Below are 144,179 nucleotides of genomic sequence, written 5' to 3'. Positions count from 1 at the left end.
TGTATCCGGCCGGAGGCGCCATCTTACTGGACTCCCCTGCGCTGCCTGAGGCCTAGGCGCGCAGGGTTAACCCTGTCACTGCCGGACTGCAGCCAGGAATAAGGTAGGGAAGTAATTCCCCTGCTACTGCCCTCCTCTCACCTGGGGACCCCAAGCTGTGCAGCCCACCATACTCCCAGTGACCCCCTGCTCCTGGGTTTTGTTTTATATTAACCCTTGCAGTGTCGCTGCAATAGTCCACGTGGGTTTGGACTGTATCTCTGCTAATTACTGGACGCTAGGCTCCTCGATTGTTTATCACTGGCCCCCTCTGTCCAGACGCCATGGGTAACCGGAGGAGGACGGCTAAATTGCAAAAAGCGGCGTCCGGGGTGTCTGCGCCTCCATCGGATGATGAATCCATCCATGAAGATCCTCCATTCCAGTCCCTGGAACCCCTGGATGCGCAGGAATGCTCCACATCACAAGCCGTTCTTGCACAGATACAGTCAAACGCTGCAAAAAAATTGGGAAGATTCTCCCGCACACAGCCCTGCTCTCCTCAGGGGTCCCCAAACTCCTCTCCCTCCCTCTTTGAAGGCTCCCAGAGCCCGCCGCAGCTTGTAAGTTATGAGGAGGGCGCTGATCCGCCTGACGTGGCCACTGAACTGGACCGCAAATTTGCAGAGGTGCTGGCGGCCATTAATGGGTGCCAATCCAAACTGGTTACCAAGGTGGATGAGCTGCGACAAGACTTTGTTCTGTTAAGACACGATGTTCACAAAGCTAAAGAGCGAATCACCGAAACTGAACGCAGAATATCTGAAGTGGAGGATGTCCAGAGGCCTATGCCGACACAGATAAGAGAGCTTCAGCGCCAAATGTCTGCTTCCATCGACAGAGCTGATGACTTCGAAAACCGCCTGCGACGGAACAACGTCAGAGTGGTTGGCCTCCCCGAAAAAGTGGAGGGGTCTGACCCGGTATCCTTTTTTGAAAATTGGCTCAAAAATATGCTGCCTGCAGATACCTTCTCCCCGTTCTTCACAGTAGAAAGGGCCCATCGTGTGCCATTCCGCCCTGGCCCCCCAGGGGGCAATCCAAGACCCTTCCTGGCCCGGCTGCTGCACTTTAGGGACAGGGACTCTATCCTCAGGGCTGTCCGTACCAAGGGAGAAATTCTCTATGCCAACAGCAGAGTGTCCTTCTACCCTGATTTCTCTGCATCCGTCAGGAAACAGCGAGCACAATTCACCGAGGTCCGTGCCCGTCTCCGTGACAAGGGGTATAAATACTCCATGATGTACCCTGCCAAGCTCCGAATAGTGGATGGTCAGAAGACTCGATTCTTCACTTGCCCAACCGAAGCACTTCACTGGGCTGATGCAGCTCCACGGGCTCCAGCTGCAAGGCCCGCACCTCCTGAGTGACTGGACTCACATATCCTTTTGTCTGATGTGCAGTGACTGTGCTGGACTTGGTCCTGTGTGGTTATCCAGGGGTCCCAAATCACTGTTACAGTATTCTAATATTTGTTTACACTTTACGTGCCTCACAAATGTACCCTGTGATTGATTTGCGCATTCTTCTTGGTCATTTTGACCAGTGCGCCATTTATGGCACTCCATTCTCTCCCTCCCTCCCTCCCCCCCCCCTTCCCACCTCCCCCTACCATTACCTCCCCCTACCATTACCTCCTTGCGTCTTCCTCCTCCCCCCCCCCCCCTCCCCTATTTCCTCTTGGTTCTCTCTAAATATGGCTGCCTAATAACCTCCTGATCATATATACATTAAGGGTTGAAGGTCCCGGGACAAATGGTGTAGGTTTGTCTTGAGTTAGGGACCACTGTTCTACTATTTGACTGTTAGTGGGTATAGGTCTACACTACTGCTGTTAGGGTGTTAGACAGGGGGTTTGTATTCTTGGGATTGTTAGTTTAGTTCTGTTATATTTGTTATGCTCACTGTTGTCTGTCTGTCTATGTCTTTGTGGTATGAAAGGATGAATGCTTGGTTGCTCACGTCTCCTTCCCCACACCCCTTTCCCTTCCGCTAAGATGTCTTCACTTAAGGTAATGAGCTGGAATGTGAGGGGACTTAACTCCAAATTCAAGAGGGCCCTGATGTTAGACGTCATTAAGCGTCAGGCCCCCCATATTGTATGTATCCAAGAGACACACCTTACGGGTCAGAAGGTCCTCTCCCTGAAGCGGGCCTGGGTGGCTAGAGGTTACCATTCCTCCTACTCTGTTTACGCCAGGGGAGTATCCATACTCATATCCAAAGCGCTTCCCATAGAGGTCATACAGGTAGCACCGGATCACTTTGGCCGTTATGTAGTCATACATTGTGCCTTGTGGGGTTTTACCTTTACTATTGCGTCTATTTATGTCCCACCTCCCTTTGATCCAGCAGTATTGCATCTAATATCCAGTAAGCTGGCTGCTATGCCTCCAAGCCCGTTACTCTGTATTGGTGATTTCAATGCCGTCCCTAATCCCTCCTTGGATCGTACAAGTGGTCTGGACACAGGCTCGGTCCGTCTGAACGAGTGGCTCACCTCTCTAGACCTCGCCGATGTTTGGCGTAGTAAACACCCTCAAGAGAGAGAATATTCATTTTATTCCTCTGTTCATAAGAGCTTCTCTCGGATTGATCTGGCCTTTGTCTCCCCCGATATGATGCAGCACGTTGACCAGATATCCTATTGCCCGCGCAGTGCGTCAGACCACTCCGCCTTGTTCATTAGTCTCCTTATAGGCCCTCCCAGCGACTCCCGCATATGGCGCCTGCACCCGGCTTGGCTCCTGTCCCCAGCGGTCCAGAGTACTGTTAGGGCAGCGCACAGCGAGTTCTGGGATGTACACTCAACCCATCCTGATCCTCTTCTAGTCTGGGACTCGTACAAGTCCTCGGTAAGGGGGGCATTCATGTCGGGGGTAGCTGGCCATAGGAAGTCCTTGAATGCCCAGGAGGAAAGGCTGACGGCTGTACTGGTGACTGCAGAAAAGGATTATCTAGAGAAACCTACTCCGGGGAATAAAAAGACTTGGGCTCAGGCGCAGAGGAACCATCTAGCTGTAGTGAAGGAGCGCACCAGCAAACGCCTGCTAGCCAGGGAAGCGTCCATCTTTGAATTTGGAGATAAAAACGGGAAGCTGCTTGCGTATTTATCGCGGGCTGAACGCCCCTGTGCTTCCGTTCCCTCTATTGTTGATGGTGGCGGAGCATTGATCACAGAACCCCGGGCCATTAACATGGTATTTCATGAATACTATTCTTCTCTTTACAGCTCCAGATTGTCCGCCTCTTCCGTCGAGATCTCCGGATTCCTTGACAGTCTTCCACTTTGGAGGCTCACACAGGCACAGTCATCGGAGCTTGATGCTCCGCTCTCGGCAGAGGAGGTGGAACTGGCCATCCAATCGTTGCCCCCCGGTAAGACACCTGGACTTGATGGGCTGGGAGGTGAGTGGTATAGGGATAACTGTGAGACTCTGGTCCCCCTTCTCCTCAGCCTGTACTCCGATGCGCTTGATAGTGGTTCCCTCCCCGACTCCATGCGAGAGGCCCTTATTGTAGTTCTTCCTAAGCCTGGCAAGGATCCCCTGCTTCCTGACTCATACCGCCCAATTTCCCTCCTAAATTCAGATGTTAAAATACTAGCAAAAATTCTGGCAACAAGGCTTAACAAAGTAATACTATCATTGGTTCACCCGGACCAGACAGGCTTTATGCCTGGGAGGGGAACTGACATAAATATACAAAGACTACACCTGAACATAGCAGAGGCAGAGCGGTCTCCAGACCCTGGGTTTATATTATCCTTAGACAATTGTAAGGCATTTGATTCTGTGGAGTGGCCTTATTTGTGGACCCTTTTGCCTAGAATGGGTTTTGGCCCTCGATTTACAGCATTGGTTAAGCTACTGTATAACGATCCCAAGGCTAGGGTGCGGACCAACCTTAACATCTCACCTACTCTCCCTATGGCCAGGGGCACTAGACAGGGTTGCCCACTATCTCCCCTCCTCTTCGCACTCGCCATTGAGCCCCTTGCTGTGGCGATCCGCCACTCTGAGGGCATTAAGGGCATAACTAGAGGTACTATTATTGAAAAGGTATCTCTCTATGCCGATGATACACTTGTATACCTTGGGGATGTGGGCCCCTCTCTGGAATCCCTTCTGGCCCTGATAGAACGTTATGGGGGGTTCTCAGGCCTTCGGGTTAACTGGGACAAATCGGCCCTATTTCCCTTATCTGAGGTAGGGGTACACTCCCTCCCCGTCCCAGTCCGGGTGGTGTCCACCTTTAAATATCTGGGAGTCCAGGTGTCACGCAAGGTCCAGGCATTTACGGAGTTAAACATTACACCCCTGATAGCTGCAACGGAATCGCGCCTAAAAGCCTGGTCCACTCTCCCCTTGTCTTTGTACGGGCGTATTAATATATTTAAAATGATTTTTCTCCCAAAATTTCTATACCTTTTCCATGCCTGCCCTATACTACTTCCTAAGAGTCTGTTTAAACGCTTGGACGGCATTCTCAGGTCCTTCTACTGGCAGAGTAGTGCCCCGCGGTTCAGTTTAGCGCTGCTTCAGGCTCCCAAGTCTAGGGGTGGACTGGCTGCCCCGGATCTGTATCTTTATTACCTGGCTTCCCAGCTAGTATATGCCCAGTGGTGGATAGATATAGACATGGGTAATGCAGCTACTGCACTGGCTGGTGCCCTGGTAGGTTCCTACGAGGCCCTTACAAACTTGCTGTACAGATACAAGTCCCCATCTGATACCCCACTCCCCCTACGTACGGTAGCGGCGTGCTGGCGTAGGGCACAATCCCTGGTTGAACCGAGCAGCTCTCCCCCCCTCTCGCCTAGGACTCCATTGTGGCTCAATCCGTGGCTCTCTCACTTCCTCTCCCTCCCAGGCTGGACAATGTGGGGGGCAGCAGGGGTGAAATTTGTAGGCCAGCTCTTATCCCCGGAAGCAGAGTTACTCAGCTTTAACGAGATAAGGGAGAGACATACTGTACCCAATACGGCCAGCTTCCATTACACGCAACTGCGACACGCATTCAAAGCCCAATTCGGCTCCTTCAGCCTGACAGTGAAATTCTCCAAAATAGAGACTCTGATGAGTACCCCAGACCTCCCTAAGCCACTCACTCAGTGCTATGCTCTCCTACAAGAGCAAAAGTCCAGACCGTTTGATAGAGCCTGTGAACGCTGGAGACAGGAAATCCCTGACCTGTCAGATGATGACTGGAGGGAGGTCGAACTGTCCTACTTCACATCTGTAGTGAGTGCGAGGGACTTCCTGATCCAATCTAAATTCCTCCATAGAGTATACTTCACCCCTGCTAGACTATTCCGCATGGGAGCAATGCCTAATGATCTTTGCTTTCGCTGTCAGGCTGAAGTCGGATCCTTCCTGCATTGTGTCTGGTCCTGCCCTAGGGTCCATGTCTTCTGGTCCGAAGTGCTGGAGTTCCTTAATTTACACTTTGATTTCCCACGCTTACTATCTCCCTCTGTGTGTCTCCTCGGCATCATAAATGAAGTTGTCAATGGCCACTATGACAAAATTTTCTTTAGGTTTGTCCTATACTACGCCCGAAAGGTGGTGGTGATGACCTGGAAGGACCAGGAGCCCCCTCCATTAAAAAGATGGATACTACTCATTAATAGTGTCATTCCCCACTACCGGTCCCTGTATACCAACAGGAAGTGTCCCCAGAAGTTTGACCGCATCTGGTCCAGATGGTGCGCGACTCCCCATACTGCCTTATAATCACATGTGATTTATACTCCTCTCCATGATGAAGGAGACTGAGCGTGCTGGTGTGTGTGTGCGTGTGTGTGTGGCTGATTGTCTATGTGTCAATAGTTATTTGTGTTGTATCAAGATGTCTGGCTGCAGTATCCTGCTGTTATCTATTGTGTAATATCCCTCAGGTGGTTTTGAAACGCAGTGAGAACCTGACTGTTACCATGGCTGTTGTATAATAATCCTGTATTGGGGGGAAGGAAATATGTGACAGACAATCTTGATTTCTGGTTTTGTTTATTATGTTTGTATAAAAATTCAAAAACTGCAAAAATAAATACTTTTAAAAAAAATTAAAGGGAGCTCTGCTGTGGACATTTCATTAAAGGGAGCTCTGCTGTGGACAGTTCTGTAAAGGTGGGATCTACTGTGTACATTTTATTAAAGGTGAGCTTTGCTGTTGACATTTTATTAAAGGGGTCTCTGCTGTGGACATTTCATTAGAGGGAGCTCTGCTGTGGACATTTCATTAAAGGGAGCTCTGCTGTGGACAGTTCTGTAAAGGGGGCTCTGCTGTGGACAGTTCTGTAAAGGGAGCTCTGCTGTGGAGAGTTCTGTAAAGGGGGCTCTGCTGTGGACAGTTCTGTAAAGGGAGCTCTGCTGTGGACATTTCTGTAAAGGGAGCTCTGCTGTGGACATTTCTGTAAAGGGAGCTCTGCTGTGGACATTTCTGTAAAGGGAGCTCTGCTGTGGACATTTCTGTAAAGGGAGCTCTGCTGTGGACATTTCTGTAAAGGGAGCTCTGCTGTGGACATTTCTGTAAAGGGAGCTCTGCTGTGGACATTTCTGTAAAGGGGGCCTCTGCTGTGGACATTACATTAAATTGGTGCGTCTACTGCTGGACATTTTTTATTAGAGTAGCGGACTCATTTCCTGCGCTAGGGCTTACACTCAAGCCAATGACTTTTCCCAGTTTTTTTGTGGTAAAATTAGGAGCCTTGGCTTAAACGCAAGTATTTACAGAATGAGGGGGAGTTCAGCTGCAGAGCACAGAGGCCGGGCCAGTGGTCATCTCTGACACAGTCTGGAAGATCTGGTCTGGACGGTAGTCGGGGTGGAGGGTTTCATGCAGTTAGGAAATGTAATTGGCTTTCCTAAATAGATGTATTATAAGAGCTACTACTCTATATACAGAGTATATAGAGTAGTACTTAAGTCCTAACATCCGGGCACATGTACACTTGAGATAATATTTCTTTAGTCTCAAGGGTTTGGTCAGTGGTCATTTATTGATATAACTCCTTATGGTTTATCCACATTTATGTTTATAACAGACTTGTGCCTTCTGCGTTTAGCATGGGCAGCACACGTGTCAATTAACTGTAATTTGTCTATTTGGATGTCCCATGAACCGTGGAACATGCTGTAGCTAGGTCTATTTCTTGGACTAATTACTTCCATTAAAGTCAATGGGTGAAAGAAAATCACAGAAACAGATGGTATCTGTGTGCTGACGTCATTAATGGATATACCACAGCCAACACGTCCACAATATAAAGAGGCACATGTTCTGTCTGTAGTGTTTTTGTTCTTGTTGAGAAAAAAAGTGTAGGAGAAATGCATGTAAACCCATATGTGCTTTATATCTTGAATCAATGCAAGATATAATCATGGTGGGAAAAATGCAAGTATTATATAATCCCTAATTACCTCCCAGCTGTTGGCAGTCCTTCTTCTACCTGAACTTCTAGTGAGGGCCGTAAGGAGGTAGACCACAAGTGGTGCCGCCTCTGTCGATGGCCCGTTGGTGCAATGCTGGCGCCTCCTTTAGTGGTGGAGGTGATCGGCACCTACCTAAGGCAGATGCAGGTCCCTTCCACCACCAGGCCCAAATGCAGTTGCACACCCTGCAACCACAAAAAGGAACCTTTCATCAAGAACAGGCACAATAAACCTTTCTCAAAATGCGAGTGCATTCGTATATATACTGTATATATATATATATATGTACACATCTATATATACTGTATAATATATATATATATATATATATATATATATGCAACACCCTCGCCGATGCAATGGCGAAGGAGTGTTTGCGAATACGTCCCACCTGCATGTAACCACATCACACTACATGGTCCTGATAGGACATAGGGGATATTGCAGTGGTGAATCCTGCCTGGCAAGGCAGAAGTTAATCTGTGTATGATGTAAAATCTATCATCCAATGTCTTGTGTTACATCCTGTCCTCTGTAAGCTGAGATGTGATTGGAGGAGCAGCCACCACCTGACCAGAGGGGGAAGTAATAAAACCCCTGGCCAGGAATGTTCTAGAGAAGTCTCTCTCAGGAGAGATGAGAAGAGGAGAAGATCTTGTAGACTTAGAGATCAGTGAGTGAGTGAGCAATCTCAGTCTAGCCCATACCAGAGCAGGAAGAGCCTAGCCCCTGCCTCTGAAGAGTGGAGCAAGAAGACTAGAGTTAGTATAGTGAGGAAAGGGGTATCATCTTACCTTTAAAGGTGATACCTGAAGCTCTACAGGACAAGCTGAAGCTTCCTATCAGGACACAGCTGCCTCCCAGCCTGCCCTCTACATCCAGGCTGGTGAACTATCTCCTGAGGCTCCCTCCAAAAGCATCTCAGCACTCCATCTACCTGTTAAAGGCACGTTGCTGCGGTTCCTGCCGGTTCAAATAAAGAACTGTAAGTTGTTTTCTTCAACTTCTGTCTCCGTCTGGTCCCTGCTAATACGGCTGCCTTCATCACCGGCACCCTGTCCATCACCCAGAGACTCACACTCGGGACATTAAGGGGTTGCCCCAGGGAGATCCGCTATAGCAGCCTCTCCCTCATCATTTCTTGCCAACACCACCCTGCTGGAGACCTGCCAGGCTGTAGGACAGCCCTCCGGTTCCCCCCGTACCAAGCATCGTGACAATAGCGTGCTTAGGCCGCAACCGCCAGCCACTCCGGTACGGCGGGCCCCGACTGTCTCCAGGCCTCACCTCAAAGGCTAGGCCCCGGTGGGGGATGTTGCAAGTGGCGTCACGAACAGGATTGATACTTCTGTGCCTTATTCCGGCATTAAAGACTTTCCTTTATTGAAAAGACTGTGCTGCCTAACCCTGCTGCCATCCGGGTTTAGGCCCAAGTAATTGTGTGTTTCTGGATTGAACTGTGTTATACTGCTGCCACGTGCTGTCGAGCACCGCTCCAGCACTCAAAAGGTTAATCCCTGCAAGAACTGTACCAGCTCTGCGCTGCCGCGCCTGAAGCATTTACCTCAGAGGCGTGTGGCGCAGCAAGTATTTCCAGAGGCGTCACTAGGCTCCGTCCCCTGCACGAGTGGCGCGAACTACCGTGGAGGAGGAGCTGGAGCGAGTGCGGCCGGCAACGAAGAGGGTTAATCGGCCATCTTGGATTTCGGCGCAGGCCGCGCCTGAAGCCTGCCAGCAGTGTGCGCCTCATCCGGAGTTCCGGCGCACGTGTCCTGCGACTGGAGAACACCGCTGAGCATCACTGAGCCCTGCTGCCTGCCGGACATCGGGAACGGAGAACTTCGTGCACCGGGGCTGTCCTGTCACCGCGGCTGATCCTGAGTGAGTACCGCTGGGGAAGTTAAAGGGGGGTAGAGATTGTTTCCAACGCTAGGTTATTGGCTCACCTCCCAGGGAATAGTGACTGTGTCTTAAAGTGCCCACGTCCCATTCTAGCCATCGCCCATAGCAACAGACATTGTGAAACCCTGCAGACTTCCCTCAGCTAGGCCAGTCATGTCCGCGCAGGATGAAGATACGGGACTGGAGCAAGTCCCGTCTCCTGGTCCCTCTTCAGGGTACCGGAGCATGTTGAGTCCTCCAGAGAGTCCCTTCAGCCCTGCTACAGCTAGTGTCCCTGGGACCCCCACCATGATGCCTCTGACTATACCCTACTATCTGGGGGCCCCCTGGTTACCCTACTACGAGGGAGAATCACATACTCTCCCTGAATTCAGGGACAAGCTGTTAGCCACCTTCGGCTTGCTCCCGTTCACAGAGGAACAGAAAGTGGGCATCCTCATCGGGCAGTTGAAAGGACCCGCTCTCCGGGAAGTCAAGTCTTGGCCCCGAGAACAGTGTCAGAATGTGGTCCAAATTCTTGATAGGCTACGCAACACCTTTGACAAGTGTACCGTCTCCGAGTTGAAGCAGAAATTCTTCGGGAAAAGACAGAAGCCCCAAGAGTCCCTCCGAGACTTTGCCCTCTCCCTACAGGAGACATGGAAGGCCATCACCTGCCTTGAGCCCAAAGACGCTGAAACCTCTGATCAAACCCTAAGGGAACAATTTATTAATGGACCTGTTGATAGAAATCAAAGGTGTCAACTAAAGATCATCTCTTCTTTAAAGAAATTGCCATTGACATATTAGGAGACCGACCACCTACTGGACCGCAGAAAGAGCCTGAATCCGTGGAAATGGAGGAATCTGCTCTCGCTTGCCATCCCACACAGTCAGCATCACCTACTCCTGCGGCTATGGAAGTTACTGGCATAACAGGACCGGTCCCTAATCTGGCGGACACCCTGCATCAAATACTCGATCGGTTGACCCAGTTGGAAGTAACGGTCTCCGCTATGAGGAGGAAACCTCCAGAGAACCCGGTACGGTCAGCTACTCCTCGTGACTCTCCGACTAAACAGCACCCAAGAGAAGCGAAGTCGTTAAGCACCTGGAGTCAGAAGAAACCCCGCCAGCGGTGCAGCTACTGCCATAAATATGGGCATGAAGAGAATGGTTGTCGTCAGTTAAACGACAAACCCTTGGAGCTAAGGGACGACCTCCAAGGGAAGAACTTGTAAGTCCCCGAGATGCTAACTGGATGCCCAGGTTCGTGGGGACTCGCCCCATGGTTCATGTAACCATCAATGGAGTTACCCTACCGGCCTTAATTGATACCGGCTCTCAAGTGACCACCCTCCGGAGTGCTGCCTTCGAGAAATGCCGAGGAGGAGCATCCTTAGTCCAGCCTCCAAAGGCTTACTTGAACATTATTGCTACGAACGGAAAACCTGTACCCATCCGCGGCTACTGGGAGCCCACACTAACCATTGGAGACACTGAGTTAACCAGACAGGGCGTAGTGGCGACACGAGTCCCCGAAAACGGTAACTTCTCTCTGGTACTGGGTACCAATGTCCTCCGCAACTGCTACCCTGAAGTGCTGAAGGCTCTCCACGACTCCCTGCCAACAGTGCCCAACGGTTCCCGGAAGGTAATTCAGGAGACTATGCAGGTTCTAGCGGCGCAACAGAAGTTTGCTGGCCCTAATGGAGAAATCTGCAGAGCCCGGATCAAGGATCCCCAACCTGTCCGCCTTCAACCTGGGACTGAGACGTTAGTATGGTGTCGAGCCTGCATGGGCGTCCAAGGTCAAGACTACCAGGCGATAGTAGAACCTCTACCAGCTGATGAAGACCTGCCCATTCTAGCCGCCAGGAGCCTAGTCACTGTATCCCGAGGACAAGTACCCATTCGATTACTAAATGTGGGAGACTCCCCAGTGGATCTGAGAAAGTACCAAGCCGTAGCCACTCTCTTCAGTGTCCATCCTGAAGACTTGGTGGAAACCTCTCTGTCTGCCTCCCAACAGTTGGAAGTGAAGCAAGGTGCTGAAGATGAGCCTGCCGAGCAATCCTGGTGGCTTGAGCTCAATATTGGAGACGACGATTTTACTCCTGCAGACCAAGTACAAGGTGTCCTGGATGTCGTTATGCAGCAGCACCAGGCCTTCAGCAAACACCCACTGGATTTTGGGCAGACTACCCTGATCCAACATACCATCCCTACTGGCTCTCATCCTCCTATCAAGGAACGATACCGGCCCATACCTCCAGCCCGCTACCAAGAGGTGAAGAAGCTGGTACAAGAGATGAAGACAGCCAACGTTATCTGGGAGAGTCACAGCCCATGGGCTGCCCCGCTGGTCCTTGTGAAGAAGAAGGATGGAACCCTTCGATTCTGTGTTGACTATAGGAAGATCAACAATATCACCCACAAGGACGCCTATCCTCTGCCTCGAATCGAGGAATCCCTCGCAGCCCTAGGGTCAGCTGCCTACTTCTTTACCCTGGACCTGACCAGTGGCTACTGGCAAGTGGCCATGGCACCAGAAGACAGAGAGAAGACGGCTTTCACCACCCCAATGGGCCTGTTCGAGTTCAACAACATGCCATTCGGGCTATGCAATGCCCCAGGCACATTTCAACGGCTGATGGAGAGATGTTTGGGTCATCGCAACTTCGAGACCGTCCTGCTATATTTGGACGACATCATCATCTACTCCAAGACTTATGAAGACCACCTCCACCATCTGGCTGAAGTCTTCCAAATCCTGACCCAACATGGGTTGAAGGTCAAGCCATCCAAGTGCCACCTGCTACAACCTAGCGTCAAGTACCTGGGACATGTGGTGAGCGCTCATGGAATTGAGCCAGATCCAGAGAAGATTGCAGCTGTCTACGACTGGCCTACCCCATCAACCGTACGGGACATCAAAAGCTTCCTGGGATTTGCCAGTTACTACAGGCGTTTCATCCCGAAGTTTGCCCAGCTGGCGGCTCCTCTGCAAGAGCTTCTAAGGGGCCTGCCAAAAGAGAACCAACGTTCCCGAGTATCCATCGAGTGGACGGCCGAACGAGAAGCTGCCTTCCAGATGCTCAAACAACGGTTGACTGAGCCTCCGGTGTTGGGATATCCAGACTATAGTCTGCCTTTCACCCTATACACTGATGCCAGCAAGCAAGGTCTAGGGGCGGTATTATCCCAGCTCCAAAACGGAACTGAAAGGGTCATAGCCTACGCCAGCCGTTCCCTCCGAGAACCGGAGCAAAACGACCAGAACTACAGTTCCTTCAAGTTGGAGTTTCTGGCGTTAGTCTGGGCTGTGACCGAAAAATTCAAGGACTACCTAGCTGCATCATCTTTCACTGTCTTTACAGACAATAATCCTTTGGCGCATCTGAACACCGCACGTCTTGGAGCACTGGAACAACGGTGGGCCTCCAGACTTGCCAATTTCAGCTTTACCATCAAGTACCGGGCTGGTAAGACCAATGACAACGCTGACGCTCTGTCCCCTCTCCCTGACCAGTGGGAGGGACCCTCCACGGATGCTCAGTGGGAAGATGTCGAGATGCCAGCATTCTATGCCCGGTTTGTGCGTCAAGATGCCCAGAGAGTTTACTCCCTACCGACAGAGGCAGCGCCAGCTACTCCTCAAGAAGAGTCAGAGCCCCCTGCGGAAAAGGACCTCTGGATGAGTCTTCAGGCTGATAGCCGCGCCATAGGAGAAGTAATGGACTATCTCTCTAGTGGGCGAGTGCCTGAAAGAATCCGCCGCAGAAGAGCTGCTGGAGAACTGTCTCAATTGTGGCGCCAGAGAAAGACTCTGAACATGCATCAGGGTCTGCTAAAGAGAAGAATTCTGGACCCTATCACTTATGACCGGCTATACCAGATTGTGATTCCCAGGAGGGACGCCAAGATAGTACTGGAAATGTACCATGACCAGTCCAGACACTTTGGCGCTCAGAAGACTGAAGCCACCCTCCGAAGGCGATTCTACTGGGTCAACATGAAGTCCGACATTGAAGCCTGGTGTCGAGAATGCCCAGCCTGCGCCATCGCTCGAGGAGAGCGACACAATCAAAGGGCCCCTCTACGTCCCATTGTGAGCCAACAGCCCTTGGAGATCCTGGCATTGGACCACGTGAAGTTGGAGCCCAGCAGATCCGGTCACAGTTATGCTCTTACGATCATCGACCACTATACCAAATTTGTGGTTGCAGTACCTGTCAGAGATCTATCTGCAAGGACCACCGCAGCGGCCCTGTGGAAGAGCTTCATCCTCCCCTATGGCTGTCCGGACCAGATCCTTACAGACCAAGGAACAGCATTTGAGTCCCAAGTCTTCCAGGAGCTGTGCACTCTATATCGCTGCAAGAAGCTGAGGACCACAGCCTATCATCCCCAAGGCAACGGGCTTTGTGAAAAGATGAATCAGACTCTAATCAATATGCTGAGGACTCTGACCCCTGCAAAAAGGGCTGACTGGCCAAAACTGTTGCCCGAATTAGTGTACCTGTACAACAATACCACTCATTGCTCCACAGGGTACACCCAGTATTATCTGATGTTCGGGAGACACGGCCATCTCCCTGCTGATATGACCTGGGACATGGAGTCCCCTGATTCTCAGTCTTTACTCCCCCAGACTGACTGGGTTCACGAACACCAGAGGCGCCTGGCGGATGCCAGAGAAGTTGTGGGTCAGCGGTTGGAAGAGGCCCGAGAGAAACAAAAACGAGACTTTGATCGTAATGCCTGTGCCGAGCCTTTTTCCCCAGGAGATCGAGTGTGGCTGCGCAACAACCATCCCACCAGTAAGCTAGATGGGCGTTGGGAGCGTGAGCCATACCTAGTTAGGGACAGTCTCTCCCCTGAAGTCTACGAGATTTCAAGAGGAGACCGTCCACTACTCCGGGTACATAGGAACCGGCTGAAGAGATGTCTTCGTCCTTTTGCCCCTATGTCCACACCTCTCACCTCGACCCCCAACTTACAGACCTCTTTGTGTTCGCCTACCCCCAGTTTCTTGGAACTTGTGACTGTGCCTCAATTCTGTTTTGTTTCCACTCCAGTAAGAGGTACCTCGGAGAGACCATCATCCCCACCGCAGTCTCCAATACTGCTGCCTGTGGAGGATGATCCGGCTTCACTGTCTGCAACCCCTGAAACATCAGAGCCAGCTGAGACTCCGACTCCAGCGCCTGAATCAGAGGAGGACGATGAGGAGATTGTTATCTTCTCCCAGCCGGAACTGCGGAGGTCTCAAAGGGAGACAAAAGGTAAAGCTCCTGCGTACCTGCAGGAGTGTCAGCTGGTGTCACATAGAAGGAGGAGGCAGGTACGTTTTTCTGACACCGAAGTACTTACCACCGAAGAAGATGCAGAGTAACCCCTGAAGGGCTGTAGCCCACTTCAGGTACTGTACATATTGTGTATTTATCTCCATTTTCCCTAAAGAGTCAGAGACTTTCCTGAGACTCTCATCCCTATTTATCTCAGTCAAGAGACATACCTTGAACTGATTATTGTCCTGTGCTATGATAGCACCCCTTCCTCTGCCACAGCAGAGAATTTCTTCAAAGGACTCTGTCCCTCTACACTAGAGGAGACCCTTTGCATCTTTATTGCACTTTTCCCCACCTCAAGGGCTGTACCCAGAAGATGGACTTTGGTAATAAAGACCTTCTGTGAGACTTTTGCCAGATACTACCAGGAAAAGTTGCCATGTAATTTATTATTATTTTGCACTTAATGCCTTCCTTTTTTTTAGGTACGGACATTCTGCTTGCACCTTTTTATGCCTTTCCTTTGCAGGAAAAGAGACATTTGCTATCTGCTACCCTGAGTAGCCTACCTCTGTAACGTTTGTAACGTTTTAAGATGTGTACCCATTGGGCTTCTAAGCCAATGTGAGTTGACCTGTTTGCACACTGTCAAAATATATGCCAGTAGTCTGCATTAACCCTTTCATAGGCTTTACAGGTTGTAGTGTGGCTGTGTCGTACCGTCTTTTTGTAAAACACTGACCGCTACCTTATCCCTCAAACCGAGGTTTGCACATGGGGGTAGTCCGTAAACTGCAGGTCCTTCGGGGACCGGGGGTGTTACAGAGTTAGCACCTGGATGCCTTCCATACTATGGGTAAGGATGCCAGTCAGGAGGTACTCGTGTCGCACAAATATACAGGCCTTGGTACAAGGAGTGGATTACAGGACATGACACCACACCTTTCCTACTGTACAGTTCGGTTTAATGGCGTCAGCGACCAACTGTCAAGCACTTACATGTTTTGTCTTTAGTCCGACACCAACCCAGGTGCCTGTCTCCAGGACCATGGGCGGTTTGTCCCTACACCTCACATAGCCTGCACTTCCCAGAAGTGACTTTATCCACCTCTGCCCCCTCAAGCCATCTGTAGTCGAGCCGAGGGCGGCTCTTTCAATTGTCCCCGGGGTATGCAACACCCTCGCCGATGCAATGGCGAAGGAGTGTTTGCGAATACGTCCCACCTGCATGTAACCACATCACACTACATGGTCCTGATAGGACATAGGGGATATTGCAGTGGTGAATCCTGCCTGGCAAGGCAGAAGTTAATCTGTGTATGATGTAAAATCTATCATCCAATGTCTTGTGTTACATCCTGTCCTCTGTAAGCTGAGATGTGATTGGAGGAGCAGCCACCACCTGACCAGAGGGGAAGTAATAAAACCCCTGGCCAGGAATGTTCTAGAGAAGTCTCTCTCAGGAGAGATGAGAAGAGGAGAAGATCTTGTAGACTTAGAGATCAGTGAGTGAGTGAGCAATCTCAGTCTAGCCCATACCAGAGCAGGAAGAGCCTAGCCCCTGCCTCTGAAGAGTGGAGCAAGAAGACTAGAGTTAGTATAGTGAGGAAAGGGGTATCATCTTACCTTTAAAGGTGATACCTGAAGCTCTACAGGACAAGCTGAAGCTTCCTATCAGGACACAGCTGCCTCCCAGCCTGCCCTCTACATCCAGGCTGGCGAACTATCTCCTGAGGCTCCCTCCAAAAGCATCTCAGCACTCCATCTACCTGTTAAAGGCACGTTGCTGCGGTTCCTGCCGGTTCAAATAAAGAACTGTAAGTTGTTTTCTTCAACTTCTGTCTCCGTCTGGTCCCTGCTAATACGGCTGCCTTCATCACCGGCACCCTGTCCATCACCCAGAGACTCACACTCGGGACATTAAGGGGTTGCCCCAGGGAGATCCGCTATAGCAGCCTCTCCCTCATCATTTCTTGCCAACACCACCCTGCTGGAGACCTGCCAGGCTGTAGGACAGCCCTCCGGTTCCCCCCATACCAAGCACCGTGACAATAGCGTGCTTAGGCCGCAACCGCCAGCCACTCCGGTACCGCGGGCCCCGACTGTCTCCAGGCCTCACCTCAAAGGCTAGGCCCCAGTGGGGGATGTTGCAAATATATATATATATTTATATATATATATATATATATATATATATATATATTAATACACACACAATATATGTAAATTGTGATTATGGTGACTTGCAACAACATGGGTAAGACACTTTGGCTAAATGTGACTTGGGATGTATTGAATTGATCAGCGACTGGTATTGTGAGGGAATAGAATCCATTTTGTATTGTGTTCACATACCATGTGTTTTACTATACTCAAGTACCATCCCCCCGTGTACACAGATCATCTTTCAGTTACATCCTGTTGATGGCTATTGGAATGTGGGTATGGTCAGTAGGTTCCTTTGTCCCAAGAACCTATAAAAACTAAATAACCTAAATAAATTGGAATTCTCTCAAACATGTGAAGGTCTGAGTGATTCACCGAGCAGCTCGTACTATACAATGATTTGGACCCACACATCACATCAGATATGGGGATATTTCCCTGACAGTATCTTTTGATTTATTTGTGGCTTGTATGCAAGTCTCTATCTCTTCATCCAGTCAGTGTAATGAATTCTTTATACTTACATGTATGTATTATTCAAAGGTAGCCTTAAACCCTTAGGGGCTTATTTACTAAGGGTCTGCGGCCGCACTTTTGTTGGACTTTCCGATGTTTTCGGGTTTTGCGCAACTGTCACAGTTATTTAACAGGGGATTGTGTCGCACATGATTGAATTTTGGCGCAGCTACGCTGGCTTCCATGGAAAAGAAATCTGGTGGTGGGTTGTTGGACGATCCGACAGATTCGGACTGAGCGCAAAGTTTAACTTTCAAATTGTGACGCAAACAACAACATGCACCAGGAAGAAGAAGGTGAACTCTGCCGGACCTCAGCGCGGAAGCGACCCATGCAGGATATCAGGCACACAATCTTAGTCAATGCACTTTCTGTGAACTCCTCCAGAGGGGTAAGTAATTGTGCCCCATGGTGTGTTTACAGATTAGTTTTCATAATAATAATAATTCCTTGATTTATATTGTGCACAGAGATTACGCAGTGCTGCACAGAGCTTGCCAAATCAGTCCCTGTCCCTAATGGGGCTCACAATCTAATTAGCCTACCAGTATGTTTTGGAGTGTGGGAGGAAACCGGAGGAAACACACGCAAACATGGAGATAACATACAAAGTCTTTGTATATTTACATATATGATTGCACTTACACTTTAACTATATGAATTCCTGGAGTCTTTGGATGTGGGTAATCGTGATTGTACTTGCATTTTGGATTATACAAAACTATTTATTTTCTTTTGCTAGTCACCTTTCTGTCAGGGTATGCCTGTATTCCTAGAACTTATATATATTCAGATTGTTTACGTTGTGATGGTTTCCACTCTTACAGTGAGTACTTCAGAGAATAATCTTTGGTCTATGGATAGTATATACAGCCATACCAACTCCCCATTGATAATATATACTACCAGATCAACCCCCCATAGATAGTAAATACTGCCAGACCAACCCCACATAGATAATACTTACCGCCAAACACCCCCATTGATAGAATATAGATGGCCACTGTAGAATGTACAACATGTACCCCACCCAAAGATAGTATATGCTGCCAGACCCTCCATAGGTAGTATATACTGCTAAACCCCTGATATGTATCTAGAGCTTAAACCGCCCTTACTTCAGTTGTAAAGGTGACTTTCAAATTAACTCTTTCATGGCTGCCCGGTACCGGGACAAAAGAACAAACCCAAGACACATCAGTCTCTTAGTATATGTATAATCTTCCCCTAGTTTATTAGTCCCCAGTGACATATATCAAAGACAGAAAAATCAGCATTGGGGAGGGGGGGGGGACATGTCAAGGAGATAGAATACTGCAATACTATTGGCAATAATGAATTCACCAGGACATTCTCTGACAAGGTTAACTATTTCTTCTCAGAGGCCTTGTTTATACCAATTGCCCTGAGAAGAAGACTCGGGCCAGCCACAACATAAGATATGCAGGTGCTAGAGCAAGAATATAATCCAAAGAAAATTTGTCCAATTTTGACACATGAACCCATTGGTCACTAAAAAATTACTTTTTTTTAATATTTATTAAAAGATGGGTCTAGCTTCGTCCAATATTATATGTTAAAATTTTACAGAGTGCAGGGGGCAGCAGCTTTCACCATAACAGGGTGATCAGTATTGTTAGGTAGGACACATCATCTCAAAAATAGATATCGGAAACTGGCAGTGCGTACAGTCACTGCATATGGGATTACGCTACTGTAGCTGTACTTTATATTGTGGAGGGATCTATGTTTATTTATTGGGTTCAATTCATAGCCACTTCTGTGTAATATTACCCTTAGGGTTACAGATCTAGCTCCCCACTGTTACTGATGTAACAACCCCACGGCGCTATGCACCTGTTGCCAGTATCCTCTATCTAAGTTGGTGTCGCCGGCCTGTATCATAGAGAGCGGGGCACACAGGAGGGTCTATGAAACACTGCTCTGCACGCCAATTATATTGGCTTGTTAAAGACGCCAATATAATTGATCTTTCTGGTAGTATAGACTTGCCTGGAGTCTGCAGTGCCTGAACCAGGATTTTCTGAGCGGTGTAAATAAGCTCAATGATATTGCCATTTCTAGATGCACTAGATGACATCATTTTTGCAGTAGCAGGTTGGACCCAAGCAGTAGGAAAGAAAAGTTGTTATTTTATAAAAATTTCTAGAAGTGAGAAATTTATAAAATAACTCTACAATTCATTTTTCACTTTTGCTAAATATTTATATAAAGTGGAAAGTGCTGTTTCTGTCTCCATATCTCCGCGCCTAGTATTTTAATAGCCTCAGTTCCCATGTGCAGTGTCCAGGACAGGGATTTATATTTAGGCATAGTCTCCATTTGCATCCATTATGTAACATTACACCAGGGACGAAGGCAATATCCTTAAATAACCACTAATGATGTCGGTTGCCAAGAACAGGGATCCACCCAAGTAAAGATGACGCAACACACTGAAGTGGATTGTGAAACTGGGTGACAGGTTACAGTCTGCTCCTGCCGCAGCCTCCAACTGTACAAGTGTCATGTGACACCCGGCATTTTGTGCGGTTACAAGGTGACACTGAATGCGGAATGTTCTCTGTCCTTCATTTCCAGGGACTGTTCAAGATCATTGAGATTTATGTCTGACATTAGACAAACATTTCACATGTGAAAGTTATGTGTCTCCCCTTGAAAACTACTAGGATTTTATCAAATTTTACTGCAAATGGAGCCAAAGAATACAGGACGATACATACTCAAACTATGCTAGATCAATTGTTCAGCACCAGGCACTTGGTGACATTAGGACAATTTTAATAAATAAGATTTATTATTACAGTCAAAGGGTTTTCCAAGCTAACAACAGCTCCATACTGGCCGGGGCAGGTTCCTTTAGCCCAGCTATCATATAAGTTATTGAGCAGCATGCAATCAGCTGATCAGTGAGGGTCTGAATGGCCACAATAAGGGTGATCCACACGGGCGGTTTTGGTCCGTTTTTTAAGCATGCGTCTTCAGTCCATTTAAAAACGCATGTGTTTTTAAAACACATTGGTTTTTTACTGTTTACCATGCTTTTGCCTGCTTTGAACCTATTTATCTATTAAGATAAGCAGGTTCTAAGCAGCCAAACGCATGGTTAAACGGTCAAAATCGATGCGCTTTAAAAACACATGCGTTTTTAAACGGACTGAAGATGCATGCTTAAAAAAGGACCAAAAACGCCACTTGTGGCATCACCCTAAGGTGTGAACTTATCAGTGGAACTTAGGGCACTGAAATTTTCCAGATGACTGAAAAATGCAATGCAAACAATTAAATGTGATTGTGATTCTATACATTTTTTTGTCTTCTTCAAGAGTCAGTCTCATGATCTCTGGGATTCCAGAATTGCTCTGGAATGTAGTTTTAGCACAGCTGGAGAGAGCATTTGACAACAATTCCAATGAAATCTATATCATGCTGCTATTATCTTCCTAGCCTGAGATCCAACCTCATATATCTATCAATCTTAATTATAAAATCAGCTTCTCCTGAAGTGCCACTTCCTAATTACCACATCAAGCCTCTTCTCAGCATTACTGCTGTAAAATACAGATGTCACAAATTCAATGTCAGTTTTACATCCACATAGCCATAATAACATACATTACAGTTACAGTGACCTAAACACACAGATTATTACACACATATATACGCCTATGCACTGTTATGCAGATAGATCTATTATCTATTGCAGCCTTATGACTACTATTCACACTATCTGCTAAGATATATGTGTTCAGCAGATGCTATTGCAACACCCCTGCCAATGCATAGGCAGGCTGGTAGTTGCGAATAGCGCCCTCTCCAGGTCAGCAGCTGTTAGGGAGACTAATCACCTCTCTAGGACGGTTCTAGAACCTGGAATATTGTGTAATTGCAGCTATAGCTACTGCCTGGCAAAGCAACAGTTAATTGTGATATGTAATGGTCCAGTGGTATTTCTGTAAAACAAGCTGGAAGGTATTTGGAGAGGTGCTACCACCTGACCAGGGAGTATATAAATCCCTGCTGGGCGGAAGCACATGGTCTCAGTAAGTCTACAGATTCTGCAGTAGTGATGGGAATTACAGCTCTTCTTAGTGAGCTGACTCATTAGACTCCGCTCACTAAGAATAGTCGGCCAGTCAGTCGCCCCACACCACACCACTTTTAACCAGATTTTATCTCAATAAAGGGGGCCTGGTGAGGGCATGGTTTAATGAGCCATCGGCTCACTAAGGTGAGTAGGCACACGTCGTTTGCGTGAATGAGCCGGCTCATTGTGCCGGCTCGTTCGCAAACGACCCATCACTAGTCTGCAGACAGGTCCAGACCACAAGGTCTGTCTGCCACAGCCAGGATCTTAATCCCAGAAAATTCTAGTGCCTTGGGCCTACTGCCTAGCACACAGGGCAAGTCCAGAGACTTTAGCCCAGAACTGCAGCTCCACCATCCTGACTGAGTTCCACCTGCACCAGCCCAGCCTGCATCTACTATCAGGCTGCGTGTTACCTTCCAGTGGACCAACTCTCCATGACTCTTCCAGCTTAAGATATCTACTGTTATCATTCAGGCCATTGCCTGCTGTTTAACCCCTTATCACCGACACTAGTTTTCAGCTCAATGACCAGACTCGATTTTTCAAATCTGACAAGTCTCACGATAATTGGTTATAACTTTGGAACGCTTTAACATATCCCGGTGATTTTGAGAATGTTTTCTCGTGACACATTGTACTTCATGTTAGTTATAAAATTTAAGTGATAAGTTTTGCATTTCTTTCTGAAAAAAAGTGAAAATTTGGCAAAAGTTTGTAAAAATTCTTCATTTTCCAAGTTTGAAATGTTCTGGTTTCCAGACAAGATGTAAAACTACCCAAAAAGTTTGATAATTAACATTTACAGAATATCTGCTTTATGTTGGGATGATAATTTATGCTTCCGGTCATTTTTCTAGGATGTTATGAGGCGCAGAACTTTAGGTGCGAATTTTCTTATTTTCATGAAAATTGCCAAAACTCACATTTTGAGGGACAACTCAGCTTTCAAGTGACTTTGAGAGGCCTAAATAATAGTAACACCCCATAAATTACCCCACTATAGAAACTTCACCCCTCAACGTATGTAAAACAACTTCTATTAAGTCTATTAACCCTTTAAGTGTTTCACATGGGTTAAAAAATATGGACCTGCGATTTAGAAACTATTGCATTTTTTTGGAAAATACATTCATTTAGGCCAAAACTGAAATTTTCTGAATAAATAAAATGATGAAACGCACTGCAACGCTTGATGCCCAATTCCTCCCGAGTGTACTGATACCCCATATGTGGTGGTAAACTGCTGTACGGGCGCCCGGCCAAGTATAGAATGAATGGAGGCGCCATCCACAGCAGGTTTGTATTGTCACATTGTACGACCTATACATTTTTATTTTTTTTGGTAATACAAACATATGAGGGCTTATTTTTTATGGGATGAGATACAATGTATATATAATTCATTTTGGGGGTCTAAAGCTTATTCTTGAGATTTTATTAACTATTTCAAGGGGGACACAAACAAAATCATCAATTTTTATTTTGGATTGTTAGCATTTTTTTTCCCCCGCTCACCGTAACATAAAAATAATATTTTATCTTTATTCTCTGGTTCACTACGATTGCGGTGATACCTCATTTATATAGTTTTTCTTATTTTTGCTTAATTTTCCTGAGCAAAACCAATATTGGAGAAAATCGCATTGTTTTTACTATTGACAACTTTTCAGGGCCATAACTTCTGTATTTTTCTGTTGTCAGATCTGGTTGAGGGCTTATTTTTTGCGAAAACAGTTGTTCTTTTCAGTTGTATCATATTAGGGAACATAACTTTTTTTGATCACTTTTTAGAACATTTTTTGTGATGGCGTTTGATGAAAAATTGTATATTATGGGAAGTTTTCCGAGTTTTTTTTTTACGTAGTTCACCGAGCGGGTTCAATATTGATTTAGATTTATTGTACAGATTAATACGGACGCGGTGATACCAAATATGTATGTTTTTGTGTTTTATTTACTGTATATGCATTTCATGTGTTACTGGGGAGATTATGGGACTTTTATTTTATTTATTTATTTAATTATATTATAAAAAGTAAAAAAAAATTTTTTTTAACTTTTTTACATTTTCCACATTTTGGCTTGAATAAGCGATCATCCGATCACTTATTCAAGCCTCTACACTGCAATACACTTGTATTGCAGTGTAAAGTGTAAGTAACTGAGCATGCCGCGCATGCTCAGTTACTTACAGCCGGGTCCTGCCAGGAAGGCAGGACCTGGCGAGAAGAGGAGCCGACAGCCTCGGGTCACTCGTCGGGACCCGGGGCAGCGGCAGGAGGGATCGGATCCCCCGGTAAGCTGTGATATCACAGCCCGACACCGGCACTAACTGACCCGATGTCCCGAAATCTTCTTCTGACGCGGCGCCGTAGAAAGGCGTCGCATCAGAAGAAGTACCCTTAATGACCGCCGTAGAATCCCGATAGGGCGGTCATTAAGGGGTTAATAAAGAACTGTAAGTTGATTTGCACAACGTTGTGTCCCTGTGATCCCTGGATAAGGCTGCTTACCATCACGAGCTTCCTCATCCATTACCCAGGGACTCATCCTACAGACACTTCAGGGGCTGCCCCAGGGAGAAACCAGTACTTCAGCCTCTCCCTCCATGACTGGTCCCCATACCAAGCACCGTGACCACAGCGTAGCCAAGGCCCCTCCAGGCCACCAAGAAAAGGCCCGGGGGGGGGAGCTTAGATGTTGCACTATCACTCTTCATCCTATTTATCATATTATCTGTGCTCACTACTTCTCTTCACTGACTCAACTATAGCCTTGTAGAGAGAAGTTTGGGGTGTGCAGGGAAGGCTTATGGATGATAATAATATTCTTAAAAGAAATCTCAAAAAAATGAAAAAAATTAACTATATGGAGTGCCCATCATTTTCAAACAGCTCAGGTCCCAAGGAAGTTCCCTGTTGACAGATTCGAACTCGATAGATATTAATTAGCCTTTTGGCTGTATTTCAACGCAGGGTTTCGCTCATTTCTCGCTCTCCACCTTCAGAAATCCATAACTTTTTCATTTTTACGTGCACAGACCTGTGTGCGTAACAAATTTTACTTTCCCGTAATGTTATTTATTTTAACATGCCGTGTACTGCGAAGCTGAAAAAAAATTCCAAATGTGGAAAAATTGAAAAAAAAAGTCATGTTCTTGTGGGCTCAGTTTTTACGACTTTGACTGTGCACTCAAAATAACACCTCAGCTTTATTCTTTGGTTCGGTGCGATCGCGGTGATACCAAATTTATATAGGTTTTATTGTGTTTTAATACATTTTCAAAAATTAAACGAATGTGTACAAAAAAAGAAAAAAAATTTTTTGCCATATTCTGACGCTAATAACTTTTTCATACTTTGGTGCACAGAGCTGTGTGAGGTGTCATTTTTTGCGAAATGAGCAGACGTTTGCATTGCTACCATTTTGAGGTCTGTGCGACATTTTGATCATTTTTTATTCCATTTTTTATGTGATGTAAAAAGGTGTAAAAGTCGCATTTCGGACATTTGGGCGCCATTTCCCGTCTCGGAGGTCACCGCTGGCCGTAACTGTTTTTATATTTTGATAGATTGGGCATTCGGGACGCGGCGATACCTAATGTGTCTGTGATTTTTACTGTTTATTATGTTTTATATCAGTTTTAGGGAAAGGGGGGTTATTAGCGGTGGGGGTTTGCTGCAATATGCAACAAGCCCCCCCCTTGTATGAAGAGGACTCAGCCCGTCGAGGTACCTTAGCGGATGACAATCTCGTAGACAGGTCCAGGCACAGGATCAGGGCAGGCGGCAGAGATGCAACGTCAGGTCCAAGTCCGTTGTCAGCAACAGGAGGTCCAGGCAGGTGGGAACGGGAACACAGCAACACAGAGGAACTCGGGTAACACAGGACACAAGAGCGGGAACACACAGGAATACACGGGAATGCAGGAATACACAGGAACGCAGGAATAATCGCTAGGAAGCTTTCTCTAAGGCTAAGAGGCACAAAGATCCGTCAGGGAATGATGGGAAACAAAGGGTTATATACAAAACAGGAAATGAGCAATACTAATCACCTGTGCACTGGCCCTTTAAATCTTGAGACAGTGCCGCGCGCGGCCCCGCTCCCTAGGGCGCGCGCGGCACTGTCTCAAGATTTAAAGGCCTAGTCCGGAGGGGAGCGGGAGCCAGGAGAGGTGAGTGCACAGGAGCGGGAGCAGGGCAGCGGAGAGAGGCACGGGTGCACCCGCGATCTGCGATATGGATCGCGGGGGTGCCCGCAACGGAGGCACGGGTGCACCCGCGATCCGTGGTATGGATCGCGGGGGTGCCCGTGACACATGGTACATGTTGCCTCTCTCGGCTTGAGTTCATTTTGCATCTGATTCCCTGATTTTTTTGACTATATTGGGAGTTTTGTGTTGCGGATTCTAGGCTCTTTTCCATTTTTGCTTTTCTGATTTTTACTCTCTGCATTCCAAAAGCTATAACTTTTCATTTTTTTTACAGAGCTGTATGAGAAATTTTGTTCTAAGGCACAATTTCTGATTCCTATTGGCTCCATTCAATATTCCATGCAATGTACTGGAAAGCAGTTGCAACATGTGTTGACACATCCTTTTTTTTTCTTTCGGTCATTATAAACACAGAGATACCAAATTTATATAATTTTTTTTTATATAAGTAAGTTTTTTTTACAGAACTGTATAAGGTGCCATTTTTGTGGCATGAGTTGTACTTCCCTCCAGTTACCATATGAGATACTGTGAAAACTTTTGATCACTTTTTTAGTGGTACTTTACCTAGACATTTGGATTAGGGGTAAAGGCTATAAAATAGGATCTTATGGTCCTTATATAAAAAATCTCTCTTTTTGTTCATAAATATTGGGATCAGTAAATGTACCATAGGCTGTTGTACATGGAAATAGAGACACAAGACTTTCTTGATGGAAATCAGATACAATATACCAAAACATGTTGATTTTTTTTGTTCAACAATAATTGTGAATTCTTGTAGTACAGAAGCCACTCATTTATTTATTAATATAAAGTTCAGCAACCCTCTTATTAATTAATGTAGAGTTCGGTACCCCCACCCCTTATGAATGAAAGGAAATCTACTCATAAATCCAGGCACCATCACTGTGGTAATCTTCTTACATTTATTTTCTATGGCCTCCTTCCTTCTAAAATCAATTTTATAATTATGCTAAAGAGCCAGAAGGGCTCTGGTGGGTGGTTTGAGAGCAACTTAGTGCTATAGCTTCACAGGCTGTTACAATGAGCAGAGCAGGTTTTTCCTCCCCCTGCATTACCTGCTGATGCTAGATTACACAGGCAGAGGGAAAGGGAGAGAGCAGGGGCTTGGGTTTTGTGCTCATTGTAAAAGTCTATGAATCATTATAGAAAATAATGGTGGAGTGGCAGCATAGGAAATAATTAATGGTGGGGGTGGGGGGTCCCAGTATATTAAATTAAGTGACCCAATTAATTAATTGGGCCAATATACAAAATAGTTCACAAGGGGGTGCAGTATGGTTTTACCGATGATCTTAATTGGAAAATGGACAAAAATGGATGTGTTTAAAAAAAAAACTGCATGATCTGAAAACTCATGACTAAAAACGGCCTAAAAATGGGTTTAAACGCCACGTGTACCACCACCCTGAGTCTGGCCCTCCAACAATCTGAGAGGGACAGTGAACATGTGTGAATTTACAGATACGGTATGTATATATTTTAAAGGTGACCCCATTCAGAAGTCTGCTATGGTGCCCTGCCTCTCCTAGATATGCCACTGTGCGATGGGCATGTCTGTATATACAGATCACTGTTAACAGTGATCCTATGGGATGTTAATTTTTAACATAAGATCACTGTTATCTGTGATCTGTATATAACAGCAGGGCATCCATATATAATTTGTTCCCTACTAAGTTTAGAAATTGTAATAAAAAAAAATAAATGAAAAAAATTCTATTAAAAAAAAGGGGATTTATCCCCTCATTCCCAAATAAAAATAAATTGAATGAAAAATGTCAAATGGGTGGCTGGTGTCATCCAAAGTCCTGTCTGGGTGGCTGGTGTTGACCACAGTCTAGACAGAGGGGTCTTGGGCGTCATTCTTTGTCTTGACAGGGTGGGTCAAGGGTGTTAGTCATAGTCTGGACAGCGGGGAAAGGGATGGGGGGTGGATCTGTGGAGTCAGCCATAGCCTGGGCAGGGGCAGTCTGGGGCGTCAGCCATAATTTGGACAGGGGGGTCTTAGGCGTCAGTCATAGTCTGGACAGCGAGGTATAGGACGTTGGTCGTACTCTGGACAGGAGGGTCTGGGGCATCAGTCATAGTCTGGACAGGGGCAGTCTGGGGCATCAGCCATTGTCTGGACAGGGTCCTGTGTAAGCCATGATTAATTAATTATTGTGACACAGATGTTTTTATTTTGAGATTTAGAGTTAACCGCTCGCTAACCATACATATTGCAAGTAGATATACAACTTCTGTATGGTATTTTAGATATTGGATGTTCCTCTAATAATTGCTGGTTGACGGTTATATGATAATATAATATTTTTTCACTTAAATCCCTTCCTCTTCCAATCTCTTCCCTTCTTTGGTTGAACTTGATGAACAAATGTTTTTTTTCAATGGTACAAATGGTGTAACTATGTAAATACTGAGGACAGAACCAGGGCCTTCAATATATGCCCTTGGCTGTCCTCTATTACTGATGAACTTGCGTGGCCTTGCTTGATGCTGCTGGTTTAACCCCTTAACGACATGGCCTTTTTTAGTGTTTTCATTTCCATTTTTCACTCACCACCTTTAAAAATTGCACTTCATAGTGACAGTATTTATTATTCCTGCCGTGTACTGGGAAGCGGGAAAAAAACTCCAAATGCAGTGAAAATGGTGAAAGAACACATTTGCGTCGTTTTCTCGTGGGTTTGGATTTTACAGCTTTCACTGTGCGCCGCAAATGACATGTCTACTTTATTCTTTGGGTCGCAGGATCACGGAGATACCAAATTTGTATAGGTTTTATAATGTTTTCATACATTTACAAAAATTAAAACCTCCTGTACAAAATTTTTGGGGGGATTTTGTCATCTTCTGGCGCCAATAACTTTTTCATACTTTGGTGTACGGAGCTGCGAGTGGTGTCATTTTTTGCGACTTTAGATGGAGTTTTCAATGTGCAGCAAAGACTTATGGAGAGGGCTCTTTCTGCGTACGGTGCGCGTCGGGAAGGGGTTAAAAACATCCACCCCTTTCAGACACAGTAGCTGCATGAATGCAGCCTGCAAGATGCAATGGAGATCATAGGGATCATTTATATTTTTTTTTTACCTGGCCGTTGTGTTTTTACCTTTTTGCTGCGTAATGGCTGTTTTGGGCCTTTTTTTCGAATGCTACTCCTTAAATCGCTGTGTGTTGTTGGGCAATAACATGCCAGTTCTGGCCATACTTAGGAAAGGCAATGGTATGATTTGCGCAACAAATTGTGATTTATTTTTTAAATTTGCGCATAAAAAACCTGCATTTGTCAAAGAGCCAATATATATACTTACAACAGGCGCAAAAAGATTGAAGAGAAGGGGGAAATAAGATAAATGAACCCCATGTCACCAGGAGTCAGAGCATCATTGCAAGGCAGTATAAAGGCACTAGATCCACAATAAGCCAAAAACAAATGTGGATCGTAATGGAAAGCTAAATTACAAGTGCTACTCCAACTTTTCTCAATCAAATCCTGATTTTGGCTTCATAAACTTCATGTAAAAACCTTAAAGTGAAAACCCAGCCTTACTTGTGCAGTACTTAGAAAAGTCTAAGTCTTTTACAGGTCTCTGTAGCCTGTCTTCATTGTCGTGCCAGAGGGCAGGTACTTCATCAAAAAACAATTGTTGGGTTATAGCTGCTGACATGTGATACAGTATCTGTACTATAGTAGTTTGTTATGTTATATAAACCATGTGGATTATAATTTAAAGGGAAGCGGTCACCACATTTGCACATATAGAACCAGTGACAGGTTCATGTAGAGCGCTATTAACAAACTGACACCTTCTTTTAGATAAACATTGTTTACTTCACATCCCCTTATAATTAATTTTATCATATATTACCTGGAATCAGCAGGGGGTGTCATGCTCAGCTGGCCCCTCCCATCTAATCCTCCCCATGCCTTATGCCTCCTTACTATTCAGCAGTTCATATCATGTGACCAGGGTGATGTCATCAAAGGTCTTGTACCCTTTACATTTGAAAAATGTACCCTATGTATGTTTCTGATGAGATGAAATCCGAGCAGGCTCCATGATCTTCTACTACTCTCCATTCTCCATGGAGGCTGCTATGATTTCAAGTGATCACATATATACATGGGTGCAGTAGAGCAAGGGTACAGTTTGCTAATGTGAGGAGGCTAAAGTTGATGTCATATGACATAAATGTAATATAAGGTTGAACTGTCAGTCAAAATAAGGTGGCATACCTTCCAACCGTCCCAGATTCGGCAGGTCAGTCCTGGTTTGTGGGCTCTGTCATGCTGTCATTGGTGGCTAGGATAATGTCCCGAGTTCCCGATGTCTACCCCGCATTGTCCCACCTCCTCCTGGCTCCATAAATTAGAGCTGCAGAGCAGCCGAAGCACTGGAATCAGGATGAGGCGGGATCAGTCCCTGCTACCTCCTCACATGATGTCTGTACAGGTCATATGAGGAGGTAGATCCGCAGAACTGCCCCCGCCCCCTCCAGGAGTTAGTCGGAGCCCAGGAGAAGAGAGAGTGACTACAGGAGAACGAGGTAAGGTAAGAAACAGTTTTTATTTTGTGTAATACCAGGGCACAGGGGGCCACTATAAGAGGAGGCTGGAGGCAATTCGGACGATAGTGGACAGGCTGGAGGCTACAGAAAGAGGAGGCTGGGACTGGTTGCATAGGCTTACACTTTCAAACTTGGTTTTAGGTCTGCTGAGAAAAGTTGCTTTGTTTTTGCAATAAAAGTGTAATTCTGTGAGTTCCGTCCTATGGACTATTTGCAAATTTCCCATAATAACTTCTTAGGGTTATTTTTAATCCATTAAAAGCATCGAATTGAGATACCTGCAACCTATAGCATCACGGGTGCTACCAAACCACTTTTTAAAATTTGTATCACCATTTTGGTTTGGGATCCCTGGAGAGAGGAGCTGAGCGTTTGATCACACTTGTCATCTGTTTTTTCCATCTCCTGTCAGTTCCATCTTAACCCAAATGCAGTTTTCAGTGCGCTGCACTGGACATACTTTTCAGTGCACAGTATCTTTAGCGGTAGTTAGGGCATCTTAGAGCAAGTTAGGTGCATTTGTAGCACCTTTTTTGCGCAATGAACATAGTCTTTTATTCCCAGAGTGCACGTAATTGAACTTAGGTGTTCTTACCTAATTTTTCTGTGTGCCAGCTGTGCGGCTTGTCCGTGTAGTTTGGTGCACATTATCTAATTTTACTGTGTGATGGCTGTGCAGCTTGTCTGTGTAGTTTTGTGGGCATTATCTAATTTTTTTTTATGTGTGCCGGCTGTGAAGCTACTCCTTGTAGTTGGGTGCACATTTTCAAAATTTTCTGGTGTATGTTATCTCATTTTTCTAGTGCACATTATATTATTGTTCTGTGTACAATGTCTGAGAAGACGTACACCATGTTGGAGGCATACACCATGTTGCCCTCTGACACAGAGTAAGCTAGTGGGGATGATGTCCCTTTCTACGTCTCCTCTTCCTCATCTTCCAGTGACCTGCAAGAACCCCTGAGAAGGTGCCGTTCGGTTTATGCTGGAGAAGTGCCTTGGACATATAGCGGAGAACTGCCTAGGACTTCTAGTGGAGATGTGTCAGGGGCTTCCACTGACCACACATGGGTAGCCCCAGATAATTATACCCTTCAGGTCCCTGACACGTCAGGGCTTAGAACTTTTTAAAGTATTTTTTTGATAAGGAGCTATTGAATTTAATTGTAGTCCAGACCAATCTCTACGCTCACAGCATATTGCCCAAAACCTCACTTCATTTTATGCACAACACTACAGGTGGACCCCTGTCACTGCAGCAGAGATGGAGAAGTATTGGGCATAACACTTCTTATGGGGCTTGTAAAGAAGCCTGCAATCAGGGACTACAGGAGCACAGACATTCTGTACCACACCAAGATGTTCCGCATAGCAATGAGTAGGATGCAGTCTAAAGACATACATAAGTTTTGGCAATACACCAACAACACACAGTTCCCACCCAGAGTTGACTGCAGTTTTGTTATATGTGTTATATAACAAGTTTACCAAGGCATATACCCCCGGAAAATACATGGCCAAAGACAAGTCCCCGGTACAATTTAAAGGGAGAATTCAATTCCGCCAGTACCTGCCCAATAAGAGGTCAAGGTATGGCGTGAAGATGTATAAGCTGCACAATAGTACATTATACCCCACTATAGTGCCCCCAGAATGCCCCCCCCCCACATCATCCTAGGATTACTGCAAACATAGTGTGGGATTTGGTGCACCCACTGCTGGGGCAGGGCACTATGCAGCAACTCTGTTTTGTGTGTTAAGTACAAGGACAAGAAAGAGGTCCTTGTATTAACAACATTACATGGGCACACCAGCACCCCTGTGCGAATATGAAGTACCAGTACAGAAACCCCAAAACCTGACTACATATGGGATTATAATAAGTGCATGGGAGGGGTGGACTTGTCGGACCAGGGGCTTCAGCCATACAACTCCATGCAGAAGTCGCGGGTGTAGTACAAGAGGCTGGCTGTGCATGTCACTCAGATATAATATGTAAGAATTATATAGTGTATCAATGTGCAGGCCACAGGAGAACTTTCCTGGTATTTCAAGAGGTGGTTACTACGTATTTTCTTTTTGGAGACCAAGAAGAGGGGAGTGCCAGCACTTCTGGAAGCGAGGCCAAAACACGTATTGTACCAGGCCAGCACTTTCCAGGAGAAGTTCCCCAAACTGCCAGCAAGCGAAGGAGGCAGAAGACGTGCAGGGTGTGTTCCAAAAAAGGCATTCGGAAGGATACAATTTAAAAATGTGAAACATGCCCAGAAAAAATCAAGACTATGCATGAAAGATGCTTCAGTATTTATAACACATCCCTGAACCTTTAGATGTAGATCATGACACAAGCCACACCTTCCCTTCTAAGCCCTGCCATGTGCCCAGCCTGTAGAATATTGCCCCATATGAGGTATTCCCGTACCCAGGAGAATGTGCATCCTGATTTTTGGGGTGTTTGTCTCCCGTGGCAGGAGCAGGGCACAAGATGACATCATGGATATTTTTTACTATGCACTATCCATTATGCATTTTATTTGGGGTCCACGTGTAGGGTTAAAATTCTAACTATACCCTATGGATTAATTCATGGAGGGGTGTAGTTTCCAAAATAGAGTCAGTTCTTAGGGGTTTCTACTGTACTGGCCCCTATTGGCATCTACAAATGTTTCATGATGCCAAAAAGAAAAAAAATATGTCTGTGCTCCAAATGCCTGTTATTCCCTTTTGAGCCCAGCCTGGTCTCCATCCTGCAAATTATTGCCACATATGGGATATTGCTATACCCAGAATAAGCCGCAGAAAGATTTTTGGGGTGTTTGTCCCCAGTGGCACGAGTTGGGCTGATTTCAATTGTCACTTCAATGGCACATTTAAGAAAACAATGCATTTTTTACTCTGCACCATTCACTTTGTATTACATTTGAGCCAGAATCGTAGGGGTTAAAATGCTCATACAATCCTAGATATATTTTTTGAGGGATGCCCTTTACAAAATGGGGTCACTTGGGGGTTTATATTGTATTAGTATATTGTATTAGTACCTCAGTGCTCCAGTGAAAACGGATCTCCAAAACCTAAATTAGGCCCCTTTCCTCCTGAGCCCTACCGCGTGTTTATCCTGTAGTTTATTGCCTCCTATGGGGTATTGCCCTAACCGGAATAACAACCAGAATGATTTTTGATGTGTTTGTCCCTTGTGGCATGAGTTTGGCAAAATACATTTGTCACTACAATGACATATTTGATAAATTGCAATGCAATTTTTACTCAGCAACATTCACATTGTATTACATTTTGACCAGCATGTTGGGGGTTACAATGCTCACACAACCCCAGATAAATGCTTTGTAGTTTCCAAAATGGTGCCACCATTTTTTTTTTTTTTTTTTTTGAGGATTGTACTGATTTGAATAGTTTGAGATTTTAGGTTCAAAAAATGGTGTTACCTGTTGCCTTTTTAGGGCACTTTCGAACTAAATTGGTCACCAAAAATGTATCATTTTTCAAATCTCTTGAAAATTTAAGAACTTGCTACTAAAACTATAAACCTTCTAACGTCTGTAAAAAATGGCATAAAGCTTTCTCCCCCCAAAAAATTGTGGTATAACTTTTTGTCTAAAATGTAGGGTGTTTTTTTTTTCATTTTTCCTAAATTATTGAATTGTTACCCCCCCAAAAAAAAGTAACTGAGCAGAGAAATGACACTACAAACATAAACTACAGGGTCTCGTGTGAAAACATTTTGAAAATCAAAGGGATATGTTAAAGTGTTGAAAAGTTTTTACCACAGGAGGATACACTGCTCAATTTTTTTAAAAAAAGGACTGGGCCCTAAAGTACAAACAGGCTGCGTCCTGAAGGGGCTAAATATGAAACCATAGAGCACAGTATTGGTGTGATTAACACAATGCACACAAGGGGGCAGCAAAGTCCTTCAGTAATGAACATCCTTGTATTTGACAGGGTTTGTTCCTTTAATTCAGCTCTATTCCTGATAAAAGTATCAGAAGCTTCTCTCACCACAGAAACCCTATAAAAATGAGGGCACACGTCTCAATTGGTACTGGTTACATTGACAAACGTACAAACCCTATATTTAGGGTTGATCAGACAACATGGGTCTTACTAGAAGGCAAATGTCCCTTTCATTGGTTGTCCAGATATACATATAAGTTCAGAGTCCAGATGGTTGCAAGGAACCTGGATTAAAAATTAATGAATTGCATTTTTATGACTAAAACTGGATGTAAGGACCAAGGTAAATATAACGTTTTCACACTACCTGTGGCCAAAGAAAAGATTGTAGCAGTTGGAAACCACCAAGTTTACCTCTACCACAAGGAGGGGAGGAGTCATTAATACAGTTACGTTTTTATGTTAAATTTAATTTAGTACAAAGCAAAGTTGTAGATGCAGAAGCAACAATGTGCCTGGACAAAACATTTGTTCTACTTCTTTGAGAGGGAACGAAAGGTTGGACCTTTTAAGACTAAACCTATCCTAAAAAGGTGTGTTTCCAATAAACCTCTTTAAGTGGGTTACAGAGAATCTGTATTCAATCTGCTTAGTTTTCATTATGCTAAAGAAAAAACAAACATAAAACCAGTTGCCAGCGTGAGTCACACCACAAAGCTTAGCAGAGGCCTTCCCCTCAATATCCTTGGTGATGGGGATGGGGTGGGATTTCAGCTGTTCCGTAAAGACTCATTGAGTTTGTTCGTTAAACAGGTTAGCCATTTCCACATCTATCTGAAAGGGTTAATCAGCCACGGCTGTCATTTCTTATTAGCCATCTCAATGAGAGGGCGCACTACGCCATGGTTTCTATTTTCACACTTTGTGCCGCAGACACCCACTGAAAAGACTGATTCAAAACTGTGTCACTGGGACCCTGGTTCCCACAGGAGAAAGGACAAAGGCTCGACAGGAAAAAGGTGACGTACTATGGCTGAGATCAGAGACCACCCAGGTGATCGTGATGGAGAGAGGAGACAATTAAAAGAGCAATTATTGTGTGAGATTTGTATAGGGTGAAATCTGCTTCCTATAGGATGTTAGCCATCTAAAGGAAGTAGATGAAGACCCCGTAAGAAGCTCCAAGGCAGACTCTGACCATCTGTTCCTCTAAGACCGGTACCTGGACATGTGCCAGCTATTAAGGAAACCAAGAAGATCTAATGCTATAGATACAAGATAAGTAGATTTTTATCGCTAGAAGCTTACAGATCAGCAGAAAAGCTCAATTAGCAAGCAGAGAATTGCAGTCCTAGATATATAGGGTGTAGACACCTTCAGGCAAGTCAAGGAGCAATGTGATCCTAGTGGCTGCTAATAGGAACCCTACTGAAACTTTTCGTTTATGTCCTCACTTACTTTGCTAACGATTTAGTTTGCTGTCCTGTTGTTGTATATAAATACCTTAGCCAAGGTTGAGGAGCTTATAGTACCACTATTTGAACCAGGGACTAATGTTGGACCAGATTGAGAAGGCTTGACTGCGCTCCTACACCTTTGTATGTAGTCTTCCTCTGGGAAGCAGAAGTTTTCCAACAAACACCTTTATGGCAAATGCCACAGCGTGATGCAAGATGCAATGACTATGCCGATGGCACGGTTCGGCTTGGCGGACCGTCAGAGAGTCTCTGTGGAAAGAGTCTGTGAACCCTGTGGACAACTGCGGGGGATGATGGTACAAGCCGCAACCCGGGACCGGAGTCTAAGTAGCCCCTGGTCTTCGCTAAAGCCCGACGCAAAGCGGGATGGTCTTGCTGTAACTGGGTGCCACCAGGCCGTTCCACGGGTGTTCCGACGGTTCGGCGCACGCGCTCTAGCAACGGGAGCACGCTGCCTAGTCGGAGGAGGCATGCGGCCTGGACGGGACCATAGCCTGGAGACGTAAGTACGGGCCGGGGCGGAAATGCCACACAACAGAGCACTGGTGTACCCGTGATTAGCGACATGGATCACGTGACAGCCAAAACATTTAAATGTTTAGTAGCCCATAATAATATCCTTCATGTATATATAGATAAGAAAAATGAATATACTGCAAGCATAAATATATAAGGAATAAATAACCCCACACAAATATATATCCGCATTTAATGTAATGCACATCTGGCCTTCAGTCGGACAAAACATCACTTACTGTAGGTTGCCGCCGTTTCCTTCTATATCTGTGTTGGCCTGGTCCACCCAGCTCTTTTTCTTTTAGTCCCCTCATTGTTGGCAATCCTTCTCTGTCAGGTAGAGAAAAACTTCTCCCAGTTGTGACTTATCACTGTGGAATGTGCCACCCTGGTGACTGTAGCCTCTGGAGAACATCTCCAACCTCTGTCCCTAAAAAAATATCAGTCAGTATAATGTCCCCTAAGTAACAACTAAGTGCTCCACAATGTGTCCCCTGCATATAGAGATAAAACACTGTAACCCCTCAATATATTATAATATATACTAACATAGCACATGCCACAGTACATAGGTAGCCCAGGCACATGCCCCACAATATATAGGTAGCCAAGGCACATGCCCCACAATATATAGGTATCCCAGGCACATGCCCCCAGTAGACAGGTAGCCCAGGCACATGTCCCCAGTATTAAGCAACACAGGATTAAAAAAAAAAAGAATGCTCACCTTCCCTCACTCCCTGCAGCTGAACTCTCCTCTCCCAGGACACAATGTTTCCATCCTGGCGCCTGGGTCATAGAGTAGAAAGAGTGGACACCGGAATTCACTCTTTCTTCTCTATGACGCAGGCGCCGTGGCAGCGATAACATCACTGCCTGCGTCCAGTCATCAGCGCTGTGTGTGGCTTAGACGCAAACAGCACTGATCGCAACTGAGGCTTGGGCAGTGCTCCAGGATGGGGGACAAAGTAAGCGCCCCAGTCCAGTGATGGGGAGCCCTTTGTAGGCCGAGTGTCCAAACTACAGCCAAAAATGGGAATTATTCTCACCGTTAATTCGGTTTCCATTAGTCCACCATGACGGCCCCACTTGGAGGATGACCCCTTGACCTCTGTAGGGACAGGAAGCAGAGAAGTTAAATACCCACCCCCTGAATCTACACTCCAGTGACTACCAAATAACTACACCGGCAGCGGATGCAACTCATTTTATTGCATGTTTAAATCACACACAATTAATCCGTGTAGTACAGAAACAATATACATGGGTGGGAATATATATGGGCTGTCATGGTGGACTAATGGAAACCGAATTAACGGTGAGAATAATTCCCGTTTTTCATTGCGTCCCCCATGACGGCCCCACTTGGAGACATAACAAATTATATTTCAGGGAGGGACAACAGCTTGTAGTACTTTTCTACCAAAAGCTAACTCATTCGTGTTTTGCAGGTCTAACCTATAGTGTTTTACGAACGTCAACTGGCTAGACCATGTAGCGGCCCTACAAATTTCATTTATGGAGGCCCCTCTTTTCTCAGCCCATGAGGTTGCCATGGCACGTGTAGAATGTGCTCTAATTGTCTCAGGTATTGACATATTCTGGGCTGCGTAAGCATTTTTGATAACAGTCTTGATCCATCTTGCTAGAGTGGATTTTGAAGCTTTTATCCCTTTATTCTTTCCGCTGAACTGCAGAAGGATGTTCAAATCTTTTCGCCATGGTTGTGTTGCTTCCAGGTAAAAGAGAAGAATTCTCCTGACATCAAGAGAGTGCCATTCTCTTTCTTTTGTTGATTTCGGATTTCGACAAAATGTAGGCAGAATAATCTCCTGGCTTAGATGGAAGCTTGAGGAAACCTTTGGGATAAAATGTTACTCTGTCTTCAGATATTTTTAGGTAGGGTTCTTTGATGGACAATGGCTGTATCTCCCCCAAACGTCTGGCCGATGTTATGGCGATAAGAAAGGTCAACATTAATGTTAATTCTCTAATATTTTTTGAGTCTAAGGGCTCAAATGGAGGACCAGTACGATAATTTATCTAAGACAATAGATAAGTCCCAGTTTGGGACAGCTATTTTTGTGGTAGGTTTAAGTCTAGAAGTAGCTTTTATAAACCTCCTTACCCATTGATGCTCTGCCAGAGGACTATCAAAAAATGCACTCAATGCGGATATCTGGACCTTCAGGGAGCTGGTTTTCAGGCCTTTGTCGAAACCTGCCTGGAGAAAATCCAAAACTTGGGAGATATTAGGAGAGCTCTGGTTAGGAACCTTAGGTCCACAAAATGAAACAAATTTATTCCAATTGCGGGAATAAATAGCATGAGTGATAGGTTTCCGACTTGCCTTTAAGGTCGATATGACTTTGTGAGACAAGCCTTTGATTCTTAGCAATTCCCCTTCAGGATCCAAGCTGACAACTGGAGAGCCTGGGGATTTGGGTGCTGTACTGGTCCGTGGAATAATAGATCTGTACGAGGAGGAAGGTGAACCGGTTCTTCCAGGGCTAACCTCCTGAGGGATGGAAACCATACCTTCTTTGGCCAGAAGGGTACCACTAGAATTACTTTTCCTCTCTCTCTTTGGATCTTCTGTACCACTTTTGGAATTATCGGAACTGGTAGAAAAGCATACATTAGTGCTGCATTCCAGGGATGTCTGAAGGCATCTAGTTGGTTCATTGGTGTTGAACCGTCTAGCAAGAAGAAAAATTTTGTCTTTGAGTTTGCACGGGTTGCAAACAGATCTATTTCTGGGACTCCCCATTTTTGGGTTAGATGTTCGAAAACCTCGTTGTTTAGGCACCACTCGTTGTTGTTGATATGTTTCCTGCTGAGGTAGTCTGCTATTGCATTTTTTTCTCCCTTCAGGTGGACTGCGGAATGGGATAATACGTTGTCTTCTGCCCAAGAAGAAGTTCCGTATTCTTGGTGCCTCCTTGGTGGCGTAGATAGGCCACTGCGGTGACGTTGTCTGAATATATTTTTACATGGCGAGATTTTATCAGATCTCCGCTGATTTTTAGGGCTTCCCATACAGCTCTCAACTCTCAATAATTTGAAGATCGATTCTGAATGGATAGGGGCCATTTTCCTTGGGCAAGGGACCCCTCTATGTTTGCTCCCCATCCAGTCAAACTTGCGTCCGTCTGGAGTGATAACAGAGGCCATGGATGCCAGGTTACCCCTTTCTCCAGGTACTCCTGATGTGTCCACCATACTAAAGCGTCTTTGATCTCTGCAGGGATTTTTATTTTCCAGTCCAGATGAGCTGGGTTCTTGTCCCACATGGATAAGACCCAATTTTGTAACCTGCGAGTATGGGCTTGACTCCACTGCACTGCTTGGATACATGCTGTCAGTTGTCCTAATAGCCTCATTACATTTCATATGGAACAATCGCGTTTCTTTCGGAATAATTCCACTTCCTGAACAATTTTTAACCTTTTCTCCTGTGGGAGGAAGGACATTTGGAGTGATGAGTTCAGAGAGACGCCTAAAAATGTAGTGATCTTGCTGGGTTCCAGGTTTGACTTTTTCCAATTTATGATCCAGCCTAGTTGTCTGAGGATGGTAATCGTAAAATCCCTGTGTCGGATTAGCTCCTGTTCGGATCCTGCTACAATCAATAGATCGTCTAAATACGGAATCATGACTAATTTCCTTGTTCTTAAGAAGGCCACCACTTCGATAATAATTTTTGAAAACGTCCTCGGAGCTGATGATATTCCGAAGGGCAGCGCCTTGTACTGGAAGTAGTGTATCCGACCTTCTGGGTTGAGAACCGCCAATTCTGAGGAACTTCTGGGACGTTTTGTATATTGGTACGTGATAATAGGCATCCTGTAAGTCGATCGTACACATGAATGCCCCCAGAGGAATCTGCGTAATTGCTGAACTTACATTCTCCATTTTGAATTTCCTGTATAGGATGTACTGATTTAGACCTTTCAGGTTGCATATCATCCTAAAAGAACTGTTGGGTTTTTTTAAATTAAGAATAATGGGGAGTAATGACCTTCTCCTATCTGCGAGACTGGAACAGGAATGATGACATCTAGGTCTAGTAATTTCTGTATTTCTGTCCACAGCTGAAGGGTAAGTTCTGGTGATGGCTGTCTGGTAAGAAAAAATTTTGGGGGAGGAAGAGACGTTATCTCCAGCCTGTAACCGTCTTCTAACAGTGTTAGAATCCAGGGTTTCCGTGTGATGTTTGTCCACTGCTGGTAAAACTTTAAGAGTCTTCCCCCCACTCTGGCGTCATTTTCTGAATGATGGGGTGGTGTTGCTGGAGCTAAGGAGGAAGCCCCTTCCTCTCCCACCTTTGGGGTAACTCCATTTCCCCTGCTTTCCTTTCCCTCTGTAAGGGAATTTCTTCTATTTCGGGTCCCGAAAGGGCTGTTTCTTCTGACCCATTTTTGCTTCAGGAAAGCCTTTTTTCCTATCAGCTACCTTTTCAAGGATGGCGTCCAACTCGTGTCCGAAGAGGTACTCTCCTTGAAAGGGAAGGCCACATAATTTAGATTTGGATCTGAAATCTCCTGTCCACTGTCTTAGCCAGAGCGTTCTTCTTGCTGAATTGGAAAGTGCCCCTTCTTTTGCGCTGAATCTTACACCCTCTGCTGAGGCGCCCGCGACAAAGGCAGCTGCTGACTTTAGTATGTGCATGGTTTCTAGGGGAATTTCTCTTGGAGTACCATCCTTGATATGGTTTTCTAGTTCAGACAACCAGAAAAACAGAGTACGAGACACTGATGTTGTGGCGATATTAGACTTCAGATTCCACATTGCCGATTCCCATGTTTTCTTCAGCAGACTATCTGCTTTTCGGTCCCTGGGATCCTTTAGTTGGATAGCATCTTCAAAGGGAAGATTGGTCTTTTTTGCAATCTTTGTTACTGGGATATCCACTTTTGGAAAGGAATTCCAGATTTTTGATTCCTCCTCATCAAAGGATAGACGATTTTAAACTCTCTTGATAGAGATATTCTGTTTTCTGGATCTCTCCATTCCTCAAGGATTAGATCCTTCAGGGTTTTTTTGATTGGAAAGACCCGTCTCTTTTTTGCTTTAAGAATCCCAAAAAGCTCGTCCTGGATCGATTTTGGCTCTTCTATTACTTCAATCTTAAGCGTGTCTCTCATGGCTTTCAATAGTGGTTCTAGGTCTTCCGACATGAACAAATATCTGGATTCCATCTTAACAGCAGATGTGGATGGAATGGAGTCTAAATCTAACGAATCCTTGACTGAATCATCAACTGACTCAGCTTCGGACTCTGATTGGTATTCTACCCTTTGCCTTTTTGATAAAGGCTCCTGAGGCAAAAGATTAGCTAAAGATGAGGCTAATGAACATTGAACCTCCCCCTTAATAAAGGTTCTCATTTCGTCCATAAATGATGTTTTCTCCTCTTTTAAGAGGCTATCAATACAGTCTTTGCAGATGGCTTTCTTATAGTCATTAGATAACTTGTTAAAGCACATATTGCATCAGCGGGAGGTAACTTTTCTTTTTCCTGCATCTTTTGGAGGCAAATCCTTCGGTTCTCTATGTTTCTCCTTCTCTTTCGGTTCCTACCAACAGAGAAGGAGAATAGTATTACTAATAAATAGTAACATAAGTACTTGTGTATGTTAGGATACAACCCACAGTAACACATAGACACCCCGAAACCACTCACAGGAGCTATAGGCGGGGGATCTATAGACACAGCCTCCATGGCGCAGGATTCAATACTGCCAATGGTTATACACAGCACCTATGTATACACACATATATATATAAGCATGTGTCCAATATCTGATCTATATATACGCAGGAGGTATATGATACATACTTGCCTTTGGCACACAACCTCGTGAGGTAAGGCAATAAAGATGGCCTGATATGTTAAGCCTGGAAGATATACAGCGTTGCTTTAACCAAACTAGCCATCACAATTCATTGTACAGGGAGCGCCATTGTATAGATACCTTACCACTGCTAGGGATCACAAACGCTGAGTTCACCGAATGCACTAGACCTCAGATCACTGTGCGTCCCCGCTACATTTAAATCTTACCGCTCCACGCTCCTGTTTCCGGACCCTGCGCCTGATTACCTCACTTCCGGTGCGCCACCGGAAGTTGTCACTGGCGGACGCGTCCATTTTGTTGAAGTCCGGGTGTAGTTAACCTCACGGGGTCGCGGACAGAGCCAGAACTACCGGCCCAAAATGCCGACAAGGGAAGGGTCGTATGCACCGATCGCTGTCCTGGACCGGAGGGGTAAGAGGAGGATCCCCGCGCCACACATGCTCCCCTCTCACTGTCTCTCTTGGATGGAAGGATCGGAGGAGAGATTTTCTCTACAACCTGCCCTGTGTAGGGACAGGAAGACACTGGAGTGTAGATGCAGGGGGTGGGTATTTAACTTCTCTGCTTCCTGTCCCTACAGAGGACAAGGGGTCATCCTCCAAGTGGGGCCGTTATGGGGGACACAATGGAAAACTTGCTTATTTATCACAAAATGCTAACACCGCAATTTAATCAGCAACTTATAGCTCCCAGCTCTGTCACAGCTTTCAATCGTATGGGCATCTTGAGGACTACAATACAGTTAAAGGAAGGAGAGAAAATTTGGATTATCATTGTAGCTTCCTTCGAAGGTCCCTTTGACCTTTTGCCTATGCTTGCCTACCCCTCATCCTGGCCCTGCCTGAAAAAACCAAATGGATACGGTGGAGAGATTTATCAGTGCAAGAAATTGCAATTATTTTGATTATGTTAGCATGGAGGGTTTCAGGAGAATGGTGTAAGTCTACATTTGAGATATTCTGGGGTAGTTTTTGTGGGGCATATGCCTAGTGAGAAAACAACCTGACAAACATTCATAGCAATTGATGAGTTCTTATGTCTTAGACACTGGTCATGTTTTACATGTTGTTATTGAACCCGACACCACAGCTTAACATTTACAGAAATAAAGTGCCATAAACGGAGCAGGTTACACTGACCCCGAGCTAGGAAACATGGAGCTGCCTCAGTTGTGTTCCCACAATCTTCCCTTCTGCATTTTAATTTTCTTGGTCCTTCCCATACCAGATTCATAATAAAGACAGAGTAATGCTCTGCCAAGTCCACAGGGGGGTGACGTCTTAATATTGCAGGAAGCGATCTAACCCACCCCAGATGTACTTATTCCTAGACAAATCTATTCTTAACCCCTTAACCACACACTAGAACAATTTTCACCAAGCTTATTAACAAAGACATAATCAATATATGCCTTGCGTACACTAAATGTGTAACCTCTTCCTAGCCAGTGACAAATAAAGCCCTAAAAAATTACTGCTTATCCTTTAAAAGTGAGTGAAAGATGGTAAAATTGTGTGACTTGAACACCCCGACGATAGGGTTTCGGCAATTCTACGGCCAAGAGGTCAGATAGAAGTCAAATTATAGTGTTAATATAATCCCATGTTATATTGATTCATTTGTTGCTGAAGAGGCTAGCATTATCTATATGTCTATATGTACTTGTACATAGGGTACAGTATAAGAGTGATTTTATATTATATGATATTGTGAAATAGCTTGGCTATATTGTTCATTACGCTCTTGTGAGCAGGGATCCCCTTTCTCAGATAAAATTAAGGTTACCCAAACTCTCATAGTTATCTCAGCTATCTTAAAAAAAGCAATTCCACTATATATAAATATATATATGACATGCGACCATATATGACCATAGTGGTAGCCAGTATCACACCCTTCCAGGTTTTGCAAAAGAGCCGGATGTGCTAGGCCTACCAGCTTCAGTTCTCCCCAACAGGTCCATAGACGAGCCATGGGCAGCTCGTTCAATTACTTAGGGGATATGTAATGACCCACTGGTAGGGGGCATTAAAAATCTTTCCATTCTATTTGGCCCCTAGCTACTGGAATACAGTTTGGCCAACTCAATCCTACAACCCAGGTGGTTCTTTGTGAAGTTTTCTATGTTGCTTATTGATTCATATTGATTAGCATTTACTGCCATCTACTGCTCACTTTTGGTATTGAATTGAAGCTATAATCTCCATCTGCCTGAAGGAAAGGGTTAAAGTTATCAATGATGACATTATGTTATACAATGTTAATCCTGAACTGCATTGAGCTCCTCTACTGGTTGGAAGCCTGGAATTCCCCTCAGAGTGGGAGGTTATGAATATCACCTCTGGTTGGATTACAGATTAGTCTAGAGCAGTGGTGGCGAACCTATGGCACTGGTGCCAGAGGCGGCACTCAGAGCTCTTTCTGTGGGCACCAGGGCCATTGCCCCAGCACATCAGACAGGACTCAAAGAATCTTCCTGAAGTTCCAAGAAACTTAAAAGATGCTGCTTTCGGTCATATTTTTATACTTGCTTCTCTACTTGGGACTGTAGGAAGAGGGAGAATGAATTGATAGGGCCGAATTATGTTTGGAGGACCTCCTACTGGCCCCATGATTCTCTGTGCACAGAGGGAAACTGGAAGGAAGCTAAAATGTTCCATCTTTCTCCTGTGTTGCTGTCCTCAGGAGGCCAATATGATTGACAGTTGTTGAAGAACAGGGAGCAATAAGTTACTGCTTTAATTTTTGGTTGGCACCTCGTGATAAATAAGGGGGATTTGAGTTTCTTTTTGGGCACTCGGCTGCTAAAAGGTTCGCCATCACTGGTCTAGAGCTTTCTATTGCTCACTACACTAGTCCTGCAGAGACCTGCTGTTGTCTCCTTTCAGCAGGCTTACCCTCTATAGAGCCTGCCTCCAAAACTGCTGCCAAAGAGGTCAACATTCTTCCCCAGCCCCGGAGCCATGCTTCCTCAGCCTGTTACCGTTGCTGCCTTGGAGTCTTGCAAAAAGAGACTGTGAGTTTGCTGTTCATAACAGTGTGCCCAAGGGGGAACCATCCATCTTATTGCGGCCTGTTCACCTGGAGCAAGCTATCTGTGACCTGTCAAGCGCTAGGCAGTGCTTCAGCCAACCACTCATGTACCAGGGAAATCCAGTAGTCCCCACAACAAAAGGTGAGTTGGAAGACATTGCACATGTCACGACTCTGGTACCCCCCAATCCCATTGTGGAGAGCCAATGCTTTGTAAAGGATGCCTCTTCCTTGAGAGCTACAATGTCTTCCATATGATCTATTGTTGTACTGTTCTTTGTACTGAAAACAGAAGTCACCAATAGTCCTGCAGGTCCATAGTGGGAGTTTTAAGTATATGCCGTCAGTTTCCATCTTGATCCATTACAATCAGATTACAAAAAGTGTCACTTTTAAAAAAATCTTTTTTATTATCCGATATTCTCTCTATCTCCTGTACATGATCATGGGGTCAGTCATCTTGTGGTGCTCTAGTAACAGCATTAATGCTTTACAGCAGCCTCAAGCAACGATTTTTCAGTAATTGATATGATGGAGTTTCCTATATAAGCATTGGGGAAGATGTATCAAAAGTGTCGGAGAGCAGGTCTATTCTAGGTTACTCATGACAACTAATCAGAGGTCAACTTTCATTTTCCTACAGCCCTTTATGAAAAATAACACTGAGCTCTGATTGGCTTCCATGGGCAACTAGAACAGTTTTACCTCAGCCACTTCTGATAAACCTCCCCTATTGTCTTCTGTTGAAACATCAAACATGCCACATCCTGACTGTCCACTGTCTTTTGATGGGAAGTGGTGCTGCTCCCGAATTTGCAGTGACATCTTTTGACATCCCTGCAGTTTCTCAAGCGTGGAAGCAGGACCAGGTGTCTGTCTGTCAGACAAGGCTAGACACCCTAGGGAGAATATTAAGTAGTGTGAACGGAGCTCTGTATAATCTTCTAGTCCCTCAGTTTTATTCCAAATTCATACGTGTTACAAATATATCTTCCAATGGAGTCCCTTGACCTGTTGAACCATTAACGCCTCAGACGTATTTGACCCTAGGGAGAAGGTTGAAGCGGTTTTGACGTCTCCTTTCTTCACTGCATAGCGCTAAAGTAGCCTTAAATCCTGCCGCCGGATATATAGACCCAGTGGTCATGTGATCGCTGTATCTGGAAGAGTTTAGCGGAGCTGTGGCGTCTAATAAGACCCAGAACAGCTCTGCCCCAGACATTTGGCCCCACAGGGGTCATAAGATGCCCCAGTAACAGTGGAAAACTTGTTATACCTGCTTGTAAAGGGCTAAAAGCCCTCCACAAATCACCTGCCATCCATCCCCATTATGTCACAGAGACACTATAACTTATTTATAGCCAATTTTCTGATATGAAAATGAGTCTAGATAAATCATATTCTGAATAGAAGTGTCATGTTTTCTTCAGTGAACCACACTTACTCTTTTTGATGGACAGCTCAGCCTTTCTTCAGGCCTTAGCGTGAGCAGAGACGAAGTCCTCTCACTGTCTACTTCCTGTTCTGCTACAAAATACCGTCCCCCTCACTGCATGGTGAATTTAGCACTAAGCGGGAAACTGCAGATCTTCTCACCATTTCACGATTTTATTGGTGGTGGGAGGAGGCAGATTTTACCTGGAACACCTAAGGGTCAACAAAAGGAAAGTGGGGGAGGGAGCAAGTAAGGCACCTTTGAAACTTGCGTTGCAGATCACATCAGAGTTTGATCAGGGTGCGATCAGGGTTTGGTCAGTGAAAAACGCACATTTTGCATCAGAGTGCAATCAGTTTTCAGTCAGAGTCTGTTCAGTGTCTCAGTGAAAGGACTCAGGACTGAGCTCTATCTTTTCTATGGCAATTGATGCGTGATTGCACTTGCATTGCACTTGCAAGTGTTTCAGAGTGCAATGCGTTTTTGATGCATCTCCATAGACTTGTATGGTGCATTTTTTACGCGCGTGACTTGCAAAAGTAGAGCATGTCGAGATTTAAAAGCCCGTTAAAAAAAAAAACACTTGTGCGTGAAAAAAGATACACGTCTGAAAAGACCCTTTGGTTACAATGGGTCAGAGTGCAATGCAAGTTCTGCGCGTCAAAAGCACGCGCAGAAAACGCGCGTGAAAAACGCAAGTGTGAAAGGGGCCTAAGGTTTATTGGCTGTTCTCGATAACAGGTTCCCTTTAAGGTAACACACAAAAAAAAACCCAAAGTTATAGCCCAATATGTACGAAAATTTGCTGAAAATGTCCCAGTCATTAAGGGGTTAATATGAATTCATAGATGGATTTAAAAAAAAAAAAAAAATCTACTTCAGGAGACTTTCAATAGACTTTATTCACAGACCACAGGCTAATTGCAAGCATCAATATTCAAGATTCCCCCAATCCGGCTCTTTGTACCCCAAGTACCCACATCCAGTTACATTAAAAGGCAAAGGGTACAAACCTAACCATGATCTCAAGTATGATCCAGTGACTAGGTGCATACGTGTGCTGAGAGGAACCATCAACAACCCCAACCCTTTTCTTTTTTTTTTTTTTTTTTTTAATAAAATGTTGCAGTAATTTAAATGAAACAGTGTTGTGTGTAACATGAGAGCCCAATGTGAGGTTTTCCCTTTAACAAAGGTATTATGTACACAACATGCACCAATCCTATAATAATCCTGCAGTATTATCAGTGCTGTGCTAATAAATTACACTCACATCAAGGTGTCGCTTTATGTCCTTCCACCTGTAATCATGTACCAGTCTCATTACCTCTGTGCATTTACTTTGTAAATTATTTTGTTTATTCTGTACTGATCCTAAGCTATGGTTTCCAGTAAGGAGCTGTAGCCCCCATAGGGTAGCCCTTGCGTCAAGGAAGGCTATAAAGCAGGGGATCTACAGGGGCAGTAATTCTATCCTACATTAGATGCTTCTCTATACTAGATAGAAGTTTGTTACAACCAATGGCCAAGCAGGACCACGTATGGGGACAATGGCACAGGCTGTGATGAAGGATCAGGACAAGATAAGTAATGTAATGTGCACACCTGGGACATTATTCAGGGCTTATGCCCCCGGTAAAAATTGCAATGCCTTGCAAACCACCAGACAATGCAATTATTTCCCCCCTTATGTCACCCCAACACCAAGTGGGTTTGTAGGGGGGCAGGCGTTGCACCTAACCGGTTGATGGTAATAGCGCAATTCTACAGCTCCGCCTGCCCTGCTGATATATCCTGAGGCGCATGAGGGTTTCATTATACACTGGTGCACGAGAAGTAATCTAGGTAACACAATGAAGGAAAACAATGACAAGTACATGTTCTGGCCTCATAGTCCCAAATACTCGTGACATGATAAATACCATTCATGAAGTCACAACTATTACACATGGAACACGGACCATGGGAAACAAAAGAATGTGCAAATTAAGTTTCAGGCACATGCAAGGCTTGTCTACTCTGTAAAGCGCTCCTCATGTTTATAGGACATCTACCACCTTGATGAAGAAGCTAAAAAAAAACAAACAGGGCATAAGACGCTAAAAGAAGAGCAGATCCTGTCAGAGGGGGCACACACCAGTATGCCAGTGTGCTTGGTTTACAATCCTTCATCCTGGTGGTAGATGTCCTTTAAATGAAAGCTACCATCAAAATCCAGCATGATAAACTGGGAACACTTACTCCAGACATTGTGACTGTGGTAAACTTATATTTCTTGTCCATGGCTTACTTCTAAAATAAAGTTGTAAAATTATGCTAATTAGCCTGAAGCACCCCTGGGCGATGTTACCAGAGCCCATCCAAGTTGTAGCTTCACAGGCTACTACACTGTGCAGGAGCACTTCCCCCTTCTACTGCATGAGATTACATCAGGCAGAGGAATGGGTTAATGTTGAGGGAGAGGGGGGAGGGTGAGACAGTAACAGCATGTGAAGCCAGAGCATGGAGGGGCTCTGGTAACCTCCAGTAGAGGCCTTCCACGGATGAAAAATTTAACAAGACAACTACAGTCACATTGTCTGGATCTAGGAGTAAGAGCCCCTGGTTTATCATGCTGGATTTTGTTGGTAGATTTTCTTTAAAAGTGCCAGCAGAATTTTTTTTTCTTATACATCAATACTACAAGGCGCAAGGGAATGCAGTTTCAGTTCCTCCATCAGACGCTCACAACAAACTGCCCTGACATCACAAAATCCCACCTCAATTTCTACAAACTAATATTAGCAACACACAAGGCTGTCATATTTAACACACATTTATAGCTGCCTAAAGGGGGGTTTATTTCAATGATAGGCCTCGAAATCCCCATAAACATCCTTATATTCTATTATCTTTTCTTAGCAATCTTCATTGTGTAGATGCTCCGTTAATCATGATGGAAAGTTAATGCACTTTTTTATATCATTCAACTTTTATAAAGGGAACGACCCCACAGTCATCACAAATTGGACACAGTCAGAATGGGTAGAAATAGGGGTTCTAAGGAAAAGTGATACATTTACCATGTGTTCTCTCTACCACACAACATTAGGCCTCAAACACACGACTGCAAAAAATACAAAAAATTGGCCATGTTCTATTTTTTTATATTGCTGTCTGACCAGATACATCGCCATATTTCCTATTAAAGTCACAGGGGATGTTTTTTCAAACTCAAAAAAAAAATAAAAATAAAAACTTGTGGTGGCCATATTTGCTTTTACAGAAAAAAACCCGTTGTGTGCATGAGGTCTCAATGAAATGCCACTGTAGTTCTGGTGGCGGTCCTGCACCGTCCTTGCCTGGCATGTGGCTCGATAGAGGTCACACTGCTTTAATGTGACCTTGTGCCATTGTGACAAACACTCAACACCCACGGGACAAGAATGAGGGGAGTTAATAGACCTCAATACATTGTACAGTCCACGCTCTCGTTAAAGGTAAAAAGCAAACACATATCACTAAATCTTCAGTCCCACGGCCCTGCAGTCAGCCATTACCCAGAATTCCTTTGTGCATAGGCTGCTGAAAGGCCACAGATTAAGGCAGGAGCTAGGACCAGCTTTTTTTAAGTACATTTCTGCTGGGTAAAGCCATGTCTCTAGTATGTAAACAAAACAATATTAACAAAAATAGAATAAAAAAGCTAATATTTTTATATTGGGGTTTCCATTGTTTGCCAATTTAAACATTGATGGTAGGTGGGAGTAGAAACATTCCTTCTGCATGTAAATCTGCAATACCGTTGTCAAGGATACGAGTTTCGGTATAATGTACACTGGCGCCACTAGGTGGGAGGAGAGAGATCTTCTCAGGTAGGGATGGGGGGATTGGTGTAGGGTCCTAGAGCAATCAGCATTACAATGTCCTCCTGTGACAATGGAAAGGGTTCATTGTTTTAATTATATAAAAAAATTACAAAAAAAAAAAAAAATTATTGATCTTGTGTTCCCCACTTTAGTTGCTCTTCTTTTTCTTCTTCCTTTTAGGGGGACGCCCAGAGCCTGTGGAATAAGCACAATATTGTTAAGGACTATTCCAGTACATTAAAGTTATTGCCTATTCGCTGGATACAAGATAACTGGTGGTAGCGGAGACCTCACCAGACATAGGGACCATCTCATTTCTAGGAGACTTCTGTAGGTTTTTCCAGCAGTTCAAAAATGCAGCGATTTATCCGACACTTCCGTCTATTCAGACAGCAGTGATGGAAGGACCGTAGTGTTCACAGCCCACTACACCACTCTTATTATTATTATTTCTTTTTTTTTTTTAAGTCCAGACAACCTTTTACACAGTATTTTTTGGGATCTCAAATGAAAAAAAGGTTAATAAAGACTAAACAAAATCAAGCCTGAAGCATTATACAAGTACAAGTTGCCCCCTACTATACGGTACAAGTGGTTGGTAATTTATTGTAACCTAGTACTAGGTTAAACTAATGAACTAGTACTTTAACCTAGGCTACAATTAACAGCTGTAACAGTTAACAGAGTTGTCTGCAATTTAACTTTATTGTTAATCCTGGTTCTTACGACAACCCAAAATTAAAATTTTTTAAATCAAATCTTTTTATTGAACGATTTTTATATCTACAGGTACAGACAAAAACCCTTTCCCACCAACCCCAAATTTTTAAATCTAATTGTCACAAGGACCAAAAAAAATTTTGGCTGGGGTTACAATTAAAAAAATATACAGTTTCCGACTTACAAGATGTATGTATGTATGTATGTATGTATATATGTATGTATGTATGTAACCTGGGGACTGCCTATACTTTTCTAAACTGCTACATTGTTTTTGGAAACAATCACCCACAGGTTCTTATGGCTTAGCATCCAAAAGTGCCCTATAGTATGGAATGTGGAGTGGGAGTCAGTACCCATTTTGATGAAAACCAAGTTGGTGTCTATTTTGGTAGAGTCGTTAAATAAAATAAAATGGACAAACTCCAAAATGATGCAATACATTGGTTCAGTTAGTTCACTGCAGTATGTACTGAATATTTCTTCATAAGTATTTGGGGCAATAAAGAAATGTCCTTTTCACATATGTTCTATTCCTGAGGATTTAGGCCAGAGGTGAACAACCTTTATGATCACTATGACAATGTGGCCCATAGACCAACACACCAGTACAACTATAATACAACACAAAATCCCACACTAAAATTAATAAATACCAAAGTACAAAAGTAAATACCTCCCCAAAAAACAAGAGTGGAGGCCCCAGAGTAGACAATTATAATACTGGAGACCCCCCAAAGAACAAAAAAAAAAAAAAAAAAAAAAAAAAAAAAAAAGGAAATAAATCCTCTCCTCCATCTCTCTTCCAGGTGCCGCTGTGCTCGGCATCTAGTGCTGAGCAGAGTGGCAGGAAAAGACCCAGGATTACTGAGGACATCTCAGCTGCACCAATGAACGCTCCCATCAGTAATGAAATGAAAGCACTCATTGGTCCGTTACTGTCAGAAGGGTGCGGAAGTTTGGATTACTGACTCCACAGCCCTGCCTTTATAAAAGGCATTAAAAAATAAAACATTTAAATAGAAAGTAGTCTAAATGAGCCTAAATGGACTCATCACTGCTACTAATGGTGCTGGCTCAGTAAATAAAGGAAACCTACTATGAGGAATCTACTATCAGAAGTAGATCTGATGGTAGATTCCTCCTGCCCTAAGCTGTAATTTAAAAATTCTGGAACTTAACCGAAACTTTATTTTAGTAATAGCCTTAGTGTAGCCTTAACTCCCAGTGCCCGGCCAGGCTACTCCACGCCCAGCAGTTAATTTATGCATTACTAAAATAAAGTTAGGTTCCAGGATTATGCAAGTTGATTCTTCACAGAATGTTTCCATTAAAGGAACCTGTTGAGGCAATTTGGGACACCAAACCAGAATCTAGAATGATAGTACAGTATCTCGCTACCACACAGTACATCAGGGGCAAGTTTACATACATACAGGCAGTCCCTGGGTTACATACAAGATAGGTTCTGTAGGTTTGTTCTTAAGTTGAGCTTGTATGTAAGTCAGAACCGTATGCTTTACTATTGTAACCCCAGTCAAAATTTTTTTGGTCTCTGTGACAATTGGATTTTAAACATGTTAGATTGTCACAAGAACCAGGATTAACAATAAAGCTTCATTACAGGCACCATTGATAACAGTTATAGATGTTTATTGTAGCCTAGGACTAAAGTACAGTAAATTACCAAAATCCAGAGGTCCGTTTGTAACTAGGCGTCGTATGTAAGTCAGGTGTTCTTAAGTAGGGGACCGCCTGTATATGTACAAAATATTACTCTGCCTTATATTCCCTTGTATGTAGCAGACAAGAGATATTTCAGATTTATAAACATATTTTATGTTTTTTTGAGGTTTGTCAGGTGCTTAAAGAAGCTGTATTTGGTCACTGGAGAGAATGAATACCATGCACAGTATTGTTGACAAGCTAACATGGACTAACGCTGTATTCAAATGTTATGAATGGAGAACAACTTACCCCAGCGCATCCGTGTCAGCTTCTCTCCCAAAAAATAGAAAACGAGCATGATTAAAAGTAAGGATCCAAAAAATACCAGCTTTCCTACTACATCCAGCTTCTCCAGGATGGGGTACACCCAGAGACCTGCTGCATATTGCACCCAGTGGACCCTGCACATAAAGAGAATAAGGACATGAATGTCATCATATTCTTACAATATAAACCGCCTGTTGTCAATATATACATGCCTTGTACACATCAATTACCATATATACTGAAGTAGAAGACAAGTTATTCAGTAGTTTATGTGCTGAAAAAGCCCCACACGGCATATACTTGATATTTAAAACACCAGTGCTCCTCTTGCCTTTCTGTGTAGCAGAGCGGGTAGAGACAGGTCCATGTGCTCTGCCGGCGCAAACACTGTGACGCAGCGGTGTATGACACCAGATAACGTCCTAGTGTGCGTGCGGGCAGAGGGCATGGACACTTCTCTACCAGCACTGCTATACAGGAGGCAGAGAAGGAAGAGGAACTGCAAGGTAAGTTTTATTTTAATAATGAGGGGAAGCTTCTGGGCATTTCATCAGTGAGGCGAGGTGGTGACCAATGCATTTCCCACCCTCGGCTTATAATGCTTTCCAGTTTTTTTGTGGTAAAATTGGCTTTTCGACCAAAATATAAGCAGAGAATTATATAGCTTAGATTCGAGTATATACAGTTTTTGGTGTGCCATTAACAGATATAGTCTATAGTCATCATCTTCCTGTGATAATATAACCATAGTACAGTCTACATTTCCCAGCAGACATTTACAGGCAGTAAGTGAGAGTCCTATATCTAACATTGCAGATCCAAGATACTAGATTTTGTGTATTATCAGGATTCTCCATACAAAAACAATACTTTGTCACGAGTGGAAGAAAGATCACTTCTATAACAGCTCCCAATCTATATGGGGAGATACATCTAGAGTGCGTGAAGTGCACGGAGAAGTCATGGATAGCGTTGTGAGAAGAGAAGATAGAAGGAGGGTAAAATACAAAGTCTTGTAGTGATTACATTATGTTAGGGATGGTACCAGGCAGCTTAAGCGCCAATACTTGGTGGAAGTGGAGCTACGGGCAGTATGCAATCTGCCAAAAGCAAACTACAAGCCAGGACCGTTTCACTACAACAGCTATTGCTGCACATGTACCCCTAATGCAGTAACCCCCATGCATGTAGCATATTGTTATTGTCACTTCTGTATTTAGTATGTAATCTTTCCGCTGTATGCAATGTAATGTGGTTTTGTCACCTGTATTGTCCTGTATCGTATTTGTCCTGTAACTATGTAACAATATAATGATGTTTGTATGCAACGAAGAATTAGTAACAAAGGAACAAACAGCATGCAAGAAAGACGCGATCCCCGCTGGGGATCAATAAAGTTATCTTATCTTATAGGTTGTGCTTGAGTATTTAAACTGAATTAGATGTGCTATGGGGCGGATAGGAAATATGAAGATAGATGGGTTAGATGCGCAGCAGAGTTAAGGATAACAAAAACAATTAGCGTCCAGCTCACACACAAAGCTCTTGGTTTTACAGTGCACGAAGAAATAATCCGAAGTCCATCGGTTCAACAGTATACACAAGGAAAAACTCCAGCACATCAATGGGAATCCGTATAAAATAGTAGCTTTATTTCATCCACATAAAAATCCAGGCATCACGATCATGGACACAGCAAAAAAAAAAAAACCCACACATTTCGACCTATCGGACTTGGTCATGGTTTGCCGTATTTTATGCGGATTCCCATCGATGTGCTGGAGTTTTTTCCTTGTGTACAGAGTTAAGGATGGATTAGAGGAGTGTTGAAGAGTTAGAAGAAAATGTTGCAGTAGTCCAAGTGGGAGACGAGGAGGGCACGGCTTCCCAATTTTTGGAGACTGGTTGAGGAAGGATCGGGACTAGAGAGAGTATGGCCGTTAGCTGTGATTTAAAAGCTTGGTGGGAGTGATGTGTTAGATGGAGGAAAGTAAATGCTGAACGTGGATTTATTATGTGACTGGGTCCGTACACATAGCTTGGTTATTTACAAAAAAAAGGTCCCTAGGGACCTCACTGAGACCCATTGGTCTAAAACTTAACTTTTAATATATTTGAAGCGCTAAAAAGTTTAATTTGGATTGTTCAAACCTATTTCAAGACATACAAATTAAAATTCTACAAATCCATGGTGTGCAGTGTATTATTATTTGTGTACAAGTCCCAATTGAGAGGAGTTTTTTGTTGTATCAGTACACTACAGGAGAGAGGGCTCCAGGGGTCATTCGTGAGTAGATACTGACTGTGTATTCAATCAGTGATGGTTTTGTTAGTTCTGCAACTTAGTTGCTATAGATAATGTGGCAATATGCTACCATTGACTGACTTCCAAGTAGCTATTCACTAGTCTATAGGACCACTGGAGTTCTTCCTATCTATGATTAATGTTGCTCCTCACTCTCTAACAAATATTGGATATAGAAGCTAGTCCCTATACACCATGTCAATGCTATCTAAAATTTGACTGATAGCCCCCCCCCGACATGTTTCGCCAAGCTGTTGGCGTCCTCAGGCCGGGGCTATATATATAGCTCATATATAGCCCCGGCACCCCTGACCCCTGGAGCCCTCTCTCCTGTAGTGTACTGATACAACAAAAAACTCCTCTCAATTGGGACTTGTACACAAATAATAATACACTGCACACCATGGATTTGTAGAATTTTAATTTGTATGTCTTGAAATAGGTTTGAACAATCCAAATTAAACTTTTTAGCGCTTCAAATATATTAAAAGTTAAGTTTTAGACCAATGGGTCTCAGTGAGGTCCCTAGGGACCTTTTTTTGTAAATAACCAAGATGGAGGAAAGGGTTCAGTTTTATCCACTTCAAGTTTAAGGAAAAAAAGGGGGAGAAGAAGGAAGATATGGCTGGAATTCTGGCCAGCAAAGATCTAGCCTAGAGAAGTAGGTACAGGTGCCAGAGGACAAAGTAGAGTGGTAGAGTTAGAAAATAATAGTCTGGAATTCTGCGTTAAAGAAGATAGAAGATTAATTATGTAATTCTGGTTTGTGAGGTGAGTGCGGATTTAAAAGTACAAACTGCGTGCTTGTATGACAGGAGGTCTTCCTGGGAGAAGAAGGGTTTTAGTCTACTGATCTGCAAGCATAAATCAGTAGGAAGCCAGTTACTTAGCAGCCAATATGTTCTCCATGTTTTCACATATCTTCAGCTCGTCAGTCGCATGTAGCTCCCCTGTCAGACTGATGCTAACACTAACCAGGAGATTCCAGTGCTCCAAATTTATACGGGTCAAGATGCTTCCATCCTCCTCCATCTCTATGTCCTTAGTGATGTCCACAAGCACTGCAGTTTTCTAACTTCCAGATAGATTTGTGAAAGGGAGGGACCTGAGCAGGGGAGTAGTGGATATCAGACAATGAAGATAGGGAGCAAGGCAAACAGTACGTGTGTATGTGTGTATTTTGGAGGAAGCTAACTTGTACTTTGCGGGGTAAGCACAGAGCCAGTAAAAAGTACCAAGCTATTGTTTACCATCCCCAGCGCCCCTTGCCTCTGTCTGTCCCATAAGGAGCTGCATTGTAAGGAGAGCCAAAGCAAAGAGGAAGGAGTGCGATACGGTTCTCAATATATAAATAAAACATTAACTTTTATTGATATTGGCAATAAAAACACACATATGCTTATAATTTCTTCATAATTATCAAACCAGCAACTTGCGCTACACCCCGGCATACATAGAAAGAGCAAAAACTGTCATAATGTAAATGAATGGGCCAATTTTTCAAAGGCTTTTTTATGTAATTTATAGTACCTATTTTTTAATGTTCAAATTAACTCAAAATGAACATTACTGATGAACTCGCTATTTTGTTTCGGTTGTTTAAAATATAATTAGTATAGTCTATGGCAAACCATAGTTGATGCAAATTATGCAAATGACGACTGCTGGGACCATAGGTCTTAATGGAGCCTGGAGCCCCTCAGGCTCATTTGCATAATTTGTAAAGCCTTTTTTTCCTTAAAAACCAGAGCATAAGAAGCTCAAAGAAAAGCAGATCCTGCCAGAGGGGGTCACACACCAGTATGTTAGGGTTCTTGGTTTACAATCCTTCATCTTGGTGGTAGATGTCCTTCAAAAAATTCTAAGCATACGTGCATCTTTATTGGCAGTATCAATAAAAGTTAATGTTATATATGGAGAACCTTTTCAGACTTTGGTTTGGCATACGTTTAAATGAAATTGCTTCTAGTGAAGTAAATCGGGAGCGTAACGGCCTAATGCAAGGTATTCTGATCTGCTTGTAACATGTTTTTGGTTTCATTGTAAGGAGAGCCACGTATTACATAATAGAATCATATTTTTTTTGCATAGTCTTAAATCCACAAGAGGGTAGTAAGCAAACGAAAGGCTATACCAATATAGACTCACGTACAATACTGAAGTACTTAAAGCAAACATGTCACTAGGAATGTCATTTTTAGCTGGCGACAGGTTCCAATAGTTTATGTTGTGTTGATTTTAAAAATGCCTTTGTCAGGATTCTGGACCATTCCAGTACTTTTTTGGACACACTTAGTGTCTGCTACACACATTCACATGAACGCACTCAGCTCTGACACATACAACTACCTCTTCTTCATACCTAGTCCCAGCAGAATCTTGTTCTCTGGCCCCCATCCCCTGGCTCCTTCCTGAATTATAACTGGCAGTAGTTAAAGGGTTACAGGACCCTGCAGTGATGCAGGAAGCATGCGATCATGCTTTTGACAGCACTCCAGGTCCTATGTGTAATAATGTTGGGAGAGAGCAGGGCAGAGGTATAAAAGAAGTACTTACCATGAAAGATATGCGATGCAAAACACTAACAGGACAGCATAGCCATTCTTTTTGGTTGGGTATTGGTGTGGACATGCAAAGAGCTCAATGAGAAGAGGCGGAATGATAAATGTATGCTGTAAACAACAAACAGAGAGAATTAGACAGGGTGCAAACATTATTTGTGTCTACAGAAACTACACTGTTACTAGGGAGGGGATAAGACTTCCCAAAGGTAACCTTGATCTTCCTCCCCCTCTCTGGGAAACACACTGGCCCTTAAGGTGTGGGAGATGCAAAACAGATGACTATACTGAATTATAACGATGAATGGATTTATTTTCATCAAATAATGTTTTTTCTCTCCCCAATTCCATTTTCCAGCTTAAAGTATATTCTAAAATAGGAATCATTTGCTATAGTACCACCATATACCATTTATAAACTCTCATCAAAGGAAATGTGTCACAGACAACCTGTTATATGGGGCAGCGTCAGGATCACAGTGATGTCTATATTCTGGGAGATTACGCCTTAGGCAGAGAAAGAACCTACAATGATCCATTGACATGACTTGTAAGGAGTCTGGGATGCCCACTCCTAAGTCCCATAGGATATTAGCCTCCTTCACTACCCCTGTCGCAGATTTGTCATTGTATACCTGGCCTATGAGATAGCCCATCATGAATGAATGAATTTTTTCCACCTCCATGACTCCTTAGGTGGAATTCTTTATGTGTGTAATGGTCTCTCAGAATACAGAGGTATATTGTTGGGAACCTGTCTCCTCCTCAATAACAAGTTGGTGGCCGTTTAACCAAATCCTTAGGACAGGTTCCTTTAAAGAGAACTACTAGCCCCTTCAGGTAGGTTCTTAAATGTCCTTTCTAGAATTCCCTCCCTAGAATTCCCTAAAAAAAAAAAAAATAAACTCTTCAAAGTCATAGGAAAATGAGCAGAGAAGAGTCATATTTTGCCTGACATTCTTTTTGCGTTAAGACTCTCGTCTTTCGCATTAGGCTTGTGGTTCCGGGAATTTACATTTGGACAGCACAAACTTAGAAATATGTCATTTGGACAAACATAGAAGCTTGCTATAGAAGGACAGCAAATAGAAATTTAGAAAACTGAGCAATTTATAGAGAAGAGTATACGAGAGGATTGTAGAACTTGTCATTATACAAACAAGAACATTTATGTGCTGAAGGTGGACAATTCCTTTAAGAACATGTGATTTGTATGTCCCATTAAAAATTGGAAGTTTGCTGCATATTGCAGCAAAATAGTTGCAATATGCGGAAAATAGCACATTTTTAATAAAAAAAAAAAAAAAATTAAAAAAAGGGTCATATAGTCCCCAAAATATTAGCAATGAAACAATTCTGTACACTAAAATTATTGACGTCAGAATATGGCAAAATGAAATTATATTTTTGTACAACATATGTACATTTTTTCATGTATTAAACATAATAAAACCCACAGAATAAATGGGAGGTGTCTTTTGGTGCACTCAGTGAAAGCCATAAAAACAGATCCCACAAGGATATGGCACAAATGCTTTTGTCAATTTCACCACATTTGTAGGCTTTTTCCAGCTTCCCAGTACATTACATGCCACTCATACAGCTCTATACATGGAAAAATAAAAAAAAGTTATAGAGAAGTTAAGTGGAAAAACAGAATTGAAAAAGGGCATCATCGGGAAGGATTTAAAGGAAACCTACCATATATACTATGGTATAGACCCCTAATTTTATCACATAAAACTGGGAAAACCTATTGACACGAGTATCAGCAGAGGGTGGGAAATTCATTGGTCACAGGCTCCCCAGTAAATAGACTGTCAGCCCCTGCCCCATAGTATATCCCCCCAGTATATATCCCCCCAGTATAGAGCCAGCAGCCCCTGTGCCCCAGTATAGAGCCAACCCCTACCCCATTGTGCAGCCGCCCCGCTGGACCCCCAGCTTCACTGGAATGGTGAGTTTTGATTTTTTTTTTTTTACTCGAGTATAAGCCTAGTTTGGGGTTTTCAGCACATTTTTTGTTTTATACTCGAGTATATACTGTACCATCAGAAATCTACCCATTAAGGAAGATCTGATAATAGGTTCCTATTAACCTACTAAACCGTACTGGTCCGGTCAGAGGATAGTGTTTTAATTCAGTTTTCAAACGGAATCAAAGTGAATCACCTCCGGGCCACTGCTGATCACATATGCCTTTCTATGCGGTGCCTCGCGCCCGTGCGATTTCATTATTTCCAAAGGGCCAAAGTCTGACAGCACCCTAATCTATCTTTAGATATCCTATGTTTCTTAAACAAAGCTAAACTTTATTTAGCCAATATGTAAATTTTCTGGAGAGGTTACTGGGGCGTAGAGCAGCCTCTCCAGGCAGTGGGAGCAAAGGCTACTCCACGCCCCAGTAGCCTCTGCTGTCCGATCTACCTGTGTGTCCTCGGTGCAGTCCTGCTACTGCTCCCGCTGTTTAGTCCTCCATCGGAGCTTTCCGCATGCACAGTAGCTCCAGCATCAGTGCCGATGTGGCATGGAATAGCCTTTGCTCCCACTCCCCATGGAGGCTACTCCAGGATAATTTTCATATTCGCTAAATAAAGTTTAGCTCAGTTTAAAAAGCATTATAGAATTAGGTAAATATAGATAAAGGTTTAGTAGGTTAATAGGAACCTACCATCTTCTTAGTGAGGTAGCTCTGTGCATGCTACGTCGCAGGAACGCACACTGGTCAGGAGGAACGTGATGCTCAGCAAAGAGAGGAAGAAAGAAGATGGAGAAGAGACTGATAGATCGCCAATCAAGAACAAAACAATGCTGGAGAATTCATAATAAAGGCAAGTTACAAAAATGTTGACAATCCTACTCCCCCCCCCACCACCAATGCTTAATTTTTATATTAAAGTGGCTAAACCCTTTTATATGTAGGTTTCCTTTAAAAGATTAAAGATTTGATGTCCGGCAGGATATTATTATGCTTCCAAAGCAGGATGTATTAGAATATAGATCCCCACCGTTAACAGGAGAATAGTCTTACCATGGCATGGTTAAGCCACTGTGGAATGAAGCTGTCTAGTTCTTTGGGGTAGACCAATTCCCGATCATAGGCATAAATACTCCAGAATGAAGCACATACGAACTAAACAAATTGAAAAAGAAGAAAAACAAATACATAAAACTGATTATAACGCTTTGTTTCTACGTTTATACATCAAGCCCAGTCCACAGAAAGAGCACCCCCATGTGGGCAAATTCCATAGCAGGAAACTTGTGAATGAACTTTCAAGCTTACCACGCCAACTGGGAACGCCAGAGCAGCAAAGATACAGTCCTTTAACCGTGCAAACACGGAGCAGAATCGTTTGCGATTGGAGAGGCAGAGCTGGAGGAGGTCGCACAGTACACAGATACCAAAGAACAAGGTCTGAAGAACCTGGAGGAACATACATTGGGTAAAAACATTAAATTAGATGCAATAAGACCCTGTACAGTCAGGTTTCCAGAATCTAAAACACAAATTCCATAGCGGCCGCTTGTAAGCTGTCGTTCCTTCTTTCCAAACACAGCTTCCATCCTTTCCATGGGTAGTGCATGGTATTGCAACTAAGCTCCTTTCATTTCTATACAGCTGCACAACCAGCACAACCCATGGTCAGGATTGGGACTTTGTGGAAGAACGCAGCCATGTTTTTTCATCATTTTAACCTCTTGAAGTCCTCCCTATAGAATACCCCTTACGAGCCTCCTAAAAAGCATCTGATTAGCCATGTAGATAAAGTTCTGAATCTCTGAGGTTTTGTAATAGGTATACATCCCCTTTACTGTATACAAGTACTGACAGAGAGGTCAGAGGAAGCAGTGTGATTTGTGAGTCCTACTGTAGCTTCTGTAATGGCCAAGATAGCAGAGATCCCTTCTGTAACATAATGCACGCCAGCTTTAATCCCTGTGCATGTGCCCTGTGGGAGACGTTTAATGGGGTCACCCACTGGCATGTCATAGACAGGCCTGCAGGTAAATCATTTATCTTATCTTTATTTCTCTGTCTTACATAACTGTAGCAAACACAGTTATCTAAATGTATGCTTGTGGTTACCTAACTACAATACTATGAAGGTAATACAAATTTCCATCTCTTAGATTCCACAAATTCTCCCAGTGTCAGATATTAAGTAACAAATCACCAGCTTTGGACAGGACACGGATCCCTCCCTGCACCGCAGGATTAGATACAGGTGTAAAAGGCATCTTATTCATGAGTGCTCACAGATAAAATGAGATCAGTCAGCGGTGATGGATGCAGTAAATAATATGGATAGCTCTGGAGGATACTGGATAAGGAGGGATCCATCCATCCTGTCCAGGGCATCTATTAGAGGAGAACCTCCCCACATACCTGTCAGTTACATAACAGCATCAGACAGCCTCATCTACTACAAAGGAAAATTCACTACATTCAATAGGGTTCTGTATATCATTGATGTGTGGAAACTTTGGGGTCTCAATCTAGTTTTACAGTTCTGATTTTGGCAATTATATTAGTGGACAGGAAAGAGTTGGGGACATCGGGCATGGTGGGACACGAGTGCACACTGGACAGAACAGGAGGCCTAGCGCTACCCCACTTTTAGCAGTGTTCGCATGCATTTCAATAGAAACAGGGTGCTATGGCCCCGTCAGCTTTGATTCCGTTATGTGTGACTACACCCTAATGGATGATGTTCTCAGTAATCTGATACAATGTCTTATTCCACCCTCATAAAACCTGTAAGAAGTCACCTTCACCCACAGGCAAAGTCCCATGTGTTCCTGTGATCTCAGCTATCTCCAACACCTCAGTCACCCAAGCAGCAAAAGATATGGGATCAATAAAATACCAAAGAGCAATTCCATAAAAGGGCAGATATTCCTTAAATACCTGATGCAGGTCTCACCTTTGCTTGGCAATCATCAGCCACAGTATACTCCGCTTAGGTTGCTGGAGAGGTGACTGTGCACCATATTTCCCAATGGGACAGCAATGGGTGCCCCCTATTCCTGCCTGGCATTAACCATGTCCAGTCATCTCTGGCTCCCTGCGCACGACACTGCCCTATGCACAGCTCTACATATAGATGCACATACATATCACATATGTGACATGGGGGTGCAGATTACACCTGTATAACAGCATCAGTCTACAGCAGCTGCTGATGTCATGTTGTGGCTCCATAATACAGCAGTGATGCTATAGGTGACACAACATGCAGCCATTACCACATGAGCCTATAGAACATAAAGCAGTATGGAGCAATACATCACTACCGGTCATCTGCATGTACAGATCTGCTCCATTCATTCTCACTGCTGGGTCATGTCAGGACTTACAGGGAGGTCCTTATCCCCAGCCACATCTCACCTGGTTCAGGAAAGTCAGGTACTTCCACCTGCCTCCATAGGAGTTCGCTCCATGATTCAGGTTAGAGCCAGTCACCTCCACGTTCTGCCACACCGCGAACACATTCCAGGCCAGGAGGCTGACATGAAGGACGAGCGCCGGCGCCGCCATCTTGGTGGAGGTCTGCAGGCGCCTGCACACGTAGGGCGTCCCTTGTCTTACTTCAGTCAGTGAACGTCTCGGGCTGATGGAGATCACACAGTGACACAGACAGATATCCTCGGTACAGGGACAAGGGTCACTGGGATTTCGGACACTAGAGGCAGAAATGTCGTTCACCATAAATCTTCATGTTGCACCGGATAGCGGCCATATTATGAGAGACCAAAATGATCACATTGTCCTGTTTTCTGTTATGTCAGGATCAGAGTCCATAGAGGTCCCTGGAAACCCGATGTGTAGTGTTATTTAGGGTACATGTCAGGTCAAACTAGATCATTTTGTGGTAATATTTTTCATTGGGGATTCAAATGGTTTATAAGATGACAACATTGAAGCAAGCTGCTTGTAATACCTGGAGGTAGTGGACGTCATACTATTATAGTTTAGGATGGATTTGTGTACAGTGTGTAGGTAAAAAGTTTAATTTACCAGAAAAGTGTTGGAATCCGTAAATCACTATGTACAGGACGTAAAAATAGGACACCTTTTTTTTTTTTTTTTTACTAAAAATGAAATCCAGGATTAGGATTTAATAAAACTTGTTTTGCTGCATTTTAAATGCATTAGGAAAGATGCTCCCATTACTTATGCTCCCATTAAAATGTTGTGTTGTCAAATGCACATGCACTTCTTATTGTGATGCGTTGCATTTTTGGATGTGTGTCACGTTTTGACACATAAGCTTCACCAGGAAGCAGTTTGATGACCGCAGTGTGCGGCGTTGTAAGTACTCTGCTGATCCTCCGAAGCTTGCTGCATTTTGGCATGCTGGAGAATGTAGCCGTAGCCCGGAGGGGCTTTACTAACCCCCAACCCCACCCAAAAGCCCTTCAGGCACATTTAAATAAAGAGGAAAGCAGTAATCAGCCCGCTATTATCTTTGATAATAGTGTGCTGGAATGAAGCTATTTAACCTTGGTTAAATCATTTGGTAGATTTCCTTTAACAAAAAAATATAGTGCGCCTTTGATGGCTCCCATACACAGTTAGGCCTCATGCACACAAAAAGATGCTTGCCTGGGCGAGCATCCAGCCGGGGACAGGATAGAGGATGGGTAAGCACTCCTCACCCATCTCCATTAAAAGGAGAGAAACCAGTGCCGTAATACCACCTCCCCATCCTTTCGTGTGCATTAGGCCTTAAAGTAAAAAAAAAAAAACACCTCATGATGAATTCCTCTGGATTTGTGATTGATCATCACATGACGCAGGCTGGTACGATTATGTTGCTACATCATGCTAGTCTGTGTCACACTATAGAAGCCTCAACTGCTAAAGACCTGAAATAGCCTGCTGCCAACAATTATATAGTGGTGCTCTGCCATATTAATGTATGTGTTACACCCCATTTCTATATAGCAGTGGTGGCGAACCTATGGCACTGGTGCCATAGGCAGCATTCGGAGACCTCTCTGTGGGCACCCGGGCCATCACCCCAGCATGAAGTTCACCAGACAGGACTCAAAGAATCTTCCTATAGAATCTTCCTACAATGATGGGCGAATTTGCCCTCCTCCTTTCAACTGCGTTGGTGTCTTTAGGAGGCTGAACGATTGAAAGTTGTCAAAGAACAAGGAGACATAAATTACTGCTTAACTTGCTGTGCTGGCACTTTGCCATAAATAAGTGGCTTTTGGTTGAAGTTTGGGCACTCATGCTCTAAAAGGTTCGCCATCACTGCTATATAGTGTAGTGTATTATATTTTGTAGTTGTATAGTAATTGTCTTACGCACTTCAACACTCAGTACTCTGCTCCTTGGATGTGCTGTTCAAAAACTATGGAATCTACAGGTGACCTGGTCAGATCTAGCGGATCAGTAATGTAATATACTTTTGGAAAAATTACCAGCACAGTTTTTTTTGGAAGTTGCTGCAAAAGTGAAATTTGTGTGCAATAAGTTAAACAGCCCACGAGGTCAGCCATTGGTCTGAAGCCTAGAATTTCCACAGAGTGGACGTTTATAAATATGCTAGCTGGTTTTCTAGGATGTATGTCAGTCTTGCAAGTGATTCTGTATCTGAAGGTCTGCAGAGACAGTCAGCCTGTTGCTGCTGTCACCACTAGGAGGGCTATAACCTCTACCAGACCTTCAGCTCTTTGTCCACCACCAAGCTACAGGACCAAGGCTGTGAGCTACACCCAGAATGCAAAACAACCATCAGCTACGTCGTCAACCAAGCAAGAAGGACTCTTCTACTTCAATCTGTTACCCGTTGCTGCATTGGAAGTTTGTGGAATAAAGAAACTTTGAGTTTTCTGTTCATCAACCCTGTCTACATGTGTGATCCCTTGCTTCCATTAACATCATTGACCTCCCCTTTACCATCTGTCCGGGGATCCCCTTTTACATGTAGACCAGGAGTGCCCTTGGTGGAACCTACATTAAATTGCAGCCCTGTCTGGCGTGGAAGAGGCTTGTTCACCTAGACCAATACCCGTGATACGATTAGCACTAGGCTGCACATCAAGCCAGCCATTCAGGTACCAGGGGAATCCAGCGTTCCTGCCCCATGCCTCTGTTGTTTTCATGCAAAACTATGCAAGGCAGATTTGAAAAGTCCAGCAGCACCAAATTGCAAAATAACTTTGTGGGTGCAAACCCCAATATCCTGGTCTTGACACACCAGACGATAATATCCAAGAAAAAATGAGACTGCACTCCGAGGTAAATGTGAAAAAAATGGCTGGGTGCTTTATTAGCCCAAGTGCAACGTTTCAGACCGTGTTCAGGATCTTTTTTCAAGCAATGTGATAAATCCAACATTCCATATACATGGACAACTTCACAAGTCATGTGATCATATCAGGTGAATTTATACAACAAAATTACACTTCAAAACATTAATATAAGTAACATAGTGAATAGCTTCCATTGGTATATCAAGAAATATCAGTAAATAACCCCATTTCTTTACCTTTAGTAACTTGGTGACAATAATACTATCTCCCTTGGTGTTCAGAAGTACAAAGGGTGCATGTGCACGTGTTCCTATGACATCAGGGAGCCATCTACCTATTATATACCCCACATTGTATCAAACCACCTCCTTACTTCAAAGCACACTGCGCCACATTTTGGCACACCCGCCTATTTCTGGTACACGTCATCGGGGAGCGGCGATCCATCGTCTTCCGAAGACCTGAGGCTACTTTGTGCTATCCCATTTATCACAATGTGCTATCAGCACATTGTAATGAAAGAGGAGCAAAATCCCCATATACTGCCATACTGTAGTATGGCAGTATATGGTAGGATCGATCAGACAACCCAGGGTTAAAGTACCCTCGGGATTCTGAAAAATAGTAAAAATAAAAATTAAAAAAAGTTAAAAAATAATTAAAAAAACATAAAAATTCAAATCACCCCCCTTTCCCTAGAATTAATATCAATATAAATAAACAGTTAAAAATCATAAACATATTAGGTATGCCTGATCTATCAAAATATAATAACAATTTTCTCACCCTGTAATGGAAAATACCATCCAAAGTTGAAAATGGCACATTTTAAAAAATATAAAAAATTCTATCAAAAGTGATCAAAAGGTTGTACAGTCCTAAAAATGATAACTTTGAAAACGTCATCAAAAGTCGCAAACAATGACACCTCCCAAAGCTCTGTACATGAAAGTATACAAAAGTTATTAGCGCCAGAATATGGCAAAATCCAATATATTTTTTTGTACAGGTTTTAGTTTTTGTAAATGTATGAAAACATTATGAAACCTATACAAATTTGGTATCCCCATAATCGTACCGACCTAAAGAATGAAGTACACATGTCATTTGGGGTGTACAGTGAAATCCGTAAAATCCAAGCCCAAAAGAATACGGTGCAAATGCGTTTTTTCACCAATATTACTGCATTTGGAATTTTTTCCCGCTTCCCAATACACGGCATGGAATATTAAATACCGCCATTTGAAGTGTAATTTGTTATGCAGAAAATAAGCCATGACACAGCTCTGTACATGGAAAAATAAAAAAGTTACAGATTTTTGAAGGTGGGGAGTGAAAAATGAGATTTGGCAATCTCTCTGCAGCACTTCGTAATCTGTATGCTTTATATAAATAAAGGAATTATTATTAATAAAGGCGCTCATTCGCTGGCATATGATAGGCCTGCTGGCTTCAGCCTAGAGTTAATTCTATGTTTTATATTTATGTTAATAGTTCACAAAGGACAAGGTTGTAACGCCATATGCACCAGTTTTCTTCCTTTTCTTTTGTACTTTCTGGAAGGGATGTCAAGCATTGTATAAAAAAGGTGGTGGGTGATGGCACTGAAGGACCAGTACTTTTTTTCAGTTTTTTTTTTCTTAATCCAGCACATTTACTTCCTTACCTCCTATAGTAGGAGAATGAAGGTTTTTTGGTGCAGAATAGGGTGCCAGTTAGTGGGATTTCATCTACTGATGCAGGTGCCAGTCTTATGTGACTGGGATTCGAGCTTCCATTCCCCTAGTTCCGGAGTACTGAGGTTCCCAGTCAGGTGGCACTGGAGGGCACAAGTAGCCTCACTTCTAGGACCAGAATATGCGTATAGTGCCCATAATTTGGGATTCCCCAGTTGCCCTGCAGTGCCATGTAAACCCTACAGGGCATGTAGTAGATATATACATGAGTATATTATAGTTATACACACATGGACACATAGCATGTTGGGGTGACCAGAAAAGGGAGTGCCCTACAAGTCCCATACACCTCATTCATTTGGCGGGCTATTTAAATAAGAGAGACTATGATGGAAGTGCTGTAGTGCTATATTTGAATGAAGAAGCTCTGGTTAGGACCATCAATTATAGTATAGTATAAAACGGCATTCTGAAGTGAGAAAAACCTTGACTGCTGTGTTAAACTCTCTGCCTCCCTGACTTTTTACAACAAATTACATTTCACTTCAAATTCGATTTTCTGGAGGATGCCATCGCGCTGGGCCATGAATTAGACATGATCTAGAAGGTGTTCAGCTGCTTGATGACATACTGGTAATGGTTTATTAGGTATATTTATATAACACAGTATTTTTGACAACTTTCTCTTCAGCCCTAAGGCTGGGGGAACTTGCTTCTCTATCTTGTAGACCCCTATACATGAAGATGCCAAAAGATGGGGTCATATAAAGGCCTGACTTGAGTTTCTTGCTGAAGGTACTGACTTGAGTTTCTAACATTCTCCCCTCATTTTGCAGTGTTACAAAGACAGACAGAGAAAAATCATTTCAGCGGTCAGACATTAGAAGTAGAATCTTCAATATCAAATATCAACACAGTGTAGATCTGAAGAAAATCTGAAAGTTTGTCTATTCCCTTTTCAGAAAAAAACAAAGGATGTATAGCATCTTCTGTATATATTACTAGGTGGATTACGGTAGTCACCATCCAAAAAATGGCCCCTGAGAATGTGCTTATTCTACCAATGCAATAGCCGCATCTTGAGCTGAATTTAGAGAGGCTTCACGAGAACAGATTTTTCAAGCAGGTGTTCTCCTCACACTTTCTTCAAACACATGTGTCGGGGTCTCTTGATTTGTCTATTAGGAGAAAAATCCTTTCTTTTTGTAATACCTCTCTAGATTTATTCTCTTAAATTCTCTCAGGTTGTGCCGACGTGGTGAAGGGAAAAACAATAAATTACTCTGACTGATAATGTTGTTTCCTAAAAGCATAACAGCACCAGGTATATTCCCACCCTGGTGTTCTTTTGCATATTAGTCTTGAAAGATGTGCTGGAGAAAGGAAGAATACGTTACTGAAGATAAAGTTGAAGTTACTGAAGTTAAAGAAACCCTGTCACCAGAATTTTACCCTTCACACCAGTAATACCTGCTGATAAAGTGTTAAATGTCCTCCCCATATCACCTAATATTATCTGCCATTGAGGCACTGTAACGTAATCAGTGATGTTTTGATGATATGCAAATGAGTAGGCATGAGTCAATTTCTGAAGAGAAGAGTCAATTTTTCTGTAGGCTGCCGTTGAATCACACCTTCTCCTTTTGACTCATGGCTCTGTGTCTCTTCAAATGTTGACCTGAGTAGACAGGAAGTTCTTTTCCTGTCCCTACCATAGTGCTGTCTCTCTCATTTCCTGATTAATTTTGCAGTGACCACTTTTTATTACTTTGCATACAGGAAAACAGGAGCACCAACAGATATGTTCCCTTCCCCGGTCCACTGAGGAGCTAATTTGCATAAACATAAAAATGAAATTTTCTTTTAAAGGCAATCAACCATTCGAAAAAAACAAAAAAAAAACTAGAAATTCCTCCGCTCCTCTTGATGTTGATCCTGCTGCTGTCCTCCGCTAGTCTTGACACGCCGGGATCACCTAGAAAAGAAAGTTATAATTAGCAGCCTGGAGCAAGAGACAGATTGTCTGGCGCTCCGGGCAGCTAATTATGCATGCCTCCATACCTCCCTCTCCCATGCTGGGAGCATGGGAAAGGGAGGTGACATCAAGCGGTGGAATTCATGCCCCTCGCTTGATATCACCACCCTCTCCCAGCCGGAATCTCCTAACTTTGCTCTGGGCTGCTAATTATAACTTTCTTTCTAGGTGACCCCGGCATGTCAAGACTAGCGGGGGACAGCAGTGGGATCAACATCAAGAGATGCGGAAGTGAGTATTTCAAGGTTTTTGTTGTTTTTTCAAATAGTTGATTTCACTAAAATCACAGGAAAGGTACGGTATATATGGAAAGCTTACAAAGTCAATTACAATGCAATTTTTACCACCCTTGACCAAAAAAGGGAGACAAGAGAGGATACGTATAATGGACTGGAGTAGTATCAAAGAAGCTTTATTAATACACATAAATAAACAATGTAACAACACGATCACAAATGAATAAAAACACTAAAAAAGTGCACCATGCAAGGTATTTTTTGTTAATAGGGTCATACTTCGTCGCTCTGTTGGTGTGTGTGGGCTAGGTACGGCCTTAACTTGTACCTTAAATTAAATATATACATCTTTTATCATTATTCATGGTATTCAATTGCTCTTTTATCATACACACAATTGTTCACCTATCTACTGCACAAACGTCACTGTGCTTGTACTCCGTCGTTCAGAGGGTTGTAAACGCATTGGCCATTATTCTCTTTTTAGAATGTATCTACTTTATTGATCACCAGTCATATATTCGCCGTCTTGTGTTTTATCGCTTCACTAAGCGATCTCGTATCACTCTTTACTTTTTCTAGATAACTTGAGCGTAACTCTTGCATTTCAGTACCTTGATCTATTCAGGTTCTTCTATATATATATCGTCATTGTTTTTTATTTATTTTATTGTATTGCACATATACTCACAAATCCGCGATGCAGGTTGTGTTATTCTTCAGCGCATGCACACTTACCTGTTTTCTTCTGAGCATACTCCGGTCATGTGACTAGTCACGTGACTAGTCACATGACTTAGATTACTTCCGCACATGCGCGGTCCACCTTATCACACGCTGTTTCCAGCTGGTATTCAACCCATTCGGGCCAGCAGGTGAGATTCTTTCTTGTGTGTGTGTGTGTGGAGGGTTTGTTCCCGTGGGCGGGGGAACCACATATAAACGGGACCACTGTCGTATTGAGCCACACACCCCTGAGGAAGTCACCGGAGTAGGTGACAATACGCGTGGGGTTCGTTCCTCTTTCTCCCCCCCACTCCGACCATGCCTATCTGCCTCTCACATCCTATCATGTGGATCCATATTGGGTATTGTATACTTTAGGCACCCGGGCAGCTATACACAGAACTGCTTGGTTTACCTTTGCACTGGTCACTTTATATATGCGCATATACTTTTTGCTGCAGTCTGATGTTATCCAGTTATATCTAGCATCCTTGCTTGTCCTATATTGCATACTCGCTTTTTTGATCTAGTCGGTTGTGGGCCAGCATGGTGCACTTTTTTTAGTGTTTTTATTCATTTGTGGTCGTGTTGTTACATTGTTTATTTATGTGTATTAATAAAGCTTCTTTGATACTACTCCAGTCCATTATACGTATCCTCTCTTTTCTCCCTTTTTTGGTCATATGTATTTTTAGGATACGTGGACTGTACCTCTATCCTTAACATTGGTAGTGCCTGTCCCACTCTTTGTTTGGTCTTTTTATTTTTACCACCCTTACCGCCATTATCCCCACCCCCTATTATTACCATATATACCGGCGTATAAGACGACTTTTGAAGACTGAAAAATCTTCTGTCTGGTCTGGGGTCGTCTTATACGCCGGTAATGTTTCTTCTCACCTTTCCCGCGATCCACTGAAGCTCCGCTGCTACACTCCGGCCGGCGGTGACAGCTCCGTGGGTGCTGGCATCGCAGAGAATATGACGTCGGCACGCGGCTGACGTCATATTCTGTGAGCCGCCAGCGCCCAATGAGCTGTCACCGCCGGCCGGAGTGTAGCAGCGGAGCTTCGGTGGATCGCGGGAAAGGTGAGAAGCTGTTCTAATACAACGTGGCCACCTGGCCGCTACCATGGACCCCTCAACGCTGCTCCCGCGGCCTCCCGGCACGCTCTCTGGTCCCGCAGCCTCCCGGCGCGCTCTCCGGTCCCGCGGCCTCCCGGTAGGCTTCCTGGCCCCGCGGCTGCCCGGTAGGCTTCCTGGTCCCTCGGCCTCCGGCTCTCCACACTGCTCCCAAGGCCACTTACCAAGTTGCTGCCCGGCCAGCACACTTCCTAGGCTCGCAGTATGCCTCCTAACCGACCCACCCCACTGCAAGATATGTAAGTCCCTATATATGTATGTATAGTTAATGAATGTATGCTATATGTTTGTATTTGCTTACAGTATGTGCTGTATGTATGGAAAAGGGGTAGTCTTATACGTAGAATATATCTTAAACTCTATATTTTAACAGGAAAGTAGGGGGGTAGGAGCCATTATTTCCCCCACAACCCCTCATTATATACAGGAGCCATTATCCTCCCCCCATTATATATAGGAGCCATTATTTCCCCCACACATTTATATACAGGAGCCATTAGTTCATTACCCCCCTCCCCACACACACACACACACACACCCTTGTTATATACAGGAGACATCCAGCCATACCCCCTTATTATATACAGAATCCCCCCCCCCCCCTTGTTATATACGGAAGCCATTTCCCCCCACATACCCTTATTGTATGAATGGAGACATTACCCCCTCCCCTTACTATATACCAATACAAAATAACACACACATATATATATATATATATATATATATATATATATATATATATACTAACCTCACCTTCTCAGTTTGGGCCGGCTTGCGCATCACTTCCTGCTCTGTGTTGGCTCTCTGCTGTATCGATGGACAGCTCCGATACAGCTGAGAGCTGAAATACTAGGGAACCCGGCAGCTGCACAGATTTAAATCTGTGACAGATGCAAGTGGCGGCCCCCAAAGGAGCTATCGCCGGCAGCCACTATATGTTTTACAGGAGGGCCCCGGCTGGGAATGTGACTGCTGTGGCTGGGGCCCTTCTCTTCCTTATGCCCCTGATGCAGGGACTTCACTGCAAGACTTTTCAAATAACAGTATTTGGAGCATTGCGCCTGTAGTTTGTCCTTTGGTGTTGGATCACTTTATAGGAATGAATATCCTTCTCCACTTTTTAATTTCACACCAGAGGAGCAGTTTTATTTTCTCTGATTATTTAATGTCTGGGAAAGCTGACATGGTTGCTATGGAAGTAGCCTTCCCATGTTATCACCAGCACAAACTTGATGCGTTGCCATAGAGACACTTGTCATGGGAGTTCTGTAAGAACCATGACGTATGCTGCATCCTCAGGCTGCTCACGGGTATCCTGAACGACAACAAAACATCGAGTTACAAGACAAGGATTGAAAAAAACAATAACAATTGCAGCAAGCCAGAACTAATATACACGTGTCTGTTATGTAGGCTCACCACTAACAATGTAGCAGGGCTGAGGTCGACTTATCTGTAGTTCCACATGGGACTCTATGATTATCTTACAACACAATAGCCCAGATTTACTAAAGGAAGTGCGCCAGTTTTGTGTCTGACTTTGCATGTTCTTTTATGTGCTGCACGTGTATTTAAGAAGTGTCCACGCCACATATGACCCTTTAGAAAATGATGGTGGAACTTAGTAATGTCAGTGGGTGCACCTGGTTTTCACTTCCTGTTTGACTAATCCCGTCTAGTGTGGCAGCTTAGGTCTAAAGTTTTCCCTGCTAGCAAGACCCTTAAAGAGGTTGTCCAGTCATCCCTTATCCACAGGTATAGTGGGGGTCCCATTAGGGAGACCATGGCTGTGGAGTTGGAGTTGGTAACTATATAATATATAATAAATTATAAAAATGATAATAAAAATCCTGATCAAAGGATTTAGACTTAGGACGAACAAGACACATTGTCATACTGCACCAGCATCATAGATGCACCAACAACCAAAGTACATCACAAAATGCCAACCCAGAAATTATAAACACCAAAGTAAAACAATAAATACCCCCTACAGAAACCAATTACGGAATTCAGAGCAGATAGTAATATTGGAGAGAACTCAGAGAAGATAATTATACTGAAGACCACACAGTAGACACTTATAATAAAGACTCCAGAGTAGACAATATTAATACTGGAGACCTCCTAGAGCAGACAACTAATAATGCTGGAGACCTCCAGAGCAGACAGCTTCTTATACTGGGGACCTCCAGAGCAGACAGCTAATAATGCTGGAGACCTCCAGAGCAGACAGCTACTTATACTGGGGACCTCCAGAGCAGACAACTAGTAATACTGGAGTCCCCCATAGCAGACAACTAGTAATACTGGAGCCCCCCAGAGCAGACAACTAGTAATACTGGAGACCCCCATAGCAGACAACTAGTAATACTGGAGCCCCCCCCCAGAGCAGACAACTAGTAATACTGGAGCCCCCCAGAGCAGACAACTAGTAATACTGGAGATCCCCCAGAGCAGACAACTAGTAATGCTGGAGACCTCCAGAGCAGACAACTAGTAATACTGGAGCCCCCCAGAGAAGACAGCTTCTTATACTGGGGACCTCCAGAGCAGACAGCTACTTATACTGGGGACCTCCAGAGCAGACAGCTACTTATACTGGGGACCTCCAGAGCAGACAAATAGTAATACTGGAGACCTCCAGAGCATACAACTAGTAATACTGGAGACCCCCATAGCAGACAACTAGTAATACTGGAGCCCCCCAGAGCAGACAACTAGTAATACTGGAGCCCCCCAGAGCAGACAACTAGTAATACTGGAGATCCCCCAGAGCAGACAACTAGTAATGCTGGAGACCTCCAGAGCAGACAACTAGTAATACTGGGGACCTCCAGAGCAGACAACTAATAATGCTGGAGACCTCCAGAGCAGACAACTAATAATGCTGGAGACCTCCAGAGCAGACAGCTTCTTATATTGGGGACCTCCAGAGCAGACAACTAGTAATACTGGGGCCCCCCAGAGCAGACAACTAGTAATACTGGAGACCTTCAGAGCAGATAACTAGTAATACTGGAGATCCCCCAGAGCAGACAACTAGTAATTCTGGAGACCTCCAGAGCAGACAACTAGTAATACTGGAGCCCCCCAGAGCAGACAGCTTCTTATACTGGGGACCACCAGAGCAGACAGCTACTTATACTGGGGACCTCCAGAGCAGACAGCTACTTATACTGGGGACCTCCAGAGCAGACAGCTACTTATACTGGGGACCTCCAGAGCAGACAGCTACTTATACTGGGGACCTCCAGAGCAGACAACTAGTAAAACTGGAGAACTCCAGAGCAGACAACTAGTAATACTGGAGACGCCCAGAGCAGACTACTAGTAATACTGGAGCCCCCCAGAGCAGACAACTAGTAATACTGGAGCCCCCCCAGAGCAGACAACTAGTAATACTGGAGACCCCCCAGAGCAGACAACTAGTAATCCTGGAGACCTCCAGAGCAGACAACTAGTAATACTGGAGACCTCCACAGCAGACAACTAATAATGCTGGAGATCTCCAGAGCAGACAACTAGTAATACTGGAGACCCCCCAGAGCAGACAACTAGTAATACTGGAGCCCCCCCACAGCAGACAACTAGTAATGCTGGAGACCTCCAGAGCAGACAACTAGTAATACTGGAGACCTCCACAGCAGACAACTAATAATGCTGGAGACCTCCAGAGCAGACAACTAGTAATACTGGAGACCCCCCAGAGCAGACAACTAGTAATACTGGAGCCCCCCAGAGCAGACAGCTTCTTATACTGGGGACCTCCAGAGCAGACAGCTACTTATACTGGGGAGCTCCAGAGCAGACAGCTACTTATACTGGGGACCTCCAGAGCAGACAACTAGTAATACTGGAGGACTCTAGAGCAGACAACTAGTAATACTGGAGACCCCCAGAGCAGACAACTAGTAATACTGGAGCCCCCCAGAGCAGACAACTAGTAATACTGGAGCCCCCCCACAGCAGACAACTAGTAATGCTGGAGACCTCCATAGCAAACAACTAGTAATACTGGAGACCTCCACAGCAGACAACTAATAATGCTGGAGACCTCCAGAGCAGACAACTAGTAATACTGGAGACCCCCCAGAGCAGACAACTAGTAATACTGGAGACCCCCCCAGAGCAGACAGCTAGTAATACTGGAGACCCCCCAGAGCAGACAGCGAGTAATGCTGGAGACCTCCAGAGCAGACAACTAGTAATACTGGAGACCTCCACAGCAGACAACTAATAATGCTGGAGACCTCCAGAGCAGAGAGCTTCTTATACTGGGGACCGCCAGAGCAGACAGCTACTTATACTGGGGACCACCAGAGCTGACAGATACTTATACTGGGGACCTCCATAGCAGACAACTAGTAATACTGGAGTCCCCAGAGCAGACAACTAGTAATACTGGAGACCCCCAGAGAAGATAACTAGTAATACTGGAGACCCTCCAGAGCAGACAACTAGTAATGCTGGAGACCTCCAGAGCAGACAACTAGCAAAACTGGAGACCTCCAGAACAGACAAATACTGGAGACCCCCAGAGCAGACAACTAGTAATATTGGAGCCCCCCCAGAGCAGACAACTAGTAATACTGGAGACCCCCCAGAGCAGACAACTAGTAATGCTGGAGACCTCCAGAACAGACAGCTACTTATACTGGGGACCACCAGAGCTGACAGCTACTTATACTGGGGACCTCCATAGCAGACAACTAGTAATACTGGAGTCCCCAGAGCAGACAACTAGTAATACTGGAGACCCCCAGAGCAGATAACTAGTAATACTGGAGACCCTCCAGAGCAGACAACTAGTAATGCTGGAGACCTCCAGAGCAGAAAACTAGCAAAACTGGAGACCTCCAGAACAGACAAATACTGGAGACCCCCAGAGCAGACAACTAGTAATATTGGAGCCCCCCCAGAGCAGACAACTAGTAATACTGGAGACCCCCCAGAGCAGACAACTAGTAATGCTGGAGACCTCCAGAACAGACAACTAGTAATGCTGGAGACCTCCAGAACAGACAACTAGTAATACTGGAGACCTCCACAGCAGACAACTAGTAATACTGGAGACCTCCACAGCAGACAACTAATAATGCTGGAGACCTCCAGAGCAGACAACTAGTAATGCTGGAGACCTCCAGAGCAGACAACTAGTAATGCTGGAAACCTCCAGAGCAGACAACTACCAAAACTGGAGACCTCCAGAACAGACAAATACTGGAGACCCCCAGAGCAGACAAATACTTGAGACCCCCAGAGCACGCTGATAAATAAATGCTGTCCTTTCCAGGCTCCTCTTTTCTACCCTGCACCACACTAAAGTTTCTTCTCTCCTCAATTTGCTGCTCTGCTAATAGTTGCATGCGGCAGCATTAGGACCCGGAGCAGAAATGTGCCAGGAACAGGAGAGGACTCAGAAGCATTGCAGTACAGCTGACCTCATCACCGCTGGGTCCTCTCCTGGTCATGGGTCCGCTGTGCTCGGGGTCCTGACGCTGGCACATTCAGCTAGTATCAGGAGTCAGGACATAGAGCAGAGAGGAAGGAGAGATCCCTTGAGCAGTGAGGACTTCTCAGCTACCTAGCTTGCTGCACAAATAAGCGCTTCTATCAGTTATGGAAGAGCTCATTGGACTGTGACAGTCAGCAGGGTGTGGGATGCAGCTCCAGGCTTGACAGGCTGCATGTGGCTCATCAGCTGTGGTTTGTGCATCCCTCTTCTATGCTTTTAGTAAAAATGAATATGCGCTGCACTTTATTTACATGCAGTAGTGAAGCTGAAAAAGGCACTGGGAATGAAGGCCTACACACAGGAATTTGGCTTACCAACCCTGGGTGAGACCCCCGCGCAATACGGATCCAAATGAATGCAGCGTTAGGTCGGACATGCGTGCTGCTGCTCCATTCATTGGCTATGGCACTGATAAAGATAGCCATCAGAGGAAAATAGAGCTGAAGGGTGCATGTGTGACAGGCTGCTCTGTTCATTTGGAGTAAAACGCAATCCTGTTCTCATGATTTATGGGGGTCCCACCACAGCAAGTTATCTATATTGTCTAGAGTACACTTTTATAGGCTTCATACACTTATTAGAGTTGTTCCTAAAGTATAGCACAACCACATCTGGTGAGCACATCTGCTTCATCTCCTTTATTTACGTGCCTAATGGTAATGTGCTATGAGTGCTCTCACCCTTTTAACTTTGTATATTGTCTATGCTTGTAGCTATATTGGCAAACACCATACACGGCTCCCTATAGCTAAGCTATAAGAGGATGCCTGTCCAGATTGTATGGATAGTGTTTTGTGGCAAGGCTATACACATGCTGTATACATCTATAAACTTACAGCACCCTATAATTGTCACTTTCACATTCTTTGGTTGTCTTGTAGCCATGGTTACCGAAATGTAGACATTCAAGTGGAAAAGAAAAAAAAACTGTGTTTCCGTGACAACTGATGAAAGCATAACTGCATGAAAGCAAAAAAAAAAATATATAAAAAATTATAATGCAAGAGCTGTGTCTTTTTAGAGAGAAAACAGGGAAGAGAAGGGCTTAGCATCGCAAACCTAGTGTCGGATCTTCGGTGAGTCATGTTTTTGTCCGTCTATATTTGTCCCTTGTAACTCTGTGCTGTGGATGGATACATGCTAGTTGTGATACAGCAGCCTGGATCATGTGCCTTGGGCTAATTCCTAGAAATGGTCATAAACACCCATGTTCTGTTATGAGTTATAATCTGCAGTTTGTATTTAGCCATTGCCAATCTCAGCATCAAGTAGAAAAGGTAAACGTTAGTAGCTAACGTGTATATGATAGAAAATAAGGAACGTCATTCATGACAAGAAATGGTTTAGGCAACTTTTTGTGTAGTAGCAAACTGGAGTCTAATGGGAGACTATCCATAAAACACGGAAAGGATTCATTTTAGTGCCCCCGGCTTTAATTCTTTCCAACTGGTTCTAAGATATGCCATTGTGGGGAATACAAAATATTACTAACTCTTGCTGCTGTACGCAGAATGGTGCCACCATGTGCCTTAAGGGGAGCAACATTTAAATATTCAGATGCTCTTGAATCAAAGAGGATCAATGTCCTTCTGCATGGTATAATACAAAATGCAAGCTTTTCAACCCACCCTACCTTTACTTCCATTTTTTAAAAGATTTCAACCAATATTCAAAGTGAATTGGCAAGACTTCTCTTGCACCCATTGTTTTTCTCCATTTCATAAAATACTTGCATGCAGGGAAAGGCTCGTATCGGCATCCTCAGATCTGCCACGTGAAGAGTTGAGAAATTTCCTTTCACCAGGCATTAACTCATTACAAAACACACATATAAATCAGGATGAAAGAAGCAAAACATGATAGGTTGCAAATCATACATTAAGGCGGCTGTCAGTGACCCCTTAACCAAACAGTTATCCTGCATAAACCAACAGATAAGCTATCATAAGCCTGATGGGTCCTGGATCATTTTATGCACATGAAATACAGTCATGGTCTGTAAGGTTATAGTATGCAAAGTAAATATTTAAATAGAGGGGCAGTAGAATGTAAATGCAATGAAATACCTTTCATTTTTTGACTTTTGAATATCTTAATTTTATTTTTTTTCTAACTTTGTAATATTTTTTTTCGGAGTACAGGATGCACCTGACCATAAGAAACACATAAACTGTAATAAAAGAATAAATGGTAGAAAAGGTTATTTTCACAGTACACCTAAATACAATGGGGGAGATCTATCACTGACATTTTGGCGTAAAAAGTGGCCAAAAAAATCACAAAGACCTTGTCCTGACACTTAGAAATAGCAGCTTAAACATAGAACCGCTGCTTGTGCAACGCCGTGCAAAGCCAGAATTATGATTTTTATTTTATAATTTTTTTAAATAATTTGCAAGCTCACTCCACTCCTGGTGTATGTGCTGTTAGGATTATTTTACTCAACTTGCGATTATTTAAAAAAAAAACCCAGAGAGATTTATGAAAGGGCCAACGCCACTTAAAATTTCTCTCAATGGGTATTTTTCATTTAATATAGTCAGATAATATGGTCATGACAGTGCATTAAAGGCAGCAGCATATGTATATATTACATTTTCTATGTGGAAGTAACACCCTGTGTTACTATATATGTTTGCTCTTTGCAGTTAGTTTGTAGGGTCAACTCCTTTTGGTTACACAAAGATGTGCATTAATTGTCACTGTATAGATAGAACTGCAGGAGTGGATTGTCAAGGTAATGTGGGTGCCAACCCACACCAATATTCTAGAAAATGTCTATTATAGGTACAAATGGCAATGTGAAACTTTGCACAACCCTTGCAGTCAATAGTGATCATTGGTAGGGGTCTCCAGAGGGCTAACCATTTCAGATACAGAAGGATGGCCAGACTTTCACCAGAGGAAGGATTGTAGAAGGCTAATGTGTGTAGAGGTCCTAGAAAAGGTCACTAGTGTAACTGAAAGATCAACTACCTTTAGATTCTGAGACTGCTTTATTGGACATAATATCGGTGTGTAAAACAGAGTGCAATCACACAAGGAAAAAAAAATATTAAATCAAATTCCACATACTGTAATATGATTTAAATGTATATACATAAAATGTATTTGGCAAGCAACTTTGTTGTTTATGGGCTTCATGGGGATTCAATACATTTCTTGCATGTGATACTAAGTTGCTTTCTCACATCGTGTTTAATCAGTTTGTGACCTCAAATAATGTCTAGACAGTAGTTATAATTTTCTTCATTGCTAAAGGGGAGAAATAGAGAAGACACTGATCTGGGTAAAGTATGTGTCAAGTATAAGTATTCTAATATTCATGGGAACTGCACAATAAAGTTTTGAATAGCATGACATAAAGATATGGAAAGGTTAAAGGAGACAAGTGCTTTGAAAAGGCACATCCCAACGGATTGGGAACAGCAAGCAGATGATGGTGTTATTATACTTTATTCTAATGGAACTGCCATTTATGGTTAAATATACATTGAATAAAACACTAGAGACAAGTAAAGAGAAAGATAGTCATTGCACCAATATGTTTTCATGGAGTAGCAAGAAAATGGCACTTCTTTTGCATTAAAGGGGTTTTCCCACCAAACAACTGGATAGGGCCTAACTAACTCAGTGAAGAGGCCCCCACAGATCGCGAGAACGGTGGGTCAGATGGGGTCCGAAGGTACTTCCTTTGGGCCCCTCGTCGCTCCCGGAGATGAGTGCAGCAGACCGTGTCCGTTCTGCTCCAGTCATCTCTAAAACCCCTTATACATTAGCATTGAAATCAAGTTCCCATTATGATTTAATTTGCAGAAAGGAATTGATAGTAATACTTATGGCAAATGTTTACCTCCCTTCCCTGTGCACATTAGTTTCTCCCCAATGCATCCAAAATGCATAGAAACAGTAATACAACAAAAATCATAGAAACTTTAACTATAAGTATTACTTGTGGAGAGTACCAAAACCAATCTCACTACTTAGATAGAATACCAGAACCAAGTTTACTTCATAGATACATTACCAGAAGCAAGATTACTACATAGGATACAGTGACAAACCTCCCACTCTTGAGTTATGTCCTTGAGTGTACCTATGCTAGACAGCCTTACATTTAGCACATAAAGCCCCTCCCACCTATGCAAGATGGCGTCTTTATACTTAGTTCTACTCCCCTGGCAACCAGCACCCAATTTTTTCAGGGAAACCACATTTATGAGGATCCCGCACACTACACATGCACAGCCCAGGGAGCCGGCTCTAGGCTTCAATAGGCCCCTGGGCGGCTGAGCTTCAGTGGACCCATTTGAAGTGCAGACAGTGAACTTACATGGCAGCATTAACAATTCAGAAATTAAAACAGTCCCCTGTTTCCTAAAATATTCCCTAGTTTATCATACCATGGTCATGTTCAGGGCATTTTCGAGGTCATTTAACCAACAGGGTGAACCTTAAAATGTGTGCCTGTTCCCTCCACCAAGTAATAAAACTGAAGCTTCAACTCAGCTGCAGCAGAACACACAACACACCACGGCTGCTGCAGTACCTCATAATACACACCTCAGCTGCTGCAAAATCTCATGATACACATCTCATCTGCTGTGGAACCTCATAATACACATCTCAGCTGCTGCGAAGGCTCATAATACCCACTTCAGCTGCTGCAGAACCTCATAATACACATCTAATCTGCTGCGGAACCTCATAATGCACGTCACTGCTGCTGCAGAACCTAATAATACCCAATTCAGCTGCTACAAACCCTCATAATATACAATTTTGCTGCTGCAGAACTTTATAATACACACCTCATCTACTGTGGAACCTCATAATACACATCACTGCTGACACAGAACCCTCTCTCCTTCTCACGTACATTTGAGGTGATTGGTCTATAAACCAGCAGAAATTCACACATGCAGAAAGACATATATGCAGGCAGACACACATGCAGATGAGTACAGTTACATGCAGATAGACACATGCATGCAGAGATGCAGAGACAGATATATGCAAGTGGGGGAGGAACCGTGCAGGACCCAGCACTTCCTCAGTTCTCCTAGAAAGCGAAGAGTGAAGATGTGCACAGCTGCTGTGATATGCTTCACAGTGTGTGTGGACCTCCCAGCAGCTCTCTGGTCCCTGGTACTTGACCAGGTATGCCGGGTGCTGTAGTCGGCCCTGGTACCTATGGAATGCTACTGCACAGAGCCACTGTGCTCACTGATATAGTCACGCATTTATTTCATCCACTTACTAGCTGCCACCACATGTCTTACAAGATACCTACACCAGGAATGCACACATTCACTCAGATACACACTCTTCTAGGTCCCATACAGTTTATCTGTGCACGCACTGCTTATAGCCAACTGCTAGCACACAGACACTCAAATGGTAACACGCCTACAGCAGCAAGGAGAAAACTTATCAGAGGACAATTTAATATGCAAAATGAACAATGTTTATAGGTTACAAAAATGATAAAATAAACACACATACATAAAAGCAAAACAGTAAAAATAAAAAGGGATAAAATGAAGAAAAACAGACCTCTTTCTAATTAGATTGGCAAATGGATCATCGGAGCAGAACCAATGAAATGCTGAAAAGTTCAGCAAAGCTTGTTGCATCTCCTAAAACAAATCCTGAGTGAATTCTGGAATGCTCTTTTTGATTAACCACTGAATTATGTCATATCTTCTTCCATGGGTCTTCTAAGGAGAAGATAAGTCCAGCACCTTCCCTAGCATAAGTTTACAAATCTAGTAATACCAAACACCACTGTGAAATATTTAGGCTAGTGCCTATTTTGTTGGCTCCCTGGGTCTGTAATCCATGGTTTACACCAGTTTACAGATGTGGAATACACACACATCAGACTTGGAGTTGCAGCCTCTACAACACTTCAACTTTAATATTCATGGAACAGTACACATACAGGGGTGGGGGGGAGTAAGCATTTCCCCTAGTGGATAGGTGTTATCCAAGGTGGTTTTATCTGGGGTGGGGGACACCAATGTTTGGGGAAGAATTTGCTCTTGAGTCTGGCGCCTTAGACCACTCGGCCATCCTGACATACAGTTATCAGAACCAAGTTTACTACATAGATGCTTTACTGAAATCAAGATTACTAAATAGATACATTACTATAACCAAGCTTACTACAAAGATAGGGGACTGAAACCAAACTTACTACATAGATATGATGCCAGAACCAAGATTGCTTCATAGATATATTACCAGATACAAGGTTACTAACTTGATAACTTAACTGAAACAAGATTACTGTATCTGAACCTGGATGTGGAATGCTGTATAAGACCCTCTCCATGTAACATCCCCTCACTGGAGAAGATAAAAAAGGCACAGCACAGAGGAGATGCTGCAGAATTTTTAGCTCACGGGTAATACCAACACGTATTGTAAATCGAGTCCGACACATTGGAGGTATCCTCTTTCATTTTATTTTTCTACCTGGAAGCCATGTCTGCTTCTTTCAGCCACAACTTGTCTCTGTAGATTTAGCAGCAGGAACATTTTGGCACTTTCTTAACACAAATTTAATACTGTTTTACTACTATCCACAGTAGCCAATATAGCCACAGTGCTCCCCTGGTACCTAATATAGTAGCAGTACCAACACAGTAGCCAATATAGTAACCGCTGTAGTAAATAATATAATTAAATCTGCTTCTACAGTAGCCAATAATCACAGTGTACCTTAGTATCCTAGAGTGACATTGGCACCCATAAAAAAGCCGTTTCACAATGCTCCCACAGCAGCCAAGTCACAGCGCCCCCTAAAGTAGCAAGTCACAGTTCCCCACAGTAACCAAGTCACAGTGCCGCCACAGTAGCCAAATCACAGTGCCTCCACAGTAGCCAAGTCACTTTTCTTTCGCAGTAGTCAAGTCAGTGACCACCACTGAAGCAAAGTCAAAGTACCCCCATAATTGAGGGATATGCCTGCTCCCATAGTTTAAGGAAAAAAATGCACTTCACATCTTGTTCCCCCCAAAGAGATGCAGGAGCTGCATGCGACATGTGATGCCTGCAGTGGGTCAAGTGTGCCAATAGCTGTTTGTAGCCTTTAACCTGGTGCAGGTGGTATGTCATCACAAGTCACCATTTCTAACATCTTGCAGGCTGGAAGCCTGTGAGATGGATGTATAGCAGTGGTCAACAATATCAACAATGGCCTAATATCTTCCATATACTTTCATTTGTCACTGTTTAGTACTGGAGAGTTGCTGTAATAGTCATGCTGCCTGTTTATGACAGAGGGATAAAGGAAGTCGAACATTTCAACTGGCATTCTGGCATAGAGATGAACAGGCATAACTCAATTTTCATTTTGTCTTTATTGGAGTCAATCTTTACTCTTCAGTACAGATGGCTGTGGAAAACAGAGTACTGTAAAAATAATTCTCTTTTCTAAATATAGTTTATATTTCATTTAGGTGCAAGTTTTGTACATGCTGTGCTTGCTGAAAATGAAAGCTTTATACATATACCCCTCTTTATAAAATTACCAGTTACTTATCGTGCACACAGAGAAAACCATATACAAGTGAGAAATAAACACTGAATTTTGTGAATCAGTTTTGGATATGCTAATTTTACCTACACACCAGATCAACTGCTTATATGTAGGTGCTGAAATATTATCACAAAATGACTCTTGAATAGACAACCAATTCAGTTCATTTTTTGGATAGCATTCATTGCCAAGCCTCATAGGTTAGAGACACTTTTTTTGTATTTAAAATATAGCAACCACCTGTTACTTCGTTAACCCCTTCCTGAAGGTGCCTTTTCCTTTTGCGTTTTTTTTGCTCCCCTCCCCAGCAATGACCCTGCTTTCTAGTGCAACATGCAACAAGCACTCAGTCCGTGATCCCTCTCCGAACACCCGTAGTCGATGTGTGACGTACGTCGTTAAGGGGTTAAATTGTATGCCAAGCTATTGTCGATATGATTAAAAGGAGTTATATCAAGACTGGTTCATGCAGACCAAGTGGGTTTATCCGAAATAAACATCCATGGGACAACTTGAGGAGATTGTTTGAAAACATCCAGTTTGGCCGGGGGGAGACCTGCTCCATCCTGTCTATTGATGTGTAGGGCATTTGGCAGGGTGGAGTGGATCTTCTTCTGGAAAACTTGGAGAGGTTTGGGTTTGGCCCAAATTTTTGGACTCAAATTCACTTCATACTGAACTTAGAATTGGCTGATCCCTGACAGCCACCTTTAATATACACTCACCGGCTACTTTATTAGGTACACCATGCTAGTAACGGGTTGGACCCCCTTTTGCCTTCAGAACTGCCTCAATTCTTCGTGGCATAGATTCAACAAGGTGCTGGAAGCATTCCTCAGAGATTTTGGTCCATATTGACATGATGGCATCACAAAGTTGCCGCAGATTTGTCGGCTGCACATCCATGATGCGAATCTCCCGTTCCACCACATCCCAAAGATGCTCTATTGGATTGAGATCTGGTGACTGTGGAGGCCATTTGAGTACAGTGAACTCATTGTCATGTTCAAGAAACCAGTCTGAGATGATTCCAGCTTTATGACATGGCGCATTATCCTGCTGAAAGTAGCCATCAGATGTTGGGTACATTGTGGTCATAAAGGGATGGACATGGTCAGCAACAATACTCAGGTAGGCTGTGGCGTTGCAACGATGCTCAATTGGTACCAAGGGGCCCAAAGAGTGCCAAGAAAATATTCCCCACACCATGACACCACCACCACCAGCCTGAACCGTTGATACAAGGCAGGATGGATCCATGCTTTCATGTTGTTGACGCCAAATTCTGACCCTACCATCCGAATGTGGCAGCAGAAATCGAGACTCATCAGACCAGGCAACGTTTTTCCAATCTTCTACTTTCCAATTTCGATGAGCTTGTGCAAATTGTAGCCTCAGTTTCCTGTTCTTAGCTGAAAGGAGTGGCACCCGTTGTGGTCTTCTGCTGCTGTAGCCCATCTGCCTCGAAGTTCGACGTACTGTGCGTTCAGAGATGCTCTTCTGCCTACCTTGGTTGAAACGGGTGGCGATTTGAGTCACTGTTGCCTTTCTAACAGCTCGAACCAGTCTGCCCATTCTCCTCTGACCTCTGGCATCAACAAGGCATTTCCGCCCACAGAACTGCCGCTCACTGGATGTTTTTTCTTTTTCGGACCATTCTCTGTAAACCCTAGAGATGGTTATGCGTGAAAATCCAAGTAGATCAGCAGTTTCTGAAATACTCAGACCAGCCCTTCTGGCACCAACAACCATGCCACGTTCAAAGGCACTCAAATCACCTTTTTTCCCCATACTGATGCTCGGTTTGAACTGCAGGAGATTGTCTTGACCATGTCTACATGCCTAAATGCACTGGGGGACATTTACTTAAAGTGTCAGTGTCTGCATTGGCTTTGTTACCGACCTGCTCTCGGAAAGAAGATACACATTTAATATTGTAGAGCTGTGCAGAGACATTTCTGGCGCCGAGACCATTTTCTGTCCCCGAGACCATTTTCTGTCCCTGGGACCAAAATCTGTCCCGAGCACCACAAATGTGTCCAACAGTCCCTGCTAGACCAGTTTTCTTTTGGTCTACTTTCCTCCAGTTTACAGCGCCCAAAAAGGGCTGCGACACATATTAATTGTGTCTGAGTTTCCACTCCGCCAAAGCCACGCCCCTTTTCGGAGAAGAGTCGGAGCAGACGGAAAAAGTCATTTTTTCTCTCCCCGACAGCTAATAAATAGGTAGGAGAGCAGAAGATGCGGTGAAAGCGCCACAAAACTGGCGGAAACACCATAGTAAATGTCCCCCACTGAGTTGCCGCCATGTGATTGGCTGATTAGAAATTAAGTGTTAACGAGCAGTTGGACAGGTGTACCTAATAAAGTGGCCAGTGAGTGTATATAGAGGTACTAGACAGGATTGTAGGGTTTAGATGTGGAAGGCAAAATTTTATTATATGTAGATGATTTGATTTGTGTTAGATAGACAGTGAGATCTTGCCCATTGTGTTCCATGCAATAAGTAAATTTGAATTAACGTTAAATGGGGCAAGTCTCCTTAATTATCTTTACACAATATACAAATTGGGGACGTAGGCGGATTGAGGATCCTGAAAGAGAATGAAGTTCTTGACTATTTGGGCTTAAACTTGGAAGTAGGGCGATTTCATTTGTGGAAGAAAATCTGTTCCCATTAATCCATGAAGTCAGAAAAACATAAATTAAGGTCTGAGAGAAACTCCCTGCATCACAAGCAGATAGAATTGTGTTAATTATAATAATAATTCTGCCCCAAATGTTGTATGTGATATCAGCTGCACCTATATGGATAGATGGCAAAGATTTTACAATCAAAGAAATTCTTATTAACAACCTCATATCGGGCAGAAAGAAGGTGAGGATTAAGATATATTACCTATATAGAAAAAAGGGAAAGGGTGGATTGCACTACCTAATCTTTTTTGATATAACATTTCTTCTATAGTGCAATATCTAACGGTCAGGAATAATGCAATAATTATTAAAGAAATTGCAAAGAGAGTGAATTTGGAAACAGAAAAAGGATTGCTATTGGCTGAATTGGGGTTGAAAGCATCGGCACTAAAACGTATACCCTTGTGCAGATGTCTTTAGTAAAGGGCGGACATAGTTTAAGGAAGCTCTAGATATTCAGGGCAGGACTATTTTTTCTCCTTTATGGCAAAATATCAATTTAAAGGAGATGATATAAGGAAAGTAAAGGAGTATATTTTATCTCAAAAATATTCAGGCACTGGAAAATTACCGTATATACTCGAGCATAAGCCAACCTGAGTATAAGCCGAGGTACCTAATTTTTACACAAAGAACTGGGAAAATCTATTCACTCAAGTATGTCCAGCAGCCCCTGGCGCCAGTATATAGCCTGCAGCCCCTGCCCCTCAGTATATAGCCTGGAGCCCCTGCTCCCAGTATATAGCCTGCAGCTCCTGCCCCCAGTATATAGCCAGCAGCCCCAGCCCCCCAGTATATAGCCAGCAGCCCCAGCCCCCCAGTATATAGCCAGCAGCCCCCGCCCCCAGGATATAGCCTGCAGCCACTGCAGTATATAGCCTGCAGCCCCTGCCCTCAGTATATAGCCAGAAGCCCCTGGCCCCGCAGTATATAGCCTGTAGCCTTTACCCCCAGTATATATCCTGTAGCCCCTACCCCCAGTAAGCCACAACCCACAGTATATAGCCAGCAGCCCCCTGTCCCCTTTATACAGCCTGCTGTCCCTCCCAGAGGAATGCCCAGCCTATAGGAAAAAAACTACTCATGGTTTTTTTGCAGGTTCGAATATAATTTTTCGGATGGGTCATTTTTTGGAAAAATGTAATCAAAAGATTAAAAAAAACAATGCATAGGTATATGGTCATGAAGTTCAACTTTTTATTAGTTATTAGGTAAGAGACAACTGTAGCAGTAAGTGGCAACTTTATTACATAAAGGCTATAAAAATCCATGTTGACTTCTAACACTTGAATAAATTAAAGAGTTTGGACAATTACTGATTGTCCTACACATACAAATTACGTTCCCTGTTGAAGTTTCTATTATAAACAGGGATGACTTTACAGTTTTCTGAAGCGTAATAGAAACAACTTAGAACTGAGAACTACAGATGGTCATGTGCAGGTAGCCTAAAGGAAGGTACAATTTTGAAAAAACGTACTTGTGCTCCTCCACCCCCATTTACTCTGTAAAAAGATATACTTGTTATATCTTCTTCCACAGTCTTTTTATCTCAAGGGAGATTTTTGGATTATGTCTAGAAGAGGTTAAAACACGGTTGTGTCATTTTTTACGCCCACACAGAGCTGCAGTGGCACAGATATTGTAAGCAGGAAAACCATATTACGGTCATTAAAGCTCTACCCACGCTATGCCATCCAGGTCTTTAACTCAGGGGTAGAAAGTACTGAGAATTTGAGGGTGTATAGACGGATGAAGCTTCCCAAACTAAGTCTACAGTTTGAAAACCTTATCTGTACGGCAGCCATGAAGTCAACCTGCTAAAAGTAAACTTGCCATGATTGTGGTCTGTATTTTGCATGTATTAATGTTTTGTGTTTTATAAAACAAATTCAAGTTCAGAGTGTGCACAAAAAATGTGTATGCAAGTGGCTTGAGAGATACCATGTTTGCCAAGGAAAGCCTATTAGCTGCTCTTGTACCAATCTAAATGAGCATTCCTGTTTAATCAATATATGATCGAAAATTAAGCAAATTTCTAATTATGTACATATATTCCTCACCATTTTCAAAATTTCTGCTTGTACCTGGGGTCTGGAAGTAAAAGTTCCGCTTACACCTTGCGGGCGTCTCTGGTTTTTCTCTTTGTGGGGAGCTCTTACTTCCCAACCCTAGTCAAAAGCCTAGTCAAAAACCTAAAACAGTTCCCTATGATGTACTGACGAGGTACAAAAATTTTGAAACAATGCTGTATACTGTTGGGAATCTGTTCCTTTTGGAATAGATATGCTAGTATGGCTAAAATACTGCCTCATGTCCTTAGGCTTCTTAAAGTTCATGCTTGATGTTAAGGGCGTTGTCTCACAAGGTAGCTAAAAGGGGAAAAGTTTTCTTGTCCCATCCTGGAAAACATATTTGCAAATGACTTGTACCTGGCGAGTCACCATTGGTAAGAAAAGATCTGATAATTATAATGAGATATGCAACCGTATTAACTATAAGCATAGATCATGAAAACGTTGAGAAATAAATGCACAAATTACAGAAGGAAATGTTAATAAAATGTAATTTTACTGAAAGTAGAATACCCTTTTAAGTACTAATAACCATGGATATACAGTATATATTCCATTATATACATGTATGCAAGACAAAGCTTGGCAACTTGAAAAACTTGTAACTATTATGTTAACAATCTAAAATATTTTATTTGCTGCAGAGCTTTCGATTACATATAGTTTCATAGTTTCTACGGTTGAAAAAAGACACTTGTCCATCAAGTTCAACCAAGGAAGGGAAGGGATTGGATGAGGAAGGGATTTAGGGGAAACAATTCTATATAACATAACCATCTATGTTATTTAGGTGTAAAAAGGCATCTAGACCCTTCTTGAAGCTATCCGCTGTCCCTGCTGTGACCAGCGCCTGAGGCAGGCTATTCCACAGATTGACCGTTCTCATAGTAAAAAAGCCCTGTCGCCTCCGGTGATTAAACCTTGATTTCTCTAAACGGAGACAGTGCCCCCTCGTCTTTTGATTTGATCTAATCTGAAACAACTTCCCACCATATTTTTTGTATGGACCATTCATATATTTAAATAAATTAATCATGTCCCCTCGTAGTCGTCTCTTTTCCAGACTAAATAAATCTAGTTGTTTTAATCTTTCCTCATAACTAAGACCCTCCATACCCCTTATCATTTTTGTGGCTCTACGTTGAACCCTCTCCAGCTCCAGGGCATCCTTTTTATGGACCGGTGCCCAGAACTGGACAGCATATTCCAGGTGTGGCCGAACCAGTGCCTTGTATAGTGGTAATATTACATCCCTATCACGAGAGTCCATACCACTTTTGATACATGACAAGGTCCTACTGGCTTTAGAGGCAGCTGATTGACATTGCATGCTGTTATTCAATTTATGATCTACTAGTACCCCCAGGTCCTTCTCAACAAGGGACTCTCCCAGATTTACTCCCCCAAGGACATATTTTGCCTTTGGATTATTGGCCCCCAGGTGCATAACCTTACATTTATCCACATTAAACCTCATTTGCCAAGTGGATGACCAAACATTCAGTTTGTCCAAGTCACCCTGCAGCCTATGAACATCCTCCATAGACTGTATTACACTACACAGTTTGGTGTCATCTGCAAAAATAGACACAGTGCTATTAATTCCTACCTCTATATCATTAATAAATATATTAAATAGTAATGGGCCAAGCACAGAACCCTGGGGTACACCACTCATAACTGGTGACCATTCCGAGTAGGAATCATTGACCACAACTCTCTGGATACGATCCTTCAGCCAGTTTTCAATCCAATTGCAAATGATTTTTGCCAAACCAATAGCCCTAATTTTACCCATCAGGCGTCTATGAGGGACAGTGTCAAATGCCTTTGCAAAGTCCAAGAACACAATATCCACAGCTGCTCCTACATCCAGGCATCTGCTAACCTCTTCATAAAAGCAGATAAGGTTAGTTTGACAACTTCTATTCTTAGTAAACCCATGCTGGCTGTCACTTATTATACTATTTGATGTCACATACTCCAGTATGTAGTCTTTTACTAACCCTTCCAATACTTTCCCCACAATGGAAGTTAAGCTTACAGGCCTGTAATTGCCAGGCGAAGTTCTAGAGCCCTTTTTATATATTGGCACCACATTTGCCTTGCGCCAGTCACTTGGCACCACACCAGACATTACAGAATCCCTGAAGATTTTAGCCAGCGGTACAGCAATAACAGAACTGAGTTCTTTAAGAACTCTGGGGTGTAACCCATCTGGTCCAGGAGCTTTGTACACATTGATTTTATTGAGCTTAGATTGGATAATGTCTACATTTAGCCAGCCTAGTATATCACAGGATCCATGACCCGCACTGACACCACCCAAGTCAGAAGTTCTCTCTTCTATTGTATAAACGGAGCTAAAAAACCTATTAAGTATCTCTGCCTTCTCCTGGTCTCCAGTCACCGATGCCCCATTTTCAGAATAAAGGGGTCCAACCTGTTGTGACCCATTTTTTTTTGCATTGATATACCTAAAAAATTTCTTGGGATTTGTTTTGCCATCTTTAGCTACCTGTCTTTCATTTTGTATTTTGGCTGATTTGATTTCTTTTTTACAGATTTTGGTAAGTTTTTTGTAAGTATTGAAAGCCTCAGGTGACCCGTCAGATTTATATTTTTTAAATGCCCTCTTTTTCTCATTAATTGCCCTTTTAACTGTAGCTGTAAGCCACGCGGGGTGTAATCTAGCCCGTCTATACTTGTTACCTATTGGAATAAATTTAGAAGTATAAAAACCCAGGATAGATTTGAATTTCTCCCATTTAACATTAGTATCACCATGTGACAGTATCTGATCCCAGTCTATATCCTGTATTGCAGCCCTGAATTTTTGGAAATTAGCCCTCTTAAAATTCAAAGTTTTCGATTTTCCCAATAATTATATTATGATCGCTGTTTCCAAGGGGTTCCCTGATACTGACATCTTGGACAATCTCCTCATTGTTAGAAATCACAAGGTCCAACAATGCGTCACCTCTTGTGGGATCTTCTACAAGCTGCAACATAAAATTATCCTGCAGAAAGTTGATAAAATGTCTCCCCTTCATAGATGAAGACGAGCCCTGACCCCAATTTATATTTGGAAAGTTAAAGTCTCCCATTATCACTACGGTCCCCTCCTGTGCAGCCCGCTCCATCTGTTTATATAGGTGACCCTCTATTTCCTCAGAGATGTTAGGGGGTCTATAAATTACACCAAAAATAATTTTCTCAAAGCTCTCTTGGCTTTGAATTTCAACCCACAAAGTTTCTGCCTCCTCACACTCTGAGACCACTGACTCATTCACAATCGCTTTTAAGTCTCTTCTGACATACAGACATACACCACCTCCCCTCCTATTTGCCCTGTCTTTCCGAAAGAGTGTAAAACCTTGAATATTAACAACCCAATCATGCGATGCATCGAGCCATGTCTCTGCTACACCAACAACATCTATCTGTTCCTCTAATATCAGAGCCTCAAGCTCGCCCATTTTGCCTGAGATACTTCTGGCATTTGTGAACATACAATTTAATTTTCCACAGTTATTTATCTGATTTAAAGTAATTTTACTGGCACATATATCCTCACCACTGTTCTGCAACTTGTGGATCTCCTTATCCACTGCCTTAGGCCCCCATACACCGCCCACATCAACACCCACCAACATAACCTGCCCCCTCTCTGACCTGTCTACCCCTTCAGTGTCTTCCTTTTCCTCCTCCCCCGAGCCTAGTTTAAATACTCCGCCACCCCTGCTAGGATCTTCTCCCCCAGCACAGCAGCCCCCCTTCCACTTAGGTGCAAGTTATCTGCAGAAAACAGCTTGTACCCCAGTGAAAAGTCAGCCCAATGCTCTAGGAACCCAAATCCCTCTGCTCTACACCAGGATCTGAGCCATGCATTTAACTCCCTGAGCTCCCGCTGTCTGCTCTGTGTAGCGCATGGCACAGGTAGGATTCCGGAGAATACTACCTTGGAGGTCCTTTCCTTAAGCTTTGAACCTAGTTCTTTAAAATTATTCTTCAGGCTCCTCCACCTACCATCTATTCTGTCATTGGTACCAACATGGACCACGACAGCTGGGTCATCCCCAGCCCCTCCCAGTAATTTATCCACCCTTTCCACCACATGCCGAACCCTGGCACCAGGGAGACAGCAAACCATTCGGTTGAGGCGGTCTTGGCGACAAATTATTCTATCCGTCTTCCTGATTATAGAGTCCCCTACAACCACTAGCTGCCTTGGCTTACCTGCACTCCCATCCACCCTACTACTAGCTGGTCTGCTCCCCCGGCTGTGAGGGAGAGCAGGATCCGCTAGGGCTGCCATTTCTGACACTGACGTCCTTACATCATTGCACAATTTTGCAATTTTGCTTGGATGTTCAGAGTCAGAGTTGGCCTTCCTTTTCTTTGACCCCTTCCTACCCCCTCTAGTTACAGTAACCCAGCTACCCACCTGGCCCTGCTGGCTTTCCTCTCCACCCTCCACTTCTACCCCGCTTATTGCTTGCTCAGTGAGCAGCATACTCCTCTCAAGATTGTCAATTGCTCGCAGCCGTGCAATATCTTCCTCCAGATCTCTAACACGAGCTTCCAGTAGAAAAATATGGGCACATCTGTCACAGTGGTATTCACCCTCGAACTCTTGCTCCAGCAGTGTATACATGCGGCAGAGTGTGCACTGGAGCATACCACCAATCTTGCTAGCCATATCCTAGTAACAAAACAGTGATAAGTATATAAATCAAGAGATATAAAATGTAGGTTACTTACAGTTCTGTGGACTTCTCTTTTTCAAACTCCGCTTTTTTCAACTCACTTAAGTTCACTAGCCACTTAGAATCACAAGCCAAAACTGAGCGAGCTCAAAAGTGAGTTGCTAGACCTTAACTTATCAGGTGTGAACACTAATCCCTCCTCCCAATTAGCAGACCAGGCAAAGAAAGGAAAAAAAAAAAATCTATTTAAATTGTGACACTAAGAAAAGTGCTATTACCTATATACTCAGTCCACAATCACCCAAACAACAGATTCACTCTTAACACACACAAAACTCCGCTTTTTTCAACTCACTTAAGTTCACTAGCCACTTAGAATCACAAGCCAAAACTGAGCGAGCTCAAAAGTGAGTTGCTAGACCTTAACTTATCAGGTGTGAACACTAATCCCTCCTCCCAATTAGCAGACCAGGCAAAGAAAGGAAAAAAAAAAAATCTATTTAAATTGTGACACTAAGAAAAGTGCTATTACCTATATACTCAGTCCACAATCACCCAAACAACAGATTCACTCTTAACACACACAAAACTCCGCTTTTTTCAACTCACTTAAGTTCACTAGCCACTTAGAATCACAAGCCAAAAAGTCTTCCTGTTTATCCATGTACCCTCTCTATTTAACTATACCTATTGGTGTACACTTATAAACCTAGCAGTAAGCAGTGCTAAGGGATAGACATCCAGCTGGTTGCAATGGACGGCATTGGTTAAGTTCTGCACATGATTTAACTATCGTGACTCATGCCTTTGTTGTTTTGTAGAGATATATTTCATTCCAATTCTCAGCTATTTCATTATTGTGAGTCATAACCAGAGCTGCCCGCCCTTCAGTGCTTGTCACAAGCTCACGTTTGGGGTTTATGACTCATTACTGTGATCTACACAAAATTAAAAAAAAGACACATGCACATTTAAAAAGAGGCAACAAACGATGGACAGAGAGAAGGGCAGCCAGGTGGAGTGGACAACTTTCCCACCCATCTCTGCAGGTCAGCATGGAAAAAAGGTCAGACTGATATTGGGAGGTGGTACTACACTACCAGATGCTTTTGTGGGGAGCCTTGGTTATATACAGATTGCTGTGGTAAGGAGGGGACTTGTGTTTTTAAAAATGAGGATACGGATAAGAAGATTTTACAGGCAGAAGAATGGGAAGAATGTCAATTCCAGGTTTAGGATTCTTGAAATAATAAGAGGACTTTCTGGAAGAATTGGTTGTGACCATCAATGCTTGATTGGTGCAGGCTTGCTCTACTCCATGAACCGTTAGTTAGAAACAGAATAAAGAAACAATTGTATTTGATGGATGTCTGTGACCCTTTATCTGCCGTTCCTGGAATAGCGACATCCATAGAACTGAAGCTGTGCATGGCAGCACAACACTAGGCATAGTAATATGGTCATTGCTGCACTATGTACTGCAAACAATATTAATGTGTTCTGCTGAATAGCATTTATGCCGGAGGCTGGATACTCACAGATCATATTTTGATAAAATTAAAGTTTTGAAAAACCCTATTTGACGGAGTTTACCAGCAGTTTTGACCTAACAAGGCTGCAGACACTTTTAGATGGCAGCTTTGTAGATTTGTGTGATCATACCTGTGTCTGTTGTAGGGTGAAGAGAAGAATAATTTAAGTTCCAAGAGCACTAAGTTGACTTTTCATTGAGATTTAAGGTGTATTCAACTGATAACTCGTACCTGAATTGAAGGGGGTCTGCTGTTCTGGTTGGAGAAGATCCTAGAAGGGGTGGAGGAGTATTTAAAGGCAACCTGTCATCGCCTTTTTCGCCTCACAGCCCCCTGCACTCTTCTGCAATTCCTGGTCATGAGCAGTGACTCACCGTATATGATCAGGTATTGAAGAGGAGTTTGCAGGTACAGGACTATGGCTGGCCAGCTGGATGATGTTGGAGGCTGGGGTGGAGTGTAAGGGGGTAAAGACGGGAGGGATTGCTGGACTTGACCTGAGGAAGCCACACCCCTCCAACTCACTGGTGGATCTGGCTGTATGCCAGTTTAGAGTACAAAGTTCATTTTGAGGGGGTTGTGAGGCAAACATGTTTTAGGTAAACTGAAGATGCTATTGAGTTAATAGGGCTGCATATTCCCTTTAATCTAGGAAGAATCAGGGGACAAGGAAGACAAGGGACGAGGAAGACACTAAACGAGTAGCTGGGTCAGAGATGGGGCACACTATATTTGTGGATGGACAACTGGACTGTGATGGGTGTTGTAAAGCAGTGGAGAGGAAGATGCTTGCGTTACAAACTTATAGGGAAAACTACCTACTTATATGTGCAGAAAAGCCAACAGAGCACATGGAAATGATGCAAAAATTGTATACTTTATTAGTTCTTATACATACACATTATTTTTCCTAAAAAGGCAGACATAAAAAGGACAAAACAGACTAAAACAACGATATACACGATTCAGTGTAACATATATGAATAAATGGTGTATTCCCACATGTTGAAAAGCTGCTATGTCTGAGTGTGGACCATAATAGAACCACATACACCAATATCCGCAGCCAAAGGCACAAATAATAGCCAGTAGCCCTATAGATGTTAGAGGTAACTAATAAATACTAAATACAAAAAGGGTATCATGAGGGAAAACCAAAACGGATACAGACCAAAAACGTGTATATGTCCCCGACACGTGTTTCACCAAATAGGCTTCTTCTGGGGGAGTCACTCCCCCAGAAGAAGCCTATTTGGCGAAACACGTGTTGGGGACATATACACGTTTTTGGTCTGTATCAGTTTTGGTTTTCCCCCAGAAGAAGCCTTATAGACATCTAATGGGTATATTAGTTTTATTCGATTGGCAGGAATCATCTACAATTGGATTTAAAACTCGTTGAAGGATTGTATCCAGAAGGTGCTAGTCAACATTTCTTACTAGTACAATTATAAGTGGTGTACCCCAAGGTTCAGTGTTGGGCCAACTATTATTGAACTTCTTTATTAAAATAGAAGACAGGATTAACAGTAATGTGTCCATTTTTGCAGATAACGCCAAGTTGTGTAGTATAGTGCAGTCTGTGGAGGATGTTTATAGGCTACAGGCTGACTTGGCAACAGAAGATCGAGCATTGTGAGTCAGCTCTAGATGTTTCTCCTGCCTTGCATGTGGTACTGGATTAATTCTACACTGGCTGTGAGATGTCCCTGCCTCAGCCTATTTGGCAGCGCAGCCCACTCTGCGCCCCCCCCCCAACTTGGTGAGAATGTGACGTGCGCCAGGCAAACTTTTCATGGTTTGTACACCAGAAAACTGGCGTACATGCCATGATAGATGCCCCCCAATGAGTGGTTGGGCATCCACTTAGCAGATTAGGTTTATTGTGGATAAATGTAGAAAAATACATATGTGGATTAATTATCGGCATGTAGCATATGTTCTGGATGTGAGATCTGTCAAAAACCCTTGTAGAGAAGGACCTAATTGATTTAGATCAAAGATTAAATAACATCTTGAAATGGCAATGTTCAGCCTCTAAAAAATGGTTTAATCTCCAGAGGAGACAGGGCTTTTTTATAATGTCAACTAGGAATCTGTGGAATAGCCTGCCTCGGGATCTCGTCAGAGTAAGGACAGCAGAGAGCTTCAAAAAGTACTAGAGGACTATTAAAGCAAAATTACATTAATGTTGTTATCAAAGTGTACACGAACCAGGATTAACAATAAAGCTTAAAGGGGTATTCCAGGAATCAGCATAATTCATATACACATGGGTCCTTAAAATATAAGCTAACTTGTAATTAGTTATTATTTTAAATTTTGCTCCCCTTAGCAGAAAAATGCTGCTGATATAGACTGTAATGAAGAATTAAAATGCTACTGGCCCTTTAATCAGTCCGTTAATTTCCTCCGTGCGGTCCGGGCAGAGCATACACAGGACAGAAGATGGCCGCTGGTCACATGTCAACATCACATGTCCTGCAGCTGCCTGGAAAGGTCATGTGATCACCACTATGTTTGGCTGTGGTCGGTTGGCTGCAGTGCATCCAGTATGGCCGGTGTTTTTGTGGGGGCAGTTACACATCATTACTATGGTAACAGAGCAAGAAAGTCTGTTATATCTTCACTGTTAGCAGAGCATAATAGGGAGGAGGAGTTACTGAGAACTAAAGGATCTTGGGAGTTGTAGTTTTAAGTGGCGGCCATCTTGGTGATAACTTTAGAGAGGCCATCAAATTTTGTGAATCATAAAATCAAACTATTTAAGCTCAATTTTGTGACAAATGACATTAAGTTTTGTTACATTCATTTATTTATAGCATTATGGGTTTTGTATCAGACGTTCATATTCCTGGAATACCCCTTTAATTGCAGACACCTTTAATAACTGTTATAGCTGTTTATAGTAGCCTAAGGCTAAAGTATAGCAAGTTACCAACATCCAGAGGTCCGTTTGTAACTAGGGATCGTCTGTAAGTCGGGTATTCTTAAGTAGAGGATCACCTGTATAAGTGTGTTTCCTTTCATCCCTTCCCATGCCTTCCTTGGTTGAATTTAATGAGCATATGTCTGTTTTCAATCAACGATGAAAACTCTCCGTAACTAGTTCACAAAGAAGAACTCAACATGTAAGAACTGTTGGCATATGATGTGATACATCATTAAGATAACTGAAATTTTAGCAATACAATGTAGGTTGAACATAGGTGTGGACATATAATAGACCATATTATAATTGGGATGTTATCATCATCTTGAATTACCAGGTTTTCCTTTCTCTGTTAGACCTCATGATCAAGACGGTATGTGCAATATGGGCCACAAATAGGGAAAAGTTTGTGTCCTGTACTGAACAGGTGGACAAGGGCAATTGAGCACCACTCGCCCCACCTATTTCCATAGGAATAGTGATTTAGAGAGCAACATTAATTTCATGGTGCTGTAAATCGATAAGAGGCTCATATACATTTCATTAAGACAAGAACAAATGCAAAAACTACAGTGATAAAGAAACAGGTGGAAGGAGGATCCTGCCCATGAGGGCTCACAATCTATGCAGATGGAGACATGAGGTGAGGGAGCAGAGCACTGCAGTTATTGCAAATTGTAGGCATTCCTAAACAGATGAGTTTTCAGGTTACATTTGAAGGTTTGGAGGGTCGAGGACAGTCTGATACATTTTGGTGAAGAGTTCCAGAGTATGGGGGATGCACGTGAGATGTCCTGAAGACCATTGTATTAATAGAGAAAGAAGGTACAGTATTGACTGGTTAGTTCAGAGATCTATGGTGGGGGACAGCTTATGGACAGCTTTCTAAGTCATGGTTGATATTTTAAATTGAATTAGCTGTGCAATAAGTAATCAGTGGAGAGACTGACAGAGAGGAGGGGTAGAGGGGAAGCGAGGAGGCAGATGAATATGCTGGGCAGCAGATTTGAGGATGTATTGGAGGGGTATTAGAAATTAGTTTCTTCCGACTTTGATTAACTTATTTAATAGTGCCAACAGTGGAAGCTATCTCTTAGCTGTTCCTACGGAACAAGTGTATGTGTCATTTTTATTAAGACACTGGGGCACTAAGGGCTGTTCGCCAGTTTTCTGGTGGACTTTGCATGTTCAAACTGCAACTGCAAACTGCTTGCACAGGTATTTAAGAAGTGTCTGTGCCACATTTATGTAGCACGCAACTGTTTTGTGGCGTGGCTGCACTATACCCGATGCAACACAAATTTCTGTACTAACGGGGGCGTTCTGGTGCTCATTTGGACCGTGCGCCAGATTTAAGTTGTGATCAGATAGAAGAAGAGTAGTGTTCGACAGGTTACATAGGAAACAGAGTCAGGTGAATATTAAGGCAAGCATTTGGCCCTCTTTATGTGTGACTGTGGATGAACAATGTGAAATGCCAAAAGAGGAAGTAAGTGAGAAGAGTTTAGAGGTAGCACAATAAGCCATTTCATGCAAGCATATACTGTATGTGACTGGAGTGAACTTTTAGAGAAGAAAAGGTGAGGGAGGGTAAAGATGGAATTGAGCTAAAGAAGTAGTTGTTTGACAGGAGAATGCCAACTCCTCCACCAGGTTTACTGTTGCCCATCTCTGTTGGTGAAGAGAGGTTGTTTATACATAAGGAGTCTGCTGTATTAACCATGTAGAGCGAGCCTTCTTCAGAGAAACTGCAGTATTAGCAAATAAAGAAGTAGGCAATTGGATCATGGAAGGATCACATGGAGGGGGTTAGCTAACACCAAGCTCTTAGGTTGTGATAATTAGTAAAATAACAGGGGAATAATTCTTACCTTCCCTGTGGATTCCTCTTATGATGATGTATATCACTGGTCATGTCATACAGCTAATAATTATAGATAGTAAGAATTAAAAATAGCAGCACCTTCCAATGTGAAGGTGTTATCCGGTATCCTTTCCTAGTGGTTTTATTGATACCTCATACAGGTAGCTTATATGAGGAATCAATTAAATCTCTCACTTTGGTTCACAAGCCATTGGAGTGCTGCTGTTTTTCGCATTTCTACAATGTTGACTTCCTTGGGGAAGGATAGAGAATAACACCCTAACCCCTCACAGTGCTGTTTTTTTGCATTTCTATAATAATTATAGCTAGCTTTTATTGGTGCGATATGGAAAACATATTGTGTAACAAATTTATTATAAATTATATTTATATAATTCCCTATATAACACAGGGAATTACATAAGTGGAGCATCAGTATGGTAATGTTAGGGTTAATCCAGGCAGCGGTTTCTGTCTCCAAGTGACAAGGTTGTAAAAACTGAAATTGAATTTCTCAGCTTCCTCTTTTGTAGATGGCCTAGCACAATATAATGCTCTTTTCTGTGACAATTCTTATGCTATCAATGTGCAACTAGGACTTTCTTATACCTATTGTTCAACAGGGCACCTGTGGAGAGGTAAGTAATAGGGATTTCTTAGTGTACCGCAAATAAATATCTGTTGCAGGTGTATGAAGCAGAGTGTTTAGCATCTCAGGAAGTAAATAAGTAGCTGAGTGTCATATCCTGCCTTAACATCGCAGTCAAATCTGCCAGATATGCACCGCTATAATATGTGTTGAAGCTGAAAGGCACACATGGGATCCCCAGGCATTGTTGTGTGGTATGTATGATGTGGGAACATAGCAATTACTGATGACAATATGTCAAGGATGAATACAGAGTAATACTCTTAAAGTATAGCCGCTGTTTGGGATAATTTTTCAGTATTGTGTTGGGTGCAGTATTGTGAACATTTTTCTAATATACTTTGTAAATAAATTCTACTTAGTTTGTAAAGAATCAGGCTGTAGAGTTCACTCTTAGGAAAAATCTGTAGAGATCTGTATGTGGGTGACTACGGGCTTAGGCTCCATGCACACGACTGTATCGGGCTATGATCTGACCACAATTTATCGAGGCCCCCACAGAGGTCTATTATACCAGGTCACGGTGCGGTGACCACAACTGCGCTTAATATAATTACGCTATATAAATGAAGATTATAATTATGATATTAAAGTGTTCATTACACCATGACCAAGACAGGGCCTATTCCTGCCCTTTTTGTGGCTCAGCCTCCTGGCTCTGTGTGGAGATGAGATGAGAAGGTGTAACTACATCGGGGGCCCTGGCATTCGACCTGACACACTAATGAATGGAGGATGTGCACCATTATATACATATTATGCTGCCCATTGTACATGTGCATGAGAGTATAAATGTGTGTGTGTGTGTATATATGATAGATTGTAACTCATACATGTGAGCATACAAATATGTATATTTTTTTAAGAGTTGAGACGGCCACATTCAGAGGTATTTAAAGGGGCCCAGCTTCTCCTAGTTACGCCCCTGGATGGGAGGATTGAGGAGCACTAACCCCTCCCATCTCTATCCTGCCTGTGGGCTTTGGCCCAGGTTTATGGCCCTTTGGGGCACACATGTGCATATAGCCTTACCTGTTTGTATAAAAACCTGTGCAGTGAGATTCCACCCTTTCTGCTTTCTTTGTGGTATTCTGTTGGAATCAAAGAGTTTATTAATCTCTGCTCAGTCTGTATTTTCTTATCAAGCTGAAGGTGAAAGTAAGAGACAAGGAGAGAGTCAATGTTAGAAATTAAACACAGTAGAATTCTATAGCAAATTAGACAGCAGAAAGGGTTAAAACCTTTTTCTCATAGTTGTGAAAAGGTGCACAGAGGACGTTATGAAGAAACCTATAGTGTATTTGGCCTTATATCTACCTTATCAACAGAGAAATAAAACTTTTACTAAGGCCTCATGCAACTAGCCAGGGCTATGAATGGCCAGGGGGAAACCCCGCCAACATGTCAGTGTCACACAACCAAACCCGAACGCAAAACTTGGGTCCACTCATCTCTAGTTGTGGCAGTTTAAGCACAACTTCAGTAGAACTTGCATACCTCTCAAGTTTTGGGCTACAGAAAGAAGGAAAACTCCTCCCTTTTTTGAGAAACCCCCTCCAGACATAGTATGATATCGACCCTAATGGCCCCCACATTGTATAATGCCCTCTTACTGTGGACCCCCCTTTCGACCCATATATAACCCCTAATGCAACTCAGTAACATATAGTACTCCTCTTTAATGTTATCCTCCCATTACTTTTGTGGCATCCTGCTCTCCATCTCGCTCATAATGTGACCTGCTGTCCTCCATCTCTCCTGATATTGTGGCCTCCTGTGCTCACACTGGTTTCATGCTGCCAAATTAGATTGGATTGATCAATGGCAGAAGGTCTGTAAAAGTTGCGTGTTCCCTGTGGTCCTTTCTCTGAGTAACATGATTGCAACACAATTGAGTTTCTCAGTGGATTTTATTGACCATACAAGACCATGGCCCAAACATATAGGGGCACATTTACTTACCCAGTCCCTGTGCGATCCCCGATCCGGACTGTCCGACGAGGATGAACTCTGCCGCGATTCATGAAGATCGTGTGCCCAATATCCTGCATGTGTCACTCCCTGCTCAGGTCCGCAGGAGTTCACCTTCTTCTTCCCGGTGCATGTAAGTGCTTGGCTTACGATACAATTTTTAAGTTAAATCCCACGGTTTGTCTGAATCCGTCGGAATGTCCGACGGACGCCCCCTGATTTGTGCCCTTAGTAAATGAGCCCCATAGTGTCTGAGACAATTTTTGTCCACATTGCAATGGAAAAATATGTCTTTGGAGCTCGCACATTTATTTATTGAGTGTGCGCCAAAATTGTGTCACAGTGGCATTTTATCTGACACTTTTTAAAACTCTGCACCTAAAGGGGTGTGTGTGCTTCTAGTTTGCAGCACATTTATTACTGAGAAATTCTGTCACAACTGAATGAAGCAAAGTGCACCAAGAAAAAATAGGTGCAACTGTTTGCACATCCTAAAAATTGACCGAATTAACTAAGATCGTGCAACTCTATTACATAATGTCATGCAACTTGCACAAAGAAAATGCAAACTAATTGCACATTGCACCATTTTTTATAGATCTGGGCCCATGTGTTCCACCATGTGCATTGACATCAGTATGATGTCATCTTCAGGTTTTTAAGAACATATAACCTTCAGTGGATAAGCCAGTAAAGTAAGGGATGGATACTTATCTTTCATCAGTAAGGAAAAAGATCCTGGATACTGATGAGTAACATGTATCCATCCATAATTTCAGATCCGATAACGTTCAGCAGATGAGCCACTGGATAGTTTTCCTTTATCTATAAGGAAATGGATATCAAGATTTTCCAGCATCTGCATTTCATCATATATCTCAATAGTTGTCAGAGATTTTGTTTTCCATACATAGAGTTCCAAATTCCTTGCACAGACTTGAATATATAATCCTCTAGCTTCCTACAATCTCTAGCAGAGGAGAAAGCATATTGGAAAATTATATAACTTTTCATTAACCCCTAGGCGCACCAGGACGTTATAGTACGTCCCTGCGGCTAGATGCTAAGCGCACGGGGACGTGCTATAACGTCCTGCTTCTGGCACCGGCTCACGAACTGAGCCGGCACCAGAAGCAGCGGCTGTCAGGTATCTATCACAGCTTACACTGTGCGCTAACATCCGCGATCGGAGCTGACTCTGATCGTAGGTGTTAACCACTTACAGGCCGCGGTCAAGCATGACCGCGGCATGTAAGTGGGTTCCCGGTATGGATGGGATCCCCCGTGCCGCTTACCAAGGGATCTGATCCACTTCTAGGCACCCCTGAGAACTGCCTAGTGCCCCGGGACTGCCCGATCTTCTGAGACTCCTTCCGGGTCTGACTGTAAACTGCGCATGCGTCTGCATGCTCAGACAGTTTACACTGCTCTACAATAAAATAGTATTGTAGAGCAGTGTATTGAACTTGATTCAACTGGTTCAAATTCAAGTATGTGTAAGTAAAAAAAGTGAAAAACACAAAAGTTTATAAATTTGAATTAATAAAAAATAAATACATAAAAATATAAGCCCCTAAAATGTCACTTTCCCATAAAAACACTTAATAAAGTATAAAAACCACAACCCCCCCCCCCACACACACATATTTGGTATTGCCACGTCCGTAACAATCTGTATAATAAAACAGAATCTCTAGCAGGGTAAACGCCGGATAAAAAAACGCAAAAACATTCCAAAAAAAGATAATTTTTTTAAAAAAAGAAATAAGAAATTGTTTCGCACTCTAAAATAAGCCCACTAAAAAGAACAACTCTTCTTGAAAAAAATAAGCCCCTAAAAAGATTTGTCAGCCGAAAAATAAAAAAAGTTATGCATATGAAAAGATGGTGATGCTAAAATAAACAAGATTTTCTCCAAATTAGTTTTTATTCAGTACAATTGAATAAAATACACAAACCCTCCACATATTTGGTATCATTGCGTCCATATTAATCTGCATAATAAAACAGAATCATTATTAGATCCGCAAAGTGAACCCCGTAAAAAAAAAAAAAAAAAAGCTCAAAAAAAGGATAATTTTTAATTAATACCCTATAAAAAATGCTCTAAAAAGTGATTTAAAAAATGTTATGCACTATGAAATAAGACCACTAAAAAGAACAATCCTTCTCGCAAAAAATAAGCCCTTAAACAGCTTTGTGAGTTGAAAAATAAAAAAGTTATGCATATGAAAGACGGTGATGCTAAAATTAACAACATTTTTGCCAAATTACTTTTTATTCAGTAAAAATGGGAAAAATAAAAAATCTATATAAATGAGATATTTTTGTAATCGTGGCGACCCATAGGATAAAAATAATTTCCTTTTTTAATGGTATGGTTAACAGCCCAAAAAAAAAAAAACACATAAAATGTTTCCTAAAAATTGATGATTTTCATTTCCTCCACCAACAAAGAGTTAATAAAATCTCACCAATTAGCTATAGATGCCCCAAAATTACGTACCAGAAAAGTGCATCTCATGTGGCAAAAGAAATAAGCCCCCATAGGACCACATTAAAAAAAGAAAAAAATTATAGCCTGTACAATGTGACATAGCAAATATGATCTGCATGGCGCCTCCTTCTCTTCTATGCCCGGCCGTGCGCCCATACAGCAGGTTACTACCACATACAGGGTATCGGTGTACTCGGGAGAAATTGGGTATCAAACTTTGTGGAGCCTTTTTTCATTTAATCCATTGTAAATGTTTCCACCTAAAATGAGTGTATTGTGAAAAAATATTACAATTTGCAGACTGCACCTCCATTTTGTTTTAACCCATATAAAACACCTAAAGGGTTAACAAACTTCTTAAAAGTGGGTTTTTCATACGTTGAGGTGTGTAGTTTCCATAATGGGGTAATTTACGAGTCTCACTATTATTTAGGCCTCTCAGTGTCAATTAGAAGTTGAGCAGGTCCCTCTAAATACAAAAAATGTGATAAATGGCACTCAAATTCTGAGCCTCATAACATTCTAGCAAAATATGTGGAATCTTAAAAAACCCTCCAACATAAAGCAGACATTTGGGAAAAGTAAGTTATGAATTTATTTGGATGCTATGACTATCTGCATCAAAAGTAGAGAATTTAGAACGTTGAAAAAAATTTAGTTTTTTTTCAGAACTAAACACAAAAGATTTCATCCAAATGTTTAAACTAATTTGAAGTATAATTTGTCATGAGAAAACAATCTCAAAATCCCCTGGATATCTCATAGCGTTCCAAAGCTATAACCACTTATAGTGACACAGGGCAGATTTGAAAAATGGGGCCGCGTCCTAAAGGCCAAAATAGGCCGAGTCCCGTAGGGGTTAAACAAACAATAATATTTATTTACTGCCAGTGGACAACCCCTTTAACCAATAAGTCGCTGCTGTGCCTTACATAGTCCAGTGTAATGTGGCAGAAGAGGAGTGGAACTAATTTGGCTAAATGATAAGAATGCAGAGATTTCCATACTCACATGAACGCTGAATCTGTTTTGGGAATGTTCTTTAAAAGACTAGACTCTTGCAGTCATTGCGGTTGCCGTCTATCCACAAAGGTTTAAACAAGTAAAACTAAAAGGAACCTTGAGGTTAAGTACTTTATTAATATTTATTATCTCAATTGTTAAAGAAGGGCTTATATGAATTGATACTTTTTTAATTCCTTCAATATTGTCTATACAACCAAGAGCTGTGGTTATCTATGCGCTGCTCAATGTGCTGCTGGCGAGAGCGTTTATTTCTGATAGAAGGAAGACTTCCTGGTGGTTTACTATAATGGAAGCCACAGAGATTGTATGTCTGTCTGAGCCAAGTAACTGAACAAAAACACAACCCTTGTTGCATTAAATGAGTATTTTATTTCACCAACAGTGAAAAGTTATTACTTCTAAAGTTTTAATGGGTTATCATAATACCATTAGATATTAAAATGCTAATACAAGGATATTTAACCCAATGAACATCCTTGAAGGGAGTTTATCTGCAAATACCTAATAATCCTCATCTCCAGTATTTTATGTATCATATTTCAACATTACTAAATTATATTGTGCTTTTCATTATGATTATGCTGTAATTTATAAGGGGCCAATTAAACTAAATAAAGGTTATCATGGGCCTTGAGCTCATCGAAGATTGTGGGTCAACACCAAGCTAAAATGATTTTATGCTTAAAGGAGATTGACCATCAAAATCAAGCATGATAAACAAGGTTTATCCCATGGCATCCTTCCTTTTAAAATCAATGTTTAGAATTATGCTAATGCGCCTAAGGGGATACCCCAGCCCCCCTGTGATCTGGCTTTACAGGCTGCTACACTGTCTCACTCTCCCTCTGCTCCCTCAGCACTATTGCATTGAGCAGGAAGTGCAGTGAGCAGGAAGCAGAAAGGATGAGACAGTATAACAGTGTGTAATGCCACATCACAGAGGGGTTAGGTTAGCTCCTCAGACTCATTAGCATAATTTAAAAATTGATTTTAGAAGGAAGGAGGCCATGGATAACAAATATAAGGAGATCACCCCAGTCACATTGCCTGGATCGAGGGGTAAGTGTCCCTGGTTTTTCATGTTTGATTTTGATGGTGGATTTACTTTAGGAAAGTATGGTGATTAATGTAGTCTTCCACAGCCCAAAACATACATGGATCTGAAACACATAAAGGTTCATTAAATAATATTATTCTCGCTTTCCGCTGAGTCCAGTACTGCTCGCATCTAGTAACATGCTGGAAATTATGTGCAAAGAAATTATCTTGTTTCCACCAATAGTGGGCATGAGCAATGTAAGTGCTTAAGGCAGCATTAACACTAAATATAGCACTGGTCTTGCCTAAAATGAGAATAGCCACTAAGCCTTTCTTAACTCTTCCAGAGACTGTAGCCATCATGCTTGTGTACCACTAAAGGTGACATCACATCTACCAAAAATGTAAAAAAAAAACATTTAAGAAAATTATAAAAAGTAACTCCCAAAACTGCAATCTTCCAAAGAATAAACTTTAATTAACTGCTATAAATGTCCACTTTCCCTATAAGCTACCACAGGTAAAATAAAGCATTTTAAAGTTTCCAGGTAAATAAATGAATATATAAATGTCAAATAGCCTGTTCATATCAGGGTCTCCCTGATGCCTGGATTTTATTTATTATTATTTTTTTGCTTAATTAGTTTTTATTAGATGAATATACACTCACCGGCCACTTTATTAGGTACACCTGTCCAACTGCTCATTAACACTTAATTTCTAATCAGCCAACCACATGGCCTCCACAGTCACCAGATCTCAATCCATTAGAGCATCTTTGGGATGTGGTGGAACGGGAGATTCGCATCATGGATGTGCAGCCGACAAATCTGCGGAAACTGTGTGATGCCATCATGTCAATATGGACCAAAATCTCTGAGGAGCTTCCAGCACCTATCTATGCCATGAAGAATTGAGGCAGTTCTGAAGGCAAAAGGGGGTCCAACCCGTTACTAGCATGGTGTACCTAATAAAGTGTATATATATATATGTATATATAAAACGGAAAAAGTTCAAGTCCGCTTAGTACAGCTTAAAAAAGGTGTCCAACACCGAAACGTCGCTACCCGTTTCAATAAAAATTACTCACGTTTGATTTGAACCTTGGAGTGCTGCCTGCCTTTTCCATTCGTTATATATATATATATATATAATATATTTATATAATATATTTATATAATATGCAAATAAAGCAAAGTGACATACGGTATTCATAAAACATAAGGACATGGGTATAGAATAGAGTCACATAAGAAAATAAAAGATTGGGCTAACACGTAAACTGGATATGGCAATGTGAATAAATGGACTCTGTGCCCATGAAAGCGAGAACAAATAATAAGTGAAATACAAGGATAGGATCCTGAGCCTAAATGATGGCATATACATTATAGTACAGTGAGGAGTAGCATACAGGGAAGAAGAAGGAAAAGAAGGAGGGACGGTTCAAGAAAGGCCCTTGACTACAGCTGCCCCAAGATCCTACACAGTTATCAACAGGGAGCCGGGTAATAAGTTGAGAATGGGTCTCAAGGAGGAGGCTTTAGGTCTTCTTTTAATGGAAATTTAGATTTAGATGAATAATTATATTCTTTTATGGCAATGTACTGCTATGTTCATATCATGTTTTTGAATGTAGAGGGAAATGTTGTGGTTGTATCAGTATATATGTATTTCTTACAGCTAAGTTACTTTTTTCTGTTTACCTGCAGATGCAGCATAGGAACATCTAGCAATGGATTCATCAAATGTGTCAGTTTTGTCCTCCAGTTTGGCATATCCTTCAGGCTTATCTAATCCTCTACCAGGCATCAGTGAACACCAGTCTACTCTGGTAAATAAAGGAAAATCTTCACAAACTGTGGTTCTAAATGGCATTAGTCTCCCTGTTGTTCAAATTGCCCAGCAGGAAGGTCAACAGACACCCCTTCAACTGGCACCAGGAGGTACAAGCTTTGCTATTGAAAATACAAACCTGTCAGTTATATTTACCCCTCAGCCTCAAAATATCCTTCAAAAATCTCAAACACAGACCCTTACACTGAATATTGTGAACACTTTACCAGTTCTGGGTCCAAATACTACTGCCAGCCTTATTGGTCCCAGCCCTGGAAAATCAAAGAGTATTGGAAAGCACATATGTGCCCATTGTGGTCGGGATTGCTTGAAACCAAGTGTCCTAGAGAAACACATTCGCTCACATACTGGAGAGAGACCCTTTCCTTGCAACATATGTGGCATCTCATTTAAAACCCAAAGCAACCTTTATAAGCACAGACGCACACAAACTCATGTCAACAATGCAAAGCAATGCTTTGATTCAGATTGTGGTAATTGTACTGAAGATAAACTCCATGTACATTCAGATCAAAGCACGTGTCTAGAAATCAGCAGTGGAACAAAGCATGTTTGTATGGATAAAAATAACTCTGCCCAGAACAAACATTTCAGTGGTATCCAGGAAACTGATAGATTGCCAGAAAACAAAGAAGACATATCTGTACTATCCTTGATGAAGGTCCATGACAAGGCAAGTACAGATTCTTATTATTTGTCTCAGACAATAGTGTCCACAGGCATGCCAAACATACAAAAAACAGTGATGGATCCAAAGTCTACAGCTTCAAGTAGACATGGTCAACTACAACGGCAACATGAAACATGTGTTGATAAGCAGTGGGACTCTTCACACTCTGAAAGGAAACTAAAAAAATGTGAAAGTACAGATTCGGGGTACTTATCCCATTCAGACAGTGCAGATCTTCAAATGTTTGCTGGGAGCCCTCTTCATAGCCTTAGTGAGTGCAGTATTGAGTCCGGGAACATTCTTGGTATTAGCTCTGTTGAGGGTGAGGATAAGACCATATATGCCCAAAAGAAGAACTTGGAGGAACGGATCTCCATGCTGATCTCTCAGAATAAAGCTGTTGTGGATAATACACACTTGGACAATGTTCGCCCTCGGAAAACTGCTTTATCAAAGCAAGGGAGTATTGACCTGCCAATGCCATATACTTTCAAAGGCTCCTTCCACTTTGACATTAAGTCTCTAGATGCCAACAGAAAGAACGTATCCATTTTGCCTGCCAAATCTAATTTTACTCAATCAGAAAAGAACAAGCCACTTTTTTTTCACTCAGTGCCAACTCAGATCTCTACAACTATAGAAAACATAATATTGCCTCGAAGTAACTCATTGCCATTTGTGGAAGGTGGTAGATTAAAAGATAGATTGACTGTACACAACATAAAAGGCTCAGGAAAACAGAGTGTAAATGCCAATTATAATAACATATTACTTTCCAATTCTGCCACCGCTTGCACAGTGGACTTTTCTAGTAGTCATCCTCGAGGACTTGTTCGACAGGCTGCGGTAGATGAGATGCAAATTGGCAATGGCTCAGACTCTACCACTACAGAGGACATTAAGGAAAGGAAAAAAATAACAGGAGATCGACTTTCCTCAAAAATTTCAAGTAAAAAAGGTGGCCAGAGGAAATCAAACATGTTCTCTCATGAAAAGTGGCAAATGTATGGTGATGAAACATTCAAGAAATTTTATCAGAAAATTAAAAAGAATGAACAGCTTAAGAAAATAAAACAAGACTATTCAGAGTCAAAAGGAACATTAAGTAGTGAAAATTGTGAACTGAGAAAGTCATCTGAAAATACTGCTTCTATGCCTGTGGTTACACTCCCACACTCAAGCATGTATGTGACTGGTACATACACAGTGACAAATGATGCTCTGTCTATTAATGATTGCCAGATAACACTAAGTGGTGAGAGTAGTGCACAAGGGAATAATCCAGATTCTAAGTTGAAATGTGACCTAAAGATGTCCAAAGTTGATATGAATAATTCACATAATGTTGCAGCAAATGTTCAAACTCATACTGATGATTCAAATAACCCAAGTATTTTAGTAACTGAAAATCCGAAAAAAGGACCAAGTATTTCAGGTATGCATGAATTCATAGAATTTGGTTATGTTGACAATTTCCAAAACCATGAAGGATCTCCATCAGATAGAAAAAAACTTAAAGTGGCAAGGTTGAAAGGGGAATTATTTCACAGTGTTTCCTTTGATATCCCAGATGATGCTGCTGAGTATCAGAATAAGAATGTGAACTGCATAACAGATGGTAAAAAAACTTGTCATTCATTTTCTACCAATCTCAATAAAGATGTTTTACTTTCCCATGAAGGAGATTCCGGAGACATACCAGCACAGTTAGCAAATAGTTTTATCCCAACACCTCAGACATTGTCAACACCAAAAAAATCTTTATTTTCTCCAAGGTACTTAATAAAATTTAATTTCACCGGAACTTCTGTAAAGGATTCTGTTTTAGAGTCAAACCAGCCTACAGTTTTGAGAGACACTGGTTTGATCAATGTTACAGAAGATAACTCAAAATGTATTTTTGTTCCAACCAAACTATACCAACCAGCCTTTCTTAATAACCAACTGAAACGGACCCAAAAACATGACTCAGTAATTGCCCCCTTTGGGAAAATAAGTTTAAATGAAGAATGTGTTCCTGAGAGCAGCAACTCTACTTTAATTTCCCAACTTCCAGAACAGAACAGAGATAGTGACATTCAGGGAACTCAAAAATTCAGCTTAGACAACACATGTCTAGATAGACAACATGCATGTGAGGACCCAATTGTAGTAAAAGACCTAATATCAGAGAAAATGGAGTTGAATTCTTCTATGGTACTTGTAAGCAGCGAAATCATTGCAACTAATAAATTTAACAAACCTTCTCAAGATACTTTACTGGTAGATATACTTTTGCCTGGACAAACTAGTTGGAAATCACTTGACAAAAGTGGATTCAAAAGCCAAGAAAGCTCATTTATCGCTGCACAATGCACCAATTCACCCCCATGTATCAGTAGTGTCAAGGTAACACAGGTCACCTTTTCAACAATGAACACAGAACCTAAGTCTACGTGGTGCTGGTTGGACAGATGTCTACCCCTTCCTGCAGAACAAAAGGAAAAGTCATTTTCAGTTTATGCTTCCTTGTCAAGCAATGCCTTTAAAGAAAGGTGTGATCCTCACCAAGGAAGAATTGAGAAAGATGTAGACTGGAACACCATCGATGGGCAACCAATTATATCATCAGCACAAAAAAAGGTATTTCAATTTAACAAGTCATTTATATATTTATTTTTTACTTTAGGTGTACGGCATGTAATATATTGTAATGTACTATTGTTAACTTTAAAAGATCTCATAAGTAGTGTTCTAGCTTCTACTTGGGTATTCAAGCTTTTTAAAGTCAATGTCACTTGTTAGGATTGGCTCACTCATTAGGGACTTCATGCAGACACATTCAGAACACATTGGATGTGAATTAACTTGGCTCAGCCCAAAGCTGCTTCAAGGTTCGAGCTATTAGAGGCAGCAACCACAGATCTGTCTGCTTCTGGGTCCTAGTCTACAGCTCCTGAGTGGTGTGTGGTCTTTTGCCCAGACAGATGATTTTTAGCACAACCTGCTGCCATTTCCTGCTGCCATACATATCTGAGAGAGATTTATGCTGTTTTTGGGTTTGTTTCTCCACTTTATTGATGAATTGAAGAGGTTTTTTTTGTATGGATAGTTTTCTTATAATATTATGGTGTTTTACAGAACTGCAAATACCCGCATAGGCTAAAAAGTTATCCCATGCAAAGATACCAATACTGCCAATTCTGTTAAATAGCCAGCCCCTTCCTGTGTCCACTGCCGGATCTTCTATGCCTCTATGCTTAAAAGAAAGCTTTGTTCCATGCCTTTTGTGATTATCCTGCTTTCCCATTGTGACCTCGATTCCGTTCCTGACTCCCTTGCTGCCTGTCTCGACCTCCTCCCTGTCCCTGACCACGAGTTTGCCTTACAGTTCTGTACTCTCTGACCTAGTGGTACCACGCCCCAACAAGTCCAACCTGCTTTGTGGCTGGCTCTGGTGAAAACCGGGTATCACTTACACTCCAGTCCCAGGTGTCGGCTTATGCCATCGTCCGCAGTGGTCCTGTGGGTTCACTACGCCTGGTGCCTGACACCTAATTTCCTCAAAATGGGCTAGTCTATTTCCTAGCAATAGATCATTTAGTGTCAAATCATCAGATTTTTGCTAGAAACTGGAAGAGAAATTAGATTTTCAACAAGCCAAGCTATTTTAATATCATTTGGTGTAAAAGTTAGTTTCTTCAGTTTCTTCAGATTCCCTCCAAACCCCAATTAAATGATGGATTGTTCTAGATTTGTAAAATGGAATTGATAATTCAACGTATCACCTAAATAAAATTTCTTTCACTGAACAACTGTGTGTAAATAGAACCTCGTCTATTTTTAACATTGTCGCGAACTCCATATCAGTCCACAATATATTGCAAAAATGAGCCCCATTGATGGAAATCAGGCAGAGAGTTGATGGATGAAGCATGTCTAAAAGTCAGAATATTCTTAGTTGCCCATGGCAACCAATTACAGCTCAGCTTTCATTTTAGCAGTGCACTAGAACTAGTGTGAATTCTCCTGGCAGAAAGTAGGGGCAGATAGCAACTTACAGCAACTCAATGTTTGCACAACAGTATATCTTTTTAACAGTAGTGTGAGAGGGATTGCACCATTTGTCATTGATATACAACATGACACCTCTTCTTTTCCTGTTTCTGAGGCCTCCTTGTCTCTTTCTGCTCTAATTACCGGATAGTCTGGGATGTTAACCCAAGAGTCAATAACCCCATTGTGCACCCATGTCTGTGAATGTAAGCAGGCTGCAATTCATGTTATCCTTGTCATCTACAAAATGGCATAATTTCATCCATTTTATTGTGCATGGCTCTGACATTTCCCATAACAAATGAAGGGGCACGTGGTTTGTGCACTTTCATTTTATATCATTTTGTCATGATCCCTTTTATGTTTAGTATCACCCTTCACAAACTCCTTGTTAGTGCAGTAGGGGAATGTGTGGATCGGCAGTGGTGTTGATTATCCACTGATGGGGTGGTGGTACTGTGGATGGTGCTGGTAGGACAGATGTTGTGCTTTGAGTTGTGGGTACTTAGGATGCACTAAGCGGTGTGGGTGCCTGTGTAGGATCCTGAGTAGTTCCATGGAGCCTCGTCAGGTTCATCGGAGCCATCTGGTGCAGAAGCACTGGGAGCTGCTTACTGTGTTTCCCCAAAATAATAATATGTCTTATATTAATTTTTGCTCCTAAAGACACACTAGGTGTTATTTTCAAGGGATGTCTTATTGTTCCATGAACAAGAATTTACATTTATTGTTCATCAAAGAAATTTGGCCTTTTTTAATATACTGTTGTCAATTCATCAAAAGCATTAGCATAACCAGCCAAATCTCTGATTTCCATAATTTCTTGTGACTCCATTCCCATCTAAAAAAATCTATGGTACATTTACCAATCCTGGTATTTATGAACAAAAAGCAAGATTTTTTTATTTAAAGACAGTCATGTCAACTTCTAGAACATCCTTATAATTGTCCAAGCCCTGAATTCCATCAAGAATTTATGAACTAAAAGCAACACTTATTCAAAGACAGTCATATCTTTGGAACCTCATCATAACTTTGAAGCCTTGTGGTTGCCCTAAAAGGGCAGAATATCATTTTATTACTGTATAAATTACGTCCCCACAGTAGCCAATAGTCACAGTGCTGCCACACAATAGCCAATAGTGACAGTGTCCATACAGAAGCCAGTTGTCAGAGTACCCCCCTCACCCACCAGAGCACCCCCACAGTGCCCCACGACCAGGCAGAGTGCCCTCACACCAGCCAAAGTGCCCCCACACCAGCAAGAGTGCCCCACAGTGCCCCAAGGCCAGCCAAAGTGCCCCCACATTGCCCCAAAGCCTGCCATAGTGCTCTCACAGCGCTTCAAGACCTGCCAGAGTGCTCTCACAGTGCCCCCACAGTGCGCCAAGGCCAATCAGAGTGCCACCACGATGTCCTAAGACCAATCAGAGTTCCCCTACGCCTGCCAGAGTGCCCCCACAGCGCTTCAAGGCCTGCCAGAGTGTACCCACAGTGCCACCACATTGTTCAGGTTTCTCATTAGTATTTTCATAATTTCTATGGTTATTTCCAAGTATTGTGTCTATGTTGTCTTCTCACCATACTTTAGCCTTACTTACTCCAAGCAATTAATTCAGCTAAAATATTTCCATATCTTTGGATTTCTAAGCCTGTTGTAGGAATCTCCCATTTACTACACCAGTTTTTGGGTTGTTTGGCAAACTTTTCACACCCCTAAGGGCACTGATCTCAATGGCATGTTGGAAGATGTGTCACTAAAGAGGGTCATTCCCATCTATTACATTAAAAGTTTAATGCAAAAAACTATATGTTTTTCTTATATGTAGTTATTCCTCTCTACAGGAATGTTTAGGTGAAGAAACTGACAACAGCAAAAACAATCCATTGATCAAGAAGTCAAGTAAGATGGGGACAGTCGTGAAGTATAGGCATGTAAAAAGGTGTGCCACATGTTTATTCTTTCCCGCTGTCTCTATTTCTGTGTTGATGTCAGCCAGGAGCCAACTATGGACGCCACTAATACCATGCCTTGGGTTATGTCTCATGTCTGTGTATTATTGCCAATGAAGATTGTTCATGAATATTTTGTGTTGTGCTTTGGTTTCCTGTCTCCTATCTCAAGTCTGGTACAGAAAATTATCTGCAGGCAAGGCATCATTTTAAATGATTTCTTATTAAACGTCTCGTGGCCCTTTTTTTTTTGCTAGACAGTTCATCTGTCATCTTTATATATTATTTTGGGACACTGAGTTATTTATAATGATTTCCTCTGGCTATGCAAATCTAATCAAACGATGTGATACAATGCTATTTATCTAATGCAGGAGCAAAGATGGTACACGTGGACGTTCCCATAGCAGAGTGTCCCAGCACAGGACTACAGGCACGCATGGTCAAGACCAACAGCATAAGAAAATCAACTGTGATTCAACTCTGGAGTCAGGTACTGACAAACTACTTATTATGGAGTATGTGACTCCAGTTATGGGTCAGACATATGAAGAAAACAAAAATCCCAAAACCTGAAAGCCTGAATCCTAACAGTTTAAAGGAAACCTACCACTTTCCACCGCATGTGCGCCGAATCGGCTTCGTATATAAAGATTACTAAAGTGTTTAAACGCTTTACAACGGTTTAAGAACATAACGAAGATATGCTCCGGCACCAGCTCACCCTGAACTGGTGCACGGTATTTGCTGCTTAGAAGCACTGTTGGAAAGTGGTAGGTTTCCTTTAAGGGTGGACTCACATTGGTGTTTTTTTCACATCACTGAATCCCAGAATCCATTTTGGCATATGGACACATACAGATTGGTTTTCTCTTCCTAGCTTCAATAATTTTTCACTGATGCCTTTCTGAACAATTATTTTCAATAGACTTTTTCACACTTTAGTTTTCTTTCACTCATCATTGGGCAATTTGGAACCTGTTTTTTTGTGTTCACTGACAACAGTGGATCAGTGTAAAAAACTGAAGTGTGAAAAAGCTCATTGAAAAGAATGGTTCAGTAAACCATCAGTGATTACTGAAGCCAGGAAGAGAAAACCAATGTGTATGTGTCCATAAGCGAAAAGGGGTTCAGTGATAAATCACTGATGTGAAAAAAAAGTGAGTTAACCACTACCCGTCCAGAACCAAGCATGTACCAATGAAAGTGTAATGGTTATACCCAAATTCAGCAATAGCTAACTGTTTCCCCTATAATAATTTCTTTATTTATATAGCGCACAAAGTGAAAATCACCACACAATCTGCACATATATGGTATTGTAGCATTTGTAACAACCCGTACAATAACACAAAATCATTGTTGTTTAGCATAAAAACAATAAAAAGTGATCAAAATATCACATTTACACCACAATGATTCCAATAAAAAATATAGCTCGTTCCACAAAAAGTAAGCTCTAATACTGCTCAATCAACATAAAAATCTAAATGTTATAAAACTTAGAAGTTGGCAATGCAAAAGCAAGTGATTTTTCTCTCCAAATATATTTTTATTTCTCTCCAAATAGATTTTTAAATACAAAAAGTATTTAAACAGAAAAAAATCTATAAATGGGATATTGTCATAATCGTACCGACCCATAGAACAGAAATCAAATGATATCTATGCCATACAATGTAAAAAAATAAAATAAAGCTAAAATATCAGTTTTGCATTCCCGCCAAAAAAGTTAATAAAATGTAATAAATAGGGTATAGTGTCACTATACTTTTTGAGGGGTTTACTTTCAAAAGGGATTGACTTTTAGGGATTTCTCTTGTTCCGGTATGTTATAGGCTCAACAAATGCCACATAGCGCCTGAAATTTGTTTCAGCAAAATTTGCCCTCCAAAAACGTGATTGTGCTCCTTCCCTTCTGCGCTCTGTTATGGGTCCATAAAGGGGTTTACATCCACATGTGGGGTATTGCCAGACTCAAGAGACAAACTGCACAAAAATCTGTGATGTGCTTTCTCATTTTATCCTGCCTGGACATGTAAATTTTAGGCCTAAATAAACATGTCATTGTCAAAATTTGAAAATTTCATATAGAACCTCTATTTAGTTTTATTCCATGTTTGATGCTTAAACGGTTAACAAGGGACATTTTGAATAGTTTGCGGGTGCAATTTTAAAAATTTGGTACTTTGTGGGAAGTTTCTAATTATAATATAAGTTATAACCGCATATAGTGACAAATGGCAGATTAGAAAAATCGGACTGGGTCCTTAAATGGGTATTCCCATGAAGACAAGTTTCTTAATTGTACTCAGGATAACAAAATAACACATTCTCTAATTCACTGTTATTAACAAAAATGCTGCATTTCACAGATATAAATCCAACCTGTCTCTATCAGTCCTGGTGTACACAATTACAGTTTCCCGTAGAAACGATCCAGTAACTTCTGACTTGGGTTCAGCAGCCATTTTGGGTGAGATCGTGCTGTTGAGATTACTGTCTGGCTCATGGAGCTCACACTGCTGCACACTAACATACACAGACAGGGGCGTAACTTTAGGGGGTGCAGAGGTTGCGATCGCACCTGGGCTCAAGAGGTTTAGGGGGCCATTATGGTGTCACTTTCCCATATGAGAAGACTATTACTATAAACCATACAATAAAGTCGGGGGCCTGGCACAGACTTTGCACTGGGGCCCATCAGCTTCTAGTTAGGCCACTGGACACAGACACTTCCTGGCAGGAGATCGTGAGCAGAGAGAGGCGGCAAACAACAAGCTACAAGGTGATAAGTGACTCAGGGGAATGGGGAGGCAGGCACATAGCTGTGAGATGTAGCTGGAGATGTGAGATGCAGAGCCCATAGTGTAACAGTGTAAAAGCCTCTGTCAGCCTCTGTGTAATCTCATGCATCTCTGATCTGTCTCATCTCTCTATGTGTCAGTGTGTTAGTACAATGTCAGAAGCCAGATGAAAGTTCATATAAACCTTGTACCCTGATAATCTAACCACATTGTCAACCCACAAAACTAGATGGATAATCCAGTAATGTGTCTGCTTAGAGAGGCCCCGTCCACACCCTGGGATTTTGCATTGACCAGTAAAATTGTAAAGTAAAGGGGTTAAAAGTTATCTTTATTGTGTAAACATCACTAGGGGATTGAAATGTGAGAATTTTTTTTTTTCGTTGGAAAATCCCTTTAAGGGGAAAATGATCTGGTTCCTTAAGGGGTTAAGTATCTGTGGCTTGACTTGAAAACTGCTGTTTACAAACACTTTCCAACCAATGAAACTGAGCAAGAAATATGCTGCAAGACTGGTAGAGACATACCCGAGCAGACTTGCAGCTGTCTCTGCAGCTAAAGGTGGTCCAACAAGGTATTGACTCTTGAATACATTTTGACGTCACACTTTCCAATCTTTTAATTAGCAAAAATTAGCAAAAGCAAAAATTATTTTCTTTACAACTAACAAATACAACATACTAAAAATATCATTAAAACACATTTCAGTTTGTGGCTGAAATGTTTAAAACTGAGGAAAAGTCCAAAGGGTATTTCATACTTTTGAAACCCACTGTATATTCTCCAGCCATGAACCAAATGCCATCGGTAGTAGTAGTTCAATAGTAGTACAATAAAGGAAACCTTATCTCTGGATCTGCTATCTTTTATCAGAAGTCCAATAATGAACTTGTACAAAGTTTATGGTCATACAGTACTTGTGATTACTGATTGGAAATAGCAGCACCAAAGAAATAGTCCTAATTGTTACTGGCATTTACTCTTACAGTAAATTGCTGTGTGGGATAGCAGGCTTCCAGCTGTCTCGTAAGGAAGGTTTCATTTTGATATACCTAAAACCAATAGTCTATGCAGGAAGGTATGTTAAAACAATTATTCATAGTTAAAGGAAACCTACCATTTCAAATGGTAGGGGTGAGCTGTAAGTACCGAGCACCAGCTCAGGGTGAGCTGGTGCCGGTGCTTACTTTCGTTAGTGTTATTAACCGCTGTATCGCGGTTTTAACACTTTTCAAAGTTTATAGCCGAAGCTGCTTCGGCGGTGCGTGCGCACGACCATGCGCGCGCAGCACCAAAGCAGCTGCTGCTATAAAAACTTTAAAAAGTGTTAAAACTGCAATACAGTGGTTAATAACACTAATGAAAGTAAGCACCGGCACCAGCTCACCCTTAGCTGGTACTCGGTATTTACAGCTTACCCCTACCATTTGAAATGCTAGGTTTCCTTTAACCAAATTTTTTCTTTATCTTTTCTTAATCGCTTTACGATGCATAAAGATTGCATTTAAATATGAAGTGTCTTTGAAATATTGTTATTGTTTATTAGAGTAAGTATATTTTTGTTTTCACAGCGTGATACACACTTGACTTCTCACGCACAAAATAGAAAATCTGAGTTTGAATTCCACCATCCCAACTAACATCATTTATCAATTCAAGTATCATCACCATACTATTTCTAATAATAAGTTACATGAGGTAGTAGTGGATGCTGTCTAAAGGTGTTATGGAAGTGCCTGGCTGGAGCATGTCACAACACTTCTCCACACTAATACAGTGTCCATTTTAGGACATGGTCAGAAGTCAGAGTCATAGATCATATTATAGCATACTTAATACCTTATACTGACACCTGAATCTGACATCTGAGACTGACAAATGACTCTGACACATGAGACTGACTGGATAACACACTGCAGTGTTATCCAGTACACAAACCTCTGAAACTGAGTTGTGAGGTCCATCTTCCATGTCACATATCAGCCTTGCAGATCATTTGATAATGTCTGATAGGCAGGCAGTAGATGTTGTATATCCAATACACATAGTATGACTGTCAGTCTCAACTGTCAGTCTCAGTTGTCAGTCTCAGGTGTCAAAGTCATTTGTCGGTCTCAGGTGTCAGTGTTAGGTATCAAATATGCCATTATATGATCTATGACTATGCCTCTTTGACCATGTCTTAAAATGGACACTGTACACCCACTTCAACTCAACTGCTACTTCCGCTTTATCCTCCTCCTCCAAATAAGTCCCAAATGATCCTGGTGTGCGTCACTGTACCAAATATGACTTTTTCTTGCACTTAGGCTTAAAATTACAGAGACCTAAACAGAAGTCAATGTAGTAAAGGTCAAAGCAGCCTGTTTTATGTTTAAAAGTGACGATAAATACACATGCAAATTACGACTCTGACATTCTGTTGCGGAAACAGCAAATTGATAGCAGGAGGATACCGATTATGTAGGAGTTGAGTTCAAGAGTCTGTTTAGTGCGAAGAATGGTTTTTATTAAATGTTCTCAGCCAATGTCTAAAATTGCCATAAAGGGCTCATTCCTTTGGGCAACATTTAACTCACCCTGAAGTTTTCTCCCTTCAAGACATCTTCCCATGGCACAAAGGCAGTCTCCCTGCTGTTATGATCTTATGATCTGCAATTCTGTGAAAATGGAATTCCTCACATGGAAAAATGGAGCAGATGTGAACTTATTTTACGCTTTACCACAATAGATCTTACAGACAGTGCCTCAACGCAACACGTGCCAGACTGAAAAACTGGTCCAGTCTTTTCCTACTGTATACATCCTGAAATGTATATGTTGTTCATTAGTGCAACATAAGTTGGTGCAGAGAGTGCCTAGGTGGCCTATAAGTTTGGGACTCAAATTTTGTACTGGAGCCCAGAAGTTAAAAGTTTCTCTTTGATCTTACTTGAAGCATAAAGGGACTAATAACTTAAGTAGGTTCCCTCAACAAAAAACTGTTTATCATCAGCAACAGCACTTCTAGAAAGTAACAGTTTTTAGTCACCACAAAGTGTGTGAGTATTTAGTTAACAGCAGAACAATTCTGATGTGAACCAAAATGTTGCATACTTTGTGGTCATTACACAATTGCTTACCCGTTCCTTGTAGTTCACAGAAAGTGCATTGTTCGCCGATAATGCACTGTGCTGTGATTCACTAAGATTGTGTGCCAGATATCCTGCATGTGTCACTTTCCCGCTCAGGTCCAACAGAGTTTACCTTCTTCCTGGCGCATGTAAGTTCTTGCTCTTGCGACACAATTTGAAAGTTAAATCCCTTGCTAAGTCTGAATCATTTGGATCGTCCAGCGGCACACCCCCCGATTTCAGGTCACATGAAAGCCAGCGCAGTTGCGCCATAATCTGATCGCGTGTGACACAATCCCAACGCAGAACCCTGTTAATTGCCTGTATAAGCATTGATTTATGGATGATGGATCCATCCGAGCTGGTGGCTCACACATGACCTGATATAAGAAATGAGGTATATGAAAATGGGTTTTTTAAACCATCAGTATATTATTTACAATCGTCCATAAAGCATTTTGAAGAAATATGATTGGAAGAATACAATTTGCATGTTCATGATTAGAAACAAAATGTTCCCTCCAAAACCACCCTTGTCCTTGGCTTGGTTTGGTATTGCAGATCAGTTCCATTTTTCCCCTGTGGAATATCTTCTTTACTGGGGTTATTTATCATATGATCGTATGATAGCCCCGCCGTGCATCCGTCGTAGTTGGGTACTTCAAGAGGCTCTGGCTTCTTGATTTATCCAGCGGGGACTTGCAAAGCATTTATCTCTATGCCAGGACATGCCTGGCCGTTAGAGAAAGTTAAAGTTCGCCTTTGCCATGGCTCCTGTTCTCTCTAGACCAGATACGGAGAAGCCTTTTATCCTGGAGGTGGATGAATCTTCTGTAGGTGCAGGGGTAGTGCTCACCCAGAAAGGGTCTAGAGGCCAAACACTCACGTTTGGCTTCTTTTCCAAAACCTGTTCTCCCACAGAGAAGAATTACTGTATAGGAGATAGAGAACTTTTGGCCATCAAGCTTGCCCTGGAAGAATGGCAATATCTTTTGGAGGGAGCTCGCAATCCAGTGTGTGTTTACACAGATCATAAGAACCTCTTGTACCTTCAGACAGCTCAATGTCTTAATCCCAGACAAGTCCGTTGGTCACTCTTCTTCTCCCGCTTCAACCTGATTATCCACTTCAGACCTGTGGAGAAGAATATCAAGGTGGATGCCCTTTTTCGTGCCTCGCATGTCGTTGGAGAAGAGCCGGTTCTTCTCTCTGGAACAGTTAGTTGCTGCCACTCCGGTGGATCTTTTGCAGCTTCCCCCTGGCAAGACGTATGTCCGACCTGCACTTCGGAAGAGGATTTTGTTTTGGGGACATTCTTCACGCCTGGCTAGGCACCCTGGGGTGCAACACTCCGTGGCCCTCATATCCCGCTACTACTGGTGGCCTGACTTGGTCAAGGACGTTCAGGACTTTGTGGTATACCGCACCTCCTGTGCCCGTATAAGCCTTCCCGTCTGAAACTGGCTGGTCTCTTGCTTCCGCTGCGGATACCCAGACACGTGGCTATGGACTTTTCCTGTTTCAAGACCGGTTTTCGAAGATGTCTCATTTTGTCTCTCTTTCAGGTCTGCCATCTGCTCCACGTCTTGCCAGCCTCTTCTCTGGCCCTCTGCTGCCTCTGGGCTGCTATCTACGGCACTTTGTCTCTGCTCGTCAGGACTATTGGGTTACCCTCTTACCTTGGGCAGAATTTTCATATAATTCTCTGGACTCTGAATCTGCCGGTGTCGCTCCCTTCTTTGTTGTCTTCGGAGGAATTGCTTCATCTGGGAGCAAACACGGCAATCTCTATTTCAGGCATCTGCCCGCACCAAGACCCAGGCCGACAAGAGATGCAGGTCTCCACCAGTCTTCTCTCCGGGTGATAAGGTGTGGCTGTCTTCAAGATATGTCCGGCTGAAGATTCCCAGCTACAAGCTTGGTCCTCGCTATCTGGGTCTATTTGAAGTTCTGAAATGCATCAACCCCTTGGCCTATAAGCTGCGCCTTCCTCTCACCATATGCATCCCGAACTCCTTCCATGTCTCTCTTCTGAAGCCTGTCATCCTGAACCGCTTTTCTCGGCAAGTACCACCGCCAGCTCCTGTAGCGGACTCCTCTGATGTCTATGAGCTGAAAGAAGTCCTGGGCATGAAGTCAGTCATAGGGAAGCAGTTCTTTCTTTTTGACTGGAAAGGGTTCGGGCTGGAAGAGAGGTCTTGGGAGCCAGAAGACAACATTCTAGAACGTTCTGTGCTTCAGAGATTCCTTCACGCCAAGAAGAGGGGGAGGCCGAAGGGGTACTGTCATGGGTGCCCCTCCTACTCACTTCGCCCATATCCAGCGGCGTCTCCCGTGGCTTCCTGTGCTCGTCCCCGCCGCAAATGCCGCGCACACAGCTCGGCCAGATTTAAAGGGCCAGCACACTGATAATTGGCGCTGGCCAGATCCTCACAGCCTTAGAGAAAGCTCCCTTGCAATTCTCCTGCGTTCCTGTGTCCCCAGCTTTCCTGTGTGTTCCTGTGTATCCTGCATTCCTGCTCCCATGTGTTCCTGCTTCGGAGTTCCCATGTCCTGTGTCCCGTGTACCTGATCCCATCTGCCTGGACCTCCCATTGCTAACCCCAGACTGGACCTTGATGTTGCATCTCTGCCGCTTGCCCTGACCTAGTGCCTGGACCTAGTGGACCTAGTTTGCACCTGTGGAACGACCTGGTGGTATCCTGCCGCAGCAAGTCCAACCCACTTTGTGGCGGGCTCTGGTGAAGACCAGGTGCCACTAAGACTACGATCCCAGGTGTCGGCTAGTACCATCTCCCGCGGTGGCCCAGTGGATGCATGCATCCTGAACTCTGACAGTATAAAATTTTCATTTGCACAGATGTGGGGGCAAGAACGCCTCATGCCGACCCACTTCCTGCTGACTGCGCCCATCCCGAGGCAAGCCGTGCCCACCACCCCTTCATGCCCCTTCACCTTCCCCTGATGTGACACAGAAGTCCTGCTAAACTTCCCCTTTTAGAATCAATGCCATGTACGTTCCTCCTATTGTTGAGTGCATTTTAGTATTAATTTATGCTTTATATGTGCATAAATGAAAAATAAGCAGTTGTTATGAATTATAAATATATGTGTTTCTATTCTGGATATTTGGTAAAACGGGTCTTCTGTGCTCTTAAGGGGACAGTTTAATAATCTCTAGAGGCGTGGTAATTAAAAGCAGATATAATAGACAATCCTTTCCCCTTGCATTTGGTTATACAGCTTGCTACATAATGATGTAGTTACTACCATTTTCAATAGATAGGAATACATTATTCTTACTACAGGCAGTCCCCAGGTTGCGTACAAGATAGGGTCCGGAGGTTTGTTCTTAAGTTGAATTTGTATGTAAGTCGAAACTGTATATTTTATCATTGTAGATCCAGACAAAAAGAATTTTGGCCCCAGTGACAATTGGAGTTTAAACATTTTTTGCTGTAATGAGACCAAGGATTATCAATAAAGCTTCATTATAGACACCTTACAGCTGATTATTGCAATCTGGGACTATGTTAAAGAATTCAGAAAGCTTCACCAGAGGTCACAGTGGGCAGAGGGGTCTGTCTGTAACTATGGGTTGTCTGGAAGTCTTGTGTCCTTAAGTAGGGGACTGCCTGTATAGGTGTTCTGTATATGCAAATATGTATTCAAGTTATTTTAAGTAGTTTTTAACTTATTCCATTTGTTAGGATTTATATCTCTTGGCTACAGAAGAGCACTGCTGAAATTAGCATGTATTTTCTTAAAAGACAGTAATGCAGAAAGTGCAGGACGTTATGCTGCTGAGCAGATCTTAAGTCTAAGGGCTCCCCTGACTTTCAGATTTTGATCCCCCTACAGACCTTCATGTAGGTGACCACTAGTTCGCTACCTCTGGGAGTATTTCTCATTCAGTGGCAGCTGACACAAACAGTCAAAGAACGTGAGACACATTACATGCATGCACTCTAAAACATGACTAGCACTATGTCCCAGATGTTACCAAGAAGTGCTAAACAAATGAAAGGGTTGGAAGGGATAATAATGGCACCCACCACCAATACAGTACCTCCTCTTGTTGGATCCAGACCATTGATGGAATTTCCTAGGATGTCATGAAGCCCTGAGGCTCTCGTCTGACCCTCTAGTTTTTTCATGGAGAACCAAAACTGTTTCAATCCATTACTTCTTTAATAACCCTCTTGAAGACCAGATGTACTTGACTTAAAACAGATCTACAAGGCCAACACTTTGAAACGACAAAGGAAATGAGGAGGAAACTTGTGAAATAAAATCTTTATAAAATTGGAAAAAAGTAGTAAAGAGACAAAATAGAGAACATGGCTTAGGTCTCTGCTCAGGTATTAATTTGTGAGGCAGTTTGGGACAGGGAAGTTTTGGTCTATTGCCACACAAAATTCCTGTAGCGAGTATGTAACTGGAACCTTAGTTGAAGTTGAGACATAAATAAGAACTTTTAATGGTTTACTTTGTACTATTTAAAGTGATTGTCCACTTTCAGAATATACCGTAATTCATAATGTTTGTGCAATGAAAACCTATACAGTTTTCCAAAATAGTTTCTGTATTAAGAGCTAGATCTCTGCCTGCTGTCATTCAACGGGAAGCATCAATGTAATTTCCTGTGTATCTCTGTATTTCCGTGTATCAAAACTGGTCCATGGTAATGTGGCTAATTAAAAACACAGCCTGCCATGACCATGGAATGGGTTTATATCAACAGTAAGTAAAGAATGAAGCTTCCTGTTGAATGTCGGCAAGGGGAGATCTAGAAAACATTGAGGAATTGATTCAAAATATATTGGAAAATATTTCCAGTTTTGCTGAAAGTGGACAACCCCTTTAAAGGGATTTTCACACCTGGAATATATGTTTCTTCTACAGGATTACTCTGAGATATGAATCTTTTTTGAGTCCCCAGATATGTGACCACACATACATGGTCTCTCCATTCCCTTCTAAGAGACTAGTGAGAATAGCCGAGCAGCCACATGATGAAGGGTTGGAAGATAACCAGGAATGTGTTAAATGAGAATAATTCTAGTTATCAACTATTCAAATTATATGTTCCATCTGCTTTTATATTCACAGTGGTCAGAACCTCAGTCAGAAGCCACCAAACATTTGTCACTTATCCTGTGGAGAAATGATAACTTGTTATATTTGTTTGATCCATTAATTCCTCAACTTCAAATATCCATAACTTTGTACAGATTATATTTCTGAATGTCAGTATTTAATATCCCATGCCTTGTAATGGGAAGTGGGAAAACAATTCTCAATGTGGTAAAATTGATGAAAAAAAACGCATTTGCCTAATTTTCTTGTGAACTCTGTAATTATGGAGTTCAATGTACAGTATATGTTGTGTGTATATGATTTGTCTGAGACTGAATATTTTTGTTTCCCCAGTGAACTAGTGAGGACTAGCTAGAATAGTTGAGTATCATCAAATGGTTAACACCCGTGATTGTGTCAGCAATGACCATAGGTGTTAGTGGTGAAAATGAAAAAAAAATAAAATATGATATTATATCCATGAAACCTCTTTTATTTTGTAATCTAAAAAGATCTCACCTGACTTAGGGTGATGCCACACACGGCGTTTTGAACCCATTTTGAATCCGTTTTGAGTCAGTTTTTGGCCTATTTTTAAGCAAAATGCATGCTTTTTTGCTTAAAATTGGGCCAAAATCGGATTCAAAGCGGGTTCAAAACGCCATGTGTGGCATCACCCTAAGGAGCCTTGACTGAAAGAAAATATGAGATTATACCCATGAACACGTCTGTTAGACTTCATTAGTATATATAACCACTGCTCCTCAGAAACATTGCAGGGTTTTTTTGTGAATTTTCTTACAAATAAAATGACAGCATTCACAAAAATCCTTTTTCATGTCTTCTTCCATCTTGAAGATATTAATAAGCTTCTGCTTTGAGTTAGCTCAAAGATGTTACCTGTGGTCTCACCATGGGATATTTGCTTCCAACCTGGTAACCAAAACATGTAATGTGAGACGTGGTTTCCACTACAGTCTACAATTTTGGACACCTGTAGCATACCATCTTATTATTTACAGTCCATGTCATTATTTTGGGTGCCTCATGTTGTATAAAGTTTCACGTTGTGGGGGAGGGCAGCTGTATGTAGTTTGACTCTTATTCTCTTAAGAAGGAACATGTGCTGAAACATCATGCTCTGTTTAAGAAGGAAAACACATTAAAATACAATATTAGGAATATGTTTTCTTCTTAAATGGGTCATTAGGTTTATGCTTACTGAATGTCCTTATCATTAGTCTACCAAATAAGTTTCCAGGAACTCATTCTTGTGCATATTTTGAGGAACAACCTTATATTGAATTGAAGATAATTGCCTATCTATGCTTTAGTGTCCATCATAGGAATATTGATCATACTTTTTAAAAGGTAAATCCCTTGGTTTGTCCGAATCAGTCGGGTTGTCCGTCGGCCACACCCCCGATTTGTGTTGCATGCAAGTCGACACGATTGCGCCAAAATCCAATCACGTGCGTCAAAAACCCCACTTAAAAGCGGCACAAATCCTAAATAGTTTGGAAACCCGACGAAAATGTGAGCCCCATAGTATTCATATTTCCAGTAGTGCCATGTCAGGAGAAATTAAAGGGCTTGACCAGAGTTTGAAAAACATGGCTCCTCTCTTCCAAAAACAGTGCTACACATGACCATGGTTGGTGCCAGTATTGCATCTCATCTGTATAGATGTGAACGGTCAGGTGTGGCATTTTTGGATGAAAGCAGCCATGTTTTTAAACCTTTTAGACCGCCCCTCTAACTAGGGGTATACAACTGAATGACGTGAAAGGCCATGCACAGTGCTATAAACAGGTTAGTTCTGTACCAGGAGGAAGCACAAAAATATATTAAAATAAAGACACATGGTGACACATTATTTGTGGTGGTATACAAGAGGGTTTGGGGGGAAACAAAGTGGCTCCGTCCAACAACTGCTTCTTGCACTAATCAGCTGTTAAGTGTGCCCTCGCTGCTGGAATTATTTCACGGGACAGAACTGGAAACAGATGGCTCTTTCCATTATTCAAATGTTAAAGCTGCAGTACCCTCGTACAACCACTATACAGTCAACTAAGTTATGTATAAATGGCCCATACACAATGGTGGACATGTGTGCACATTGCTTTACCTGTAATGTATTACACATGGGGATATGGGGCTACGTCAAGACTTGCTGTCATTCGTTCTACATGTGGATGGGAGATATTGTAAGTGTTTTGTGGTAAAGACAATGGAATTGTGGTTAATAATGATTTTACTATGCATAATAAGTTCCTAATCCTTATTTCTGCTCAGAGTTATCCCATTGGTGGAAGCTATCCCCGAACCCTCCACAGGCTGTAGAACTAGTTGTACGTCTTAGACCGTTATTAATGCCTGGTTCAAAATAATTTTTGTAGAGAAATGAAAAAGCAGAGACTTCATGGAACTGGCCCCTTGATCATAACAATGATACCTACTGTCTATATTCATTGTAATATAATAGTACTAGTTTGTGTTAATGATCAATATACTCACTCTAGATGTCTACATATGAGCTATATCATTCTGGCTCAGTTATTCATGACTCTGTCAGACCACATCATTCCGCCCACTATACCCTTATGTCCTATTAATCTTCTTTATGCTATCTACAAGCTGGAGGATGCCATTGTCACACTTCTAAACTGCTTTTTAAATGGACTGGCTGAACCATGGGGATACATCTGGCAGCTTGTCAAGTTCAAGCTTTTATAAGGCAGAAAGAATCTTTGAAGACATTTTTTTGCATCCCCATTTGTGATACCACTGGGAATAACTCAGTGACCATTTGTTGGAGATTCCTTTTCTATGTGAAGACAAGTATGGGGTTTGCTCATTCCTTGGTAAACATATTTGCTGCAGTTATTACTAAATTAGGTAAAAGCTTAAGATAAAGTTATGGGGGATCACGTAGTGAAATAAGAGTTACATTAGAACAGAAGAATGCTATGCAGCAATTACTAAATTAATTATGGATATACTGTACGCTAAAGATGGCTGGAAAGCCTTAGGTTATATGAACATCAGTCAAAATTATAGACCATACTATACGTTTTTAAACCATTATACAAATCTGTAGTGAATTTTCCCCTTTACTTTTATATTGATAAATACGTTTAAAATGATCAGGGCTTCCCTATTTATCCTTAGAGTTAGGTCTGATCACTAGGGACCCCTAGTCTAACCTTAGGTCTGCTGGGACCCCCAGTAATCCTTTATAGGAAGATTCTTGACTATCTTATAAAAATGTATTCCCCCCTCCCCCTATGTACAGCATGTGCACCACTGCTCCATTCACTTGATTGTGACTGACGGACTCTGTATCTAGCAATCTCTATCAACCCTATAAAAGTGACTATAGCAGTGTTCACACATGCGCAGCACTGCTTCATTCATATTAGCCTACTACATTCAACCTAAGCATAAAACACTTAGGTTCATTTAAAGGGACTGTCCAGCAAATAACATTACATGTAAAGTGCTTGTACAGGGATCTAGTAATAAATTGTAACTTCCTTTCTTCCTTCTCCAATGTGGCTCTGCTTCCTAAATCTGTCAACATTGGAATGACAGGGAACAAGGAGCAGTAAGTAAAAAAATTATAATTTTTAACAACTGGGCTGTCGTTTAAGTTTATTTAAATGCATTTTTATTGGAACCTTTTTAACATTACACATGAAGGGGGATGTCCAGAAGTTGAAAAACATGATTTCTTACTTCCAAAAACATCTCCTCTCCTGACCATGGGTAGTACGTGGTTTTGTAACCAAACTCAATTTATTCCTATACTGCAATACCGGCACTAACCATGGTGAGGCGTGGTGCTGTTTTTTCAAGAAAGTAGTCATGTTTTTCAACTTCATGACAACTACTTTAGGCTTAGTGGATAGGTGGAATTGCATCAATTGAATCTATGGCTGTGCAAAAATATCAGAAAAATGCAGCTCTGCACAATATCAAAAAAGTATAAAATGTGGAACCCAATAATGACAGATGTTGAACTCACCCCCCAATGTCCTACGGGCCACTAAAACAGCATGCAGCCCATTGTTTGCAGCCTGTATACTGCACACAGTGGTGTGCATGAGGCCTAAATCAAATGTTCCCTGTTTTGAGAAGGCCTGTTAAGTTTCCTTATCATATCTGTACTGTATTTCTTTGTAAATCCATGTATCTATGGGTAGAGATGCATCCCTTTCACTAGGGGAATGGTAACACAGATGGTACCCTACTTAAGAACACCCGACTTACAGACAACCCTAGTTACAAACGGACCTGGATGTTGGTAATTTACTGTACTTTAGTCCTAGGTTACAATAAACAGCTATAACACTTATCAAAGGTTTTAAAATCGTCAGAGACCAAAAAACATTTGGCTGGACTTACAATTATAAAATATACAGTTCCGACTTGCATACATATTCAACTTAAGAACAAACCTACAGAACCTATCTTGTACGTAACCCAGAGTCCACCTGTATGTTCATTCATTTTTCCGGAGGGGTAACAGGAGAACAACATTATGCAGAATATTAATAACATGTCTACAGCGTTCATGAAATATACTAAAAATACTAGTAGTAGAATGAAACAGTTGTGTCTGGTAGGTCTACAGACACTAGTTTACAGCTACTATACTATTTGTGCTTCACACTGCAAGGCTGCAAAAACTGTGTAGGAACACCTAGCTGCTGTGTAGCCGGAGCCTTTATGCAGTGAACATGACAGGCAGAAGACAATATGAATTATAATGTGTCATACCATTGACGTAAAACTATGAAAATAATTCAAGTTAAAGAGATTCTCAAGGTTACAATGTCAAATTCTTAATGCAGTAAAAGGTTATAGCAGCACATGTTGCAAACTGACCTCAAAGACGCATGAATCTTGGAGATGCATATGGTCTGTATTGGTCCTCACCATTAAGAGGTCATGTCTGAAGTTTTTTGCTCAGGGATAAGAATTAATTCCATCTGTTTTTATCTGTTAAGGTTCTTTCAATAAGTCATTGAATGTTGAATCACAAAATAAGGTTTTATCCTGAATCATGGCCACAAAGATCTAAGATTTTTGGGCATGAAAAGCCAACATTCATTTCGACAAGTTTTTTTTACATGTGCGTTATTGGGCAGGCAGAATCAGTATTAGCTACATTTAAGATACCAGCCAGCTTCAGGTCAGACTCAACAGGCGGTTTTGATGTTGCATAACAATATTCACAATACATGTTCTACTTCCTTAACTTGCTAACATTTAACCAGGACAACATCCGTGTCCAGGTTCTCACTGCTCATTGGAATGGAGCTGCCCATCTCTCCATGCAGAGCACCAGTTGGATATATAAACCCTACAATATAAATCCTATCTTTATTGCTATTGTGGTATTGTTAGAATCCTTTGGCCAATAGCAAGTTTTAGACATCATTTTATTTATACGCCATGGGATACTGGCCGCATATTTTATTTGTGACCCCATTAAAAAGGGGTTAACCACTCTTACTTTTTAAAAATGTTCTAGTTCTCTACTACTTATGTTCACGATTCATTTCTGCAGAATTTTTAACACAAATATTTTAGATTCCTACAAACATAATATTACTGTGTTGACACATATATCTATCTATCTATCTATCTATCTATCTATCTATCTATCTATCTATCTAGCGCCGATCCACCCTCACCTCCATACAAAATATCCAATCAGATGCAAGCCTCACTTCTATGGTACAAAGATTGGAGCCAAATATCTTCCTGGTCATTTTTTGCGACTTTTGATGATGTTTTCAATGCTTCTATTTTTAGGACTGTACGACCTTTTGATCACTTTTTATTGAATTCTTTATATTTTTCAAAATGGCAAAAAATGCCATTTTCGACATAGGATGCAATTTTTATGTTACGGGGTTAAACGCAGTGAAAAACCATTATTATATTTTGATAGATCGGGCATTTTGGGACGCGGCGATATCTAATTTGTTTATGCATTTTTACTGTTTATTTATATTTATATGACTTCTAGGGAAAGGGGGGTGATTAAAATATTTAGGTTTTTTTACTATTTTTCAGACCTCCTAGGGTACTTAAACTCTAGGTTGTCTGATGGATCCTACCATATACTGCCATACTACAGTATGGCAGTATATGGGGATTTTACACACCTATCTATTACAATATTCAAATCGCACATTGTAATAGATTGCCTAAAACATGATAGCCTCGGATCTTTGTGTGACCCGAGGCTGTCATGGCAACGGATCGCCGCTCCCTGATGACGTCATGGGGAGAGACGATTGAAGCTAAAATTGTGGCACCCACGCGCCGCCGACTCGTTAATGCCGCCGGAAGCTAGCACCGATCGCGGGTGTTAGCGGCGGGCGTTTGCTTCATTATGAAGCAAACACCCGGTGAGTATGAAGAGGGCACAGCCCGTGAGCCCTCTTCATACTCCCCCATGCGCAACAAGATGTAAGGGTACGTCCTATTGTGCTATGGGGGTTAATATAAGGTGTATATATTGTATTTACATAAGCATATTGTATTCTATATTTATATTGTATTTCAATACTCCATATGTTTTTATCTAAATAGTGTGTATTGTATATGTTCATGGTTATATTAATCTTTTTTATATGTTTGTTTATATGCTGTACGGTATGTGTTCATGAAGAAATAGTGTGTACAGTGTGTTAATACGCTGGATGTGTATTGTATTTTACATGTATAATTAAGTTTGTGGATATACATATATACAATACATGTGGAAACGCATGTGATGAGTAACCAGCATCCTGTGACTTGCATTGTTTAGGGCCCGATCCCATATGCGTTTTAGAGGAAGCTATCGGCAAAAGGCTGTCATTTTATATGCACATTTTTACTTACTAAATATGGGTATATTATTTTTTACAACTCCTCCCTCCAGCTTCTTCACTCATACAGGGACAGAGCAAACCCTGGGACTCACCAGGGGATTTTGTCAGGAAGCCAGGAAACTTAAAACACATATGCAACATATATTGCCTAGCCCTGTCTTGGGGCCTGGAGGCAGCCGGGGTCCAGAATACTGGAGTGGCTGGCGATTGCGGCCTAGTGCACGCTGATGTCACGGTGCTTGGTATGGGGATCGGAGGGCTGTCTTACAGCTTGGCAGGTCTCCAGCAGGTGGTGTGTGCAAGAAATATGGAGGGAGAGGCTGATATACTGGTTCTCCTTGGGGCAACCGCTAAGTGTCTGTAGGATGAGTCCCTGGGTAATAGATGGGGAGCCTGTGGTGGTAGGCAGCCGTGTCCAGGGATCAGACGGAGGAAACGTTGTGCAAAATTCTTTATTGAACAACAGCAGGCAATGGGCCTAAATGGTCTCACAACAGATTCAGATTACTGGTGTGGTCATCTAGAGGGGTCCTCAGGAATAGTGCACCAGCCTGGTAGTAGATGCAGGCTGGGATGGAACTGTGTCCAAACTGTGGAAGCTGCAGCTCTGAATCTGAGTCTCCTGAGTCTGGTCCTGGGATTAGGTTAAGTGTCAGTACTGAAGGTGTACTAAACACTGTCTCTCCCTGCCCAGGGGTTTTATCACCTTGGTCAGGTGGTAGCACCTCTCCAATCACACTCCAGTTTACAATGCAGCAACATCATTGGTCAATAACTTCTTACACCCTCTTAACTATTGCCTGTTCAGGCAGAATCTACAGCTGCTATTACCTGAGATCTCCCTGTGAGTTGCGCAGTTGATCAGATGAATCCTGACAGGTAGAGGGCCCTATTCGCAACTACTCCCTTGCCTATTCGTTGCATTATATTGTAATGCAAATGCTTTGAGAAGGCAGAAAGTCATCTTTGCAATGCAATGTGAAAATGAGGTCCCTGGTGACAGGTTCTCTTTAAACTACACCAGATTTCTCCTTAACCACCAGGCACTTATGTGAATCTTGTGCAGAATAAGACTGTCTTACCTTAGAACACTTTTCATAAACCTGCCCCATTTTGTCTTCACCATCCATATTTTGGATTCTATTTAACCTTACTTGGGAACCCCCTAACATTGTAACACATTGAAGGTTATCACCTCCTGGATCTTAGGGCCCATTATTGAACAATAAACTAGTACTAGAAGCATATGGTTTCCACCAAAAATATTTTCCATCTAAAAAATAATATTTGTTGTTTCATATTAATTTTTGCTTTGGTACCGATTAAAATAGTTGGAAATATACAGTATTATACCACTGGGAGTATTGGAAACATTGTAAAAATGTCTACATTTGTTTAAATTTTCACATAGTACAAGTGTCTTGGTGTAGGCCCACAGGGATGTGTGTAATATGTAATGGGGTTACAATGTGACCCCTTTGATCCAGTATTTCACTTCTAGAATGCTAGGGTATAGGCCAAATATCCAAATACCATAAATTAATATGTGAATGTTTATATAAAATGGAGAGGATTCCAGAGGATCGCAGCATTATACACATTAGCACAAGAATGCAAGCAATGTACAACACATAAAAACATAAATATATGCAACAAAGTCACAGGTACAGGAAGGTGATACAGTATGCCCAGGGGTGGATTAAGACTGCCCTGGGCTATATGAATATTATAGCCCCTACCTGTCTGGAATCACTTCCTACATATGATACCAGAATCATGCTTCTTGGAGAATGGAGGATGTGTCCCTTCTGCCTGCTTTCAATCTGCAGTATCAGGACCTTCGGGCGACCTTCAAAGGTCCTGAAATGGCTCTTCTGTACGTGTATGTGTATTGAGAGCATGTACAGACTTACCAGGATTTCATGGGCAAAGGCTTTTCTCAGTATGAAATGTGGTGGGTAGTTGGGTAGTGGCCATGTGCCCCCTATATGTCTTGGGCCCTGGGTTACCGCCCAAACCGCCTATATTATTATCCACTACTGAGTGTGCCTATTGTGAGTAGGGGACCTTTACAGTGTAGTAGAGGAAGAGGGCACTTTGGTTACTGGGGGCCATTTAGGTCCTTGCTGCGTTAGGATGGAGGGGAACATGTGAGTGGATGTTGCATGAGGAGGGACAAGGGAGGGGGTGCTTTATGTGTTAGGAAGAGGGGGACATAAGGCTGCTGGCTGTGTGAGGAAGGGGACATAGGGGTGCCTGCTGTGTGAGTAGTTGAGGGACATGGAGTAGTTGGCAATGTAAAAAGGCGTTAGGATCAAAAAGACCATTAGGATGATAATTATAATATTTTTCAGCATCACAATTTATGATAAATGTTATACAATACTTTTTATCATTGATTTTCTACTTTGTCCATGCTTGCTATGACTTAATTACACCTTGATTATTCATTAATTTGCATGCTGTTGCCACATGCACCTCAAAAACTGTTTCCAAATCCACCCATTTCGTACAATGGAAATATCTAAAAACTTTATTGTGGCTCTCTCTTGTTTAAAATAATGTCACTCTTTACAAATTGGCACAGAATGGAGGCATCTTTTTGCTCTAAAAGATGACAGAGTTTATTAAGTCAATGCACTGGTTTCTTGTCTCCTTCTAAATACTGATCACCCTCGTCCAAAAAGCTCTGCACAGTGCTGCTCCTCTGTACCTCTCCTCCCTCATCTTAGTCTATCGGAAAATCTTCCAGTAATCTAAGATTATTTTCTTCTTTATTCACACCTCCCACTCATGTCTCCAGGACTTCTCCCAAACTGTACCAATTCTCTGGAATGCCCTACCATGGACTATTAGTCTAATACCCAACTACCAAAGCTTCAAACCTACCCTAAAAACCCATCTCTTCACATGGACCTAGGCAGACGTATGACACTTAGTAGTGGCATATAACGTCTACTCTCTTTTCACTAACCTCCCCTGTCTACTACTCCCATCTATGCAATCCTGCAAGCACTAGACAGGATTTTACAGGCTTCTCTGCAGTCATATGCACACTGCTATGTCTGTAGTGTCTACAGTTTATGAGAGTATATGTATACTTTTCTCTGTGTGGAGTGTCTGTTAAGTGCAAAATGGACTTCCTTATGCTGCGTGTAGTGTATGAGGTGTTGTATAAAATATTCTTTGTGTGCATATGTATTGTTTAATGTGTATATAGGTAATGATGGAAATTTTTTGTTACTAGCCCTAGTATTTTTATATGAATGTAAGTATTGCTTAAAGGGGTTTGCCTTATGAAAAAAAAAATCTCAAATTTTAACCCCTTAGTGATGTTTACACAATGCAGATCATTTCTATCCCCCTTACTTTACAATTTTACTCAGTTGTATTGCTGTTTTAGCTCCTTTAACTCAGTGATGGTAAGTGCCAGATACTGTGGGTGGGGACTTTCTAACCAGACACTTACTCTGTGCTATGAGATGCTGTGTGCTAACAATGTGCTTAGATTGTCAGGGTACAAGGTTTATCTAGAATTTCATTTAACTTCTGAACATTCTACTACTCTCTGACACATAGAAAAAGAGAGATAACACAGATTAGAGATGATGTGTGCTTTTTCACTTGTCGTTCACTATATTGCTATGAATCCTGTGTTGTTACAAAATGGCCACCAGCCTCTTAGACTGTCAGGATTCTGAGACGCTCCTCTTTCTGCTCCTTTATCAATGACTACTAATGTCCTCAGTGCTGTGTCAATACTTTGTGTTCCCCTGTGGTATCCTGTTATTTTTGATTCAAAAGCTGCAGCAGTGGAGGAGGAAATGGCAGTAGTGGCACTAGTGGCCATGGATAATCACACTGGCACCATGCTGTGTCTTATTCCACTTACCCCAATGATGAAAATCCATGTGATGAATAGTTTGGATCATGATAAATACAGACGGACTGAATTACAAATGCTATACATTTTTATTGTGTTTCTTCAATTTGTGAAACCAAAAATAAATTATTATTTGCTAATCTGTAATCTTTCTTTCTGGCAGGGGGAATATTAATGAGGACTACTAACTTTGATCTCAATGAAAGGGAAGGCCGCAGCACCAGCATTCATCTTTCAGCATGTGAACCAGCAGTCCTGAGCCAGGAGGTGGGAATTTGCACCACACTCTCACAGAGGCAGAAAGTCTAAATTTCAGGCATATGGGTATAGAGAAGAGACTATCTGTCAATAATGAAAATAATAATGAAATAATAAAATAAATCACCAAAGTTAAAGCGAACCTGTCATCAGGATTTACCATTTTTTCGTAATGACAGATTTCCATTGACTTTTAATACTTATTCCCAATCTGCTTCTATAATTAACATTACTGGCTCCACTCACTTTTAAACGTTCATAAAAGTATACCTGGCTCCCTGCCAGAGACCTACGTACATCATCATGATTATTTGCACAGTCCTTTCTACTCTACTTCCTCCTCCCCCTCCCTTCTGCATACATGAGCCAACCCTGTGCTGCAAGCAAATTTCTTTCAGCTCACATCTATCCGCCACATTTATCAAAGGTTTGTCAAAATTTTCTAAAAATGTTGCAATTGGTACTACAAAGGAGGCGTGACTTTTGTGAAAGGGCGTGGTCTAAGCTGTAAACATATAAAAGTCATAAATAGTTGCAGGAAGCTTCTTTAAACCACATTCTTTGCTGAGGACAGTAAACATAAGTCCAAAAAAATTGGGACAGGTAAAAATTAGTACAGAAAAAGACCAATAAGTTCATGCGCTGCAGTGATACATGTGTTTTTCTGAATAAATAATGGTTTGCTTTATCATCCAGACAATCCCACCTGCTATTGTGGCATCTACTAACAATGCTCCCAAAAAGATAACTGCATGTTTACAATATGTAATCTGAGGTCATTGTTTTTGTCACATGATTGTGTTTTTGGCGCCAGTCTTTCAACCAAGGGCGTTGCTAGGGTGGTAAAAGATCCGGGACACGGGCCCCAATGCATATGTATCACAATTTCAGTAATGCCCACTCCTGTATATACAGCTACAGAAAACACAGGAGAAATCCCTACTTGTTACATCCAGTGACTGCAGGTGATGTGTCCTCTATCTTCTCCATTAGGTCCTGGCATCACCACGTCTTTTCTTCAGCCACATGTCCTCCCTGTGGAGATCACCACACAGACATCTCATGTTCTTTATTGTTCCTACATCTTGGTCCCCTAACAGTGTTATCGTGCTGCTACACTCCCTCTCCTTTACTGTAAGGCCCCATTCACACACACACATGCTATGCCACAGCCAGGACTGCCTGGTTGGGGAGGTGGAGGGGTGAGCTCTCCTCCCCCCTCCCATCTCTATAAGAAGCCCTGCAGCAGATGTGCTCACCGTACCATGCACAATGTACTCCTATGGTGGCCATATGCTAGCTGAAGAATCCCCTCACCTAAAAATACCTACACTAAGTAAAGTCCCCCTAGAGTTCAGTAATGTCCCCATTGAGAAGTTCCCCAGAGACCTCTATAATGCCCCCCACAGCCCTCTGTAATGTCCCAGAGCTCCCTGTAACGTCCATCCACAGCCCCCAATAATGTCCTCAGAGCCCCCCAAATGTCCTCACAGCCCTCTGTAATGTCCCAGAGCTCCCTGTAACGTCCTTCCACAGCCCCCAATATTGTCCTCAGAGCCCCCCCGAATGTCCTCAGAGCCCCCTGAATGTCCTCAGAGCCCCCCCAAATGTCCTCAGAGCCCCCATATGTCCTCACAGCCCCCAAATGTCCTCACAGCCCCCCAGATGTCCTCACAGCCCCCCAGATGTCCTCAGAGACCCCCAGATGTCCTCAGAGCCCCCTGTAATGACCCCCAGAGCCCACTGTAATGACCCCCGGAGCCCACTGTAATGACCCCCGGAGCCCACTTTAATGTCTCCATAACCCCCCCAAAGTTTTCACAGCCACCAGTAATGTCCCCAAAACCCAATGTAATGCCCCACATATCCCCCCCCAATGTCTTTGCAGACCCCTGTAATGTTCCCCACCGCCCCCTTTAAAGTCCCCACAGTCCCCAGTAATGCCCCCATCAGTTCCCCAAAAGTCTTCACAGCCCTGGTAATGTCCTCAAAGCCCCCTGTAAAATCCCCCACAGCACCCAATAATGTCCCCACAGCCCCCAGTAGTATTCCTAAGGTCGCCTGTAATGTCCCCACTGTCTTCACAGCTGCCTGTAATGTCCCCAAAGCCCCACAAAGTCTTCACAACCCCTAGTACAGTCCCCCAAGCCCTCTATAATGTCCCTAACAACCCCTCCCCCCATGTCTTCACAGCTCCCAGTAATGTCCCCACAGCCTCTTGTAATGTTCCCCATGCCAAGTCCCCTCAATGTGCCCCCCCACCACTCATAATTTTAAAAAAAAAACACTGATACTCAGCTCTTCCTCTGACTTCTCCCTGTTCACTGTCAGACACGAGCGGTGACGTCATCACCCGGCGTCTCCTGGTCCCGGCAGCTGTATTGAGCTGCTTGCAGCAGGAGACGCTGTGTGATCGCGTCTCCTGCTCTCTGTAGTGGAGAACGGAGCCGACGGCTCCTTCCCCACTACAGTGCTCATCGCTATCTACGTCCTGAGCACGTAGATAGCGATGACATTAGGGAAATATGCCCGGACAGCGGGACGAGTGTCCCACTGACCTGGGACATTCGGGCCAAAGGCCAAAAGATCCGGGGCACGGGCCCCGGATCTTTTGACCTAGCGACGCCCCTGCTTTCAACTCTATTTTGCCCTGATTAATATTTTTGGCCCCCGATAAAAAATAAATTGGGCACAGAACAGCTCAGACAGCAAAATGCAAATATGCGTCTGGTTGTTTGTTCTATCCTTTTAGAGCTGCCATTTGTTGGTCTGTGTGAGCACCACAAAATGAGACATAAACTGGTAGAGAAGAAAGCTAAATTAAGTGCCGCAGGTGGACAAAACAGGCCATGCCCAATTTAGACAAAAAAAAATACGTGAACAGAAAAATGTGGTGTCAGCACTTACAGCAGTGTATGCACAGAAGAAGAAAAAACGCAGTCACCTGCAAATACATGTACAACGATTAGAAAATGCCCACAATTGTAACTGGAATGACTGTTACTTGGTTCCAGAGTATATTTGGGAAATGGTATCAGACCATATAGTCGCCAGTGAGGTTTGACTCCATTGTTAGCTTGTTTTGTTTTTGGTAAGACTTGAAATCTCCAAAAACAAAATTATACTAGTCTGTTACTTAGGAGATAACTCAAGATGGAAAACAAATTTTAACTGTAAATAGTGATGAAACATAAAATATTCTGGCTCTTCACAAAATTTTAAGTCTTTCCACATGTTGGTCTCTATTGCAAATACTTCTGTAATACTGAACGTAGTGTGTGCAGTTGTCATCATAATGGATCCTGTCTCCTTAGTCTTCTCACGCATGCTGTGCATCTTCCCGTAACCGCAAGTTTCTAACCACAAAAGATTATCAACTGCATTTGAAATGTTCCATAAAGAAAATACAGACCTTACAAGAATTTATTGAAGTATCAGAAAATTTAAAACAGTTTTTGATACTCTGCTGCCCTCCCCCCTTACCTACTTGGCACTCATAATACAAGAAAGAACCTCCTTCAGGGCTCCCATTTTTTAACCAGAGCACAAAATGGTTAGAAAGTCTGTACTCCATTTGTTGTACCATAAGTCTTTTTATCAAAAATAGAGGGCCACATTTACTAAGCAGTCTGCGCAAGAATTCTGCCACAGACTGCACAAACATGTGCAAACGTGTATTTATGAAGTGTTTGCGATAGTATTGCACAGAAAGGGGCGTTGCGGCGTGTATATTGGCAAGTCCAACAGAATGTAACTCCGGTCTTCATGAATGTGATGCCTGCTGCGCGATAGTAAGGCAAACTGCACTATTAGTAAATGTGGGCCATAGTCTATAAAATAGGATAGATTTTCCATGGTATCCTGAGCATGATCAAAAATATTTGTTAGTTCATCATACATAATCAAGTTCTCCATATAACTATGATATCAGACAGGTGTTTGCATATTTTTAGTCATATTAGGGCATTTTTTGTTAATTTGTTGAGATTATTCTAAAAAAAATCTTATACAAATATTTCTTGCTTTTACCAGAGTGAAGCTAAGCTTTCACTGGACAGTAAACTGAATGAGAATACAATATCAACAACAACTGAAGCCTTGGAACAGTTGGTTACTGGTAAAGATAGTCAGAGTTCTCTGCTTACGGAAGAGATGGCCCAGCAGGAACCTCTTGAACCAGCAGAACCTCTCACAGTTCAACAATGTCAACAACTTAGCGGGTTTCCACCACAAAAACATGTTAGAAAGATACTGCAAAGATCCAAGACAATAGGACACAGCTTAGGAGACAATGCTGTACAGTCATCATCCTGGGTGACATCTTTTGACTCCCATCCAAGAGTCCCAGTAGAAACAAAAGATGGAATCCGCAGGTCATCTTTACAAAACATGCATGCACCTGATTTCTATATGGATCCAAATTCAAGTAACTCTGGTTTAAATATGACAGACAGGACTTTTTCCATCAACTGGAAACTTGAGTCAGATGAACAGGAGGAACCTTCACTCCTTCAAAATCAAAGTCTTAAAAAACTAAAGAAGATTAACTTAGAGGTAATGAGAAAACAAACCCATGTAGAATGTAGTGATTCCAGCAGTGACGACGAGGACCGACTATACATAGAAATTATTGAATAGTTCTTTGAAGGATACTATGGACACAAAAAAGACTTTAAAGTAATATTGAAGGCTTTGATAAATTTTCATTGTGTGTTTAACAGGTCTGATATATTGTTCGGTTCTGAATTGAATGATTATTATTTTCACATATCTTTGCTGATATCCAATATCTTTGCTGGACAAACAAGTTTCCCATGCTTTCTGTCTACATAGAGAAAGACCAACGGACTGAAAAGAGGTCAATTTCTGCTTGTTGTAATAGTGGTATAGAGATAACCGACAGCTGCCACTCATTGCACAGAGCTTTATATAGTACTAGCTGTATAAAGCTTAGTGTAGTCCACCTGGTGGTAGCTACAGGTGAACATGTTTGCTTCCTTTTACATCTGTATAGCATATATGAGGGGGATGTATTTAGCCTGGCAGACCTACCATAACTATAAGCAGATTTAAGCCATAATTTCTATAAATGTCTGGAGTAAGTTATGATAACTTTGTGAAGACAAACATCTTAATTTGCTACCTTCTTCCATTTTATGCACAATACATGGTGACACACTGGAAGTAATGTTCTTTGATACAACAGAGGTTTTACAATATTATATGAATCATCTCTACTCACTGCATATTGATGTGCTCTAAAACATTTTATTATATTTTGTGTTTCAGTTATCTGCCATTAAAGGAAACCTACCACTTGTAGTGGCAGGTTTCTGATGGAAATACCGGGCACCAGCTCAGGGTGAGCTGGTGCCGGAGCTTATTTTCGTTAGTGTTTTAAACCGCGGTATCGCGGTTTAAAACACTTTTTAAACTTTATAGCCGGCGCAGGCAGGTACGCGCTCGGCGCTTACCGTGCGCGCGGCTACATAGGAAGTGAATGAGAGCCGCGCGCATGGTAAGCGCCGAGCGCGTACCTGCCTGCGCCGGCTATAAAGTTTAAAA

At 42.5% G+C, this 144,179-nt stretch overlaps 2 protein-coding genes across 7 annotated transcripts; one reads left to right on the top strand and one right to left on the bottom strand.

Moving 5' to 3' along the window:
- Positions 1-47,374: 47,374 nt before the first annotated feature.
- Positions 47,375-63,654, bottom strand: LOC140064282 (androgen-induced gene 1 protein-like). Of its 2 annotated transcripts, none has more exons than XR_011847746.1 (7): positions 63,312-63,652; positions 61,206-61,346; positions 60,951-61,052; positions 57,915-58,030; positions 53,036-53,187; positions 48,833-50,533; positions 47,375-48,782 (listed from the first exon to the last, which is right to left on the bottom strand). XR_011847746.1 is itself a non-coding variant. In XM_072111017.1 (7 exons), exons 1-6 carry the CDS (start codon positions 63,630-63,632, stop codon positions 50,487-50,489), a joined length of 879 nt encoding a protein of 292 aa, XP_071967118.1. In that variant the 5' UTR covers positions 63,633-63,654; the 3' UTR covers positions 47,375-50,400; position 50,486. The 2 variants fall into 2 exon arrangements, 1 of the variants encoding a protein (XP_071967118.1); XM_072111017.1 differs by having other exon boundaries at positions 47,375-50,400; positions 50,486-50,533; positions 63,312-63,654.
- A 14,847-nt stretch (positions 63,655-78,501) lies between these two features.
- On the top strand, positions 78,502-143,938 carry ZNF831 (zinc finger protein 831). Of its 5 annotated transcripts, none has more exons than XM_072111012.1 (6): positions 78,502-78,606; positions 109,779-113,215; positions 116,474-116,571; positions 116,956-117,074; positions 138,520-138,623; positions 142,647-143,938. In XM_072111012.1, exons 2-6 carry the CDS (start codon positions 109,802-109,804, stop codon positions 143,250-143,252), a joined length of 4,341 nt encoding a protein of 1,446 aa, XP_071967113.1. In that variant the 5' UTR covers positions 78,502-78,606; positions 109,779-109,801; the 3' UTR covers positions 143,253-143,938. The 5 variants fall into 5 exon arrangements, with proteins under 5 accessions (XP_071967113.1, XP_071967114.1, XP_071967116.1 ...); XM_072111013.1 differs by lacking the exon at positions 78,502-78,606 and adding an exon at positions 95,520-95,623; XM_072111015.1 differs by lacking the exon at positions 78,502-78,606 and adding an exon at positions 95,533-95,606.
- Positions 143,939-144,179: the final 241 nt, after the last annotated feature.

The sequence above is a fragment of the Engystomops pustulosus genome, chromosome 6, assembly GCF_040894005.1.
Source record: "Engystomops pustulosus chromosome 6, aEngPut4.maternal, whole genome shotgun sequence".
NCBI lineage: Eukaryota > Metazoa > Chordata > Amphibia > Anura > Leptodactylidae > Engystomops > Engystomops pustulosus.
Note: the sequence above shows the minus strand (reverse complement) of the source record. Positions and strands in the feature narration are given on the sequence as shown.

Excerpts from the sequence above, each read along its gene's own strand:
- LOC140064282 (XM_072111017.1), bottom strand. The coding sequence starts at position 63,632 with ATGGTGAACGACATTTCTGCCTCTAGTGTCCGAAATCCCAGTGACCCT. Across the intron at positions 61,053-61,205 it reads TGGCGTTCCCAGTTGGCGTG|TTCGTATGTGCTTCATTCTG; the intron begins GTAAGCTTGAAA and ends CAATTTGTTTAG. Across the intron at positions 58,031-60,950 it reads AGTGGCTTAACCATGCCATG|CATACATTTATCATTCCGCC; the intron begins GTAAGACTATTC and ends TGTTGTTTACAG.
- ZNF831 (XM_072111012.1), top strand. The coding sequence starts at position 109,802 with ATGGATTCATCAAATGTGTCAGTTTTGTCCTCCAGTTTGGCATATCCT. Across the intron at positions 113,216-116,473 it reads TATCATCAGCACAAAAAAAG|GAATGTTTAGGTGAAGAAAC; the intron begins GTATTTCAATTT and ends TCCTCTCTACAG. Across the intron at positions 117,075-138,519 it reads TGATTCAACTCTGGAGTCAG|GGGGAATATTAATGAGGACT; the intron begins GTACTGACAAAC and ends TCTTTCTGGCAG.